This window comes from Sturnus vulgaris, chromosome 6 (assembly GCF_052056855.1).
Source record: "Sturnus vulgaris isolate bStuVul1 chromosome 6, bStuVul1.hap1, whole genome shotgun sequence".
NCBI classification, from domain to species: Eukaryota; Metazoa; Chordata; class Aves; order Passeriformes; family Sturnidae; genus Sturnus; species Sturnus vulgaris.
Genome location: NC_142248.1, coordinates 8,331,235 through 8,475,076, shown reverse-complemented (window position 1 = coordinate 8,475,076; position 143,842 = coordinate 8,331,235). Strand labels below are relative to the sequence as shown.

The window sequence follows — 143,842 nt, the reverse complement described above, 5'->3', positions numbered from 1 at the left end:
ATCTTCCATGTAATTAACCTAGACTCCATATCCTAGCAGTAGGCTATTAGATTATCCTGAGCTAGAGAATATTTAACTGTGTACATAAACTGAAAGAGTTCTAAGAGAAATGCTTGATAAAAGAAAATTGATTTTTTTAGCTAACTGCTTTTTCCAGTGGAAAAAAAAAATCACACAAAAAACCCCACCACCTGATAACCTTTAACTATCATTTGAATTACAGAATAAGACTGAGCATTTTACAGAGCACAGTTACTCACTACTGATCTCTTCCAAACTAAATATGATCAGTAGCAACCGTTCCATTTAGCATTAACAAGAATTATTATGCATATGTGGCATAAGCATTTCTAGTGTACCGAGGCATTTGGCTGAAAGCCTGATAATATTTTTTGTATTTATAGGGCAGAATGTGAACTCTTTTTTTCTCTCTTTCACACTTTAAATTATTTAAGCTTTATTTCTTGGCCCTGTAAAATAGTGCTATCCTGGGCTGTCATCCAAGAAGGGCTTCTTAAAGGACTAACAAGTTTGGATGGACTCTGTAAGATATTAAGTCACTTGATGTTATTCCAGAAAGAGAAATAAAACAGAATTCATATCACTTTAATTTCTCAGGTGGAAGTGCTTGGTGGTCAGGCTGGGAGAATTGAGCTCTCACAGCAAGTGCATCACATGAACCTGAGAATTTCTTCCCTGCCTTAGACTGGATTCTTTCAGGAGGAATAGGAAGTGTAAGAGGCACAAAGAACCTTTCCCCAGTATACTGCTCCATTCTTTTTGATCCATTCTGGCACTTTGTTATAGGTGCTGGCACCACAAGCTTATGATTTCTGCACTAAACTCATTACAGACACAGGAATATAAAGGCAAATATAAAAAGCCAAGATAAGGATGGGCAAGAGAGTTACCATGGGGTAAAACTGCTTGTTAGCATTGGAACCTATAACACTTCTTAGAAACCTTTATGAGTAAATTACAAAAATCAAAGACATTAAAAACTCTATTATTTTATTTCAGATTTTAGCTGGTTTAGAGTCTAATAGAGCATTTGGGTTTGAAGGGCCCTGAAAGGTGATCCAGTTCCAACCCCCCTGCAGGCAGGGGCACCTTCCACTAGACCAGGTTGCCCAGAGCTTCATCCAGCCTGGCCTTGAACATGGCCAGGAATGTGGCATCCACAACTTCTCTGGGCAACCCGTTCCAGTGCCTCACCACCCCCACAGCAGAGAATTTCTTCCTTATGTCTAGTCTAAATCTACCCTCTTCTTTCTTTAAAAAACAATCTCTTGTCCAATCACAACAGGCCCTGCTAAAAAGTGCTTCTTAAAATCCATCTTTAAGTACTGGAAGGATGCAATAAAGGTCTCCCCAGAGCCTTCTCTTTTCTGGACTGAGCAAGCCCAACTCTCTCAGCCTCATAGGAGTGGTGTTCCACCCCTCTGATCATCTTTGTGGCCCTCTTCTGCATCTGCCCATGTCTCTAATGTTGGGGGCCCCAGCACTGCAGGTAGGGTCTCACAAAAGCAGAGTGCAGGGGGACAGGATCATCTCTTTCAACCTGCTGGCCACGCTGCTTTTGGTGCAGCCCAGGATAGGATTGGCTTTCTGGGGTGCAAGTGCACATTTGAGTGCCCTGAGTAAAGAATCCCTATCTAAATCCTACGTAAACATCACCATAAACACTACTTTGTCTTCAGCACCTTCTTCGTCTGCTTGTTCAAGAGCAGCTCATTTCAACAGCAAGCGAAATCATTTCTGCCTGCAGCAAGAGGGATCATGTGCTGTGGTGCTTCTGAGTATCTCTGATCCCTGCTGATGTGCACCAGCTGGGTGCTGGGGGTAGCTCCAGCTAAGGACTTCAGTGCCTGGGGCAAGACCTGACACAGAAACGAGGCTCCTGAATCTGAAGCCACAATCGCAATACACACAGAGAGCTGCATTTCATGCTCAGAGGCATTCAACTAACCAGCTATCTCCTTGTTTAACCTTCAAGTTTCCCAGGTACTTAGAAATCTGTGTGTTTACATGTGTCCTGGAGTGCCCCCAGCAAGAGCAGCTGGTCAAGCATTTTTTATTCCTCCATCCTTCAGTACCTTATTGTGGTAGCAGATCCAGAGCACATCAACATGTGGGAACTCTTCCTTTCACAAAACACAGTAGTAATTTCTTTTTTAAAATACAAACAAAAGAGGTCATACCTGCCTTCTATACACCATCAGTGTAGTTAAAGTGCCAGTTACCATGCTGGGCAAGAGCCCTCTCTGCTATTCCTCTCAGAGCTGTGATAGTATAAATATCAGGGTTCATAGAGTCAAAAGAGAAAACTACAAGGTTAAGCATTATGATTTTTCTTTATGATCCGGGTGGGTTTCTTTTTTTTTTTTTTTTTTGCAAGTGACATATCTTTGATTATGTCTTTCATTGGGTCAAGTCATTGTCCCACCTCTACTAACATGACAAAGGCTCCTCTAGGATGATAAGTACTGTGCAAGTGTAAAGTGTAAATATCCTTTTGTTATTCATGTAATATGAGTTATTCTACAATTAAAGAGCCAATTAGGTCCCAGATTGGTAACCATTAGAAATCTCTCTCTGAACCCTGGAAAGAGAATTATTCAGAAAGGCAATGGAAATGCTGAACAAGAGCAAAATCTTTGAATTGAATTCTTTGAAGAACAGTGAAAAACATGGTGCTCCCTTGCTGAGAAAAGCAGATATTGAAGAAAAAGCTCTATGCAAAATAAACCAAACCAGATTAAAGGAGTGACAGACTCAGTTTTCCAGACTAGACCCAGCCAAAGAGTCAGCAGCAGCAAGCTACATCTTTGTCTCCCCCAGTGATGTGTTCAATTACTGAGACGAAGTTCATGCAAAATGAACAGCACAGTAAGTAATTAATTGTAGTGCAGACACTTTGAACTCCAAGAGATGTGCTATGTTCTGGCTGTCACCACTCGTTCTGCAAAAATCAGAAGATTTCGCGCGTCAAATTTTGTTGAAGACAGTTTCTTTAGACTTTCCAAATGAAACTCAGAAAGTAGCAAGATGTGCTACAAATCTCAGAAGTAATTTGCTCAACATTTTATAGCAGTTTTGTAGGTACTTTAGACAACTCTGTACAAACAGGAGGCAAATCATCAGCGGGGTTTTGGTGTCTAGGCTGTCTGTCAGGGGTAGATGGCACAAAGCCATAGTGGATGGGGAAGGAATCACACACAGGAGGAAGTTTTCAAAACAAAGTGGAACGGTGGTGCTTGACAAGAACTTGCTGGGAATAAGACTGCAGTCAGACATGCCTTTCTGAATCTTTGCTTCGGTGCTATGAACTTCACCTCCTGATCAGTGCCTCCCTGAGAGAGCCTTTTGCTGTACAAATCATAATTACCTGGCCCTTATCACTGCCTCTTTTCCCAAACTATCATCTCAGTTGACAATTAGCCCGGAGTTGCTGTTTGATTATACATAGTCATGTCACTGCACACCTTCCATATACCCTCTATGCAAGAAAACCAAGAATGCAGCACTAAAAATCAACAAATACATACTAAAGTTCTTGCTGAGTCCCCCTGCAAACTACTTAAAAGCCCTTTCCTTAGTCTTGTCTTTGGAATATAAAACTCCTGTTTAGCTTATGTCCATGTTTGTCTCTGTGGTTTTCCTTTTTTCACAAATATTCTTTTCCTCCTTTTCCGTCAGCACCAATCTAAAAATTTCAACCATGGCAGTGCAGCTTTAGGCAAGCTTTCACTTGTCTTTATTTAGAGCAAAAGATGTATATATAAAACGAAGTCATAAGATGAATAATCTATAATTATAGGATAATTCAGGCTGAAAGGGAATTCAGGAGGTGAATGCTGTTTTTCACTGAGACATCCTGCCCAGAATATCTCCAAGAAAATGTCAAAAATTCCATAACCATATTTTGAAGTGGGTTTAATCACTTTCTCTCAAAAATGGCCCAAACTGCAGTCAATGACCCAAACTTAAACTGTAAATTTCTGATCAGAACTCATCAGAGAAATATCTATCTTTTGACAGAATGAAAAGTTCTTTTTCAAAGGAATTGAAAACTTCATTTGTTTTGACAAAGCTGCAGATACTGAGGAGTTTCCTCTTGATATTCAGAAATAAAAAAGGGAAGTCCTTAATGCAATTTTTTGGAAACTAATGGAGCACGTGGATGAATTATTTTTGTTGAATCACCTGAACCCCAGAAAGCAGAATTATTAATACCCCCTTTATGCATGAAGGAGAAACTGGGATTTATCAGCCCTACATTCTTCTTTCTCCATCCCCAATGTTTGTATTGCTCTGTTCAGCATAGAAGACCTGGATCATGTGCTCATAGAAAGTTTTCAAAATGGACAATTTCTATCACCTTTCAGCTTCCCCTATTGTTAAAAATAACAAGACTGCTGGTAAATAGCCATGGTTATAGGCAAGTTCTTTGTAGGATCTTAACTAAAAGTCTTTATTTTTGTTTCTTTATTTGTAGCTTATGACATTTCAACAGTTTTTCTGCAGTAACAGTTCTACTTATTGCTTTATTTATCAATTTCAAAAAGATCTTTTTCTAGATAGGTAACTGTACTTTTCTGTCTTACTTGTGTAAAGTGTTAGGAATGAGCAATCTGCTGTGTGGTGCTAAGTTGCTGGCTGGGGTCAACTCATCATAACAATTCCACATGATGAATTTTTTATACCTTACTCAGAGCCCTAGATTCTGAAGGTAAATCAATATTTTAGAATCCAAATTTTGATGTTAAAAGAAGAAACAATAAAAGAAAAGAGAACCTCCTTGCCCATGAAGTTGCAGGGGAAAAAAATTTTGAAAATTAGTTCTGTTTTCAAGAACTAATTAATGAAGGTCTATTTAAGTTTTAGTGTTTGGAGTTAGCTGCATTACCCATTTAATGTGAACATCTGTGCCCATTTGCAGTCTCCATACCTGAAACACAGCTCTTAAGTCCCACACATGCTGGCACACATTTAACATAGCAATTAAAGGGAGAAGCTGCTCTGCCTGCAATGTATGACTCTGCTTTTGGAGATCCCTGACATCTTCACAAAAGCAGCACTGGAGGTGGCTGGAAGCAGTTTTAATCCTTTTCCTTCTACTGCTGCTGTTGCTAATGGTTTCTGGCTGCTACTGTAAGGAGCTCTGCCTCCTTCAGGGGATTCTTCAAGATGGATGGGGACTCCATTGGAGTTTTGTGGGAAGGTGGGTGGGTCAGAAATGGGAAATAGGCCTCTGACCTTTTAACTACAGCACACAGGTGTTGCTGAGGTAGCCCATACAGCTGGACTATCTTTAACATATAGTGAACACAGGAAAGCTGATCTGCTGGAACTTTGTCTAATTTCTGTCAGACAGATGAGAAACAAATCTGAAACCCATTTTAGGGAAGTACAGTGCTGTCATCTCTGGAAAATTGATTCAAAACACACTGTTTCAGACCTATACAGGGAAAAGGCAGAAGAAGAGTGCAGGTCACATTTGACCAGTTGCCTTCTGTGCTGGTTTTGGTTGGGGTAGAGTTAATTTTCTTCACAGTATCTGGTGTGAGTCTGTATGTGCTAGAAACATTGGGGACAGCACAGGGATGTGCTTTGTTACTGCTGAGCACTGCTGACAGGGAGTAAAGGGCTTTTCTGCTTCTCACCCCAGGCTGGGGGTGCACAAAGAGCTGGGGCTGCTCATCCCAACTGACCAAAGGGATCGTGACCACAGACATGTGGCACCATGCTCAGCATATAAAGCTGGGAGAAGAAGAGGAAAAGGTGGATTGTTTGGAGTGATGGTGTTTGTTTTCCCCAGTAACCAGTGCACCTGATGGAGCCCTGCTGTCCTGGGCACAGCTGAACACCTGCCTGCCCACAGGAAACAGTGAATTAACTCACCAATTTCCTTTGCTTGCATGTGCAGCTCTTGCTTTACCTCTTAAACTGTCTTTACTTCAACCCACCAGTTTTCTCACTTTTACTTTTCTGGTTCTCTCCCCCACCCCACTGCAAGAAAGTGGCTGAGTGGCTACCTGGGGCTTAGTTGCCACCAGGGGTTAAACCACGACATAAAAATCTAAATCACCCCAGACTGGTGAGGTTTGGGATTCCAAAGAACAAAGATTATTCAAGATATTACACTTGACTTTTCCAAGACATTGTCCCACCACGGTGCTCTACTTCTAGCAGAGAAATTCTCTGCTAGAAGGGCTGCACATGACATGTAAAAACTGTTTCTGACTACTCACAGGAATTAAAAATCAGCAAAGACATCATGTCAGCTTCAGTAGTTTCCCATCCTTTGCAAAAATCACATTTCTGTGATTTTTAACGTTTACACTGCTATCTACACTACTCTTTACTAAGAACTACAATTTAGGAATACTCTCCTACCAATCTTTCCTAATTTAGTATGAATGCAGTTCATTTTAATTACAGATACAAAAATATCTGCAATGTCATGCCGTTCCAAAGCTCTTTAGTCCTTTTGGATGAATATTTATGGGGTGCAAGTACTGCTTCTAACAATCTCAAATTACATACATCCCACGGAAAAGAAAGAGGAATTTTACAGCATTTTGTAAGCTCACACTCTCCCAATTTTTCATCTAATTACCTAATTATTCTCTCACTGATATAAGCTTTGCACAAAGAGTACTGAACAGGGCTACAGAAAGGTGATACCAATTAATTACTAACAGTAATTGTCATTTCATAATCACATTAAGTTTTAATTTGCTGCTGCCAGCTTGTAAAACTGCCAATTACACATCTCCTTCTTTTATGTATTAAGAAAAATAGTAATCATGCACTTACTGCTTTTATAATTCCTAAGTTAATTTTGCAGCAGCTTGAGGTATGTCTTCAGTACTCTGCAGCCATGCTGAGCTCTTTGAAGAGTCCAGTGAATGGGAAATTAACATTCTGAAGCAGCCTCATTAGAACCAAATAAAATGCTCATTTGGAACACTTTAATCTCAACCATCGAGAAATACTCACTGAAAGGAGACACTAAATGACACCACGGCTTCAGAGTGCACACCAGTAACCAACATGATGTGATTTTTTGCTTCCCTTTGTGGAAGGGGAGAGGAGACAGCTTTGTATTCTCCCTTTTTGGTTCCTCTAGAGTCCCTGAGCTGAGGATGACCTGCAGAAAGTGCGTAAGCTTGAAAACTGCAACTTCATCCTGCAAAACTCCAGGTAGAATCACTTGTCCTGGACACTTCACCTGACATGGACAACACTGCAAAGGAGCACTCCAAACTGGATGCCAGTCCAATTTCCTGTGCCATAACTATAGCATTACTCACAGTTCTTTATGGTTCAAGTCCTCAAAAAACAAGAGCCATGCAATTCCAAGAGAAAGAAGAATCTGTCTCATATTAACTAGAGCAGACTTCTAATGTTGAATATCAGGATTCTTTTTATTTCTACTGTTCCTTAATGTGATTGCAAAAGTTACACACCAACACACACTAGCATTTTCAGTTTTTGGTTGTTGGGTGAAATAACCCCCATGTATCTCAGCAGTTTCCAGATCAGATGGATCTGGCTTTTCTAAAAGAAAGGTAAGGTATGGGGAGGAAAAGATAAATATTTCCCTTCAGTCTTTCCAGACCCCAGCAGCCTGGAAGAAACTTGATTTCAATACAATATCACAAAAAGTAAAAGCCACTGGCAAAACCCTCTTGAAAAGGATATAAATCAGTTGAGGTTTAGTGAAGGTAGGAGAGGGGCCCAAAGGAAAATTTTGTTATGAAGAAAAAAAGAGTAAGATTTTATTGCATAAAAAAAGACATTGGAGAAAGAAACCCACTGAGGTACTTAGCAATTGTGACATAGCTGCAAATCTCTCTGATCTCTTTATTTTACCTCTTTCTTTTTCTCCATGCAGTGCAGAAGAAAATGACAACCTGAAGCTCAGCAAATTGCTCCATGTGTGTCCCACCTTATATTCAGTGATTCTTTTATTTTTTCACTTATTCCGCTGATTTTTTGTAAATTCTATTTTTTTTACACAGTCCAAAATAACAAGTTCTATCAAAACTAGTCAAAAGAAATGCAGGTCTGCATATTTCACTTTTTATTTATTTTCCTCCTTCGGTTTTTCTCTTGCATTTTCATTTTCATTCTTTTCTCTTTTTCAACTATTTATGCAGGTAAAACCAAAATAACAGACTAGGTATGAATTGAAAGGTTTGGTATTTAGGTTGAATATCACAAAAGAATTTTGGCAGCAATATTTACTGACTTGTGAAATATTGCCCCATGAAAGTGTCAGAGCCTTCACTTTAAACCCTTCTTACAGCACTCTAGGGAACAAGGCAGCACCAACCTCCAGAAGGCAAATTCACAATATACTCAGTCTTTCCTGCTCACAGTCAGAAACACCATCAGATCTTACACTGTTTTAGCATTTTGGTAAATTCAGTTCTTCCATATTTTGGAATTACAGAACTAACCACACGAAAAAACTTGGAATATTTTTACCAGAATTTCTCTGGGTGTGTGCAAATTTCAAGGTTTTAGTTCTGGTTTGAGTAGGAAAAAGTATTCAGGTCTGTTCTATTTAGTCTAATAAGATTCACTCATTCTCAAAAATTATTTTCCCTACATGAAATTATTGCAGAATTACAATAATTTCCAAAGTATGCTTTATCTCTGTGACTAAAGTTACTAGGGACTACTGACTGATATTACTGGTGCAGTTTACCAAAATGTTGTGAACCATATCTTCTACACAAAGTAAAACAATATTTCATTGAAACATACTGCAAAATAAGATGGAACCTTTATGAACTATATCCTGAAGTGTACTTTAAAAAAATAGGTCTTTGTTTAAAAAAAACAACAAACTATTAAAATTGCTGCTTTCTCTACACACTTCAGTTTCAAAAATCTTCAGGATGTCTATTCAGGATAGTCCATTCCATTTGGAAAGTTTAGACATTCACATCCAAGACTTTTAACTGTATCATTATTATTGCTATTTGTTGTTAGTATCATAAAGATAATAATACTTAGATCAGCAAGAAGTGGGACTTTATGAAGACACAGCAATGCATTCATCATTCTGCCTGATTCCTTGGGCCCATCATGGAAAACAACACACCCTGTCTTGATAATTTTCACCACCTCCAGTTTTCTGACTCTGTGACAAAATATATAGCTGATTATTTCTTCGACAAGACTCCTCAACAATTCGCCTGGGATTTTCATTAAGAATAATTTCCCCACTTTTCTGTGGCTATGAAATCCAGCCATGGTCAGTAGGAATTGTTATTTCCACGGTGCCTCTGTGAGCAGCATGCCACCGATGTTCACTGGGTGAGGCTGATCATCTCTCACAACTGCCAGGATCAAGTGCCACAAACCTTCAGGGACAGCAGCACTAGCATGTTCTCGAGTGAAATTGCAGTGGAGAATAGGCTTCTGCAGTAAAATGACTGACATGGGGTCTTTTTTAAAGAAGAGTTCTGGCTAAGATAAAAACACTGGCTGTGCTACAGCTTTGTTTAAGTGGTCTCCAAGATATTTAATCAACAAAGTAGTTTGAAAGAGCAGATCATCACCAAAGTCTATCATGAGAAGCCATCACTTTATCAGGGCATAACAATTTCCTCCAGGAGAAACCGTGGCAAGTTCCTGCAAATCTCAGTTCAAGACTCTTACCTGCTCCAATAGCAAGTGAACTTGTTAATGGCATCTGTGCACTTCAACAGTACTCAAAGAAAATATAATATGAAGAGAGACAAAACTACTTACAAAACTGATTCTTTTTTAATTTCCTTAACTTGGGAAAATAGTTTACTAACAGCTTGTTGTGTTTGGTTTTTATAATCTTAAAAAATTTTCCTTTGTTCAAGTATCATGATCTAGTCAGTAGCTTTTTTCAATGTAACAGGAAATTTCTTGGCAGGTGTGAATAGGGCCCATGCCATTTTAACAGTGAATATTTGATACAAAAAGGAGCCTACAAAGATAAATAAAACTGTAAAATATTAAGGAGCTCTTACCTGCAGTCAACGCTGCAGTGAGGTGAAGATGCTCTCCCTTTGATCTCAAGCAAGTTGTCTGGAGCACTGGTAGCAGTCTAGTTCTGGTGTTACACATCTAAGAGGGGACTATAAAAAACAAAAAAGATGCTTGGAAATATATTCTAGCATGTAGAACCATTTTGGACCCTATGTTGACACGAGCACTTTGGCATCAGGGCTGCAACCACTAAAACTGCACACACATATCTACTACAGATGCAGCTTTAGGAGAGTGCAGATGCAAAATTAAACACTTTCAGTGCTGCTAACAGGGTCACACTTGGTCCATTCAGATATTTTTTTAGGTTATGTGACCCAGTAAAATTATTTTTTTAAAAATTTTCACCATCACTGAGTGGCATTCAAAATATTTTGCATAAAATCTCACCAGGTTTTCAAGACAATCATCAATTCAATTAATGTACAATATGTTTTGTACTGTGCCAAACTTGAATGAAATAAGCAATGAGGTGTGTTTTATTACTGTTGATACTTGTCCACTGAAACTCTCTAGACCAATTTTACAAAACAAAGGATTTAGGCTTTGATTTTGCTGTGGCCCCTGTTTGATTAGAATATATTACAGAAGCTCTGTTTCTCCTGAGCATCTAGCACCCAGTGCTTTTGTACTTTTCCTTTTGTGAAAGGGCAGTTTCCTGGCTTAATCTGTTGGAAGATCTGTTATTATTGTAATAATGAGCATATTACGCTCTCATGCCATGGCAATGCAGCTGTTTGTGCTTTAATACCACCATTGTTGACATCAATAGGACTCACAGTTTTTGCAATCAAAGCAGATCATACACTGTAACATGCAGAAGTAAAACTGGGGCAGCTAATCAGTTTATTTGTAAACCCATTTACAATAAGAATAATGGGGGGCAGAGGGATTCTATTCTATCTCCTTGTAGATGTGATAACAGCACTTCATAGCTCCAGGGGTCAGCTACTACAGCTCATTTCAGAGGTACATGGGTAACTACTTCTTGCTAATGATCTCTTCTGAATTTCTCTCTTGCTCAGCTTAGGGATTTAATCCAGAGGGTAATGATTGTTCTAACTGATGTTAATTAGGAAAGTTGTGATTTTCAGCAGCAACTTTCTATGTTTGTCTATTTCATTTAGAATCAAGAAGCAAAAATTAAACTAACTTCACTAATAAAACTTTCCAGTAGTTTTTAACATATTCAGTATTATCCAGTAGAAAAACAAGTTACTTTTATCATTGGCTGTATTTTTCCATTTCTTTTCAATTTGCATATTCCTTTCTGTGCTCCTCCTCCTACCATCAGGCCTCAGTTCCATTATCTATCTCTCTTTTTTTTCTTCATTTTGTTTTTCTTTTTTTTTTCCCATCACTAAAATGATAAAAGGGCTTTGTGGGAAAAAAAGAAAATAAACTCAAATACCTCATGATAATATCACTAAAATCTATGCTTGGCAGTGTACAGTATGCCATCTATATTATAATATGTGCACTCATGATAAATCAAGCTTTCCTATAGAACTTGGCCTAACAAGCTTCCTAACATTTGAGGACTTGACTTTGAAATTGTAGGTTAGTTTAACACTATTTTTTAAAAATTTATACTGAAGGGTCAGAAAGACAGATGTATATAAAAATAGAGAGTGACACAACTAATTCATCAAAACAAGGAAAAAGAGAGTCACAGTTTTCAATCACTGGTGGACCCATGGTTGCAGGCTCAGAAAGAAAAAACATGTGTCATTTCACAATAAATTTACACCCAAAATGTTACCGTTCTCAATGACCAGAGCTCACAATCTCTCCTTTAGTGAGCAGACACAGTCTCAATATGCCCTGTGAGCTACCTAAACACTCCAAGTACACAATATCCAGATTATGAACCCAAGCATCTGGCATGTCTGATTTGGCTCTTAAGTTTTGGGAGCATGTACGAGTATCTAAAATGGTGTTCTGCTTTTAACTGAGCTTTCTTTGAGTTACTGCTCTCTAAACATTTAGAAACAAAGAGGATTTTCCTGTCTGTGCAGTTTGTCCTACATCCTTTGTTGTAACTGTGCTTAGTTCTTCAGGAATATTCTTGTAAGGACTGCTCACCTGCCTCCTGCATCTGAAAAACAGCATTTTGGATTCTGTTCCCTGTGTATAACTTCCTTCAAAGGCAGAGCCTTTGTCCGGAGAGCTGCTCTGGAAGATCCTTTCATTGCTTACACAAAGGCATTTCAAGTTTCTCAGCCAGCACTGTGAATGGTCACTTAGAAAGAAGCTTTTGCTTTGCTACAATCCAAGTCATCCTATGCTCAGATGAAAGAAAGCTGTCAAAAGCCAGTTCCCCTTCTAACAGACAATAGCTGAAACAAGGTCAGTGACTTGGAAACATGAGGTATTTCTTGTGACATCCAAGAACGTGAAGCACGCCTTCCCTGCCAGTCAGTGGCATCATTAAAACTTGTGACCGTTTTAATGAATAGTTTTCTACCTGCTTTGCAAGCAAAATGCCAGAGGAGAGAGTTTCAGCCATTGGGACAGTTACACTGCACACAGTTTTCCCCCAGTGATGCAGTCACAGTCCTGAGTCTCCATACATCTCCATTGCAAAAGGTTTCTCATAACCCAGTGATAATGATGCCATGCTAATCTCTGCATGAAGTCTTTTAAGGTCCATTATAATATTTCACTATTATCTCAAACTTAGTGTTAGATCCCCAACTACAAGAATTGGTACAACACCTTACAAAGGCACAGCAAGAGAGAAACTAGATCAAAACATCTTACTAGATAAAATAAACCTCTGAAAGTGTTATATTTCTATGAGTTCTTAGAAGATTTTCTGAATGGTTTCAAATGATGTAGGATGGGAGTGTAATTTCCCTAGAGAGAAATAGTGTGATACAACATTCCTTTTCAGATATTTAGTAATACAGTAATCATAATTCCAAGGACTAAATTTGTATCAGATAATAAAATCTATAAAATCTAGCAGCCAATGGATTCTCGTGTTTCCAACTCATCACACAACTCACGTGGAAGGATTAGCAAGACAGGCAGAATATGATAGGATGTGAGCTCAGGAGTGTAAACAATATCAGTAGAAGACAAAAGTGGATAAATCCTAGCTCTTTCCATAAAGTTTAGCCAGCAGGGGATGAATCAATCTTAAAAGGAATTCAAATTTTTTAAACTAATTATTATGCCACAGCACATCCCATTTAACACTGCTAAAGAACAGCTACCTCAAAGGCAAGCTGCTGTTCACACCACGATTCCGAGCAGTGAGCAAAGACAGGTCGGGCTACAAACTGCAGTTAATTCCACCCTGATTACCAAGGGACACACAGCATGCTTCAAGTGAAGATTTCAAAGAGCTGCAACATTTTAGCTAAGAAGAGCCCTTGGTTATTAAAGCCTTAACAAGAAAAAATCAACACAGCGCATTGCACAATATTCTCATTTCTCTTCCAACAGTGGATTTTCTTTGAATCACAAATAAGTTAACACTAAACAGATGAAAGAGGTCATAAGTAAGTCTGTTCATTCCACACCAAACCATCAACAAACAGTTACTGTACGTGCACCAACATGCCTTTACTTGTGTACACAGATGGCTTTTGAAAATCCAGAGAATCTGATAAAACATAGGCAACAAGCAACCCATCTTTTTCTCACATCTCAGAACTAAAGTGCATGCATATGGAGACCAGCTTTTTTCTTTGACCTATTTTGTATTTCTGTTGCAGACTGCCACCCAGACTAGAGAGAACTGTATGTGAAAATCAGTGGCTGACAGAAAAAATTTTTCATGCATTCCCATCCTTCAAGTTTTGCATTAGTTTCTTAACCTCCTCACCCTGAAGTTTGGTGCAGCAAAAGCATCCAACAGGAAATAAGGATTTTATGGAGATATCGTAAAAATAGTTGTTATGGCTAAGCAGTTGAAAATAAGAGCTCAGGCTCCTGATTCCGATATTTTCTGGGTTGGGAATTGTGCTGGAACACGACACTTTCAGGGCTCCATGGCAGGAGAGCTCCCAAAAGCTGTCATGGCCCTGAGCAAACACACCTCGGCTTGGGGGCTGAGCTTGAGCTCTGGTCTGTGACAGAAAGAAATGTGAGCAATTTCCCCTTTTGGTGCTCGGTCTCTTTGCTGAAATGATGCCTGTTTCATGCTAATGTCTGACTGAAAATGGATGAATTTGATATTGTACAAAGAGTAAAAAATGGGCATTTGAGTCTCAGTGATTCTCAAGAGCAGGGAAAGAAGGGAAGCTACAAAGGACACAATGACACATTTAGTAGCATTTTCAATCCAAAATGGACTGGAGAAAGGAGACGTCTTACATCTATTCCTAAAGAAGGTGAGGGTTATTAAGAGTGTCTGGGACCAGGGAACATTTAATGGTGTCTGAGAGCCACATATGTTCTGCCTTATCTGTCATTACACAGGAAACAAAATGCAACACAATAATTTAACAATTATACACCTAACAATGTTAGGTGTAACCTAACACTCATAGGTTACAAAAAGCATTTTTGTTTTAAACCATCATGACACCAGAAAAGTGATATGTAAAGATATATCTTACCATTCCCCTGATAAAGGTTGGTCACTACCCTAAAAGGTTCTAATTTTCTATTTTTTTTTTGTTTTTCTTGTCTATTCAGTTGCTTTCATGTTATGATGGTATCCTCTTATTTGAATAACTAAGGAAAAAATTTGCCTTTTCTTAAACCTATTCAGTAGAATCTACCATTTCAACCTTTGTTTTTGCATTGTATTTCTGATTCCTCCACTGTTGCTGCAAGCATTTTTCAAACAATGGTTGGTTAATTCAAAAGTAGAAAGCATCACATATTCATTGAAATATATACACAAAATTAAATTTCAGAAATAGTTTTGTTGTTTTCCTAATACATAGCAAGAAAACTGACGTAAGATTTTCAGTCCTAATGATTCATTTTCAAAACACAGGACACAATCCGGCACTCAACAGACTTTTGTCTGATGCTATTGAATTCCAGTTCAACAATCTATCTCCATTTATGTATCTCCACTGCATGAAATTAAATAGCAACAGGAAGCAACACTTCTGTTTGTTTCAATTTTACTTTATCAGAAGCTTACTACTTTTTTTTCCACTTTTGAGACACAAGTTGTCTTCCATTGTAATAAAAAGCACATGTTCTTTACAAAAGAAAAAATCTGAAATCTCTGCCAAAACTGAATGAATGAAACTATAATAAGAATTATTTTCCTTGGTAAGTTTTCTTTACTGGTGTAATGTGATAAATATATATAACATATTTCTGTGAGAAAAATAAAGTACTCATATTCAGAAAACTTTTTCCCATGCTAAAGTATCCCATATGTATCCTGCATATATCTCCCCTGAACAATTTGTGTTAGAAGCCAGACTACGATAAAGACACATCTTTTTGTGATTGAAAGTGAAAGCAAGCATTGTGTAAACACAAATTCAATCAGCATATTTGGTTTTGTTTCTGAGACTATTGTGAATAACTTGTCTGCCTTACACAGTGCATCACAGCAAATAAAATCCATACAACTGTGTCATTCAGAATTCCTCACACGAGCATGGATTTACTGTGGCTTTGTAGATAAAATTCCCCAAGAAGTGCTGTAGCTTTTCAGGCCAGAAGACTCTTGCAATAATCTCACCAAACTTTGCCTCTCATAAAAACACTGAATTTTATCAACTAAATCCTTTAAAAAAGATATGTCCTCCAACAGAGCTGGGTGTATCCTCTATGTGAAGATCTTGTCTATATTTAAAGGCCTCAGGGAGATGAATTTAGCACATTCATAAAGAAGTTTTTCCAGCAGTTAATGAACTTCTTTAGTGAAAGTTTTAGTCTAATTGTTGTTTACAGTGTAGCTTTCTCTGTTAGATGGAAAAGTTATTCTAAAATCACACATATATAAGGCAGACAAGTCACCCTAAAAGTATTCATTTTCTTTTGTTGCTTTTTTGTCATACTAACAACACTCTATTTATGTTGGTGATTCCACTGTAGATATGTTACAAATTGGATTTTTGCCTCCTTTGGGTTACACTGCATAGTTCTGAATCACGTTCTTCACTGCTTTCCAAAACAGAACTTCTCATTCTAGTAGTCTATCCTGTATTCTTGACTCCAAGATTTACTGCCTGCTATTCTGGTGTATTAAATTCTGAGTTCAAGGGGACTCTGTTTATCAAGACATTCAGAAAATTGTAGAACTGCCTTGTGTCTATAATTTAGTATGTCACAACATATTTGTCATGAGTAACTTTCTGAAGCTTTCTGACTTGTATTTCTACTTTTATTTTAGGACCTTCAGAGCTAAGATGAAAAGAATCAATAAATTTAAAAAATAAAGGTAGATAGAAATTAGTCTTATTAAATAAATCCTCCTCTGCCACAGAGCAACACATCTTACAGAGGCACTGTGATTTAGCACAGGGATGATTCCTTCAGGTTCTATTCTCCTCACTCTTTTTCAGCATTTCCTCTCCTACATGACATCCAACTCTAAAAAAATAAATGCTACACTGTTCCGTGTATATCCAACTATAAAAAAATAAATACTAGACTGCTCTGTGTATATTCTTGTTTAGGTTGCCACCTTCTGAGAGGTGCCATATTCCTGCTTGCCTGACCTACTTCCTTTACGATGGTCCAGGCTAGCACAAGCATGTTTAATTTTGGGTGGATGCCTCAGACTGAGCTCGGTGAGTGGGGGAAGCACAGGTGGGTTTGTCACAGGTGTGAAGGGAGAGCAGTTCCTGCAGCACAGGGAGCAGGACCTGCAGGCAGCACACCCCTCAGCTGGTGATGCCACCTCGGCTCCCTGCAGGTGGTGACACCATTCCTTCTGTGCTTCAGTCTGGCATTTATGTGGCACTAGGAGTGTTCTCTGCTCAACTCTGAATACCCCAGCTTTACATTCTGTTTCTACAGAGCTAATTCTTATTGCTGACTGAACCTTTTGGGACATTATGTAGGAATATGAGACATTCCTAAGTGAAGGTATGTTGCATTTATCACCCATGTAAATGTGGGTAATTAAATGGATAATCTTCTTGTGGGAAGAAGTAAATAAAAAAATGTCAGGGAACAACCTGCATGGGGATGAATTACTTCCAGTCATACAAGTCTGTCATTAAAGCAGATTGTCCAACTACTGGGCTATGTGCTGGATGTTTCTAAATGGCAGAATATTCGTACAAGTTGCTAAAAAGGTTTCCCTCCTGACAACCTCGAGTAGGATGGAAATGTGAGATGGATGTCTGAGCAAGCAATTAGCATCCTTATTGCTTCTGTCTTCCTCGATAACCTTAGCATCATTAAAGGGCAATAACAAAGCAGATAAGTGTTATCCTTTGAAGACGCTTAAAATACAGGAGGAATAAAGCAGAGTGGCAGAGTGACTACTTTAGTTTGCTTTGCACAGAAATTTGTTCACACTGAATAATTCACATTTGTGCAGTCACAACCTTTTCATCTCTCAGGAATCTTGCACAGCCTGCAAGCAAGCCCATTACGTTAGAAATCCTTGACGCCTTGAAATGGAAAGGAAATCAATGCACTTGGGCAACGCATTACATTACAAGGCACAAGTCATATATTTTATAAGCTCATTATTGGCACAAGACCCATTAAAACATTTAGTAAACTTATCATGAGCACAGACTTTGCAGCTAACGTTATTTCAAGTAACAGGCTATTTTCTAGGCAAGGACTAATTTCTCTTGACAAATTTGGCCTTTTGCTACCTAGCAGTGAAGGATTCAGGGGAGTAAGCTTCACCACAAAGTTCCCTGTGTACACAAAGTAGCACAGTCAGTTTCTCCTGCTCTTTAGGGCTTTTAATGGCTTCCCTGCTGTATCAGAATGCAATTTAGAAATGCTTCCACAGGACAAATTCTTCTAGAAAATCCTTGAGTTTGCTTAATGGATCTCTCAAGAATGACAACTTTCCACCCTACTCCTAAGTTTTTACTGTGTTCCCACCCTTCTAAACACCAAAAAATGCTCCTCTTTTATTCCTATTCTCTCAAGGGTACTTTAAGCAATCTATTCAAAGCCTAACTGAAATTCAGAGGTTTAGAAATTAACTACTTGTTCATGCTAATTTTTATCTAGATAGACTTGTTGGACTGTGAACAAGTATCATTCTCTGCAGTGTATATCATCACAATATTAGCCATGACAATCCTGTGGGAAATGTTGAGCAATGTCCAGTAAGGGGACCAGAGCAAAGCTAGGCATGAAAGGACAAAGAGAAGTTCTTCTGGACTGCAGCTTCATCTGTGAATGGAGAAAATTGAGGAATTCTTAGTGGTCACCTCTTGATTGTCAATACCCTTTAAAACTCTATTTATCGTAACTTTCTCCATTGCCAAGTGGCATAAACAGCTCAGACAGCTTAAGGGACTCAGTGACAAACTATTGTCTCTTGAGTCTTTGTTTGATGAATGGAAGAGTTCAGGGAGATGGGAGGGCAAAGTGACAAGATTTCAGGGAAATCATAGAATTTCATTTCAGGCTATGATGCACACTCCTAAGAAGGCTGAAAATCCCTTGGCAGAAAACAATCAGGCTAGAAAGAGGGCAAACCTGACAGCAATGCCCAGTGAAGCTGTCCTCTTGCATTAACCACAGCCTTCCAGAGGCTGAGAGCTCTGGAAATGGTCTGCTGGAGTCTGTGCCACTTGGAGACACAGCACTCGAGGAAAACAGACAGCACGTCTGTGATGCCAGAAACAAATGGGTGGCACTGCCCCTGCCAGATTCCACACAATAGGCTGGGGGTAGATTCAGCACTTAAGGACTCTGGGGATATATGAAAGAGAAGGAAGAGCACATCAGGTTCTAGACTCAGAATGAAAGCTGTTAGGAAGGGATCTAAGGACCAAGAAATATTCAGACAGAAGATGAGCACTCGGTGTTCATTTTTCTCAGAAGTGAGAATGGAAGAGACTTTCTCTTGCCTAATCAAGCTGGGTAAGCTTCAGCAAGTTGCCCAAGACTGCATCCAGTTTGATTAATTGACTGCTTTGAGTTTTGACTATTTCCAAGCCTCCCTGGAAACACGTTCAGTGTTCAGCTACAGCAGAAAAGTGTCATATTTTACTGTCTCATGGCTTGTGCTCATTGCTTCTGGTCACTAGGCACTAAGAAGAGCCTGGGTACATCCTTTTAACACCCTCCCTTCAGATATTTACACATTTTGATAAGAAGAGTCTTCCCTTCTCCAGGCTAAACACTCCTAGCTCCCTTCAAGGATGCCCTTGGTCGTTCTTGGCCATGGATGGATAGCCCCAGGATGGTAATTTTCTGGCTGGTTGGATAATTCAGCTCACCAAACCAGTGTCTTCTTTACCTTTCCTGAAGCACTGACAATTATAAACTCATGTTCCTAATAGCAGTAATTTCTCTGATGTTTAGCTCACAAACTTGAGATTTAACTCTTCCTCATACTGATGGTTAGAAGGAAATTTTAGCACAGGTCAGAGTCACCAGAAAATATTTATGGGGACATCAGTTGAGCCAAGTACTTATATTGAAAATATCTCATAGACAGACTGGACCCAGAGAATTGTTCTCTTTCCTTTTAAAGAGAAGTTCAGGTTACATAGTAACACTGGATTTTAAACCTTATTACCCTGTAAAAACCTGACTGCCAAATTACTGTATTTTCATGGAAGTAGGAGGTATTAATGTAATTCCTCTAAACTGTTTTTCTTCCATCTCTAATGATAATTTTAAAGTAAAATTTAAGTTTAAATTAAATAAATTTAAATTAAATTGATGCTAACAGCAGTTAATCTCAAAGAGAGCATGACTGTAAGCACTGCTGTAGGCAGTAAATCACATTTAAAGTGAAGTAGTTGAAACTGGGGCTAAGCAACCCCCCCATGTAAAACATCAGCAACTGTCAGAACTCTGTTTATTCTAACATTTTTTTTCTCTGATGTTTCCAGCTGAGCTGCTATATTGGCTTGCCTATACTTAAAATTATTAAAATGTGAATTAAAATCAACTGTTAATAATAATTGTTAATATAAGCTATCACAAGCCCAGATTCCCACCAGGAATTATTCCAGAACATCTGAGTGGTAAGCTGATGCTTGTAGACAAGATTCTAGCATGGTTAGGAAATTTTAGCAAACAATTCTTTAAAAAGACACAGTCTCTCTAGTGTTTTCATTTCCTGGAATCTTCTTGCTGAGGAAGATTTTGTTAAATAAGAAAAATGAACACTGCTAATTTACCTGTGAAGAATGGAAAAAAAATAAACCCAAGAACCATTGCATATGTATCGACCATATATTTTATATATACTGCTGCAACACAGAACTGCAATAGGATTCAAAGGTATGTCTAATTTTCAGCAAATGACTCATTCTTGCACTACTCTAAAAGAGTATTCAACTAAAATTAAAAAAAAATAGCTTAGAACCTCTGAAGCTTAATAATCAAGATTCCCCAGAAACTGGTAGTTAGAGGGAAGAAAATTCTCAAGTGGAAGCATGGCTTTGAACCCAATATTTAGAGGCTGAACTGTAAGAAACAGAATGTGCAGTGATCAATTCTGTGGTTTTCAATTTTCACCTTTTTGGTTAGAAGCTGCCAAGGTAAAAAAAAAAATCACGAAACCAAAAGCTCAGTTTTAGAAATGTTCCTTTTCAATTGCATAACTGCTTCTCTTATATTGTCAGTTTTCTTGTCAGATTCAATTCCTTGGCACTAACAAGTCCCTATCTGAAAGCTGCAATGAAAAAAGCATCAAGTAAGTGAGATGCAGATAGGAAATGGAGAATGGTGTAAACCTGGACAACAATTCCACAAAGTCTATCTAGTGTTTCTTGGAAATATTTCAAGGACCAAAGAAAGACAAATTTAATTGAAAAAAAAGGACAAGAATACAGAACTAGAACAATATGAAGGGCTTATCTAGTGCATCTGGGCAGTAAAAAGGCAGTAAAATCTTTGCCATCTGGTAAGGAAGAAGACAACAATAGTGGAATACAACAATAGGCAGACAACAATAGATAGTGGAAAATAAGAGGAACAGCTTAGCTTTAATTGAGACAGATCATCTCAAAAACTGACCAACTAAACAAAACCCCCCAAACATCAAAGATGCAAATTTTCTACAATAAGGAAAAGAACTCTACAGCACCTGCATGAATCAGAATTTGGTGCCAGTTTGTCTGGCACACCCTTGAATAAGATTAATCACTAAGGTTCAGCATTAAGTTAAATCTGATAAGTTCAGCCATTCTGGGAACTTTCCTAGACTGACTAAAATTCTGAACATTTTGTCCAGGCTTGCACCACATACATTGTAAAACCTAGAATTAATTCTTCAAGAGTCTGCCTACTGCAATTGTTCTAAAGCCTTATTTAACAAAAGGGAGAAAAATGTACGTGTTCCTAAGGACAGCCAAATCCCTGGAAATTATGTAAAAGGATGAGATGCATGAGAGAGGGAGGGAAGTGTGCAATTAGCTGTTCTCTGAATGATCCTGAGCAGAATGATTTGGGCTAGGAGACCATGGTGCAGCCCTTCACAGTTACCCTCAGCAGGCACAGGGCTGTGCTGTGCTCCATTACAGCCTGGCCTTCAGGACTGTGCCATGCTGTGCCTGTCCCTGTGCCACGGGAAAACTCATCCAGCCCCACCTGCCTGTCCTTGCCTTCACCTGAAAGCTGCAGCTATGAGTCCTCATGAAAACTTTCTGCAGAAATGATGAATAGAATTGTTTTCTCTGGAGAAAATCCTGTAAGAACTCAAAGGCCAAAATGCTGTATGATCTTTCCATGATGCTGTACAGCTCAGGGCTCCCAGCATCTGAGGGGGTGTAAAATTATCTGTATCATCCTCTCTTTCTTGTGTTAGTGTGAATGAAAAGTGTTTTAAGAGATACCTTGCAGAGTCTGAGCCCTTTTCCTACTGGGATCATAGTGAAAACCAGCACCTCCTGGGGAATAACTAAGAATACATCACTGAGAAGGTGGTAGGTCAGCAGGGAAACAGGTTTGTTTAAGGATGCAATGAAATATTTATTATAATGCAATATTACATTTTAATTAAAGTTAACTGCCTTCAGGATAGCTAAAATCACTTCAGAGAGGTGACAAGATGCCAACATTTCCCAGTTCCACATGGAGTTACTCATGCTTTCAGCAAACCTAAATCTCAAGTTTTTCTTTGTTTAAGAAAAACTTTATGTGAAACTCTTCACTAAAGTATCATTCACCAGTAGATTGATATCAGCTCCATCAGGAAAACTGCAATGCATATTGTCAGAGAGAGGGAGGGAGGCAGAGAGCCTTCGTCCCTGCTGCTTATAAATGAACAGCCCAATCTAGAGTCCACTCAGGATGGCACCTTAGGAATTAAAAAATGCCATGTTTTACAACTGGTTGCTTACAGGACTGTGTTCCATGCTTCTTCCTCAATGCTCTGTAACTTCCTGCCTGTTCCTTTTCTGCCACAGGCCATATTATCCATTTTTCTTTTTTTGCAAAATGATGATGTAAGACTCAGTCTTTTGATACTTGGAAACCTTCTGTACATGCCTGCAGCAGGCAGCAAACCTGAATATGTCTGGCAGAAAATGCAAGGCAGAAATGCATCTGTTCCCCAGTTATAAAGTGGCTTCTTTCTGAGGGACTCCCAGCTCATTTCTGTGTCAGGTTTTGCATTCCAAAACCTGCAGCAGTTTTCTTCTCACTAAATATATTTTAAATAATTTTCAATTTAAACTCGTGTTACTTTGGCATGATGGATACTTTTTTTTTTCTTCTCACAGCCATTAATTTTATTTTAAATGTTTTTCAGCCTGTCCACTTTTCCTTTTATGCCAACCTTTTTTCATCAAAAGGTTCCATTAAATATTTAAGTATCCTAATGATGCTAATGCAAGTCTAGGAAGATGTCGGCAATGCAATTGCCCAGGGCTGTACCAGAGCAGCATTTCAACTATGTGGTTCAGACAAATCTTGCACCCTTCCACTCTATAGCAGCTTTCAGAATAGAAGTCTAGGTCTATATCAGTTTTCTAAGCGTGAACATTACCAAACTTGGCCAGCATTTGGATACAAGTTCTTTGGATCCAGCAGTTTCTATTTCAGTATTGAATTCATCAAAACTCTGGAAACACAAACTCGTGAGCTTTGAGACGTGCACAGTGCACATCAGGCCAACACTCCAGTAATTTGTTTGTAATTCTGTATTTAGTGAGACGTGATATGCCCTTAGTGAGTAACCATATGCCCTTGCAGAAACTGGAACCATCCACTGGACACAGCATTCCTTTTAACAATATTTGCAATACAGCTTTTGTAGCATCCCATATGGCCACCATCAGGGTCACCTTGGCTTGGAAATGTACACTGAAATCTGCTTCTTCAAACGATTTTCTTATTATTTAAATAGGCTATCTCCTGTCTGTGGAATCAGTTCATTGACTACCTCACCAAAAAAATAGTTTTTCACATACTTCCCCAAAAATAAATTCTAAATATTCTCAGTCATTTAAAAGAATCACCAAATTACTAAGCTACCAACAGTATTGTTTCCTTGCCCAGCAATAATTTTCACAATATCTGTTGCTGTGCACACTAAATTGCTTCTGAGTTTCAGAGCTCAGAAAGCAATTTAGTGAAAGCAAAACTTCAGCACACTCAGTGCTTCTGAGCTGGTGCCCCTAATGAAGCCAATCACCACTGTAATCTGGGAGGCTCTTCCCATAATTTTGAAAATCACAGATAAAAATATACACCTTGATATTATACCCTTGTCCTTCATTTCTTGATCTCAGCTTTGAGTGTGATGCCCTTTGAGGCTGCTCCCAGTTATTTTATAAAATACTCTGTGACAAAAAAAAAATCTCTCTATGTGTAAGTACACACAAAATCACATATACACACATATATATACACTATATGAATATATAAAAGCATATTTATATATATAAGCATACCTCTGACACAAATGTCTAGCTGCAAAATTTGACTGTGAAGGCTTTTCAGAGGCTGGCTCAGATCTTTCTGTGTTTAAATACTCTCCCACACTGAGAGGTGGTTTCCAATTAACATATTTAAACCTTGCATTACTACTGGGTACACTTGCAAGGTGTTTCATTTCCTCAGGATTAGATTAAACACTTTGTTCAGAGACAGTGGAAGCAAATTCTGCTTCCTGTTTAAAGACTTCTGTTGTTGCCTTGATGCAGCATGATTTTTTTGTTGCTCTGCACTGATCTTCTCAGCTCTCCAGTGTAAAACTAACCAATCTATCTAGACTCCTTGTCTGCCCCTTCCATCTTTTCACCTGAAACTGGATTTTACTTCTGCTATGGACTGTGACCAGTTTTCAGTTCAGGCAGTTGTTGTACGATTTCTTGATCACAGCATGTTTTTATTCACTCAAATTCTACAGTTTATCTAATTTTGTATTAATTGACTGATAAATGGGTGAGTATTCAGGCTTGCCCAAAGGTTAGCTGTTTCTCAGAGGTGGTACTGATGCCTTCCTTTGGGTCACAGTGCTGGTCCTATGCAGATTTTCAACCACAGTGAGTATGGTTCTGGCTTTTGTTTGTTTCTCCCTGCTAAATTTTGAACAAAGTGGCCATGATATAGTGCAGTGTTGTGTTCTCTCTCCTTCACTGTCTCTCACAGAAGCAAAAGGGAAACAATTTTTCTATGCGCCTGAATTACAGGATTCTAGAAAAAGAAAATAAGAAGCTGTTCTAGTTTTTAAATGTTATTATTATTAGTAGAGTAGGAGTACTATTAATAGTAGTAATATTCTATTTATTCAGTAGTTTTATCATATAATGGTGTATTTCTTTTAGCAGCTTCTCCCTTCCCCTTTATCCTGTGCTCTAATGCTGCTCCTGTAGTAAAAAAATAAAAAAAAAGAACTGGGAATGCCCGAGAGAGTCCTGGCACCAGCCCACCACTGTGGGAGAGGAGATTTGCTGTAGGGGAAGCAGACCTGTGCTAGGAATGAATCCTCATGCTCCAGTGATGATAACCGAAGTTATTTTCAGCAGAGCTGTTTCTCACGTTCCTTCTTTGCTGCTTTGCCACGGGGGCTAGCCAGCCACTGGGACACGTGGCATCTTCTTTGGGCTGTTGGGAAAACAGCAGATGCCACCACTGGTTTTCCACTGGGACTGAAGGAAGTGCTCAGTGAAGAGAATGGTGCTACCTAAGGCAAGGTTTATGTTGTATTGAGAGGTAACTGCCACTCCTTTCCTGTCTTTCATCAGTTCACACTATATGAAATAATAAAACCGCCAACAATTTACATAACACCTTCCATCTAGAAGCATCCCAAAGCTTTTACAGAGATCAGTTTTCCCTACTGTTAAAACACAACAATCTTTAGCATACAGTAGCATACAAAATTCCAGGGCAGGAAATGGAACACTAACAAAAATCCCATACCCAGACTAGGCAAAAGTTTACTGTTTTGGGAGAAATAAACCTCTGAACAACCCAAAAGAGCTGTCCCAACCATGTGCTTCAAAATTGCTCTTGAAACATCTACATTTTGGAAACAAAAACATATTCAAGCTTCATAGCCTATCTTTACTTATCCTGCCAGAAAACTATTTCATACTTTGTCTTTTTGATGAACCAGCCAGGAAACTGTGTCAAAATAGACAGCCATTTGCTAACAATCCATCATTCAGTCAAGGACGATATGCAGATGCTTTGTACATAAAGTAAGAAGACACCCATCATTGCCCTGAATAAATTACAATATAAGCACAGAGATAAAGCAATGCCAGTGGAAAGAGAGGAGGAACAGCCAAAATATTTAAATGCTGCAAAAACATGATGGGTACCAAACTATTCCTTAAATTTAGAGGGACTGCCACAAAATAGAGGCATAAAAAATATATATGTTTACCTGCACTAGGCTCTATTTGATCATTACTCTTGTGGATTGTTTCTATCTTATTAAAACTGAATGTTAGAAATTGAAAGGAGATGATGAAGATGTAAAGATTATTGACACAAACTACAAGATGGATTAGCATTGGTGAGAAAACCAGGAAAAAAAAAAGAGATAAAGACATTTGAGCAAGGAAGAAATAGCCTATGCAGCATGACAAGCTCAAGAGGTCTAGGACCACAGAGCTAGTAAAAGCAAGGGAAACAGTATTTCATACCCAAGTAGGCTAGCAGGGATACCTTTTCAGGTGTTTGAACTCATCTGCTTATTTTGTTTCTGAGGCAGTGTCTTTAGAACTAGGTATTTGTCACCTGAAAGGATTTATTAAATAATCACTTAAATTCTTCTCTGACTAAACTGTTTACTACAGAAGTATTAGTGTGCTATGCTATTCCAATTCAGCTACGTGAAGTTCTTGCTCTAGACCTAAAGGATGAAAAATATGTAGGAAATAAACGATCCCACCTGCAACATACGAAACAGAGTGATAGGAGATGTCTGCATTGGGAAATTGGATTCCAAAAGGCTTAAAAAACATCTTTCTACTATTTGATAATTATGAAAACTTTTTTTTTATTTTTAAAAAAGGCATCAGTAACATGCTGATGTTGCAAGCAGAACGTATCGCTGTAATAATCTGGGGAATCATCTTTTCACTCGCTGTGCTGGTGGTGCTGAAGTTTAAAGCTCTGCTGCCATCTGCAGGGGTGTCTGTCCTTCCTGCAAACTCTGGAAACTTCCCCATGGGAATCACACTGCCATCAGCATGTCACACTCCATCATCACTGCTCTTTTGTTTATACCGCCCTCACTTGGACCAAAAAAGGCCAAATAAATTCAAGGTTAAACTGTAAAGAAGTTAAATTGGGTCTGTACTTAGCAATTTATTGCAATTGCCTTTTTCTAGATTACGTCATATCTTTAATCTTATTTCTAGTACGGCAAAATATATCATTACCAATTATGAAAAGTCTGCAAACTGATCAAAAAATTAATTTATCTGAACTTTTGCTCTATAAAGAGAGGCGTGATTGCTTCTTAACATGGAATAATCCTGCTCTCAGCCAGGTGATCATCTTCAACAAGTATCAGTCCAATGTTTTCTTTAGACCCCTTCTTGCTATTACCCTACTTTAAAAAGCCCTTCATATCTGACTCTGATATGAAAAACCGACCAGTTTCAACTCTTATTGAGCTTTGGCTTATTATGTCTTCTCCCTGCATATACAAACCACATAGTCTACAAATTTATTGCTGGTAAGAAAAATAAAGAGTTCAAATATAAAGATGAGGATGATTTTCAGATTTGATCCCTCTACATGTCTATTCTAAGAGCAAAATAAATGAGATACAGTGAGCACACTCTTGCATTTGCAGAGACTAAGCAAACTTCTACCTTTCTTTTCACCTGAAAGTGCTGGCCCCCAAGGTACCCTTTTACCAAGCCTGAACAACGGCACTGGAGAGAAATAGATTTATTGCTGACCCCATCAAATTTCTGACTTACTTCTGGCATCTAACAGATTGATTTGTTTCTAATTTGCAGAGTTCAGTTTCAGGTCATTTTCTGATTCCTCTTGATTTTTTTTTTTTTTTTGGCAGGGTTCTCTGTACTACATTCAGCATGAAATCACTTTGATAACAGAAATAATTAAATATCTAGGATAGACAGACAAGATTTTTCTTTATGTGAACTAAAGGCAAGGTTAAGTTATCCTCACCTTCAAATTTGTTTTTCTGGAAAGTGCTTTGCTTCTAAAAGTGACTGATTGTGTGACAGCAGCATTTGGCTGACAAATGTCAGTCCTGAAAGTATTTGAGGTTTAAAAGGGTTAGAAACTAGCATTGATATTTTATTTCCAGATTTGTTTTACGTGATTCTATCATTAGACACTGCAGTGACTGCAAGAGGGCCATTATGTGACACTTGTTATGGAAAATGGCAAGCAGATAGTGCTGGAAATAGGCTGAAGAAATAGATAGTCTTATGATTTCTGCAGGTGACATGAATGAGTGGTTCAGGTTATTCAAACAATCACCATCAAAGGTATCAGCAAAAACAGGTTTAATATTAATGTGAAAGCACAACAAGGTTTGTTGGCAAGGCCCACTCTACTACTTACTAGATAGTTAAAGGACAAAGAGAAAAATTGGACTAATATCTAAAAAAATCCCAATCAATCTAAAACTAAAATCAGCCAAAGATTATCTATGCAGAGGCTGGGCATGGCAAAGGGTAAGGATAGAAATGCTGAAGGATGAAAAGGAACAAGGAGAGCCTCCCATTGAGTCACAAGGGTCAGGGTAGACCTCCTTGCTAAACTTCACCCTGAATTTGACCAGCAGTTTAGGCTTAAAGGTTTGAACAGCACTTCACCTTAACAGCACTCAATCAATAGCTAAATTCAAACAATTTGGCACAATATTCATATAAAATTTCCTATTGCACAACAGTGACTCATAGCTCCTTACAGATGTAAAGTTCTAAGGAAGCTCAGAAAGCAACATTCACAGTACATTTGCTACAGCATATTCACACCTGCACACACGCAGAGCTGTAAAGGTGCATGTACAAGGCATGTACCTGTGAAAATTCCCCTGGAATTCTGACAAACACTCACATCAGATGCCTTTGCACCTTCTGCATGGGCAAAGGGTTGAGCCTCTGGGAGCGGGGGTTTCAGCCCATCATGGGCACTCAGTGGCAGCACTCTAAGTACACCAGATTTGAGGGTTCTCTGGTTCTAAGAGCTGTCCCAGTGAGCAGAGGGTTGCTGGTGACAGCCCACTGCAGTGCAGGAGGGCACAAAGGGTCTCACTCTCAGGACCACAGCTTACAGGGTCCCATGACAAATGGCTTCAGTCACACTGATTTTCCATCCTGACCACAACTCACGCTGGTAATGTTCTTTAAAGGTTCGACAACAAAAAAGTTATTCCACTGAAATTGTCATTCAGGCCAGAAAAAGAAGTTTCCAAAGCTGTTTGTTAGGAAACAGAAGCTCTGCAGGCAGCTGCCAAGATGCTGGGAGCAAATGGTGTTTCTGATAAGCTCAGAGTTGAGCACAAGTGCTGCTCATCAAGGCCAAGCCCTAACAAGGGTTTCTGAGATCGTGGTGTGGCCTGAGGAGAAGGGTGGGGTGTGTTGCACCACCACAGCAATAAAACTACACTCTGAGAAAGAGATTTAATCCCAATCTTTGCCATAAAATTACTAAACAGTACTTAGCAGTTATTTAAAACAAAAATGACCAAGTTCTCTAAGGCAAGGAGATATTTTTCCTCCAACACTGTGACTCAAAGCTAACAAATTAAATAAATGAGCACATAATCAGATCTTTAGCCACAGAGGCAGATACCTAGAACAAGCTAGGTGTGACAGGAGATAATGAGGAGCATGGCATAATCCTGAGAGGATTTACAGAGGGTAAGATCAGACAATTGCTAGCTGAGGTCTACCCGGACTAAAAATGCACACACTGCTGAGCTGGCCCCTCCACTGAGCTCTGCACCCACTGCATCAAAGCTGACAGACTCCATAGACCTGAGCTGACTCTTCACAACCTCTGAACGGGTGTCTCTGCATCCTCAGCATCGTTAATTTGCAACCCAGATAAATCATCATCGTTAACAACTGCACATCCAAGGATGCTCAATTTGTCCCCATATCCAGATTCCTTTTTCCTGAACCTTCATTTTTCTACACTCTCTGCTGCACAAAATACACACACACACACTCCCCTCCACGCCCCAACTTGAGACTACATTTTCTGCTACCATATATAAATTGGCAACTAAAAGGTGCTTGTCCAACCTCATTCACACCTTCTCTTGGACAAAACTGAGAATTTGAAGTCTAGCTCACTCTTGCTCTGGAAAACTTGCTTAAGGCTTCCACTATATTCTTTAAAAGTTGTAATGCAATGAAAGCATTTTCCATTTTGCAGGCAGCCAGGACATCTTCAAAATTATTTGTTTAAATTAAAGCACTTGTTCTATGCCTGAGTTTATTGCTTTATACTAAAATCAATCTGAGAACAATGCAAGTCAGGTCAGAGAATTTAAACACCTGGAGAACCTTAGTTCTGCTTTTCAAGACTTCAGACTACTCAATAATAATTTTCTTCTAAAGAGTAAGTCATATTTTTACTATCCGTATTATCTACACTAGCAATGCAAGGAAAAATAGATCACTCTCCAATTTCTGCAACTGGAACAGGCCCTGTCTATCTGAAGCAGAAGCAGCTTGAGGATGTTAGGCAGATTTCCCAAATTTTCAGTTACTGAAATAGTATCACCTATTGGCCCATAAAGTGCAGTGGTATTTACATTACTTTCAAATGCAAATGACAATGCCTCTTGCTGAAAATTGGTTTCAAATCTGAAATCACCTACCATTTTCCAGTCAACTAAAACAGGAAACTCAGTTGTTCATTCAAATCTAGATCTGGATTAATGATTTCAGGACAGTTTCCAGACACTAACACTCAGATACTCATACCTGATACCAGCTATAATTTTTCAGCAAGTTTCAAGCCAATTCCACCAGCCACATTCACAGCAAACCCAAAATGAACACACTTTACCAATCTCTCCCTGCCGCCTGTTGTTTTTTTTTTTTCCATCAGGGTTGCCCTGCTTCACTTCACTTTGTAGCTTAACTTGCTGTACATGTAGGATATCCATTATTTTTTCTACATGCCAAGATTACTGTAAATGTGCTGTGGTAGGTGCATAAAAAAACTCAATTTGTACTAGTTTGTGTGTTGCAGATGTGGTAGCTCAGCAGCAGCAGCCATGCCTCCTTTTCCCTCTGCAGATGCTTTGCTGGCTCTCCTTGATGCAGCAGCTTTATCTGGAGATAAATACAGCATTTACTCCTCCTGCCATGGAGCACTGAACTCTGCACCTTCCAGAGGATGGAATATGGGTGGCCTTGCCTTATAGGCCTGGGGGGTAGAATTAAGGTACAGCAAGTGAATGTGTGCAAGCTGTCAAGCCAATAACCTGTGAAGAAATTTTTGGTTTTGTTTCACTTCCTGCAGCTGATGTTCTATAATTTTCTCCATAAACAAGCAAAATTCCCATGAATTCTTTAAAGATCATGCCATGCCAAGCACCAATAACTGTACAAGCTGCTATTTGAGAAAGAGTTACTGGCAGTAAAACTCTGTAAAATAACCTACATGGATTTTAGTAAAAAATGTGTAGATTTTGAGCTGTAAGTTGGGAAAATAAGAACTCTCTCAAGCTTTTAAAAATCCTGCCTTTTTTGGAGTGCCTTTTTTAAATTACATCAGTCACTGAAAGAGAAGATATAGCTCTGTCAGATAGACCACACGAAAATGCAAGAACAGTGAAAGTTATACAAATACAAAACAACAAGTAGCATGTAGATCCCATTTTAATTTTCACTTCTCTTTTAGTTTTCTTCCACTTTTCACTGTTTGTACTGCTTCTGCTACTTGCAGTTCTTCATTACTTCTGGTCATGTCAATAATTATTTTCTTGACTTAATAATCTGTTCAGTCGATGGAAAAATAAAAACAAAACAAAACAAAAAAACCCCAATAAATTAAATCAACTGCAGAACTTTTTTTCGGAGTACACCAAACTGAAAAAGAAATAGCAGATTTAAGAGGTTAAATATAACTAATTAAACACCTTCTTACCTTTTAGTTATGTTCATTTGTAAATTTGACTTATCAGGTATATTGTCTTTATTCATCAGATGGCACTTAACAATTCCAATAGCATAATCATTAATATGACACATTCTAGTACAGCAGTCAGCTTGTTTCTCTCTGACCTCAGTTTTTCTCTCATATAAAGGGTGATGAAAAAGTCTGGAATATCTTCTCATCCCCTGAAGAAATGCAAGATCTGCTCTCCCAAATGGCAAACTAAACTGCCCAGTGACATCACTATTTGGATGAGATTGCTCTGGAAAACAAGACCCAGGAACTAGTGGAGCTGTCATTTTTGTTTTGGACACAGAGAAATAAAAAGGCAGGAGAAGTATGATATGCATAAAAAAGAAATGAAATTGCAAAAAGGAAATCACAAGAGTGCAACAAGAAAAAAAAAAAAAAACTCAAATACTTCAAGGTATTACTTTGGGGAATTGATTCCTAAAACTAGTGAAGTGTATTGAATTGTGGAGTGCAAAACCAGATTTGAGGCAGTGCAGGAGAACACTAACTAACCTGGGGGCAGTACTGGACCAGCTATGGAATAAAGAGGTAAATCCAGTGCTGAATAAATGAGTGACAGATGTAGTGCATGTACTGGATTTATCTCTAGAACCAGGAGACTGCATGTCAGTTCTTCATACACCATTGTTTTAACTTCCTTATAATACTCCTATAATGAGCATGAGACAAACAAATATTTGAGAAGTTGTGTGTAAATGATTGTTACAGAATGGCTCATAATGAAAGTCCTAACCCTTAAAAATGGCAGTAAAAAATTGTGTGATATCATTCTGTAAATTTAGCTAAATAGTTTCCTAAAAGGGCTATAGAGATCATCCCCAAAAATCCCTTCTCTCTATGGGCACATAATTTTCTGTGGTGGCTTACATATTTACTATTCTGGGCACAGATGGCAGACCTATGAAGAATTTTGCAATTCAATCAATATCCCAGTGTTCTGCCCTTTAAAGCTGGCTGCTGTGTGAGACAATTCTCAGGGGCTAGGCTTTTAGGCTAAGAGAAAAAGAAATGCTCCTTGGAGAAAATGGGTATTGGATAGTGTCACTTCGGTTTTGCCCAAGTGGAGGTTTTTTTTTTTGGAGTTCTAGTGGAAGAGACAGCTGCTCTTCCTCCAAGAATTGATCTTTTTCAAACATTGTAGAATCTCTGCAGTAAGGTTGGCTCTGACTCTGGAAAAAGGAGATGGATCTCATCAACACAAACCAGTGTATTTCTACATGTTCAGGGAAAGAAAACACAACTTCTGTACTTACAGAAAATGTTGCAGAGAGAGATTGTTTCCGCAGTCATGGAATAAATAATAAGCCAATTAAAAGTAGTGAAATTATGTATTTGTGTGGAGCTTGGCAACATGCCCAGCTCTGCTGTATAGATGTGAGATTCATCAAACTGACATTATCCCCCCAAATGACAAGAAGAGACAGTTAATATGTCAATTGGGATGTCAGAAGAAGAGATTTGGATCAAGGATTAGAAAAAACCCCATTCATCTACTCCAAAACAGTGCTGACAGTACTCTCTGATGCTTTTGCTGCCAAAATTTCCAAAGTGAATCAATAACTAAATCAAGTAATCAATCTCTCCAAATCATATTATACAGGAAGAAAACTTGTTTTCAGTTACTGGACACTACAGAAGTCTAGAAAATGAAATGAAGTGAAAAGGCTGCACTCAACTGAAACTGCTGGAACTATGGGGGAAATTTAGGTCAGCAAAATTCAATTACAAGAGCTGTGTAAGCAATTGAAAAAAACACACTAATATTTGTTAGAGGGAAAAAGGGCTTACTTTAACTTTCAAAAATAAATTTAAATTTGAAAGCTTAAATAGTCACAAAATATATGTTTGAATGTGATTATTCACACTTTAAATTCTAAATGGGAAATGTATGGGTAAGTTGCACAAGTGACAATTACAATGCAGAAACCATACTAGTTAGGCACTGAATTAATGCTATAATTTGAATCATGAATATCCACAACAAATTGTTCATAAAATATTCATGGGAAAACGTTTACCAAATAAATTTACAAACTCAGGCAATAAAGTTATTGTGAGGATTTTTCTGAGCATTTTGTCAACAGAAGAAAGAAAGTAATGTACTGAATAAATTATCCTCCAGAAATAGCCTCTTATTTTGTGATTACTGAATAGATTGGCAAAAGTAACAAAAACTTTAATGGAACTGAGTATTAACATTTCATTGTACAATTTATTTAAATGGGAGAATTGAAGGATTTTTAAATTTCTGTAACTTGCAAGTCTATCTCATTTTACACAGTTAATTTGGGCATATCATTACTGCACTGGCCTACCCCTGTCCTAAATAATGTTCTAGGGAGAGAAGAATTGTATATCCTGTAAGGAAAGGGATGTTTTTTCTGTTTTGAAAAGCACTTGAATGCTATTATCACTACTGAAAAATATTTTCTCACATGTCAATTGAGGTAAGATATTGTGTGAAATCTAAATGTCAGTTCCCCTATCAGAAACTGGTAGAAACAGAACCAGATAACAGACTTCAGACCAAAGCAAAATAATACATTTAGTTTTGCAAAGATATTTACTGGCAGCTCCATTTTATCATGCAGAGCATAACTTAAAAGATTTTAGGCTAATACCAAAAGATTTGTGGGCTGGGTTTAAATAGACTGTTACTTTTCTTTCATTTACACAATTTTATAAATATTTATTCTCAAACCAAACATGCTAGGTATCCATTTCCCTTATATCTGGTGTATCATGCACATATCCAACACACAGATTCCAAAAATAAACATTACTAGCTGATAGACTCTGGAACACTTTAACCTGGAGTATTGTCCATCAGCTGAGAGTTTAGTATTGCTTAGGTACAAAAACCAACTCTAGATTGCTGTTAGAAATGGCACATATTTGGCTAAAAATAATGTCTTCTGGAACCAATGCAAAGAGGAGTCTGAATGCTATTGTATCAAACACACTTTGAGTTATATCTGTAAAAATATCTTGCTAAATACCATGGGAAGAGGCAGGATCAAAACCAGAGCAGATTTAACAGGTTATTTATTCTGTTTGTGGATAGACCAGTGATTTTACTGCCTATAAAAATTACAACTAGGTTTAATTCAGAAAGGAATATTTTAAGCTGTCTTGCACAGCTTCATTCCCATGAACAGCTGTTTTAATTCCAAGAGATTAAAAGGATTACATTTGGAGTTTAAGTGTAACCACAGCATCCATCTTTTTTCTCCCTTTGGGAGTCATGTTGTCAGTGTTGCACTCCTGTGAATGAGTCATGTTTCAGGATAATAATAATAATATAATAATAATAATAATATAGCTCAAGCCTATCCTGAAATACCTTACTTGAGTCAGGTTTTGGGGTTTCATACAGAATTTCATTTTCCTGTAAACAGCTTGTCCTCTTGCTCGTCTCACCTAATATAACTTTGAGTTTGCAGTCAAAATGTAGTGATAATGGTGGGTTTCCACAAGCCAGGTCCATCACTTAGCCCTGACTTAATACTTCTGCTCCACAGTCCTATGTCCTCATGCCATTTTACTTCAAGTGGCAATTTACAAATGCAATAAATTACATCTAAGTAGTCAAAAGGGCAGAATAAGAGTTACTATCTTTCTCGGAAAAAAAAAAAAAAAAAAAAAAAAAAAAAAAAAAAAAAAAGTTAGCCCTGATAATTGCCCAAGTTTGTGCAGTGCCGAGTGAAGAATTCAGACCTTGAGGGGGAAACATACTGAAATAAGCATGGGAATTAGAGCCTTCTGCCTCCTCGTAGAAAAGCTTCTCATGCTCACACAGCATGTTTGTCATTGCTGAAAGGAAACATCTTTTTCCCTGCTGGGTAATGGGAAGAAGGGAAGGCACACTCAGTAGCTGCAAACTTGCTGGCACGTGAGTGCAGGATTTTCCACTGACAGGTCTTCTGTGCTGTTGCTGAGTGGGATATAGACCCTGTGGTCATGCCATAAATGCTGCATTCCTCCATGATCCTCCTGGGTGCTGTGTCATGGAATTGTGTCCTTTGTTATCCATACAGGCTGTTCTTGTAACCCTTGTTTGGCTGCTTCTTCCAGTGATGTCCTGCACGTGCACATTTCCATCCCCACATCATTCCAGGAAATCTTTGCAATTCATTCCACAAAGACTGGCCCAGCTGGATTTCTATGGATGTAGTTTGGGGGAAGAGACAGTGTCCTAAAAGAGATGTTCTGCTGCATCCCTGGGAGGCTTTGCATACATGAAGTTTTCCACATTCCCAAAGTGGTTTTGGTTCAGAAGTCTCAGGTTCTCAGCTTCACACCTCTTGGGTAGCAACCCAGAAATAAAAACTTGCAGAGGAGCCTCACAATGTGCCTGAGTGTCCATCCTGCCACTACAGCTTCCAGACTAGGACTGCCTGAGGGAGATGCCCACTGCTGTCCCAGGGGAGACTGAGCACATATGGGTCCAGGACAATTCCCATCTTGATTTGTGATTCTGTCCTCCCTGCTGAAATATTCTCTTGCTCATCAGCTGTTTTCTTCAGCAAGATGGTGTCTCTGAAGATGATGGTGCTGCATTATCTGGTATCTCTTCTGGAGATAGTCGAGGATGAGGAAGAGGATGCAGGCATAACTGTGTGTTTGTGTGTGTGTGACAATGAGTGTTTGAAGTGAATGAGCCCATTCAGTGGCAGCCTCGCCTAGGCTGGCTCTCAGGTAGCCCTGCAGCCCTGTCTGTGGGGCTGTGCTTGTCCCTAGAGATGGAGAGAAAGCCCCACTTGCATGAGGGAAATGTTACACTTTGCTCTAGGGCAGTGAGTAGAGACGTGATCCCACTGAACAGGGTGGCTTCTGCCCTCAGGTTGAAGCTGGGACAAGGGGCATTGAGAGTCACAGCAAGGGGGTGTTAAGGTCCTCAGGATAGAAAATGGTTTTCAGACACAGACAGGCTGCCAGGCACTGCTGTCCCTGCACATTCCAGCTGGACACCAGGTCAGGTGGAATCAGAGAGTGCCTGGGCTGCTCACCACATCCTGAGCTGCTGCTGTCTCATCAGAGCTGTCCTGGGGAGGCTGAGTGGTCACAGCCTTGGGCTGAACCTTGGCTCTGTCTCTGTGAGCAGCTTTAGCCCTGCTCTGTGCAATAGTAATCAGATCAACTCCACTCAGACCTGGGCTTTGACTGCATCTTGGCAGGGAAGTGGCTCCTCTTCCAGTGGAATTAAAAGGAAAAACTGCAGGCTTTTAACATCAACTGGGTCTAATTTTTTCTTGGCACACATTGCTTGGTTTTCCTAAAAAGAAAGCTTCTTAACTACCATACCAATTTCAGCAATGCACAGATGAGGACAGCTTTATTAATTTTTCAGCCATTGCCAACAATATTTCAGAGCTGTTATTGTTATTATTTCTCCTTCAAGGGTAAGAATCTGAATCACCTGAGACTGCATTTTCATAATTGTGTGGAACACCTTAATCACACCTGAAATTCCTCTGAAAAATAGTGCTAGCATATTTGTCCTCACCCACTGGCTTTGCAGTATTATTTCCTCCATTTTGTTTTGCAGGAGCTTAGGAATCAAAACTGGCAATGTTTTTTTCTAGATCTGCATTTTTAGCAGAATTTTAGAAGGACTACTCCTTTTATAATGTGTTGATAGCAGAACTTGATTGCTCAGAGTAACTCAACCAACATTTCAGAAGCAGAACCTGTCTTGCAGTGTCTGAAGAACTGAAGAAATGACTCTTTAAAGCAGGCTCAAGATTGCTGTGTTCAATTTGCACAGCCACTGTGGGTAAGGAAGCAATCGTTAATGGAATTAAAATTTCTCTCGAGAGCTGACTGATTCTTCATCATACAGTATAAACACAGACAGGCCTTTGAGCAAGTTCTTTCAGATTAAGTCCTTTTAGTGCCTCCTTTAACAAAATTAAAGAATAAAAAAATCATTTTTTCATTTTCCATATGAATTTTACTCTGAGATTTAAATTAATTTCCCCTTGTTCTTTTCTAGAAATGTATTTCTAGAAAAATATTTCCGTGAGAAAAATGTCAAGGTTTCTAGTGTTACCAAGTAAGAACAGAAAAAGTATTTCCTTTTTTGTCAGACTTAAAAATACAAGCATTAAATACACAGGTTAGTAATGTTTTTAACTATCTGTTTATGCTACAAATTAAAATGGCAGCCTGTTTCCTTCTCAGATCTCTTACAGGCTTGTCTCGGTCAAGAGAACATAATTTTTAAAGTGTGATTGCAGGGAAGGCTATAAAATCAACAGGAGTTGTGACACTCTTGCAGCTCTCTTATGGGATCAGAAAAGAAGAGCTTAGCTACTTTCTTGACCAAAAAAAATCTTCTCTGCTCATGTGCATGAACTGTGGTAGCATTATCTGGTCCACCACTTGTCCTATGATAGGCTTAATCATCTCTGTGGGACCAGAAATGGTTTGTGGTAAACAAGCACCCTTAGCTGTCCCCTGCCTGCCAGGACTGTACAAGGAAAATTGCAATTGGAAGTACCACTCCTTTCTTGGAAGTAAATTTGTCTTGTCCATCTTTCTTGTGATTTAAGGATATAACAGAATTGGTAAGAGAGAAGTCATTTTTGGAAGCTGAAATGTTAGGCTGGATAGGACTCTGTCCAAAACCTTTTTGTGCTCAGGACTGTGAACACCATAAAATTATTTTTTTAAAGTTTGGAGCTGGTCTCTTCAGCCAGCTAACTGAACCCATGATGATGTCTGTGGTATACTTAAGAGAAATCCCTATGACTGACTGAATGAAGGGGGCTAAGAAGTCAAATCACATTGATAGTGTGTTTGGCTGGAAGTGACTACTGGAAAAGAGAAATGGAAACTTTTCTTTAATGAAGCTTTTTATTCAATTGTTAAATAGAAAGAGGTAATAACTTAACTGTGCATACAAAAGGAGGAGCACACCAGATGTATAGAATTTGTACATTTGTATGGCTTGGGAAATAAACTCTTACAGGAAGATGAAAACTTTGATTCTTAATAGAATTAAATTTCATACTGATCCAAGCCAAGAAAGGAACAAAGTAGGAAACACATAATTTCAATATTCACAGAATAGGCTCTTCTTCATTAAGTCAGTTGGATCTTCTTTGGGTCCTCACTGTAAATGAAATGAGAGAATACTTAGCTTTCAGAGGTCTCTGAACAAACTGTAGCATCTCTAAAATGTGTACATACTAAATCACATTTTATCGGCAGGTAAGATTGCTTTATATTTGTGGACATCAATGTGGCACAGGGAGTTCTTTTTATTTTTCTTTCCTTCCATAGCAACAGTGATCAGAAATAGATACTACAAAGAGACAATGCAAAATTACTGGTTTGTTTGGGGTATATGGCCAAGTTAGTGAATTTCAGTGGATTCGTGCAACCTCTGTGTGCTTGTTCTTATCCCATGGCAGTCCCAAGGCTGCATGATACAGCCAAGCTTCCTTTCCCACCAACACAAGTGCACGGTTGTGCAGTTGCTGTACACACAGGAATTCCTTTATTCCAGCTGGTACATGCTAACTCAAAAGCCTGTGGTCACTTAATTGTTTAGCTGTGGCCTTAGTTCTTAATTAAATGGGTCTGAAGAAAATGTGTTCTAGCTGGAAAGGTTCCAGAAATCCTGACCATGGAAATGCTGCCTCTCTTCTTGTCCTGGGGCTGGGTGACCTCATTCACCATAGATCTGTCTCACCCTCTGAACTGTGTGATTAAAAACTGCACCTTTTCCAGGGGAATTATATATTCAAATTCTGCATTATGATTTATTCTCTTTCTGATAATTTATTTTTCCGAAAGAGATTTATTTCTCTTTCTGTGCTAGTGGCACTAGCAGTGTCAGTCAATTGATGGCCCTTATTGGCAGGTGCTTTGGAATGGCACAGATCTGATAGGGAAGGTGAACAGTGTGTCACTGGGCTAACCCTCTTATCCTGAGTGTGGCCCCATCTGCATGAATGAATAAATGGGGCCAGTGTAGAACTGATCCCTTATGTCAAAAGCAAGGAAGGAAGTGATGACCCTCATGGAGAACAGCTCTTCAATGTTTTTCCTGAGTGAATAGAAAGGTTGATTTGACCTGGAACTGTTTTCCTTGCCATTCTCCTTGTTCTCAGACTTACCAGAAGTAAAGGTGGCTTGGAAACCAGAAGCTGTATGGGCATCATCTGTGATGAACTCTACAAGCATAAGATTACTAGAAGCAACTAAGCCATTGGGTATCTTTGATCCACAGGTCTTGTCCATTAGAACTGGAGAAGACTTGCTGGATCCATCATAAACTTTAACATAATCACCCTGACAGCCTCTAGTTTCCTGAAGCTGAAAGGCTTGGAAGTGTAGGGAAACCTAGAAGGGAAGAGAAAATCAGCTTTTAATATATAAGTATACTTCTTTCATGGAATGTCCTTTAAACCAGACAATCTAAGCTGTAGCCAAGCATGGACTGACAGACTAGAACTGCTTACCCAGCTTTGCCTCCCTTCCCCTGAAGTCGTGGGGTTCAGATCTAATCACTGAATGCTCCCATGCTCAGGGAGCTTTGTCTTGATTTTGCAAACTGAAGCCCAACATGCGGAAGCTTTTCAAAATCACAACTCTGCATTGTCTTTGCCTATTCCTGCCTTAAGCACATAAGAAGTAGAGACTAGTCTGAAACTTTTCCCATTAAGATCTCATCTGTCAACTGCTGTACAAAGCACAAATGCTTAACGTGGAAATAAGTTCAGCCATATTTCAAGACCACTCTTAACCTGTGGTTACCTTTCTGGCTCGGGTTCGGATCAGCCAGACACAGTTGGTGTTATCTGAGTAATTCTTTGGGTAGTTGGCAGATCTCAGTGACCCAGAAGGTCCATCAAGAATAGTGCTGCAGCGACCTGAGGAAAAAAATGCTTGCTTCAGGATTGCAGAAGGTTTCAGTCATTCACAACTACAATCTCTTCAGAATGGACTGATCTCTGTTTTCTGATCTGACAGCATTCATTTCAGAGGACTGGTACATCTTGATTAAAAGGAGGAATCATGCTGTCCTAATTTTCACATAATGCATCAAAGAGGAAAGTAAAGTAGTGCTCTGAAAAGCATTTAATTTTTATCGATTAACTCTGTCATTTATCAAGATATTTCTTTCTGCAACTCTGTAAATTGTGTGAGAAGTTTCAATTCACTGCAGCTGGTGCCACTGTCTTCCACTGAGAAGGGAAAGTTAAGTGATGTCAGAAGAGTCAAGCACAAATATGATGCCTCAGTAATGCTTAAATTCTAAGTTTAGGAGGAGCACTTGGGGTGCAATAGGTAATATTTTAATCAGTTTTTTTCTGCCCTGATTGAATAAATTTCTGTGATTGTATATAAATTTTTTTTCTACCAGAAGTTACATATAAAGAGTTTAAACATACAAACTTAGAATGACAAACTTCTGAAAACTGGACAAGGCAACATGAAACTGTTCAAGTTCAAAGGAGCACACAACTGTCTTAAATACCAGCTGCCATGAGGAGCAGTGATGTCTGGCTCTTTTGGGATTTATAGTTGTGTGCTGAACTGTAAGAAACCAAATTACTCCATTGAAGTTTAAAATGGGGCATGCAGTTAGTCCAGTTGCACAGCAGCCACTTATGCTAATAGCAAATGTGTTTGATTTAATTTAGAGGCAGTTTCCATTTTCTCACTAATCACAATGTGCCTTCAGCTTCACCTTTGCATTTCCTCCCAGAGTAATCCCAGTGGGTACCAGGAATTAATGAGAATAGTCTCACAGTCTGATGAAAAACTGCTGTCTCTGCAACGTGCCCAAATCTGAGTTGAAGATAACAGGGTGGCTTTGGGATACTTACTGCAGTTGTAAAGTTTGTTGATTTTGGCCACATCCAAGTTGCTCATCCCTTGTCTCTGTCCAATATGTACTGATCCATCAGGAATTGGTACAATAGTTGCTTTCCCAGTGGTATTGGAGAACGTGTATCTGAAAAGAGCCACGAGAAACAATGCTCTCTAAGCACCATAACTTCTTTCAGGGTTCAGTAGGATGCTTTGGAGGGAGAACAAGAACTGTACATAAGCTGTAGCTGTGACTAATAATGCTGTTTAAACAGGACCCATTGAGATGTCCACCAGTAAGCAGAGTCAATGTCCAGATGCCCTCCTTTGCCCCCAAGCCCAGCAGTGGAGGGCTCCCTACAGGAAAGCTAAGGGATAGTGTATCCCAAACCTAGGGAGCAGCTTGTCTGAACTGACTAAATGTGTTTTTCCCAGAAGGGGAATTGGGGAAACTGGTAGTGAGGAGAGAGTTATGATAGAAACTAATTCTAATGTAAGATTTGAGTTCCTAAAATAGCAATGCCATGCTGCTACTTACGGGCCATAGTGCATTACTGAGGAATAGTCATACGGAAGACCCAGGTTATTGGAGTTTTCAAACTTCTTGAAGTCTGGTCTGTCAGCTGTAATATATGATATTGTATTTAGAGTATGCTTCCTACTACTCCCTTCAGGGGAGAAGGGAAAGCTGGGATGTGTCAACACCACTTCCTACACTGAGGAGTCAAAGTACTTACCAGGACTGATGTACTCCCACATGATCTTTACGTGTTTATCTCTGTCACTTCGAGAGTGTTCGTGCAAAAAGCCCAGAGCATGCTCCAGTTCATGCTGAATTACTCCTTTCCACATGCAGCCTCCTTTCATCACAGAGACTGTCTGTCCACCTCCTACTTTCCCATAGTTGGACCAGCAGCTGAGAGAGGCATTGAACAACAACAGAATTATGGGATTTTTATTGGCAGGCAGGCAAAGAGGCAGAACAGAGAACCTTGTTTCACACACCTCCTGTGGGAGTGGAGGGGTTCCTCTCTCTCCACTGTGATAATCAGAGTTTACAGAGGTGAAAGTGACCATGGCATATAAAAGAGCCAAGTGTATGATCATTGCTAAATCTTTCTGGAAGACTTTTGTTAGCACAGAGGCTCCTGAATTCTGATTTTACCATGACTTTAACTCCCTTGAAATAACTTTTTTTTTCTTTCAAAATACTAAAGACAGTATCAGAACTGGACATAAGATGGAGATAACATTTTCATTTTCTCATAAGCTCTAACTCTGAGCTTGACAGCCATCTCTCTTGATTCAGAGAACCATTTATTTCATAATTTGAAATTGGTCTACTTTTGTAAATAGGACCTACAATATTCAATATATGTTGTGCTGAAGTGTACACTATACCACACAGAAAACATGACCTCAGACATTCTTTCCCCCTTAATGGTGCTTTTCCACGATTTGTATTATTTCAGTGTCTGCAGTGAGTTTCTGATGTACCTGACGAGCCCTTGCACTTATAAAGTATACAAGGCAGATACCTTGGCACTTTGATAAAACAAAAGCCTCTCTGAGGTCACACAGAATCAGTGTAGAAAAGGATTGAAAAATAGAGTAGAAATAACTTGTTAATTTATAATTCAACTCACCCATCAGCAGATCTAATACTGAGGTAGTCACGTTCTGCCTTGCGCTTCACAAAGTTAATACAAGTCAGTGCTTCAAATTCTGCCATGGCATCATGAATCCCTTTCACATGGTTCTCCTCTGGGGAAGAAAGGGTTAATTTTAGGTGTCACAGGCAGACATCAGCAGGTGCCATTAAAATCCCATATATTCTCAAAAACAGAGCAAATGAGGAACAGAAACATTAGCCTAGGTTCTTTCTTGTTTTTTGCTCAGTACTGAATTTTGTTTAAGGGTTTTAAAGCCTGGCACAAGATCCTCTTTATCAAGATATTTATCCAAATGTATTCAGGTGCCTCTTTTTTCAACAACTTGTTCTTAATTCCAGTGGTGTTTTTTTATGTATCTTATTGGACACTTGGAGACAATTATGGGAAAGTGTTTTGCTGATGAAAACCTGACCATTGAAGCTTCACTGTAATAGTCATGAACCTTATAAAGACAGGTATTCTGGAAAACACCATTAGAGGGAATGTTTAATGTTGTCTCCAAGAGAACAGTACCAAAACATGATGCAGGCAAAATGTCTCAATGAAATTTCATCTATTTCTCATTCAGGTCCTTGTAACTTAAAATTTATCTGTGTTTGCACAGCACAAGTAAATCCTTAGAATTTGATTTACCCAACTGTTTGTGCGCTCACTCAATGTAAGTTTTTCTCTGAAGCACGCTGGACAAAATCCATTTAAAAAAAACTAATAAACCCACCATAGGTAGGATCCAATTCATAGGGAATACGAACAATCCCATCACTGGACTGGGGCCAGTTGCAATGGCGACAGTTGATGGCGCTGCGACTCCTCCGTGGAACTATGTCACCTTCCTGCAAGAGCTGGGAGCTGTCTGGGGACACAGAAGGGGTGGAAACATTTGAGACATAAATTGCTGCACGTTTGCTAAGCACTCCTGGAAAAACAAGCAGTCACAATAGTAAGAATGATGTTTTACTCTGGTAAATCATCCATCATGTGACACTGAGTGAATTATCATCAAATATCTTCCCAGGAAGGTGCTGGGTAAAAACAGGAGGTGCCAATAAGGAAACCCAAGGAGGTGGGCAAACCAAAAAGAGGAATGTTGTCAGGAGAAAGCTGTAGAAATATTTGATGTCTCTTTCTACAAACTATTTTACTTCAAGTAAAGTCACTTGACTCTTGGAGGAGAAAATGTGAGAAAGACAAGCTGATAGATCAGGGAATGTTTGGAAAGATCAGGGAAGAGGAAGCCTGGAGCAGGGAACATGGAACTGACTGCAGCTTATGTAGGAGTCTGTACTGCAAAGCCATATAATGGCTGAATGCCAGCAATGCTTCATTCAAGAAAAAAGCAGTTAAATAACAAAGCATACAAATATCCACATTTTCTTTTTATGCCCAAAGAATGACAAAGATGTTGAAAGCTAAAGCTGAAGAAACTGTCTGAATAGTTTTTTTAGTTGCCTCCACACCTGGGAGCGTCTTCAGTACTGACACAATAATTTTGAGATGCTATAGGGCTTCAGCAGACCACACCATAATCCCAGTGGTATCTCTTACATGGTGCTATGTAAGATGGGAAAAAACATTTGCACAGATTGTGGTAAGACATCGTACCTCCTACATCACCCCAAAAAAGCAACAAAGACAGACCCCTTACAACAGGAATTTGGTGGCATTACCTTTGTTAACTTTCAGAATTTTGTTAAAAATATCTTCGTCCTCCTCATCAGTCTCTGTAGGTGAAGGAGATTCTGTGCAGAAACACAAGAGTATCACTTTCTCATTCCCAGAGAAAACATAAATCCTGATTTTTTACTCTGATGAAGCATGATTTTTCCAGTGATGCATATAAAACTTACAGAGCCTATTTAGGGACTGGAGGGATGTTCAATCATGTAGATGTTTGTTCACTGACACAATCTTGAGAACCTCCTAGGTTTGGCTATTTTGGCATTAACCTAGTCCCAGGAGCCATTCTCCTTCAATTATTTCATTATGTCCCTTTATTTTTTTTCCCTTAGCAGTATTTTTAGGCCTGACATGGCACAGTTTTACTTCTTTATGAACAACTCACACTCAAATCCCCAGCATAAGATCCCAGAAGCAAAAATGGATAGAGAGAAGTCCTGCTACTTCTTGCTGGACATGATGACCTCTTGAAAAACCCTCAAGATCAATGAAATTGGAACTGCATTTTCCCTGGGTAGGACTGATGTCCCCACCTAAGCCCAGCATTAGGGACTCATGGGCCTTGCTAGCAAAATTAGCCAGCTCTGCACACTGTGCAGCAAGTCTTGACATCAATAAAAAGTAGAAACACATTACCTCTGTGCCTCCCCTAATCTTTAGAAGTGACTTAATTCAGGACATTACTTAAGCAAAGCTATTTTTAGCACAAGTAACAGCTGAGGTTTTTAGCAAGGCCAAGGAATTAGCCAAAAACAAGAGACCTTGCTCTGCGTGAAACATTGTGGTGAGTGCATTCATTTAAAAGTCCTCATAAAGGTTAATTTGTGTTAAACGTGTTATTTTCTGGAGCAGATAACAATCAGTGTATCCCCTCAAATATGTACTTGTAGATGGAGTAATACATACCAAATATATCTTCTTGTGTAGTAACCTGCAAGAACCATACATTAGTATTATCTCACAATTTATAATATAGCATTAAACAATATAACATATAAATTATCAACAGTGTCCAGGCTACCATTGGAAGTATCTTTCACTGATGCAGATTTATATACTGTGCCATGTGTAAAGAGGTACCATGGGTGGTAGATACTCTTCTTTGGTACCATGGAAAATAGGAATACCAAAAAGGCAGATGTAATATGAAGTGTGGCATAAGTTTCAGATACACTCTGATGCACAGCTGAGCAGAGAAGACTTTGCTGCACAGCTGTAGATTCAGGTGGAGTACAAGAGTCCTGACTTTACTTTCCACAGTGTCAAACCCCAAAGTGATCAGAAGAGCTGAATTAGCTTTCCTTACCTCAGTAGGTTCTGTTGCTGCAAAAAGAAAACAAACAAACAAAAAAGACAAACATTAGATTCTGAATGCAACTCCACAGTGTTCAACAGCATGGACCTCCTCAGCCATGGGAATGCCTTTGGGAGATCCCTTTGAGAGGAGGGGAATGGAGTGCACCAGCTGATGCACAGGCACAGAAATTAAAAAGACATTTAATCAAACAACTATGGAAATTCCTAGTAGATTGTGCTGTGGAACAGAACCCTGATCACTTACCATCTAAGAATCAGTAAAGCATTTTATCAGTTTCTGTGTGGAAAATTACAAAAGAAACCATTGACAAAAAGTGATTTGTCCCCAGATTTCTCTGCAACAGGTGCAGGCTAACCAGCTCAACAATATCCCCTGGTTTCACAGTGTCAAAGAATGAGGTTATAACGTGTGATGGAGGTTATAATTTAGCATGGGGAAAATAATCTCAGCTTCAGTATGTACCTGACAGCAGCTTGGTACCATTCTGAGTCCCAAGGTGCCTTTCTACTGTGATGCCTTCTGATTTTTACCAAATACGGGATTCTAGATACAAACCAGAAGTGAAAATCTGACCTAATGTACTCATTTTTATCTTCACTGTTATAATATCAAAAAAGTTTAAAAATTGGAAGGACCTTCAGAGGTCATCAGTTTGTCTGCTTTCCCTAAGGCAGAAACAGTTTTATCTATATTATTCCTGACCACAGTTTGTTTGACCTGTTCTTAAGTGTGATGGATATGTTGCAAGCCTATCTGGCAATCTCTTCCAGTTTCCTAATAATTGCATCTTCCTTGTCAAAGTATGAAACAATTTTGTTTTTCCTATTCAACACTGAAGCAGTGAACACTCATGTAAACAGTTATAATTTCCAAGCCCGTCTGTGCCCCAAATTTTACTATAATTTTTTTTCAATAAAAGATATGCCAAGTTCTATCACACCTTGCAGCACCATTCCCTTTTCATAACTATTGATCAAACGTAATGAGATGTCTTCCTTTTCAGACTATCTAGCACCCACAACAGAACTGCTTTTATTGAGCCAAAATAACTTCAGTCTGTGTCTTCAGACTGTTACTTCAGTTATATGGCAATGGAAGTCCACTGTAATGATGGTGCTTTGTTATAGAAAAATTCGACCAGTTCCCACCAGCTGCATCAGAGAGATCCATGGCATCTAAAAACATTCTGCAGGGAAGAACATTTTCGAGATGGGTTGACTGGATCCAGAATTTATGCACCCAAGGGGCACTAGATTAACTGAGTAGTCAAAGTCAGTGGAAATTAGGCTCCAGATTCCTAGGCACATAAAACCTGCAACTTCTTTTTAAAACCCAAATGAGACACCACAGAAGGCATTGGCCATCTCCTTGATGAAATGAACATCTGATATGATAGGGCTTTCAAAATTATACAGCTCACATTTTCCCTAAACTCTAAATACTGAAAGATGCCTCAAAAGGCACAAAAAAGCAGTAACAACAATAAATTAAAACTCATTGTATGCATTTGCCCTAATAAGCCTGCAACTTTGAGTCTGAGCAACTGACTGCCTTAAACTTGAGCAAGCATGTCCCTTGGCCCCTTCTAAATATATTGAGCAGTGATTTTACAACATTCCTTTTTTCCCATGACATAAATGACAGTTTAAAAGCAGAACTTGTCAATTTTCTTTTGTCACTGACTTGCTCCGACTAGTCAAGCAAATTTTTCCAAATTTTTCTTTTTACATCCAACCTGTTAGTTTCTTGCTGTAGTTAAAGTCTGCCTACAGTTTTCTTTCCATTGACCTCTGAAAGTCTACAATTATTTCCTCGTATTTTGCAAGTTAACAAAAGCTGTTCAGCAAAGCCTGTTCCAAACCAGAACAAAGCAAAGCTTCCTTTGATGCCTGACATCTCTTTCTCATCCAGCTGCATTGAGGTAGTCAAGGAGGAAAGTGATTAGCAGTCTTATTATAACATTCAACTCAATGAAAAGGTATCAATGTCTAATTAAAATTTTATTTTCAAGCGTGTGTGAAAGCACATCTAAATTAACCTAATAAACTATGCCCCAAAAGTCTGTGTAAAGCACATCTTTATAAAAACACATCTGCACTCAGCTCAATAACAAGTTATGAAACATAGCGTTATTCAAAAAGTCTGCTTTCACATGCTCTAAAAACAAGTCAAAACCAAGTATGTAGTAAGCAGTCAAGAAATAACAGTTGTTTTTAAAATCCAGTATAAATCCTACTTACTTGCTGTGCTGTTTTCATAGTTCTCCTGCAAAATCAACAGGTAAAAGTCATTATTCTTCTATAGCTGACAATTGCAGCAACAATATTATCAAAATCAGGGTGAACGGAAGAACTAAACCGTTACATCGCCTTTATTTACTATTACATTGCTAATATTTTCTCGCAGCAAATGCATCAAAGCGGGCCTTGGCGGCTTCACTAGATGAGGCGGATGGAGCCGGGTCTCACCTGGATGGGGAATGCCCGGGCGGCGCGGAGCAGGAATGCGGCGCAGAGCAGGAACCAGCGCAGCCCCATGGTGCCGGGACACGGGCAGCCCTGGTGCCTTGCCGGCCGGCAGCGCAGCCCCAGATATACCCGCAGAGCCTGCTCTGCCCGGCCTGGGACAGCCCTGCCCGGCCAATGGGAATCCCTGCAGGAGCACAGCTCTGCTGCCTCCACGGCCGCTTTAGCCCCCGGGCATCCTCATTGCTGTCACCGCCATCTGCAGCATCCCTCCTCCTCCTCCTCCTCCTCCTCCTCCTCCTCCCAAGGCCATTCCTGCCGCTGCCCACAGCTGGCTCAGCCTCCTCACGCTCCTGCTGCCAGGAGCTTCCTCTGCTTCTTGGAGGAGCTTTCCTGAAATGTTCGCTTTGGCTGCTAGCACACAGGAATCCATTATTCCTGGATAACTCTCCGGAGAACGGTGTTGTGAGGATTTCAGAGCGCAGGTGACTTTCTTCTTTATGTCACTGAGATTACAGGAGGCCGTGACAGCACTGTGCTGCTTTTTCACATGGCTACCCAGTGAGCTCATGACTGTGTCTTCCCTGCGACAGCTTATGGTTCTATAAGAACAGATTTTTGGGTTTTCCTGTGTGCTTCTTGATGTTTCGGCACATCAGGAGCATCTTCCAGGTTCCATTATTTCCGGCAGTCTGAGAGTTACAGGTGCCCTTACGAGTTTTGTGACCAGCAATCAGAGAGGGGGAAAAGAGAGCAGCAGCATAAGCAGCACTTACTCATTTTGAGAATGATTAACAGATTTGCTTTGCTGGAGTGCACTTGCCCAGAGGAAGCAGCGAGCAGATCTAGCAAGAAACGCTTGTAGGAGGCAAACCAGCAACCACTGAGCCTCTTAATCACAGCAACCTCTTCTCACAGCAAAACTCTGCTTACTGAACCATTCGCTGAAGCTGCTGTGGCTGGGAAAGCTTCTGGTCTCTGATACACTTTTGGTTTGTGTCAGAGTACATTTTCCATGCATGGAAAAGGAAACTGAATTATAAAATGCACTGGTTCTGTCTCTAGACCGTGCTAGTGCTCAGATACCCTCAGAGTAAGTTTTAAAGCCACTTATTCCTTATTTCTGTATTGAATAAGATGCTCTAGAGACTCTCTATGCTGGTGAAAGAATCAAGAAGCAGCATAAGACTTTCCATCTATTTGTCTCCAAATCATACCCAGTCAAGAGTAGGAATTAGATGGAAATGAAATCTGAATTGTGTTGGAGGGGATTACTCTTTATTTCAGTGATGGAAAGTTCACAGTGCACACTGCTCACTGTCTTAAGAAAGTCTGGATTGACAAAGTCCAAGGATAAACTTTTATCACCCCCAGAGGGAGGCAGCATAGGGGGATATCAGTTTTCTCTGCACACTGGCTGAAGGAAGGTCTGCCCTAGGTTAGTAAACAGCAGGGTGGCACATGGTCCTTGTGGCCATGAAAGAGCATCAAGCAGCCTTTGTCAGCCTGTTAATCCTGTTGTGTGTCCTTTGTGCACATAAATGTTCTCAACAAGCAATGCTAAGTGTCTTCTTTTAATATTTGTCTCTCAGAGGGATTAAAATCTTCCTTGTGCTCAAGCAAAGCTGTGCAGCTCTGGTCTAGAGTGGGAGAATGATTCTCCATGTTTTTCACTCAACACAAGGACAAAACCAAAGTCCATGATGCATGCCAAAACCATACCAAAACCACCCTGCAACATGGGGCTGGCACATAATCTGCTTTCATTAGAGTTTAGGGGGGAAAAAAAGGAAAAATCAGAACACTCTCAGGGAAAACCAGTCCAGGAGGAAAAAGAAGGATCAGAGGTAGTGAGGGCATAAAACAAACTTTAAAAGCAAGATAGACAGGTTGGTAACCTCAGCACCTTTGTAGCACATTATTGGGAAAATACTACTCCTGAATGACTGATTAGCTGCCTGTGCTCAGGAAAGAGTGAGGCAAAAAGGATGCAGCACGTTTTATCCTGGAAATGTTACTATGCTGACACACTAAACAGTTCATGGAATAAATTGCTGCATGCCACGTTTTCCATAAGCTAACAAGTTGTGCTGATGGGGGAGGTGGCTTTTTGGGATCAGGGATGTGGCTGAAAATGTTGCAGCTGGCAAAGTACCCATAACAGAGTGAGGGGGAGTGCTGGTACTCGTGGTTCCTGCCAGTTCTGAAGATCTTATCACCTTGTGCCTTGTATTTAGATTCAGTATTTGGTTATTTTCCAAAGTGTGGTACTTATGGAGGAGGAATTGTCAGCAGGCCTGTTTTCACTATCAAAATAGACTCTAATTTATTGAGATATTGCAAAAACAGGACACAGTTTTACTAGATACAATAAAACTGGTACCTCTAGTAGAGAAAATACCACAGAAATGGTTTTGAACCCTTAGGAGCCAAACAAGGACTTAATGAAGAGAAGCTGTCTTTGCATGTATACACAAAAAGCATGTGGGAAGTTTTGTCAGACCCGAGTTCTCCTGTCAGCATATCCCAATTTCTGGTGGACAGTAGGGATTCCACAGATTCTGAACATATGAACAATGATTAGCAGATGTCCAAAATAAACAGCAAAATGTCAAAAAGTACTTGAACGATGTCATAGTCCACAAGAAGTCTCTCAGCAAAAAATAGCATTGCTCCTAAGTGATCACTACAAAACTTGGAGTTGTGCCTGAGGACATAAACTTGTTTGCAGAAATCTGTAGGAGTAACCAAGAAAATAATATATAGACATACCAATTAAAAAAAAAAATCTTTTCCCTTTTGTTGATATGGGAATTCACTGCAAGTATATATAGTTAAAATCAAAACAGCAGATGCATGAAAGGTAAAACAGTCCTGCAGAAATCTTTCAGATTTTGTTCAGCCATATGTCATTTAGTCACATGTGTTATTCTCTTTGGAGTCTTTCACTGTAAACAGCTCCCAAAATATAATGTAAACCATCAAGATTTAGTTATGGAAAAAAATTGCACTAATTGCTACTAATTGCTGTGCCATGAAATGTAGGAAAAAAAGAACTCCAGGAACTAATAGAAACCTTTATGTCAAATAGTTTGTGGAAGTTATGTGATCACCACCATAACTAATTCATGGTAAGATACTAACTAATTTTGAAAGTTTAAAATCATCTGGCTTTACCAAAACCAACCATTGAAGCAATGGCATGGACCACAACACATAACTGAAATTGCTGTGGATTGGCATCACATGAATAAACACCACACAATTACATATGCAGTCTGGGGTTAATGACAAATCTAAACCATATTGTTTTAGGTAGAATTGCTCAGTATCATTTCCCAGGAATGTCTGCTTTGTACAGCATTCCAGTATTTTGGCTCACTTTCATTTGGAAAAGGAATTCTGGTTTCCACTGAGCTCTGGATTCATGAATTCTGAACCCCCATCCTCTGCACAGTCTGCTCTTGTGCAGTGCTTTCAGCTCAGTGCTTTTTGTCTCCCTCTCACTAATTCCAAGTGCCCTAATCACACAGAAATCACTTCCTTTTCTGTGGTGTCTTTATGATCAGACACTTTTCAGATATAAATCAGTCCTCACACAAGCTTTCTCTCTTCTGGCTTAAAGGACTTTCAGCCCTTCAGTCTAATAATTCCACTCTTCTTGATTCTACAATTATATTCCATTCCTTCCAAGTTGCCTGTACCTTTTTGGCAGTGCAGTGATTAGGAGTGGACAATTTGAGGGGAATTCATGCCAGGCAGTACTGCACTTTCCTGGTGGAGAGTATTACTGAAGCTCTGGCAGCTGCTGAGGGTTTCACAAATAACCAGCACAGACTTCAAGTCCCTATATTGAAGACTGATGTGTTTTATAAAAGACAGCTCTAGACAAGTCAAAGTGGAGTTAGAAGCTGTTTCCCAGTGCCCATGACCATAGCATTCATAGACTTACTTGTCCTTCATGTCCCTCTCCACATTTCTTCTTTGGATCCTACCTCTCAGAGAAGACCTGGAGTTGTTCAGGTTCTTGTTCCATTTTCTGTTTTGCTTTCCATTTTTGGGGGCTTCCACATCACTGCTGACACCATCTGGAGCACATGATTTGCAGGTTCTTTAGCAGAACACTGACACATGCTCCATGATTTCAATGACGAGCTCCAGCTCCAGTCCTACCCCTGATTGTTTCTTGAAAGAACTCAAACCTAAAATGATGAACATTGGTTAGTCACTTTTCTATTCAAAGAGCCAAACCTAGAAACTCTGAACTTTAATCTGTCTTCAGAAAAAGGGCAATGAAGAAAAAAATTTTTTCTTGCGATGCGTTCTTCTTTACAAAAGAAAAATATGGAGTTAGAAAAAAAAAATAGTAAAGAAAAGTTGGAATGGCAAAAACGTTGCAACTTCTAAAATAAAAGTTGAAAACATGTTGATTTTAATTTCAAAATAAGATTTCAAGGCCAAATTTAGCAAAGCATAATTTACCAGTTAAACTAGCATTTGTAATGATGTGTGATCCAATGGCTATTTGGGCTAAAGGAAGGAGAATGGAAGTGATGAAACTGGAACTTTAATTTGGACAATTCTAGTAATGAACTTCTGATTGCCTTGAAAAAAACAACAAATTCCTTCCTTTTATCAGGAGAAGCCATCTGATTTGTCTGCTGCCCTTAGGTGAAGAAAGGATGGATCAAAGGGTTTACACGATGTTTCCAGCCTGCAGAGCAATGTTATGCTGATTGCAAAGGAATCCATGTGATGGGGTAAGGTGCAAGCTGTTTGAGCAGTGCCTGGGGTCATTTTTGGTCTCTGAAGGGAGACACCCAGTGCTGCCCCAGCTGGGGAGATCTCCTTGTGACAGATTATGCAATGCCAGCCAGCTTCCCTGCTTGGTTTCATCTCCTGTGAGCAGAAGTGTCCTTCAATACATCAGGGCACTGCTCAAATATCACTGCACTGACTTGTTTTTCCTTTGTCCCTCATCAGAAAAGCTGTCCGTGCTGCTTGTCTCAGTACCTGTATCAATACCTTTGCTTGTCATTCACATATTTGCTTCCCAACTGTCCTCTAAGCAGAATTTTTTAATATTTCAATGAGAATCTCTAGAAGGGTGTTTGGCTCTCATCATTTTTTCTAATGCCAGTTCCCTGCACAATGTGAATTGCACCCATTCACCAGGTTAGTTTATGGATTTGTTTCCTCTTCTGGGAGGATAATTTGTAGCTCCTCTCATGTCTCCTGAGTAGGTGAGTTTGGACACTTCTGACTTTGTCTGGATCCACAGAAAAGTACTTTAGGAAAAGTTAAAGCTCAGCTCTTACAGCCCCCGTCTTGTTTTAAGTGAGCTGCTATCCAGGCAGATACTAGTGGCTAAATATTAACATTGGAAAGATTACATGCTAATAAACTTCAACGTCATTAAAACAAAGAATCCGCCTGCACGTTCCAGGAGTCTTTTGCCAAAGAGAGCATTTGCCTGCAGAGAAGCAGCCAAAGATGTCTGGAGCTTTGACCACAATAATTGATGCAGCGTGGGTTCCCGGGCAGGCAGCACACCCAGAGTGTGCTTTGCTGGTGTCCCCTGTGAGCACATCACCAAAGCCTGGTGTGCCCCGGACAGCCACACCGAGGGCCATGGTGTGCCCGGGGGGCTGAGGGTCCAGCCTGGAGCAGCAGGGTCTGCCAGCCCGCCAGGTGGGACAGCAGCAGGGCTGGGGACAGCAGGGCCAGTGACTGGACGGGCAGGTTTGATGAAGGGATGCTGAGGTGGGAAGGGGAGGAAGGGTGGGAGGCTGAAGGCTCTCCTGCTTGGTGCTGGTTTGCACAGCCTCAGCCACCCTGTCACCTCTCATTGCAGTGCTTTAGTTGTTACAAGGAAATAATTCGGGTTTTAAAATCTACTGCTGACTTAACTATTTAACAGGAAAAATACCCTTAATCCCCTCTCAGCCTCTGAGGGATACCCGTTCCTGCCATGCTAGGGCTCCTGCTTAAGGTACACACAAAAAATGCACCATCACGGATTTACCCTTCCAGCAATTCCATCTGGAAAAGGAAAGAATTTTTCCCCTATTTTGCGGCAGGAGGAGCTGAACGTGTACATTTATATCTGCACCTCTCTCCCCCTTCTACTACTGATTTTATTTGGGTCACCAGGAATTTCAGCATTTTTTACCTTTGAGACTGGAAGGATCCTGGAGCATGAGGGTGCCAGTCTATTGCTTCCCCCATTCCTTTGGAGAAGAGTGGACCTAAGAGGGAACAGAGGATGGCTGCTACCCAATCCATGAATTATCTATCCATGATGCTTCCCCGGGGAGCTGTGGCTACATTATCCTCGGCTTACAGCTGTGATTACATTAAAGAAAAAGCTTCCACAGGGGCCTTTCTTTTCCACTCACCTGCAGCGACTCTCCCATTAGTTACTGAACACATTAAAGGCACATTGACACATTACCTATAATTACAATTTCTGAAGTCCTTTACAGGGGTCCCTCTGTTGCTCAGTGAACACATCGCTCTCCTCAGAGTAAGTGCAGTTGAAATAAATTAGAGAGGCTGCCTTGAGATCTTCTGCTAAAGAGAAAAGCCTATCTATGTTTTCATATATAATTTATTCTAGATTTATCTAACTAGCTGATAGAATCATGCATGGCTAAGCTTTAATGTTAGGGCCTTCGAGTCTAGGCTTTTGGCTTTAGATTCATCTTTGCTTCAATAGTTTCAATTCTCCTCAGTGAGCTCAGGTTTGGCTCTCAGTTTACAGGTTTGTATGCAGGAAAACCATTTATTTGTACTGGAAGTTTTGAACTGCAGCTCTGTTTTTTTTACAGAGATGGTTCTGTTTTAATCTGCACATGATGCAGCATGAGTTCAGCAACAAACCAAAGTCAAGGCACTCTGAGAAATCTTCTATTAGAGGCCTGCTTCCATCCTTTGCACATGTATTCGCCTTCTATCTCTGATAAGAATGTCATAAACAGGCTCTGGGTGGACATTTGTATTCCTCCTTTAAATAAGTCAATTTTTCTTGTAGGAAATTGAAGTAGTGAATGACGTGAAATATTCAAAGTGGTTAGTCTCTGCAAATGAAAGAGGGTGGAGTATTTATTACTTTCTTTATTCTGATAATCTCTTCTGATCTTGAAGAGAGAGAGGCCCATGTGATACTCGTTTTGAAACATCATAAAAAGGAGAAGAGAATGTAGAGCTCGTCTCTCCAAGAATTTATGAGGGCCATAGAGGCACTCTCTGTGGCCTGCCATTAAATGAATTATGGCTGTAGTAGCCTCAGACCACTGCAATTCTGGTATCTTAAGATCTGTTGAAAGAACAAGGACTAAGGTTCTGGTTTGTGTGATGACATAACTGAAAAGAACAGTAAAATGCAAATAGAAAAAGAAATACATATATCAAATGGTCAAGTCAGCCTTTTTTACCCAATAAACCAGAAAAATTCTCACTTTTTTGCCCAATCATTAAACTAAGTGGGCAGCAGACTGGCTGACCTACTGGTCCTCACAGGAGCAGGACCACATGCATCTCTGCTCGTGGGTGTACTTGACTAAAGCAGACTGAAATAAATGGGGATGTTCTTTGCTGTCACTGAAAACACTTGTCTCAAATTATGAGCTGGTAGGAGACAATGATATTTTTCTCATACTCTAGTGTATGGTTACTGCAGAACATGGTTATCCTAGGGTGATTTAAAGAAGCCTTTTGTTAAGCAGTATTTCCTAAATTGCAATGCATGTGTGTGGCACCACATTTGGCAGGGACTGGGGTCTTGTGTCTTGTCTTTTCTCAGGCTGTGACACGACACAAAGTGGGCCCAGGAGCTTCCTCACAGGGCCATTAGTATGACCCAGTAGGCACTGTGCATTCCACTGTGTCTGGAACAAAGTCACCTAGATTTTCAGGATGTTTACACCATCTACATGGCTGTTGTAACAAAAAAATAAAAAGTAAAGTATGAATCATAGTGTGGTTTCCATGCCCCCATCATTTCCTGATCTGTGCAGAGAAAGCCAGGCTGGGTAAGATGCTGTAGGCAGTCATCTCTCCTACACACCTGCCATGCAGCCACTGAAGATTACACAACTGTCCCTGTTCCACAGACAGGGGCCGACCTTTCCCTCCTACTGTCTGGTACCAAGTGTGTCACAACTTTGAGCAGAAATTTTGACACAAGATTTATGTATTTTGCCACAATTTAGGTGAACTGCAAAATTTAAACTTTGTTGGAACAAAACCTCTTTGTCTTCTAAAGCTTCTAAAGCACAGCTTCAGCATGATTTAAACTTTATCACATTTTTTTGTCTGATAATGCCATGAAACACCTTCAGTGGAACTGGTGCTTCAGAGGAGTGAGGCTGCACAGACAAGAAGAGCCTGACAGTGATGAACAAAGTGTAAACTGCTGCTGATGTGATATGTGTATGCCATGCTGGGGACATCCAAGATGCACAGGCTTGGGTGATGAGGGCTTTTGATATGTAGTGGTGTGAGAGAAGATGTTGGATAGTAAAGACCACTTGCATGGGAAAATCATGAGTTTTAATATGACCATGTTATGCTTAAGCTCATTTGAAGTCTCTTGGGAGAAGTCATCAGTGTCAGCCAGATTTCACATTGTAAGAAAACAGATCAATCAAATGTTGGTATGGGATCTGTAATCTATTTATGAAATATGACAGTGGGAATGGATCAGGAAAAGACTAAGTGGAGATGAGCTACAGAGAAAGAAGAACCATCTGTCCTCTCAACAGATAGTGGATTCTCACATGGTGAGGGAAAGGGAACACCAACAAAATGAACAGATAAAAGGAAAAAGAGGAGGAGGGAAAGGTTTATGAAAGCAGAGGGAGGATAAAACTGAGTTTTGAAAGCCACAATTGTGTCCAGGAAAAAAAGATGGAGTGAGCTGGCCAGAGTAAGCACAGCAGTGAAGTAGAGACTGTGGAAACCAGTGTGGAAACAACTGAGGCAAGTAAGGGAATTTGCACTAAGTGTTTTACTCTTCATCATTACTGTGTCAGGTTTCCTCCTACTGTACCTAGGGAAGAGCCTCTGGGCCACTTTGTAGATCTGCAGCTCAAAGATTTTTACTCTGGAGTTTTGGCAGCAGCCAGGGAACAGCTGAGGACACAGGGCTTCAAGTCAGTGAGCCCACTGAGGAGAGGACAGTCTTCTGAAATGTAATTTGGGCAGCTGTGAAAATTAAGGAAATTATTTCCTAGAGCTGCTGAAAGGACCACGCATGGGAAGGCTCCTTCCAAACTTGGATGTAACTTTTTCAGTCTTATGTTAGGGAAGGGTTTTGCCCCAATGACTTTGAGGTACTAAGCAAGTACAGCCCCCCTGGGACAATCACTGTCATTTCCACCAGAGAAGTGCCTAAATCCTGAAGGTGGTGTCTATCTCAGATCATTTAGATTAGCCCTGACTGCAAAGCTGTCAATAGCAGTGCTGGCAGTAGTGCAAAATATGAAAGACCCACTGCTCTGTTTCTCACTGGACAACATCAATTCCGAGCAGCACTCACCTATCAAGATTGACCAGGACAAGGTCAGATCTCACTGTGATCTCAATCTGAAAAGCTAAACGTAGCATGTATTTCTGCAAAAAACCAAAACCATCTCAATGTCTGAACTATTTCAAAGGAAGGCATGGTGGCCAGAGAGATCACAGCAGTAGAGAAGTAAGGATACCATAAGCACAGATCTATGCCACTCTTGCACTTAACTCAGTAAACTCAGTGAAAGTCATCTCTCCTGATAGCTGGAGGCTGTTTTTTGAAAAGGCTGTTTTTGTAGAAGGTGTTTTTCTCTCGACTGGAAGGTCTGGCTTCATGATCTTATGTGCCAACTTCTTTTATCAAAGTGGCTGGCTGAAATTTGTATAACAGCAGTGTCATGGAAAATATTCCAAAGCCTGACAAAATTTTGTGGGTCACAAGGAATGGCTAGAGGTGAATGTGAATAGAATATAATTTCTCAAGTTTGGAACTAGAAGATGTGAATCTTTCTTAACTTCAATTATTTTTTCCTCTTTGTTCTCTGTCTCTATGTCAAGGAACAGGATCAAAGAACATCATCTTGGGGAAAAATGTTCCTGTATTGTTCTTGATATTATAAGGATTAAAAGTGATTTACCATTAGATGTTAAGAATTACCACTGCTGAGGTACTTGCAGCTTCTATTGATGGAGGTAGCCAGGAAAAGACCCCAATAAATACAGGGAGTGACTACATGGAGCAGATCAGCTCCCAGTGTGTTCACTGTGCCTTCCTGCCTGTGCCTCTTTGACAGGTGGAGGGGACACATGAAAACTTTCACTGACACTCAAAGGAAACATGGAAGGAAACAATAAGAGACCAAGAGCTGCTGACAAACTGCAGCTTTACATGAGTCAGTGACTCAAAATAGCGTTTCCAAAAGCCAAGCTGGGTTCTCAGGGTTTTACCTAAAAGACATAGGAAATACAGTTTGTATGGCATGTGATGTCTGCTAGAATAACTACAGGCCTCTCTGACCCCATGGCATCTCTCTGGCATGGGCCAAAAAAAAGCTTTTCTGGCTGCCCTGAAAAGCACACAACAAACATACAGGATACTTCCCTCTTGTTTTGAACATGAGTCCTACTTGAATCTTCTTACACTGGAACTGGGAAGCTGATCCCTAGCCAGTTTCTCCCATATACTCAGGATTTTAGAGACCTCTTTCTTCCTCCCTTGCAGTATCTCTTTCCTGGGCTGAGGACCTGTAATTTGCTCTTTCATTCCTGTACACAGTACCAGTTCCACACCTTGAGTCGTGCGTTCTGATCCATCTATGAACTTGATTTTGACATCCTATTTTAGACTGGAAAGGCAAGAGCTGCGTGTAGCAGTTAAGGGAAAAGCAATCTGCTCCAAAACTGGAATTAACTGACACAAAAGCAGATGTTGCTTCGGCCGTTTTGCTGCTAGTTTGATTCCTGAAGTGCAGTGAAAAATAAGACAGCCTTTTTTGATGGGTCTTTCCTATCTTTCTCTGGAAGCTTTTCTGCAGTGACAGTGCTATCTGCAGTCTGAGAGGCAGTGGGATGAGGAGCCAGAGGTGGAGGACAGAGCCTCCAGGCTCTGCTGCAAGTCCAGAAGGACTGCTTGCCTGCTTGGGCTTTCTCACACTCTTTAGGAACGGTACCTCCTAAAGAACAGTTTTGGTTACTTTTTTTTCAGCTTAATACCACACAGTGCTGCTCATGTTCCAACACAATTTCCATGGAATTTTGCCACGGGAATGAGCACACAGATCTTGCATAAGTCAGGCCACAAGTGCCAGGTTGGGTGTAAATGAGAAAACTCCCATGTAATCATGGTGTGTATTTCTAGTTGTTTAAACTGTAATATCAGCCAGTAATTTGGAAAAATATTTTTCTTTATCTACTCATTTTTTTGGAGGGAGACACATATAAAACCCAGATGTTTTCAGTATATAACCCTGATTCATTATCAGAGTGCACCTTATCAGCAACCTATTCACAGTTCATTTGCAAATAAAATGGTGTTATCCTGTACTTTAAGGTTTAAAGACAAGGCTGACATGAAAGTGGATTGAGCTAAGGCTTTATAGGCAACCATAATTCTTGAATTTCCTGGCTTTGCAGCCTTAACATATTTGAAGATATAATTTTAACTAAGAGTACGAGATCCAAATATTTTCTCTGAAAAGTATCCTTTGCAGCATTAGTGTTGCAAAGGGTTGAAACTCTGGCATGTTATAAACTCGAAACACAAACTGTAAGAAAAATATTGTCACCTCTAGGAGGCAGCCGTTTATTGCAAATACACAAATGTGCACTCTGGTGTCTGGCACTTCGGAAGGCTTTGAAGTTTTCTCAAATCTCCTGTGATTATTAAAAAAAAAAAAAAAATCTAGTGGAAATAAATGTACACTTGCAGTGGAACTACCTGCCCAGAAATAAGCGCTGCTTCTCCAATCGATCAAGAGCAAGTTCTCACATTAAAATGAATTAGGCACAAAAAGAGCTCTATTTTCTTGGATTTTCAATAGCAAATTAGCAGAGTTCAATGGAGAAGCAGGATATCCATCTGAGCTGTTATCTGCTCTCAGCAAGATGCCCTCCCCATACAGGAAAGCATTTATTCATTTGCTTAACCACCTGCTAATTGGGCCCACACTTAACCTTTTGTCTGCCGATTTCCCCAACAACACTGTCCTTTCAGTTGCATTTCCACTGATACATTTTTCTTTCTTTCCCCTGGGTCTATCCTGAGCTGGAGCTGATATTTTTTCTTCTGAATCTGCATTACTGAGGTGCTGAGACCTCACACGAAAGCAATTCACCTGGTAATGCACAGACATTGTTTTTCTGCTGGACTATGTGGTATGATGCGACCTTCTAAAGCTGCTTTTCTATTTGCAGCTGGCCCTTCGATGCTCTCAGAGGAATTGTGATTTTTTGAAAACTTACCTCATACAATAATACTCTCTTCACATCCCACGTGGTCCCTATGTACATATGGAGCAACGGAGGACAGCACCACCACATCGGTGGTGTCATGGGTGGTTCAACATCAGTGTAACCACAACCGAACAAAAATAGTCCCATGAAAACAATCTGCACAACACCAGGCTTGATTTCAAAACTACCCCTGATGGATGACCCTCTGCAATCCCTCAGAGATCGCTCCCACAGAAATTATGCTTATTGCTGGAAATCGGCAACGTTTCCACTCTGGGTTTATCTGGCATCAGCTTCGGGTAACACACAGTTTGCTCAACAGGACAGAACCTCTATCATCCAGAGTTTTATTCCACAACTGGGTCCCCTAAGGATTTGGACCAAGACACCCTTTAGCCTTTTAATCGATAGAGACTGTCCTTGAGGCACACTCTGATCCACTGCCTCACACCCCTTAATTAATTCATATGGTGCTTTCCTGAGCTCCCTCTAATTTTCCTTATTTTCCAATAGTGTAGCATCTGCTACAGCAGTCACACCAATGCCCAACTCTCATGTCACAGACCCTGCCTATTCCTCCCCAGTTTTTGCTTTTTTTGCTCTCTAGTTTCTAGCATTGAGTCTTCCACCCTCTGTCAGTATTCATCCAGTGTTGCTGCAAGAGATGTACAACAGTCAGGTTCAGTAGTTGCTGGTGACAGGGGGTACCTGGCACCCTCCTGAAACAGGTAGAGTCATAGTTTTTACATAGATCTCTTGAATCCCACAGATTTTCATCTCAGGACAGTGTAGTGTCCCAGTTCAGAATCATTAACCACAAACCCTACTCTGCATACATGCAGCTAGCTGGACCCTCCACAGTGCTAAATCCTTGCCATCATCCTGAGGGAAGAAACGTGGCAAAAGACTGCACACACAGCTGGCAGGTGCTCCTGGAAGCCTGCAGGTTCCATTAACATCAGGCGAAGCACCCTGAAGCTCGTTTTGTTGAGGTTGATCATTGTACAGCTTCCTTTTAGAAAATGATTCTTTGTTCTTCCTTTAATTACTTAATTTACTTGATTTATATCTACAGGTTTGTTTCAGTGACAGTGATGGAGGGACCAAGCCCACATTCCTCCCACAGATCTCCATTCTTTATTTTCTTTTCTTTTTGCATATGAATATGTAGAGAGAACTGCTTTGTCTTAATAGTGCTACAAAGGATTATTTCAGTAGTTTGTTAATACTTCACCATCTGGTGGAGGAATACTTCACCACTTGGAGGAAGACAGAATCTCTTTCTTCCAGCTTCTACAACCTGAGGCAACAGCACACAAAAGCAGAAAGAGTTAGATGCAGTCATTGCAAGCACAAGCCTTTTACCTTCACTTTTGTTTTCACAATCTTTCATTTACTTATTACACAAAACGCATGACAGCCTTATGTGGTCTTCTGTTCCTAACTGACTATTTCAGTGCCCGAAGTGGATGATATAAACACCTTGCTGTGATCTGGAAAGTTATTTTAGATCACCATTCTGTTTAAACTGTTCCATTTACGTAGCACAGAATCATATAACAAGTCAATACAAGTGAAAACATGAGCTTACACCTTCAGGCTAAATCTGACTGTCACAAGGATTTCCCTGAGGGAAAAAAAAAAAGCCTGAACAACTTTATTTTCCACTTCCATCTGTTAACTCACACTTCTGCCTGGTGAAATGCCTCAGTGAGAAACAGAGTCTCTGATACCAGCCCCTGATGGAGTAGAGAAGGCTGAGTCAGGGAAAGTAGTGTGCAAACATCTTTCATTCAGATGTATGTCAGCTTTTCCTTCTGGATTCTGGAGCTTTAATGTGTGTCTTCAATTGTCAAAATAAAGGTTGAAAATCCCACCTGCTTATTCAAGTGGTTAGCAATTATATTAAAAGGGGAGGAGGGGTTTTTAGTGGTTTTTCTTTTTTTCTGTTAAGTCATGAACTACAGCTAGGCAATGCAAAAGCTCTTGTAATTCTCCACGTGATCTGTGCTACCAAGTCTTCATTAAGAGTAAGCCTCTTTTATACAGCCAGTGAACAGAAAGGCCCAAAGTATCAGCAGAAGAGCTCACAGCAGTAACAAAGAATCTACAGGCACCAAAGGTTTACTGGTACCTTATATTTTGTCATCACAGAATATTCCTGTCTGAAATAGCAGAAGCTGAAAACCATGGATATGCTTTTGCCATTCTTATACATGCCTTCCATCAGAATCGAGAGAAAATATGTGGATAGGATGACTGTGAAATATGTTGTCAGGCCTGAACCTGCCCCTAAAGTCTGGATTGCAAAAACAGGCTTTCATCTCCCTACCTTGGCAAGTCTCTTTCTAATGGCAGATGTGACAGATAAAAAAGCTGTGTGATTCTGGACACGATCAGTGTGAATGTCCAGTGAGAAATGTCATCACCTGACCCCAATTTATCCTGCTACTGCTTTAAAGAAAAATAAGTGATTCAATTATTGGGTGTTGAAACAAGCAAGTGTAAAGATGACTTTGAAAGACATTTATGGCCCAATTTATTTTAGAACAGAATGTACTAAAAATAAACAACCATGCAGTGGCAGTACATGCCAGAGCTATAGTTAAATTATGTATCTGTACATGCATCAGTACACACACAAAAATCTGAAATTTTTGGCCTGTCACTTGTAGAAGCTCACATACTGATAATATTCAATGTCTGGGGACAGCTTCTTTGTTTTCCTAGCAATGGCAGCAAAAGGCTGTTGCCTGGCTGTTACTATTAAAAATGGTATCTGACAATGATCCTGTACCTATTACATTTCACATCAAATGCAATTTCTGGCAAGGAAAACTTAATTTTCCTATATAAGCAGGCAGAAAATATCTCAGAGATGATGCTATTAAATTATTGTCTTGCAGAGAAACTTTGGTGTGACCTTACTTCTTTGCATAATTCTCAGAACAGCTTGTGGGAAACACATCAAGACTGCATCTCATGAATGGACTGAATGCCTTCTCCACTCTAATTCTCTTTCACTGTATTCTACCCTTAACAAGGTAGAATCTTTCTTCCTTTTCATGTGGTTTCCAGATCCCTGGTGTCTCTGTGTTAGATTTCATTAGCATTCTAGGAAGAAACCATCCTGTGGAGGAAGCCAAAGGCATCTAAAGAGTGTGCTCATCTTTTTTGTCATCTTTCAGACTCTTCTCACTTCTCCTTCTCTTGGGTGGTGGTAGAAGTCCATAACAACATGGTTCATTCTTCAAACTCAAGATGAGACCTCATGGCACCATGATTACAATGTCACCTGATAACTGTGGGCTGAATGAAATAGCTGTTAGATAAGTCAGAAAATGGTTGGAACAGTCCACTTGTGGCAGAGAAAATTCCCATCAGAAGAGGTAAGCACAAGGATGCTGCTCAAGACTTTGGAATCTCCTGAGACACGAAGAGCAAGAAGCAAAGGGATCATTCAGTCAGATTTCTCTACCTCCTCTGTGTGATGTTCTTCCCAGTGCTGAGCACAGGGAGAGGTGTGCCCGTGGTCCAGCCTGGTGTGCCCAGCTTTTGTTCTGGTAGATTGAAGACAAAGCTCAAGGTTTTCCTTCTGTGGGCTGAGCTGAAAGACCAGTTTCCACGGGCTCAGCAGTTTATTAGGGAACTGCCTCTGCTTAAGGAGCCCATTGGGATTTGATTCTTGGTTGGGGGTCAGGAGGCTTGGAAGAGAGGGGTGAGACAAGCCAGGTAGGGTGAGGAGAAGGGGAATGTGCACTGTAGCCATTAGGATGCTGCAGAGGAATCTAACAACTGAAGTGGGATTCAGATGTGTGAGGGAAGTTTTGTACCAGGGAGGTGAACATGTCATCAAGGAACAAAGGCTGAGTGAGTTGTGATGAGTAAGATGTGAAACATCAAAGAAAAAAAATAGTCAAGAAAAATCTATGCAAAACCTGAGCTACAGGAGGATGAAACCACCTGAATTTCTAAAATGTTCTCTGTACATAGTTAATTTGTTTTCCTGATCCACGAGTATCAACTATATTCCAAAAAAGAATGACAAACTCCCAGCAGAATCAGTAGAACTGGGTATTTTTTGGAATATTTTGCATTTTGCTTACTATTTTCACTCTGGCTGAGAGATATAGTGACCAGAATTACAATCACTTTCTGGCCACTAGATTCTCTTTGTGAAGTACCCAGGCAAGGGAAGTACATGTCATGAGAAACATATCAAATGATGGCATTTATTATCCTCTTCCACAAGCTGGGCATTCCGAGAAATAAGGCAAAAATAAATGAGTCAGAGAAAGATAATCACTCCATCACTTCAAGAGGAAACTGGGACGGACATCTAGCTCTTCAAGTCTATTCATGCAGGTTCCTGTCCTGTGCTCAGCAGCCCACTGCCTGACACCAGTGTGGAAAGCACTATGACTAATGCCTAGCATATGTTGTTTGCTTTCTCATTTTCTCCAGAGGAAGCAGCATATGCACTAGTGTGTCTTGTTTGGTACGATTTTCTGCTCTCTTTTTAAACAGAGGTGCTGCTCTGCATTTATCCTGCAGAAAGCAGCTCCAAAAGGTTCAGAGCCAGTGCTTTGAGGGGCAGGTGGTGAGGCATGGGACAGTGTTTAATTCTTGCCTGTGTTTGTTCTGCAGCCTCTGAAGGATGAGAAAGTTTTGCCTGACTTATACAGAGGCTTTACTGTGAATACAGAGGTATCATGCAGTGCTATAATAACAGGGCTTCTCAGGCCAGCAGCTTTTGGCAGTCACTATCTTTTCCTTAAGACAAAAAAAAAACAACCTCTTGAGCATATCAGCAAGTCAACCCCGAGAAATGTTGCTGGAGAGATGATCAAACATTTGGATGCACTTTCTGTGAGTTAGCTAGCAAGGCCAGCCCCTTCTGCTGACGTCTTTCCTCTCTATCACACATCAGACTTTTCCCAGTGGAGCTGGAGAACAGGCTTCAATGAAAACTGCCTGTTTGCAGCTCTATGGAGATTGCAGGCACCACAATTACTGTTTCCTCTCCCTGACCTGGAGCTGCAACTCCATCAGCAGGATAGAAAGGTAGCCTCGTTGCCTAGCAAAGGTGGGATGATTTATCTGTGTGTCTAGATTGGTCCCTTTTCTTTGCTGCACAAGAGAAATGCATTCAGACTTCCAAGGAGAATGAAGCCAGGCTAGGAATCGGAGTGGATGTGGGAGAGCTGCTCTCCCAGGGAGTAGAAAGAGCCACAGGATCTCTGTGCTTTCTGTTCCTGTGCAGCACAGGACAATGGTTTTGTCTGCTCCAGTTATAGCCCTGGGGGCTACCTTAGGGACTGCAACTAGCATCCTTGCCCTCTGCGGTCTCACCTGCTTCTGCAAATGCAAGCAACCTGGGAAAGGACTCTCAGAAAAGGACCAAGAGGAGGAGACGGAAAACACTAAGCCCAGTGTGCTTCAGCCAGTCCAGCAAGTAAGACACAGTCTCTAATTTACTCTGTGATTTTTCTTTAAATGCAGAGGGTGGGAATGCAACTTCCCTGTTAGGCTACTCAGCATGTGATTTATGCTGCCTGTTTATCTGCTCACTGTGTTCAGGATATAACAACATGCCAGTGGGAGGAGGAGTGAGGGAAAAACAGAGATGAGCTGGGTACCACAAAATTACGGGAGCAGGAGACAGCTGCCACGGAGCCAAAGAGAAAGCTGCTAATGGCAGAAACAGGGGATGAGGACTGGAAATGCTGCTTAGTTGTTAAGATAGATCAGAAAAGAAATAATTTCCTAAGAAGAGAAAACTGGACTGTACCAGGTGGCACGCAGCATTGTGAAGAGGAGATGGCTCCTGCTGAGATCTCGTATAGCAGCTATTTAATTCTATTCACAATATCTCATAGTTCCTGCAGGATAGTTCCCTGTCAACAGCTGGTTTCTTGTGAAAACCTTCCCTCCTCCTCCCTCTGCCCCTCTAACTGAGAGGATTAATTATGTGTGAAGTTAAAACAAGGCATTGAAATCATAATAAAAAGCAAATGAGAATCTAGATTGTGATGACTGCACAGTCTCATCACACTGTGAATTTCTTTTTCATTTACTGTAAAAGTAATGTGGAATATGGATAGTGTCAGGCATCCCTGTGTGCTCTTTCATGTTTGTTAGAATGCAAACAGCCTGATTTACTCCTGAGCTCAGTGCAAGAGGGAGCTAGGAGAATTATAGAACGCTTTTAATATACTTATTAATGGGAATCTCTTCTTCAAAGGGAAGTGTTTGATGACTTCCTCGGTTAAATGTGATCTTTATCACAATCTATAGCACTGTTCAGTCTCTGAAAGTATTACCTGTTGGGAGTTGCTCCTAATATTTGTACGTGCCTGTGTCCTTTTCACTTTCACCTAGCCATTCAACCAAGTGTTATGCCATAGTAGCCCATTCCAAAGGCCTGTGCTCCATTGTATAACAGTCTTTATTTGCCTTTTAATTACTTGAGCTGATACAAATTTTTTTGTATTCTTAAAGAGTGTAGCAGGAGTCCTAATGGAACTCCTCTGTAATGTTTGTAATGAAATATTCAGTCTTTCTCTGGCTTCCACTCTTTGGCTCTTAGTAGAAAAGAACCTTGGCATTTTCACGTTCCTGTTGCAGTTCATGCTGAGGAAAGATGACCAAATCTACAAACACTATTGTAAGAACTGGTGCAGATACAGAAAATGGAATTAGCAGATCTTGTGGTTGCTGGAGGGGGGAGGAGAGGTGTGGGAGGATGGTTCCACTGACCATGGATTAACTTCTGCATGGAGTTTAGGACTTCTCAAAAGATTGCTGCTAATTCTGAGCCTTCTTCCATGAGCATGATGAATATCTCCTAGAACCTGTTTTCATTTTCCTAGGATGAATTTCCCCTGCTATTCTGTTTGATAGCTTAGCCATGTCCCTTTCAGGCTCCTTTTTTATCTTTTCTACCCCATACAGGGGATTTGCTAGCATCTGTATATAAGAATGTACAACGATGAGGAGATTTTTCCAAGTTTACTGTTAACATGAATGAAAAATGTAACTTTGACAGCCATATCACTTTGCATAGCTATTTTTCTAGTTGTTGTCTGCAGCAACACAACCCACAGACAACTTTACCATCAGGCTCTTTCTATGAGAGCTTGATGTTATAATCTCCAACCCCCAAAACATCTCAAATCTTAATTTTAACTCCACCCTTGGACTGGGCTTTTTTTTCTTTTATACAGACTTTTGGGAAACATCTTGGGAAAGTGTTAATCCATCCTGGATCTTGTCCATGAGGGTGCTATCTTGTTTGCAGGACTGAAATAAGCCATAAATCTCCATGTTGTTCAGTTAAGCCTCCAGTACCCAGGAGCTATGCAGTTATGGTCCTCACAATATATTCATCAAGTTTTTCCATGACTTAATCCAGTATTTGACCAACAGGGGATAAAATTATTCAACCTGCCCTAAATGTAACATTATTACCTGAGTGCATTCTTTCAGCATTGTAGATTTTTTAATTTGAAGAATTATTTCCAATGTTACTGGCTTTATGGTTCTTTTTTAAAATAAATCTAGACATATTATAGCAGCCGAGTGAACATTCTGTCACAGAAAGTGCAAAATGTTCTTAGTTTGCATATTCCATATGTTTAGCAATTCTTTCCAATTAAAATAATTTTCTTGCCAGCAACATGAATTCTCCTATGCTGTCACTGATTCAGAATCAGTCTCTATACCTTCAAGAAATGAATCTCAATTTGAGTTCTGAGCTTGTGAAATTTTATTATCTCTATGTTTATAAATTGTTCTGTCAGGACTTTTTTTTTTTCTGACTACATTAGTATACAGTATGTCCTAGTCAGTGTTGGATACATTCAATTATTGAAACCTGTCAGGGCCACTGATTCTGATACACACAGATGACAAAAGAAAGATGTAGCAAGTCTGCATTTTATTCACTTGGCATGTCTCCCACGACAGTGATGCTGGTATTTGCTGTAGACAGAGGCTCCCCATGGACATGCCCTGCATACATGAGGAAGAAGAGTTCTAACACAAACATACAGCTACAAAACAATGAGAAACTGCTGTAAATTTGCAAAGTCTCAGCAAAGCCTGCAGAATGAGGATTCCTTAACTCATCCAGCAATGGCAACAGTCTGGTGCTTTGAGTGACACTGGGCAGGGACACAGAAGGATCATTTGCAGCCCCCTTGCTCCTTTTGGTTTACTTGCTTTCATGCATTTTTGCAGAACTATCGGATCTCTTCTGCTCATGTCTTTATTTAAGACACAACTGCTGAGTTGCAAAGGGAACTTCCATAGGGCACTGCCATGTAACGGGATTAGCACACAGCACTTGGGAAAAGAGCTGGCAGCAAAATAATAAACAGAGGCAGATGCAGTTGGAAGAGGGGGTGAGCTAGTCCCACTGTGCTTGCATATGTCTCTCGTCTCTAATTCTGCAGAGCAGACAGACAAGAGGAATATTTAGACCCAATGGAGTTAGATGCTGTGTGCTAATGGATTTTTTTACTAAATACCTGGCTTTTAGCAAGAGGAAGAAAAGATTGTGCTAACAATACCTCAGATTTGCATGATTTTCATCCTAAAGGATCTGGAAGGGCTCTGTGTGCTGGCAGCACAGAGCAAAGCAGGCAGGAGGCTCCGGAGTGTGGCCAGTGAGTGACAGGACAGCCTGACACAGCAGCCCCAGGAGAGAGGACAACGGGGGCTGGCCACCACGTCAGGCACTGTGTGTGTGCTGGGTATAATGCCTCTGCACAACAAAAGCCTTTTCTAGCTGCTGTCCAGTGATTCCTCACCTATTCTGCCTGGTTGGTTTGCTTTAATTTTAGAAGAATGGAAAAGTGCATTTAAAGTTTGGATGAATAACTTCACATTTCCTAGGTATTTTGGGACTGATGAGGCTCACATCTCTGTAAGATGATTACACTTACAGCCCTACACTGTAATTTACATAACATCTAAACTCAGCTGAATACTAGGTGAGGATGGCACACGGTGACATCTTTCTTTCGCAGCCCACTTGTCTTTCAAAGCCCTTAAAATTAGACAAGACAAAATGCTGTGTTGCACAGTGGACTTCCTAAACACTGGTACACTGGTTGCCTTGAGAAGATGGAGTCACTGACCTAATTAGTTCCCTACCACTGCCAAGTGTATGCAACCAGGATCTCCACGAGCAGAATATGACTAGGCTGACATCCAAGACAGCCCTCTTTCTTCAGCTCTGTTTCTTGAGAAGTAGGTATGCTTCCTCTGCACATACAAGCTGGGGCCAGGAAATCCCAACACAGACATCAGCTTCAGGGCACCATCTGCATTCACTATTAATAGGAAATAATAAGACTAATGAAAAACTTTAATTACAGTTATGAACCTTTTCTGGCTCACCCTCAATCCTGACAAAAGGTAGGTTTGCAGGCAGTAGGTTAGAGATAATCCTACTGCACAATAATTTTACTTGTGGTTTTTGTCTTTCACGTTTTGGAAACATTAATAAAATCTTTTGCAAGGGTTGGGGTCATTTGCTAGCCAGATTTTATTCTTCTCCATTGATGAATCCAAATATAAATTAATCAGGAATGATTTCAGTTGTAAGAAGGTGGGATTCTTTCTTGTGACATAAGCAGAAGAGAACTGTTCCATTCCACTAAATTTTTTGGGGGTTTTTATTTTTTGTTTGTTTTTTTTTGTTGTTGTTGTTGTTTTTTTTGTTTTGTTTTTGTTTTTGTTTTTGTTTTTGTTTTGTTTTGTTTTGTTTTGGGAGAACAGTAATGCCTTTTCTGCCAGCCTTTGCTTGGGCTTGAGCATCTTGCAGGTTCTGCTCATTCCATGTTCACGATCTAGCAGGGAATTGAAGTGTTAAGAACAAAATCAGACATAAATCCTAATTTCAGTCCTGGTATAATAAAAAGGAAATGTGTGTCTGATGGTCAGATGGAGCTCTGGTCCACAGAACCAAGAGGCTGAGATGACCACTGAATCAACTACTCTTGGTTTGCCAGTCCAGGGCTCATTTGTTCCACAAGTTCTCCTCAGTCTTATTGCACTATGGTCATGCTTTCTCCAGATTTTATTTATGTCTTTGCACTCTTAATGCTTACTATATACTCACATAAAATGTTCTGGATTCTGTGAGATGGCTGTAGCCTCTTGCTCTTGGATTCGATTTCAAACATCAAGGTAAAAATTGCCATATCTTAATCAAGGCAAAATTAACTTCATGGTTAATTTCTTTACTAAAATGAAAGGATTAACTTATGAAAATATTAAGTGGAACAGAGGACAAATCAAGTGATAAGAACATATATTTTTCTTATAGTAATCAAAACACCTATAGAGAACTAAATCTGAAAAGAAACACACCAAGTAGAAGGTATCAGTGTTGTCAGGAAAGTCTCCAGACATGCAGACAGCAGTTTCTAGAAACTAAGAAAAAATTATGGTAGGATTGACCAGAGGCCCTGCCTTTTTCCTGTCTCAGCTCATATAACATTAAGAAGATAGAAGGAATTAGTGTAATTAGTGCAAAATAATAAGCAAGGTTTTAATTTTCAGTTCAACGTTAAGAAAACTGCAGAGCCAGTCCAGCCTCGAGCACTTCTGAAGTTTCCCAACATTTATGGCCCCAAACCAGAAGTAACTTCGCCTGAAATTGTTAATTACACACAGTACTCTCTGAAAACAACAGAAGAACCAGCTACTGGAAAACATACTGCTTTGGATGAGAATAGGATGAAGATACAAGTCAATGAAGAGCTGTTTGTTCTCCCTCAAAACGGTAGGAGCTTTTGGTCTTCAAACTAACAATTGCTTTAGTGGGTGTAGGTCTGTCATACTTCCAAGCATAATGTGATCGTTGCTAGATAAATAAATATGGAAGTGAAAACATGGGATGCTTTTCACTTATCATGAGCACTCTGAGTTTTGTTGGCATACATTTGTTTAGTAGAAGGTAGTCATGGAGCTCATAGGGACATTCTGATAACAAAGTTGTAGTTGTATCTTCTTGTTTTTTTGGTTTTTTGTATCTAAACATCTTTTGTTTTGAAGAATCTGTCTCCCTGGTAGCAGACATTTTGCAGAAAAGCACATTTAGTGTAGTTGTACTGAGAGCAGTATCCAGAGTCTGTGTGAAATAGCTGGCCAAAATTAGGCAGAGTATGTCCTCCAGGTCAAATTCGAGCTGTCCAGCAAGTGCTCTTGTCAGGGACAGTGGGGGTCAAAGCTTCTCATTTTCTCTGCTCCTTTAGTGCCATGGTTTGGTGAGATGTTCTTGGCTTATTGTAATGTGCAGCTGACACCTCAAAGGATTTCACCAAACAGAGTTCCTGTGTCCCAGCCCAAAGGGTAACACTCCAAATCCTGAAAAATAAGACTTCTGGAGCCTGAGAGAAAATGCATTCTTAATTACATGCATGTCTGTGTTTCTTCCATACTGATTTTTAACTTCACAGCCATCTTTTACCAGGATAATTTACTCTTATGTTTACCACTTTAATAAAACCTTCCTGAATATTTGCCAGAGAAACAATGCCATCTGCCGTTATTTTTATTGAGTACTCTTTTTAGTTATTTTTAGTTTTTTGAGATTGTATTTTTGCCCTTCTTGAAGGACAGTTGCTACCTTCACCCCTCCAGCCTGAGGCTTGTGAGTATGGAAAAGAAAGTACCATGGGAAGCAGATGCATTGGAGGAAGAAACTGTCTGAGCCACATCCTTAGGTATCAGGGAAAAGATTATAGGGTGGAAAGGATGAAAGATGATGGCTGCATTTAGGCTAAAGCTTTACATAAGTGTTGGTGTAAGAGCCTCTCTGCACTGCTAATGGCACAAGCAAGTTTCCTTCCTGCTCTGCCTGATTTTATAGCTCAAGTGTTGCTAAAATTAAGCAAGAATTGTTGCTTTCTCCTTTTGATGCCACAGTGAACTGGTCTGAACTGTGGCTGAGATTTTCAGGAGGAAGTGTGCTGGTCCCACTATTGTTTTCTGTGTGAATCAGAACTGACCTTGCAGATAACAGCTTTGGGTGACAAAAATCTCTGGCTTCTCTTTTAGTCTTGCAACTTGCTTTATTTTAGCATGAAATGCATACTCAGCTCCAAAATCACGCATGGAGAAACTGACTTATGGATTCCAAAGTTCATTGCCTTCAACATGGTCAGGTGCTATGGAAATGGATGTCTTTTGCATGACAAAGACTTCATTGTTAAAATTTAAAAAAAGAAACAAGACCAAAACGTTTAGAGAGGTCTGACCTAATGCAGAGTTGCACAGCAGTTCAAGAGCAGACTCACGTTCTCATTGCAGAGAACATAAGATTTAATTTAATAATGCCAGTTAAAAGAATATAAAACAATATAATAAGCAATGAGTGTTGCTTAGACACCTTGGCCTCAGGTAGAAGAGCAAGTGTGCAGAGCACAAGGTGGTGGAGAGAAGATGGCTTTGTCCAAATGCTGTAGAAAGAGCTGAAAGTGCAAGTAAACAGAGCAAAAAGGATGTAAGACGATGGAGGAGGAAGGAAAACAAATCACATTTATTTAGAAAAGCGAAGCGTCGTCGTGGAAGGGTTGGAGCTGCTCCTAAGGGGTTTGTTCCAGTTCCAGGTGTGGTAAAGGACGTGTGTGTGACGGAGCACCTGAAGCCGGACGGCGCGGCCGGCGGCGCGCAGCCCCCCGAGCTGCACTACTCGCTGCTGCGCGACCCGCAGCGCGCAGAGCTGCGCGTGGCCCTGCTGCAAGGTAAGGCCACCTCCCCGGCCCCCATGGCCAGCACCCTGCTGCTCACACCCACAGACTGGGCCCTGCTTTCCCAGGACCCACGGGTGTCCTCAGGACCGCTGGGTGTTTCGTTGGTGCTGGGCTGGCAGAGCAGGAACGCCTGTCAATGTCACTGCTCGGAGGGAGGGCATAGCTTGGGAACAGTTGTTTGCACGGCTTTGCCAGGAGCCAGGATGGGCTCCTCTTGTGCCAGACATGGTACAAAGCAACCTCTTCTTTTTATTTTTTCCTTTGGGGGCAAAAGGAATGGGGTTAATGTCTCCTTCCTCTCTATATCTTTCATTCTTCAACCTCATCCACTCCCTAGTGCCGTTTCCTCAAGTCAAAGCCTGAGCTGGAGATACCACTCATTTTGAGAAAAGTCCCTCTGGCAATGCCTGGACAGGCAGCCAGGCTCTGTGTCACTCTCTGACAACTGTTACAGCTTCTCCACTCAGGGCTGGAGCATCATCAGCTCCTCTGGGAGAATAAAATAAGCTGACTGAATAATTCATGCACAGTGTAGATCTCTGTGGAAACCTAATCAAATCACCCCCTCTGAGGCGAGAATTGAAAGGGTGCAGAATGGCAGCCACTGCTGTGGGTCTCCTGCCAGCAGCAAGCCCACAGTTCCCCTTCAGAACGGGCACCCATGCCAGCTGGCTGTCACCCTGGCACTCCTGTGCACAGGAACTGGCTCTGCTCCCCAGTCCCACTCCCTGAGAAGCCAGGAGGGCCCTGTGACCCACGGGTCCTGGCAGCTCAGGAGCAGCTGTCCTTGGACTGGCTGCAGCAAGGACAACAGTTTTCCCTCAAAGCCTTGATGTGATATTCAGTGACCCCTTGGAGGAGGGTGTGCTCCTCTTGCTGCCAGAGAAGGCAGTGCAATTCTGTTGATGCAGCTGAAGAGGAGTGTGAAATGTCATTCTCACTTTAGGCTTTCCAGCATAAAAGAGATATAAAATTAGGGATAAATGTCTCTTGACACAGGTCTTTTGGGCTGTGGGATGGCTTCTGGTGGATTAATTTACCAGAGGTTGGACCAGCAGAATGCAATAACCCTTAGACATATCCCACATTGGCCTGGAGGGATGGATGTGTGCCAAGGGAAGCTCTATCCCATGTCTGATGTCTGTGACTGGCCTTTCTGCTTTTAAAATCATTGTAAGAAGCTTTTTTTGTGTGCCAAGGTAAAAGTGAGTGAGAACTGCCAATCCCTGTTTCATGCTGCCTCATTTCAGTGCTGTTCTGCATCTTTCAACAGAATGTGTTTCCTTGAACTCTCTTGCTCTCCCAAACAGTGGCAGCATCCTTCTGCAGTGGCACAAGGACAGAGACACTGTGCAGCCTGAGGAAAACACCACAGCATGGGCTCACAGCTCAATCTGCCCCCATGCAGGCAGGAACAGGGGTCAATGTCTATGCAGCTGTTTTATTTTATGGCTCCCATGAAACAAGCAATTTAGACACAGATATTCCAAGGCTGTCTTTTGTGAGAGGTCCTTACCATCCATCTTTTCCAGCTATGCATGGCAGAATGAGTGGGGACCAAGACGCTGGCTGCCATTGCTACATACTGGGCACACTGGAGAGCAAGTCTGGTATTGCTGAGGCCCAGACAGAGCTGAAGAAGAAGGTACTTCACACCCTTTGGGAGGAGGTGCTGCGATTCCCATTGACGGAGGAGGAGATGCCAGGAGGGACACTGACTCTCACCCTGAGAAACTGCGACAAGTTCTCCAGGCACAGCATTGTGGGGGAACTCAAACTGAACCTTGCCGACATGGAGGAATCCTTTGGGAAGGCCCAGTGGGAAAGGTTAAAGAGCCCAGAGAAGGTATGGACTCAGTGTTGGTAGCTCAGAAACCCTACTGAGTAAGAGTTTGGACAAGAGAAGCCCTTTTCCTAGAGAGCTGCATGCGGGTGAGGGGTTTTATTTGTTTGGAGCAGGTTTAGAGAGGTGATGTGTGACTGCAGAGATCACTCAGCACAGCTCTGTGCTGGTCTCATCACATCAGAAGCCCTTCTGCTTATTGCCCCCAGCTGTTAATGTGTCACAACTCCCTCAACTCCTCACTAATTACATGACAATCTGACACTGGCATCTGTAATTCAAATGCTACGTCTAGAAAACTTAGTGATACAGGTCTAAAGTGGCAAGAGCTGAAATATCAGAGTGCCTACAGAGCGTGATGGAAGGACTCTGCAAAGCTGGGTGTGGTAGGGCATACGGTGGCACCCCAGGGAGCCTTAAACTAGGAGTGAAATACATTGTTGGGACTGGAAAACTGGACTGAAGGACACTTTTACTTACTGGAATCAATCCAGTGCTGTTCTGGGAGATGTCAAAATATTCATTGCATTGTGTTGGTTTCCTTAATCATCAAACCCTTCCTTTCCTTCCTTATCCACATCTCACCAGCTGCACAGATAGGAAAAATGAAGGGAAGAATTCCAACAGTTCCTGAAGTGGGTACAGTGCACTAATTTCTTGCACATTTCCTCAGGAGCCTTTTCCCTGCTATGAACTAGGTTGTTCTTCTAGCAGCAGCAATTCACTTAACATGGCAGCAGGATGCTGCTACTGCTGCTGCTTGTTCATCACAAGTGGTACCTCTTGTGTGGTAGGACTGAGCAATGCAAAACAACACCAGCACCATCACTAAGCATGAAGAAACAAATTACTGCCTGTCACCATCAGGGCTCTCCACTGAGCTGGCCACAGACACAGAGTACAGAGTTTGCATTTCTGATTTCCAGTAGTGCTGATTTATCTGATAACCACTTGAATACTAATGGGACTGTCCACACTAAAAACGTCTGCCAGGGACAGAGGCAGCAGAAACAAATGGTGGTCTTAATGAGTTTCATAAACTTCAAGCACAAGACTTAATATTTGTCTAATAGCTGTAACCCTTCCCCTCTCCCCCCATACTGAAGCATCTGCTTTTTTACACTACCCAAGGAACAGCCTGTTCACAGCAGTAAGTTGTTACTGCAGTGCACCTGATGGAGTTCTGATATACAGGGAATTATGCCTTGGTCCAGCTTCACAACCACACACAGAAACAGGGAAACCTTAATTTCTTCTCCAGGCTGACAGCACAAGGTTAACACCAGCAGTACTGCTGAACAGTGCCCCAGTTTGAGCTGAGGATGTGCAGTGAAAGCTGAATTTGCGTCATCTGGGACCTGAGAGAGCCAACCATTGCACAGATAGCTTATGTATACAGATCCTGAATCATTCATTGAGAACCAGAGGGGGAGGGAGTGAGGAAGAGCTGATCAAAAAAGAGGAGCTATTTTTGACAGCATTCATCCCGGAACAAAGTTACTGAGCTTTGTCGAAAGTGTGACATTTCCTTGAAATGCCAGGAAGGGCAGAAATTTCGTTCTTACCTTCCCAGTAATTCTCCCACACACAAGGGAAGGAGCCCAGAGTGGAGCTAACAGCTAACCAGGTAATGCGATTAGCCTTCAGGAATTCATTGAGTCCTGTGAGCAATGCAAAGCGCAGATACCATAGACTGATATCCTTATCTTGTCTTCCTTCCCTCCCACTGCTTTGCTAATGACAGTGATGATAGTGGGTTAATGATAGTGTGTCTTTGCATAGCAACTTCCCTTTTGTGATTTCGTGGTGCCCTGCACGTAATTCACTGATGACCCCTTGTTGCTTTTTATTCGTATCTCATAGAAAGAAAGACTGAAAGCTAAAAGAAAGTCTGATGGTTGCATGAATTTTCAGGATTTCAGCACAAAATATAGGTTATGGATTTAATAGAGAAAAAGAAACAAAGAAAATAAAGCCCAGAAGGGGAAGGAAAAGTACCCCTGGTTCAGTCTGTTCACTCAAAACTCCAGCAGAGCCCAACCATTGTAGGTTTTGTTTTCATGTGGATATAGGCTGGCCAAAAACTTGATCAGCACACTAGGAGCTAGAAAGTCATAAGCACAAGATGTGATCCGAGTACAAGGTGTGTGTTTGTGCGTGTGTGCACGTCCACAAGGCTGCACCCCCTCCCAATCCCCACTGCATCTGCCTGTGCCTGTAGCTACAGGAACCAAATTCTAGCCAAGAGCTATAGAATGGGACCTGCTCAGATGTAGTGGGGGTAAACAAACAAAAGCAGCTTATGACATACTTAAACTCTGGGTTTGCATTGAGGTGGTGTTTGGGTTTGTCCCTCAGTGTCCAATTCTTTTGTAGTGGGCATAGAGGCATTTGAAACTGCCTCTTCTTATGTATGGCTTTTCTAAAGTCCACTTCCATTTAAGACAGGATTCATAGAAGTGAAATTCATACAAGCCCTTCATTGCTACCTGAGTGCATGAAAAAAAGATTTACTTGGGCTGACTTGGGATTGAGTTTCAGGCTTCCCTGCTAATGGCCTTCCACCTGATTTGTGCAGGACAAATTAGTCATTCAAACCAGACAGTGATGACAGCCATATTTTCTGGAGAGTCAGTCAGCTCATGGAGAGCATACAGGGGCCTGTCCTTGCCTGTTTCAAGTAACTGGTTGAAAACTTAATTTGAAATATTTATGGCTCTCTTAGTAGTGACACTGCAGAGCACAGAAATAGCCTGGAGAAGGGCTGTCTATCCTCGAGGATGTAGAACATGCTAAGGAGTCCTGAATGAGTCTGTTGGATTGGCATTGGCTTTCTGGAACTTTTCTGGGTCATTAACCTCACACTAAACCAGATTTCTGTCACAAGGTCCCACTTACTGAGAGAATAACTACTCCCTTTTTGTTCCTTGCCATGGGCTGTCAGCTCTGCACACAATGGTGTGGGATTTCTCTCCTGCTCTGCTGGTTTCCGAAGGAAATGGCATTAGTCTGTTACAGGAGAGCAGTGGTGGTGTGGCTGTGTCCCTAGGCTTTCCCACCAAGGGCTGCTTGTCCAGGGCAAATGGAAGGAAAGGGAAATGGAAAGAAGGGAGTCTCCCACAGGGGAAGCAGGGAGAGCTGCTCACAGTCCTGACAGAAGGCAGGTGGGAAGGAAGACTAATGTGTTGTGCTCAGCTGGTGGAGGATTTCAGCTTGGCTAGGATTTTTCTCATACCAAATAGGGTGTCAGGGAAGGTGCAGCTCCAGCTCCAGATCAGACTCAGCCCCAAGCACCACCTCTGCTTTCCCAGGGAGCCCTACACTCCTGCTGGGCAGTGCAGGCTGGAGGCTGAGTCCAGTCAGAACCTTCTGGGAAATGGAGCACCTGAAACCAAAGGTGAATTACGAAAAGCAGTAAAGGGGGCAGTGGATGTAAATGCAGGGCAATTATGAGGTCTCTCAAAATAGGAATTTCTGACTATTTGCTTTGTATGTCAGCCTCAAATCTTCTTCTGACTAAATATTCCACTAAAAATTGATGTCAGGAAGCAGTTACTTTCCAGTGACATGAGGATTCAGTAACTCACATCATCAGAGCCTTATGAGTGGAGGAGCCTCTCAGGCACCTTTGCCAGGTTTAGTCTCATCCAGCATAAATGGAAAGATCTCCTGTACAAAGAGACACAACTCGGTTGGTCCACGACCTTCCAGCCATCAGTCTTCTACTGTTGTTTTCCTAATGTTCTGGCCAAGATTATGTAAAAAACTAACCCTTTCTGTGTCTCCATTTCCAGGAGCCATCCACGGGCCATGGGGAGGTTCTGCTCTCTATTAGCTACCTGCCAGCAGCTAATCGCCTGCTGGTGGTGATTATTAAGGCTAAAAACCTCCATTCCAAGCAGCTGAAAGATCTACTTGGCAGTGGTGAGTGTTATAGCAAGGAGACAGATACTGTTGTTTCTGCTATTATGTAAATCTAGAAAGAAAGTGGGAAGGGCAAAGTTTGGCAAGAAAAAAAATAGATGTCTGGCTTAGAAAGTCGAAGAAATTTAAATAATTTATAAAAAGTGAAAAGCAAATGCCCCCTGATGAATATTTCTTCTGTGCTCTCTCAGTTTGATGTCACCAGTGGAAGTTGTCTTGCATTTTTGGGTCCAGATTCAGGCATCACAATATAAAAAAAATTAAGATATAGATTGTCCAAAGGAGAGCCATGAGGATGGTGAAGGGCTTGAAGGGGAAGCCTTATGAGGAATAGCTGAGGTCATTTGCTCTGTTCAGCCCAGAGAAGAGACTGAGAGGAGACCTAATTGTGGTCTTCAGCATCCTCACAAGGGGAAGTGAAAGGGCAGGCACTGATCTCTCTCATGGGCAGGGGCAGGACCTGAGGACACAGCATGAAGTTGAGTTAAAGGAGATTTAGGTTGGTCACAGCAGCAGCCTGATGGAGTTCAAAAAGTGTTTGGACAATTCTCTTGGGCACATGGTGTGATTTTTAGGGTGTCCTGTGCAGGGCCAGGAGTTGGACTCCATGATCCTGATGGGTCCCTTCCAACTCAGCCTATTCTAGTCTAGTCTAGTCTGGCCCGTTTTTTGCATGCTCATTAACATGGTGTCTCTCCCCTCCCTATACAGATGTTTCTGTCAAGGTGACACTGAGGCATCAGTCACTGAAGCTGAAGAAGAAGCAGACCAAACGTGCAAAACACAAGATCAACCCTGTGTGGAATGAGATGATCATGTTTGAGGTGCCTCACGAGCTCCTGCGTGCCTCCAGCGTGGAGCTGGAAATGCTGAGCCAGGATGGAGCTGGCCAGAGCCATGTGCTTGGCAAGTGCAGTCTGGGCTTACACGTCACAGGCACAGAGAGGAACCACTGGGAAGAAATGCTGAGGAACCCCAGGAAACAGATAGCCATGTGGCACCAGCTCCACATGTAGGATCATCATGATTACTGACAACAAGATTCCCACCGGGCCTCAGAGCCTGGGGGAATAAACTGGATTTCACCTTCCACCTTCACCTTCATGAAATTACTCAGCACAGCACCACCTTTCTCTGATCTTCCTGCCCATTCTAGCCAGACAGGAAACTGTCTGGAAAATGTATTTAAAGGACAATCTCTCACTTAATCAAGTAGATGTCTCAAACAAGGGATTGGCTGCCTGGATGGTTTGAATTAATTTTATTTGCCTGCTCACTGTCTCTTCTGAGAGGTCTCTGTTTCTGTCGAGGAGCAGAGGGGAGCAAAGAAGAGCAAAGTTATCATGGAAATGTAAGCCCTTCATTGGCATCTAGTGCTGTCACCCAAGTCCCTTGATGAGTGTTGGCTCCATAATCACAAACATGCAACTGTTCTATCAATCACTGCTTTTCATAATACTCTACAAGACTGAGAAATGAAGATCAGAGAACCGACTGTCATGGCAGGCACAAAGAATCAATATGAAAAAGTGAGTGAAGTCAAAGTGCAGTAAATGGATACCTGGAAAAAGATACAGAACGAAGGGAGAGAACAGAGGAAGAAGAAAGGGAGTGACAACACCCTCATCCTGTACAGCCTTTGAAGCAGTCACTGCCGAGCAAGAAGTTAAACACCTTCCTTTACTTTTGTTTCCTGGAGAGTTTGATACTTGTATTTAGGATTCATGAAAACTGCTGAAAATATGAATGTTTCAGGACCCTTTAGCAGAATACCTGTATTGTTTATCTTTCTATGGTGTCATTCGGGAAGATCCTAAATATGGACAAAAAGGTATTGTTGATGTTACCTCCAAAAACTTGGACCAAATCTTTCTGTTTACTGCCACCTTTTCCGTTTGGGTTTTTCCTAAGTTTCAAATATGCTAATTATATTCCAGGCAACATCTAAAATTAGGCATAAGAAGTGGGATCATTCCATAACTTAGCAGTTGATAGATGGTTTTGGTTTGACAGTTAACTATTGCACTCAAATCTTCATACCAGCATTAGTTACCCAAAGACAACCCTTATTAACTGCCGTGTATTTCATCACTTCCAGACAGAAGGAATTCACCAACCAGACAGACTCTCCGGGGCTTGTTTTTGGTGTGCACTTTCAAGATTTGATGTGGTTGTGTGTGACTTTTGACTGTCCTTTTTTTTGTGTCTGTAGTTGGACTGAAAGTCTGGTATTGGCAGTGATGATGTCATGACCTTATAAGCACAGTGCTTGTCCTGCTACTGTTTTTCAAGTAGTAGACACAACTTGACAAGTAGACACAACTATGGGAACAAGGCATCCAAAAATCTGGAAACAGAACCATATTATTTGTAGCCCTGAAAATCTCAGAGAGCTTCATATTTGCAGGGACAGATTGCCCCTTGTTTAAATCAAAATATTAAGCTAAGCTTTAACTAGTGTCCATCCCATTCTGATGGTGCAATCAAGTCTAGCAGCTTGTCAAGGGAAGGCTGCCATCCTGTTGGCAAAGGGAAAGCAGCAGAATCAGTGTCTGAGAACTGGCTGAAGCACCAGACACGACAGGTTATGAGCAGGGAAGTTCAGCTGGCAGTCAGTAACTAGTGGTGACTGGGGCTGGTGGTGAGACTGACAGAGTTTAGCACCTTCACAAATGACCTAGACAATGGTGCTGAGCATGGCTTCGCAGGTTTGTAGATGATGCAAAATTAGGAGTAATGATTGATACACAAGGTGGTTGTGCTAACATTCAGAGGGATGCTGAGACAAATGCTGGAGGAGTGGGCTAACAGGAACCTCCTGAAATTCAACAAGGAGAAGTGGCAAGTCCTGCACCTGAGGAAGAACAATCCCTTGCAGTGCAGGGGTGAAGGCCAACCACTTGTAAAGGAGCTTTCCAGAAAAGGACCTGGGTGTCCTGGTGGGCACCAAGTTGAACATGAGCCAGCAGTGTGGTCTTGCAGCAGAGAAGGACAACAGTGCCTTGTGCTGTGTTAAGCAATGCCAGCAAGACAAAGGAGAGTGATCCTTCCTTTCAACTCAGCACCAGTGAGGGCACTTCTGGAGTGCTGTGTCTGTTGCTGGGCTCCCCAGTGCAAGAAAGATATGGAGTTTCTGGAAAGAGTGCAGCAAATGGCCATGAAGACGTTTCAGGGACTGGAGCATCTTCTGTAAGAGGAGAGGCTGAGGGAGCTGGAACTGTTCAGACCAATGTGTACAGATACCTGACCAGGAGAGGACAAAAGAAGATGGACACTCTTTTCACTGGTGTCCAGTGACAGAACAAGAGTCAAGGTCACAATTTGCAATGTAGGAAATGCCATTTGAACACATGGAAAATACCGAGAATAAACCCCCCCTCTTTTACTGTGAGTATAATCAAATACTGGAACAAGTTGGCAGGAAAGCTTGTTGGGGGTCCCCATGCTTGGAGACAGTGAAAATCTGATGTGATACAGTGTGAACAACCTGCTCTAGTTTATCCCACTTTGAGCAGGGGGTGAGTTTGGACAATATGATCTCCAGAGGCCCTTTATATCTCCAGCAATGTTATGATTCTGTGAAGAAACTGACAAGGCTGATGCACACTGAAAACTCTTATCTTTACACTACTATTTCTTTTGTGGGTGGTGTAGCTGGGAGTTACAGGTTTATTTTGAAGATAGCAATAAAATGAGCTTTGAGCAACCAGACAGACAGAAAAGCTGAGCATGCCCATGAATCTTGCACCCAATATTTTAATCTCTGATATTGATCTATTGGCTAGAGGGCATGTAAACAAAAAGAAAATTGGTTTCTTGTTTTGCTCTGTGGGGTTTTGTTTACTAGAAAAAGCTGTAGGATACTGTGAGTAAACTGGACACAGGGGTCTAGTTGATAGTGAATCTTAATGCTTACTGTGATCCTGATTTGCCTGTAGATATACCTACAGGTATGGAATAATGATTTCCATATAAGTGCAGAATTTATTGGAATATTGGCCTAATCCACATATAGGTTCCAGGCAGCACTGTGATTTTTTGGGGAATAATGATAAGAAGGATAATTTCACGGTATGATGCTATTTGGCTGGCAATGGAAAGCCTGAAGGGCCAAATATTTGCCTTGCTGCCAACTCCTCTAGCTCTGCATCCTGCTTGTCTCACTGAGCCTTTTATAACATCTTGATGACTGATTATAAACAGCATTACCTGCCTGTGCCCTGGTGATTCTGGCACACCCTGTAATAGATTTCAGTCCTATGGCACTTAAAAGCACAAATCCTCAGAATCTTCCTTAGCTCTGGCAAAACAATGCCCTCTTTTACAGCAGACAAATACCGTGTATCCACACTACTTAACCACAAATCTGTCTTAGGAGCAAAGTGGTGCCATCAGTGTTAATGAACGGCATTGTTTCCTCCTTTGCTGCAGTGGGATTTAATGGCAAAGAAAGAAAGAAAGAAAGAAAGAGTGCAAATGCATACATCTTCCCCGGATGGATCATTCTTGTTGCCTGGCATTTTAGCCTGTAAAGAATGCTCCCGTGAACAAAGGCTGCCAGGTGTCCCAGGGAGGAGGCAGCCCTGGCCGGGGCTGACAGCGGGCACGTAACGGGACAAGGAATGCCGTGTACAAGGAATGCCGTGTACAAGGAATTCTGTGTACGTGTGGTACCCGAGGGGCAGGGGCGCCCAGCCCACAACAGGAGCTGTGTGTCACCGCATTCCAGCGCCTGCCCAAGCCCTGCCCTCATCCCTCCCATCCAGCAGCAACACCTGCGTGCGTGTCCTGAGCCCCAGCACCCCAATGGATGGGAATGGGTGGGGTAGCTGAAGATAAAGTATTTGGAAATGCCATTTGTATCAAGCAGCTTTGAGCTGTCGAAGTATGGCCGAAGTGCAGTAAGGACAGAGCCAGACACATCCTCGGTTTTCAGCTCCTGGAGCTGAAAATGCAGGAGCATCAGCAAGCACCACTGTGTATTAAATTAAAGGATGCTGCTTATAAATTGCATCGTAAGAGAAGAAGCAAAAATCCCCAGTTATGGCAATTAATGTTCCTAAGATATGTGTGGCCAAAAACAGCCACAGGAGTCCCCAGTGGCTAATTAGTGGCTAGACTGATTATTTTTCCTGCTATAAGCATTAACTTGAAGAAGCTGGAAGCCGAGAGACTGTAGGGAATAAGGAAGGGAAAAAAAAAAAAAGATTGTGTCAGGCAGTCTACCTGTCCAGAATGAATGATCCTTTTCACTAAAGGCCAGAATTGTGAGTTTAAGGACAGGGATTCACAGTCTCTGGTCCAGTGACAAAGCCCAAACTACCAGATTACTGTAAAACAGCCTGAGAAATGCAGCTCCGGTATATTACCCAGCTTTTCCTGGGAAAGGTGATCTCCTGAGGTGGCCTCTGCTCAGAGGAGAAGGCTGAGAGGCCAGAGGAAACGATTTGTGACTACATTGAGTTCCTTTGTTAAAATAGACTGCAGCCATCTGTTGTTTTGCCTCAACTTCCCCTCAGAGCTAGATCTTCCTCCCCAAAAATGATCTAGTTTGATTTTAAGCAATTTTTTCCTACAGTAGAAGGATTAATAAGCACAAATCATCAATAGTGACTAAAATATCTGGGATGTTTTAGACTCATTACTACCCTCAGCACACTTCCCCAGTTGTAAGGGGAGTGGTTACAGCTGGTGCCTGGTAAGGGTAACGTTTTTTCAGTACAGGGTTTTCCCCTCAATTGCTGTCCCAAATATCCTTGCATGGTTATAAGAAATGTGTTTGCTTTGCAAAGAGGTAATACATCAGAAAGTAATGGAAAATTCCCTTCAACAGGACTGGGAAAATTTTCAGACTAAACTATTCTCCCAGGTACTGATGGGTTTTCAACACCTCTAAGTGCTGTACCTTGTATTTTGCTAGCATCTGTCATCAGTACTATCTGGCAGTAGCGTTCAAAACCACTTTTTCTTTTTCCCCAGAATGAAGTAGGTCATTTGGGCTCTAGAATTACAGCCCAAGGTTTGCCCAAATTTTCTTGATGTCTAAGATGAGTTGACTACAATGACATTTAATAAGAACTGGAAGCTAAAGTGGCTTGGACCATGCTTCTTGCACTCTTTTGAAAGCCAGTTTGAAGTCTGAACTGAAGGACTGAGCTTTTACAGCATTTTTATGTGTTTCAGAATTTAACTAGGTATTAAAACGTATTTGGTTCATTTGTTGAAAGATAAGCATGATGAGTAAATAGTAACACTCAACACTTAATATTATTTCTTCTGTTTTCAATATGCACAAGAAAAGTAGCAAAGTGAAATAGTGATTTGTGGCCTTCCAGCATGAGGGGGCTTTTCTGCTTACTTGGTCCTTTAGTGTCCCAGTGTGTTTATTGTACAGGGCCAGATATTGTTTGTCAAGACTCTGTATTGTTCTCACAATCCAACGCACAACAACAGAGCATGATGCTCAGCCATTGTGTCTAATATTACAGCACAACATGTAAAACACTGCAAGTAAATAATTCCAAGCTGTACCAATGCTGTGTCTGCACTGTTTACTCTACAGTAAGTCCCCTCTGCTTGCAGCTCACGACAGGGGCACAGAGTGCTGGCATCAGTCAACAGAAGATGCTCTGAAGGCTGTCATCAAAGGATGGGTGGACGATGAGAAGGGGAGCAGTCAGCAATAGTCCTGTCCTGGGCAAGCACGAGAAATCTATTGGGTTTTTCTGCAAGGTGGCAGCTAAGCAAAGCTCTAAAGGCTCTCCAGTAGCTACAAAATTAGAGAATGGGATCTGAGAACCAGGTTCTTCCCAGATACTGGCTCCATCTCTGAAACAAAACTAAGAAGAGAATTTAGGGTTTTTTAATTATTGTTTTGTTTTTTGCCAATCTCAGTACTTTCAAGTTGGTGTTGATGATACTCTGTAAACCATGCATTTGTAAGGAGGAAAATATGCTTGGCTGACCTAATACCATCACCGGAGTTAGCAGGTTCCCAACAAGACACGCAGATCAAAACCTGCACATAAAAGTAAAAGAAAAGAGATTTTTGGAGCAGGAGTGGGAAGTATTTACCTCACTGACAGTTTGGGGGCACTCTCACCCATCACAGTCAGTGTTAAATCACAAGGAGAGAAAACAAAGCCAGTCTGCAGAGCCCCAGGCTGTTGCTGGCTCACAAAGAGAGTTGCCTGTCAGCTGCACAGCGAGGCTGATGGCACTGAAGAATTTGCTGTAGGGATGAAGGAAAAAGCTGTATTTTTGCTGCACAGTGAGCTGAATACGGGTGGTGCATCTGCCAGGGACAGTCCTTCCCACCTGGGGGATTCACACAGAGATACTCAGTAATTCCCAGCTCAGCATATTGAAAAGCAGCGATAGCTGCCACAGAGCTATTCTTCTCTTAACCCTGCTGTTCATTGTCACCTCAAATTTATTAGAAGCTTTTTTCCCCCTACAGTATTTAAAAATTAAACTGGAACTGTCCTGTAATCCTCTGTCTGCCGAGAGAGTAGTACTTAATCCAGCATCTACAACACAGTCATTGCCAGTGCTAGTCCTGAAGGTCTGCAGCCGATTCCCCCACTGCCCTGAACCCTTAGTGATCACTGAATGTGGAATAAACCCAGCCAGGACAGGGCTCCAAGATGCCCCTGAGAGAATAGGTGACACCTAAAACCAACACACTACCCCGTTCTCCAGACAGCTCTCCTGAGCACCACAAAGTGCAGTGGTGGCCTGGAGTGCAGCTGTGCCACTCCTGACCCTCTGTAGCCCATGGCTCCCCATCCCAGCCCCAGCACCTCTGCAGGGCTCTCCCACCCCTGTGTGCCCCCAGAGGTACCACCAGTGTCCCCAGAAACGGGGACATAAGACTTAAAACAAAGTAATACTACACAGGAATAAGGACAAAAAGATAGTGGGATAGTGGGGTGTCTGGCAGCCATGCAGACAGCACGCTTGTTTTTCTCCTTGATCAAAACCAACTTCAAACAGGGGACTTCAGAGAGTCAGAAAGTCTAGCTAGCACATATGCTGTGCTGTGGGAGCCTTTGATTACCCAGCAGATATTTTTAGAGCCCTTTGTAAATGAGCTATGGCTCCGTTTGTGTGGCGTACGGCGACAGCTCTGCCAGAAACAGCCTCTGTGCCACTGCAGAGCTGGACCTGGCAGTGCCTCTGCCCTCTGATTTAAACACCTTGGGGGACAATGTTTAAACCCACCCATGTGCTCAGCTGCCTGTGCTCTTCCTTCTGCCTCAGGAGAGTAAGGTAGGGAAGACAGGCCCCAGGAAGTGCTGCAAATCCCCCCTTGCAGGTTATGCCTGCAAGCTCTTGGCATCATAGGCACCACACCTCCTGCTTCCAGGAAGAAACATGCTCAGATTTTTTGCTAAATGAAGTTTCTAACACCAGCTGCTAACAACAGTCATCTCCATGGAGCATATCCAGGACACCAGCAGAGTGGGGAAGTGCGTGTCAGGCTTTAATGCTATCACAACCATCGCCAAGGAATTTTTCAATTTCCTTTTCACTCATATTGACATGAGAATCACTGGTCCTAAAAGTGAAGGACACCTTTAGCCATAGATCAGATGAATTTTGTGCAAGCATCCATTCCTGATAAAACCTCAGATAGTGCACTTTGCTTGAAGGGATCTTGCTTTTAAAGTCCTTGGTTTGAAGTCACCAGCAAGGAGGCCGATTGCTGCCAAGGGTGACCAACAAGAACCCACAGCACAAAATTGCCTCTAGGAAATGAATTACAATGCAGCAATGCATTTCACAAGCAGTTCTGACTCTTTACACATGGTTGAGCTGCTGAAAGTGAAGCATTGTCCAGTCTCCAGGCTGTCAATTGACTAGCAAAGGTAAAAACCCCAGAGATGAGGTTTTCACTGCTGACTGACAGGTGCCCAGGAAATCCAACTGAAGCTAAGCCCTGACAACCACCAGGATTTTGCTGGGCTTGCTTACTGCTCAAAAATAAGCAATTTTAAATCAGTGAAGTGAAAGGTGCTAGAAAATGACAAACTGTAATATGTGGTCTGCTCAATGAAATGGACTTTGAGGAAGTCACTAGAACAACCTTTACTATTGGACCTATTGGATGACTAATTTGGGGCTATTTTCATTTCTCAGCTTAGAAACTGCCACTCACTTCCAGCCCCTGTGGCTATTCTCCATTAAAATTTGGAGGCATTCACTCTGAACCCAACATTTCTGCACAGCCCTTCAGCTGTGGGGATTGATGGGTCTACATGCATGCTTCTCCTGGGCCAGTTGGAAAACCAGGATTCCTTCAGACTCGCTTAAAGAGCCAGTCCCGTTGATGCTTTATACTGAAGCTCAGCAATACTAGCAGTATCAACACTCACAGTATGCCACACCCAGGATCCACACCTTCAGCTGCACAGCTCGCTCCTTGTTTTCTGCTTCCCTCCACTGCCACATGGGCACATTCAGAGCTCAGCGAGTCACTGTTCGTGCTGGAAGGGCTTTGTTTTCTGCCCATGTTTCTCTCTAGCTACAGCTGTCACCCAGGGATGGACTCAACCTTTGCAAGGTTGTCCCTGCTTGCACTGCTGTGCAAACCTGAGCCTCAGTGAAGGAGGGATGGATGATCCATAGTCCCTACGGTGCCTTTGCTGCGAGGTGTATCCACAGCAGCAGCCAGACTCAGCCCATGGAGGCAATGTTTCCAGCTATTTGGTCAGCAAATACAACCCACAGCCAGGGCTAATCCATGGACACATTATTATTCTTATTTCAGACGCTGGCTCTCTTGCCCATAATGATTTAGCAGATATAAGACCCTCCATGAGCAAAAATACTCTTAATACATTGAACTGTTTTAAAAGTTGCACCTTTAGTCAATCAACTGCAAGCCCAGTGTCAAAAAAGAAGAGTACAAAGTTAAGTCAGCCCTCTCTTTTGTGGATAGAAAAAGCCCAGCTTCCCCTGGATTTAGAGCATTTAGAACTCAGGAAAATCTCTCCATCCTTCAAACCAAACCAGGCACATATGCAAAGCTTTGCCAATCCACATTACAAGCCCAGCCCACCACAGCAAAGCTAACGATAATGCCACTGCACCTGACTAGAAAGAGAGCACAGAGCCTCAAGAAAACCCACTCTGCATCCCAACCCAAAACCAGCATGTGCTGACATAGCTGCCAGTGCTGACCCAGAGCAGCCCTGGGCTCTGAGAGGTGCCAGCTCCTGGTCTGCCTGCTGCAGCCTTGGCACAGCACCGGGATAACCCAGCCCATGGGGAAACAAGGCAGCTCCATCACAGGACATGCTGGACCTGCTCGCCAAGGTGAGGATTTCGAGGGGCTGCAGTGACACTCGGCATGTCAGGGAGCCAGTCTCTCAGGAGGGAAAACTACCAGCACCTCAGGGGGCTGCAACTGAGCCTTCTGGATTAATTACCACTGCATCTGCTCTTTATAGTCCTGGGCTGAGGGAAACGGGAGTGCATCAGCTTAGATGCCCTTCGTCTGGCAAAATGACATTAACCTCCAAGAACAATTTAAAGAATTAGCAACTCAAGTTGATAAATTTAAATGTTTTTGTTTTTTTTTTATTAACAATCATTTTACATTACAAGGATAATATGACAAAAGGAAAGTTCTCGTGTACATACTATGATATATCAACATAGCTCTATTCGTATCCAGTGTCCTAGGTCCTTTCACACAGGTACTATAAAGCATAGTCTGTAAAGTAATAACATTTTAATGTCTCCAAAAGAGTGATATTAACATATTAATACATATATAGTAATAGACGTCTAGATATTTTTCTCTCATTTCGTATGTGTGTGTGGTGGGTGAGTGAGTGGGTGAGAGATCGCTTGAAACAGTTCAGCAGGGCTGTGCTTGGATGCGGCTATGGAGAGGTTTGAGACAAAACCTCGTTTTCTGGAAGTAGAAATGCATTTTTGCTAACTGTCGGGTGAGTCTATGAGGATGCCACGACTGGCAGAAAGCTCCGTAGCCCTCCTGTAGCGCTGGGGACATTACAGCATAGGAGACATGGTTGCCCCGCGTGGCGCAGCGAGCTTATTCGAGGTGAGGCGCAGTGCATGGGAGCCCCTGGGCGGGCGGCTGCGAGGCCGGGCCGCGGGCTGAGCTCAGTGTCAGTGGCATCGCAACGAGGGGGCCGGAGCGACAGAACTGTCTCTGAGGTTCGTGAGGAACAGGTGCCCAGAGCTCCCCGCGGCACAGGGGCCGTGCCGGAGCGGGGAGCCGCCGCCGGGCAGAGGCGGCTGAGGTGGATTACCAGTTGTGTGGAGGAGAGAGGCCTGGGAGAGGGCACTGAGGTGTGTGACGGGGCTTGGGGACAGCTTGCACAGCGTCTGCTCGTGCAATACCAGTGTAACGAGCCATTCGCCTGTCGGAATTACAACTCACCCTCCTCCCGGCCGAAGCCAACAAATAAAACAAGCGGCGAGGAGTGCGGCGGTTGCCAGGCCTGGCGCGGAGCTGCAAAGGCAAACCTCCATGCTTTCCCTCCAACCCTTGTGGGGAAGCAGCTCGCCGACTGACCACCTGCTGCCAGACTGGCCAGAGGCACCTCTCAGGTCCTCTCAGGTATTAGCCAAAGGCTTCAGGATGCAGCAGGGCCAGTGTCCTACGAGTGGCTGTGTGAAGGGAGGGATGACACAGCTGTCCGTCCCACAGGCATCAGCAGATACTCAGGGAGGGCTGATTCACTGCCCAGATCCACCCCCATGGCAGCACAGAAATGCTGGTCATGGGAAAGCAGGCGTCTCTGCATGGGCAGGGTGAGAGGGCTGCACCCTTCGGTGCTTCAGCCTGCAAGGTCCGAACGCTGGGGCCCAAAGGCACGCATGCAACACAACCATGTCTTCCATACAATCACATCTTTCCCTTTCCTCCAGAAAGCCTCCATGGGCCCCTGGCCAGGCAGGCTGCTCACGGGCTGAGGAGTGGCTGTGAGACCTGAGGGAGTGGAGTGGCTCCTGCAGCAGGACAGCGGCCAGCCTGACCCAAGAGAGCTGAACGTGCCTTCCCAACTGGGATGGCGCACTCTCATCCTTATCGCTCTGACTTCACCGTTCCTTCCTGTTTGCACTGTTCCAGCTCCATACACTATCCCTGCCACTTCCAACTGCATGGCCATAACCCTTCCTGCACTCAAACCCACCTTGGCTCTCCTGCTGCCTTTATCCCAGCACCACAGCTGTGTCACTGACCAATGCCCACAACTGCACCCATGCGCTCGCTGGTGCTGGTGAGCACTGGCCAGCACAGGTATCCCTGCAACTGCTGAGGAATGCCAGGTGGAACAGCAAAAAGCCACATTTCCACAGCACCAGTGCCAGCAATTGACAACCACATCCATGCAGAGAGACAGAAGTGCATATAAAGGTGGGATATGTGTCTGCCCAAGTGTGAACACACAGGACCTCAGCAAGAGGCTTTCTTGGGAGAACGACACTCAAGCATTCTCCCCTACCAAGACATTCCACTATTAAACAAACCTTGTTTATCACTTGGTTAACATGCCAGCAAGGAAACCCCTTGCCCTAAACACAGCCAAGCCCCTCTCCATAGAGTGCTATACATGTAAATGTAGGCCTCAGTGTATGGCTAAAACCATCCCAAAGTCCAAAGTCTTCAGTGTTCCGTGCCTTGTGCTAGAACACAGGGCCAGCCTTACACAAGGGTGGTTGAGTCTATCTCTATATTATATCTTTATATCTATCGAAAACATAGAAATATATAAATATATAGGATTTCATTTATAGATATATAAGCATGTGATTTTAATCTTTTGTACTGTGTGTATATGTACTGGGATGTGCGTATATACAATATATAGACCATATGCATATGTACTGTATACATACACTAGCTTACATGCACACACATCATACTTGTCTCCAAGGGAGACAGGAATTGCATAGGCATTACTGCATTGGATACAATGGCTGGGGGATTAACGTACCATTTCTCTGCTTTTAAGACCTCTTTTAACAGGGCTGAGAGGGGAATCTGCAAAAGCAGAGGCTGTTGCTGCATACTTGCAAGCCAGCTGTCTAGGCACTGGTCAAACAAATAGCAATCCTCATGAGATAAGAGGGGAGGGGGACTCCAAAGACCCCGCGGGCCATCTGGTTGAGTTTGTGCTGTGAGAAAGAGATGGACTGAGCCTGAATCATGCCTGAACAGTCATACCAGCAAAAGCACGACCAGCACGAGGGACAATGCTGCAGTTGGCTCAAGACCCAAGGCAGACACCACACGAGGACCCTGCCCACCGTGTCCCCTCGCAGCCCCCCGTAACTTCAGTGTGCTTTTGCTGGTATGGGAAGAGCTTTGGTCTCTTGTGAGGATTATCCCTGCTGAGGTTGGTCTCGTGGCTGGAGGGCCCGGACCCCTGTGGACACAGGTGAGCCCTGCAGAAGGGCATGTCTAAATGTGCTTCACAGATTTCTGCTTCACAGCAGGGTAAAAGAGGCAAGGAGCCTGAGCAAAAAGTGGGGAAGGGAAATTGGCAATCAAAAATCCCACGGGCTAGAAATACAAACCCGAGGGTCTGGAGAAGTGTGCATTATTCACAGTCAGATGCCATAGCTAAGATGCAGGGGAAGGAGACAATAAAGAGCTCATTCAAGAAAAACTGAACCCTCTGTCTTTGCAGCCTAACCAGTTCAAGATGCTGTGAGCAACACGTTCCAAACAACTCCTCTTGCTCTCTCAGCACAGCAGGAAAGGCATTGATTAAACCTGATGCATGGCAATCTTGGAGCCATGGAGGCCTCCCTCAGCAGCCTGCTAAGCCCTCCCCATGCCTGCTCTGCCTCCTGGCCTCTCTGCCACCAGGCTGTGGCAGGCCACCAGACAAACAGGGCACAGAAATGAACCTGCTTCTGCGACAGGCTCGAGAGCCCCAGGAAGCCAGGGGTGCTTTGCATTGATATTCCTCCCCTCTCCCTATCTTGTCCATGTTGGTAGTCAAGTTTCCATCCACAGACTACCCACGAAAGTAAGAGCTACAGATCTGAGATAGGCAGGTTAACCTGGAGAGAAAGCTTGCAAAGCACCTGCATTACACTAGGACAAAGGCCAGGCTTATTTTCTGACGTGCAGGTAACAGGGAATTGTGTTGGAGGAGCTGGGATGGGCTGGGCTGGGCCAGCTGCTCTGCCAAGCTCTTGTCTATCCCCATCACCAATGTAAGGTGTCTCTGACCTTTCCCATCACGAGTATCCACAAAATCCAGTGGCAGGGAATCAGTTTGCAAGCAAAGTTATTTGCTAAAGGAACAAGTGCTCTGCCTGTGTCAGCTGGCTGCCAGAGAAAATCACCACATGCTGCACATTTCACTGCACCATTAGAAGTAAGAGCTGCCAGCAAAAAGTGTCACTGATGAAAGCAGGATTTGCAAGTGAACCGAAGGGAAGTAGTGACAAATTGGAAGAATAATTTCTGAACAGGCCTCTGGCAACTCTTACCTTGCCATTTCCTCCCCAGTGGCCAAAGTTAGGAGGCTTGGGTCAGGAGTTGTAAACAGGCCTCTTGGGCTGCTCAGCACAAGCCCTGGGGGAGCATCCCTCTCTCCAAAGGTGACTGGAGACTGTCCCCTTCATGTGGGCCAGGCACTTTGATGGGCCTCTGTGCCAAAGAGCTTTTGCTGCTGCAAACAGAAAGGCAGGTGATGTTTCTTTTCCACCCACAATGAGCTATGGAGTTCTATGGGATTTATGATCTATGTTCACCTCGCCCATCTCCAGTCAGAAGCTAATGGAGCAGCAGTTTTTCAACCATTTTTATCTTTTTACGTCTCCTCAAGTTTTAAAAAGGAAGGGAGCCTGCCACCACCCTGCAGGCAGCAGTTCCAGAGCACTGTGGCAGCACCCTGAGCAGACCCAATTCACCACGCCTGGAGAGCTACAAGCAGCTTGTGTAGACAGGTCCCTACTATATGGTCAGGCAAACAACCACCCGAGGCTGCACAGCTGGCAGAGGCTTTCTAGTTTAATTTTTACTCCTCTGGATGAATGGATCAACTCAATCACATGCATCAAATGCAGGAAAACATGAAAAAAAGCCATTTTTCACGCTTGCTAGGTGTGTTATATCAATGCCCCTGTGTTGCAACTGCGTGATGCCCTGACCTAGCTTGTGACATTTCCATGAGGACCACAAGGAAGAGCACCCCTGGCGGCAGTGTGGCAGCAGGTGGGTGGCCCTGGCACAGGTGCCCTCTCCTGCCCTAGCCAGCCTCAGGCTGCACGTGCTGTCAGAGGTAAGGCAAGGGTAAGTGCTACAGAGGGTGCTGACCAGCCCTCGCTGCTACATTCACAGGGTCTGTTCTACTCTGCCCGCACCATCTGACTGAAAGGCCCTGTTTGACAGCGAAGGGGCAGTGTCAGGACACAAGGACAGGCCACCACTCGTGCTTTGGGTGGCCTCAGTCCCTCCTCAGTCCCACAGGGACAGAGGCAAACACTTCCAAAACCCTGACCAACACCAGCCTAGCTGCTCCTGTGGGGTCTGAAAGCTGAACCAGTCTGTAGAGGCTTGGCTGCACACCTCTGCCAGCGCTGGCTGTGAAGTTCTGCTGAAGGCAAAGGGGTTAGCAGGAGGTGAGTGAGACCTAGGTAGAAGTGTGTGTTTTCCTGGGGAAGACAGTGCGTGAACCCTGGCAGTGAAAGTGACTCAGAGAGAGATCGGTTCCAAACATGCTACATCTCCATTGAAAACAAACAAAAAAGTTTAAAAAATAAAATAATATTATATATATATATATATATATTTATATAAATGAAAAGCTATCAACTAGCAGCAACGGTTCTAGAGATATCTTAGCACCAAGACCAAGGGCAGGGGGGTAACAGGAGAAAGGAAAGGTTCAGTGTTGCTGATACCACCATCATGTTTCCAAACAACACAGCTTGGCACAAAGCTCATCCCTCTGGGAAGTGAGAACATGTTAGCTTGGACACCTTTTGGACAACACATCTCACTCCCACGATGGTCTGGTCAGGTTGGTGCTGTCCATGCCACATCAGCAGGGCAAGGCACTAGCATCTGTGGAGTTTTTGCACCTTTTTTGTTTGTGTGATGTGTTTTTTTTGGTTGGTTGGTTGGTTGGTTGGTTGGGGTTTTTTTGTGGTTTTTTTTTTTTTTTCTCTTTTCTAACCTGAAGTGATATTGTGTGGATGCCTGGAGCTTGTTTACTTTAAAAGAATAAAACAAAGAAGAGCCCCAAGCCCATAAAACAATCTCTTTGTGATGGAAGGTGCAAGTCCCCCATTCACATTTCAGCTGGATTCTGCATTCCTTCAAGAAAGGAAGAAATATTTCGCAGGAAGAAGCAGAACATCCCTTCTTCCTGCTGTCATCAGTCTGCTGTGCTGTGGAACATGTTACCTTGGTCACAAGAGAGTAAGTGAACCTTTGTAGGACATCACACATGAATATAATCCAAGATAATCTTGCATTGATAGCTCCTGCCACCAAACTGCAGCAGGTTTTTTCTTTCAGTCATTCCAAACAAAACAAAACAAAACAAAAACCCCACAACAATCTAGGATTATAAAGACATAGTATAAATAATGTAAATTAGAATATAATTTTTTAAGCCTTTGAATCTGCGCCCAGAGGTGGCTCTCGACTCATTGGCTGTCTAGCTTCCACAGCAGCCCTGGTTTTGAATGAATAATTGTATATATATATATATATTTATCTCATACAATATAAAAATATAAATGCAAAAATTTCCCCCTGCCTTCTCTATTTTGCTATTTTATAGTCTGCACATGACATCATGTTATAACATACGTATGATAGACTGGTACTATGGTTATCATAAAAGGAGCTGAAAGCCAAGTATTACTCTACAGCCCAAAGGTAGGGAGAACTGAGAAAGGGGCATCACAGTTTAGTGGAGGCATTTGTATCTAAATCAGAATAAAAACCCAAAATCATACCCCCAGCCCTTCTCTCCTGTCAGTAATCTTTTGAGTGAAGAAAGCTTCCACTCAGCTGAGGAGACCTGGGTAGAGCTGGGGGCAACATAAACACACGGGATGCTCTGTCGGAAATCAGAAATCTGACGGTTGCCAACAAAAGGCTGAAATGGCTCAATAACTGGGCTGAACAATGGAAAGAGAGGCAGAGATTGAAACTGAGGAGAAAACAAACAAACAAACAACCCCGAAACAAAACAGAACAAAACAAAAAACAACCCAGCAAACCGACAACACACATACAAAGGAAACCGCTGGGAGGATGAGGCTGACAAAGACCCGTTGTCTAGCTTATAGGTTGTTAGGTTTGAACATGTAGAGTATGGCCCCAGCACATGCTTCTAAAGAATGAAATGTTGCCACCTACATTGCAGCTGCCATGGTTGGAGACACCAGTAAATGTCTAAACATTGTCTCAATCTTTAAAATTCTGCTTAGCTTCTATCAGACGTACATCGTCTTAACTTTTAAATTTTCAGTGTGGGTTTTTCCTTAATATAGATAATATATATATATTTTATATAATATATCAAAGTTTAGAGTATAGATTAAAAAAATTATCTGATCTGAGGCATTCCTTCCTAAATATCAGGGTAAAACTCAGAGCCATGGTCCATGCTCTGCAACATCGGCTTCTGGTCAAGAGATGACATCCTGCTCAGCATTTCGGCCGAGAGCGCGTAACTATTGCCTGACTTCTCCTCGAACCAGCTATCGAGTGCCCTTTTGCAGTCGAAGTTGGCAATGGGTGGCCCGTTAACAGCAATTGTCAACAGGTCACTGAGCTGCTCCAGCGTCAGCCGAGAGCGGTGGTTCTTGCGCACTCTCTGCAGGGCGGTGCGCCCCTTCTCACAGCAGGCCGAAGAGGTGGGAAGGACTTTGAGGATCTGAACTATTTTATTTAGGAGGGGAAATCTCTGTTTGTATTTACAAATGTGACTGAGCAAGTCTTTAAAACCGTTTTTGGTATAATAATCCACCTTGAGTTCTCGCCACTCCATCAGCAGACTCCCTCGGGTGTCCATCCCCTCCCTGCAAACCTCTCTGGAAAATGATGGGACTGTCTCCAGGTGTTCAAATATTTGTACCATATCCTCCTTCCCATAGCTCATGAGCTCATCAGTGCTTCTGGGCCAAGCTGCAAGGTCAAATACCTGACAGGCCTTCACAAATGTCCGGCTGCGAGAATCAAACCTTTGGGCTAGGATCACCTGGGTCTTCTGGCAGATCTTTTCTCTGATCGACTGGAATTTGGCTTCAGCCACCCGTAGATTTTTCACAGCAATACCATTAAAGCTTTCACGGAAGTTTTCCTCAAACTCCTGCAAGTACTCCCCAGGGGAGTCTGCTAGCCGGCTGATCTCCTGGATGGCCTCCTCTATTTTATCGTCCACCTGTGACACAAGGAGGTACTCCCCTTGGAAGACGTAGGCAAGGCGTGAAAGCACAGCAATCACATCCAGCAGGAAGTAGATGAGTTTAATCGACTGGTAGTCCATCAGGAACTGCAGGAGGGCCAAGGCAATGGCAGAAGCATCTGCCCTTTGGGTCTGGCCACTGACATCTTTGAGATGGGCCACAACCTCAAGGTAATCCTTGATGAGAGCGTTGAGCACGTTCTGCTCCCCAATGATCCATTTCACTGCTCGAATGTCCCCCAGGAACTCGGTCTCCTCACACAGAGTGGCAGCAGTGAGCCTTAACTCGCACATGAGTCGGGGAGAATAACGATAGAAACTGAGCAGTTGCTTCAAATTGTTTTCTAGCTCCTCCAGACAGGGTAGTTCCTTCCCACTAATGGCATCCAAAATTTCCAGGTGGGGCCTATGCACCATAAAGGGAAGGCAGAGAAGCCAGGGCAAGGTCTTTCTGATTGTCATGAACAAATTGGCTCTCAGGCTGGCGGTAATGTTAGCACCATCAACTCCCAAGCCGATAGTTGGCTTCTCATCCTGCAATCGTATTCCCAGGCTGGAAAAAGCCCGGTCTAATGCTTGGAGGTAACTGTCTGTCGTAGAAAAGCCGAGTTCCTGAAGAGACAGGAATTCAGTTGCTGGAGGCCCATCGCTGCTGGTGTACTGCACATAGACCGCGACTGTATCTGCAAGCAGGTCGTCACTCTGCCCATCCAGAATGATGCTGAGGAAGGGAGACTGCCGGATGCGCTCAACCAGGTCCTCTCGGAGAGCCCGGGCGATATGGTGAATTAGGATCTGGCAGTCTCCTTCATTCATGTACTGATCCACCACCTTGAGTTCACACTTTCTCAGCAGTTCTGCCAGAGGCCGAAAGTCGTAGTAGGGCCTGCCCTCCAGGGCCAGGTGGTAGGCTGTATTGAAGAGCAGGGTCATATTTCGGCACATCTCTTCTGTCTTCTCTGGGTGCATCCTGAGCTTGTAAAGCTGCAGGCACTTCTTGTGCAGGTTGCTCTGGCTGTGAAGCTTTATCGTGTGTATCTTGAACTGCTTAGAGCCAATGATGAAGGCTGAAGTCCGAGAAGATTGCACTGTGTACTGCCTACAGACATGGCACCACATCTCATTCAGTGTTGGGGAGTACCGCAGAAACCAAAACTTTTTAAGCCACTCTTGCTTGAACCGCCGTATCCTCCGGCCCGTCGCAGAAGACATCTTGGAAGGCTCATCTGTAGCAGCAATCATGTCATTGGAAACTGACTCATCAGCAGAATCCACCTCTTGGTCATCGTCCTCCATGATGGTGGGAACTGAGATGATGCTTTCTGAAGCTGCAACAAAAAATAAAATAAAAAAAAAAAAGAAGAAAAAAAATATGGTATTTACAAAGTTGCTGAGCTAGAGAAGAATCCTACTGGTGACAGTAGAGCATTGCCCAAGGAGCTGGCCACATCTGCTCTTCTCCTGCCCACAATACATTATGGATAGAATTTGAATCATGACTTTGAAAGGAAAAGAAATCAATATTTCTGCATAAGAACTTTGTCTCCAGCATGCCAGAATGAACGGCAAAAAAGGACACTACATCCTGGCCACTTGAACAACATGCTGTGTGACCCAAATATTCCTTTTACTGAAGGCTCCTGGCTGCCTGACAGTGTGTTCCTGGAGGAAATGAAATGTATCTTCAGAAAGGGACACATGGTTGTGTTAAGGCAGTGGAGGAAACAGAGAGAGATTTCCAACAAGGGACACAGCAGGACATAATTTCATACACAAAGAGAGCACATTTCAGCGTTACCACAGAGTCATTCATACTTTCTTGGTAGCATGTGAGGCACTGTGGAGGGGCTTCCGCTGAAAGAGAATGCATCAAAAATACAGCAAACAAACCGTCTGCAATGGAATGTCTTTTTTATTGGCAGTGCATTATCAATTACAATGACAACAAATAAAGCAAATTGTCATACAGAGTCTTTCCCAGACAGTGTTTTCCACTGCACCCACAGGATCAGCTCCTGGCCCACCCAGTCACAAAACCTGACAAAGAACCTTCCATGGAACCACAGGTTCACCTGAATACTCAGAGCAAAATGCTTTAGATGGGTACACAGCACACAGGCCTCTCACTACTCTCCTTAGGCAGGGTTTGGAGAATGCTCTAACTCGGCAAAGCTTACCTGTGGGGTCTGAGAACTCTTGGAGCTCAGGTACCTGGGGCGGTAACACGGGTGCCTCGGTTAACTTCCCAGATCTCAGCATGTCTAACTCAGCCTGCAGCTCCCGGATTTTCTTCTTCAGCCGGATGCAGTTGGGGCAGAAGGATGTGGTGGGGATTTCGTGAGAGTTGCCTTGTGCAGAAACCAGTGACAGCTCGGTTGGGCTGTCTGCTTTTAGTGACAGAGGCTCTTCTTCCTCATCTTCAAGGATGCTCATCTCCTTGGCTGAGATGAAAGAGGAGCTGTGAGGGACCTTCCATTCCCTCTCACTCTGATTTCTGCTGAGGCTCAGGGAGCCATGCTGCATGGCACTGCCACACTGCTCAAAGATGTCTTCAGCCTGGTATTTAGATGCTCTTCTGAGGGAAAGTGGTGTACTTGTTGCTAACTGGTTCTCTTCAAACTTGGCAGACTCCAAAGAAGCCTCCAGGACATCTTTGAAGATGAGGTCAATTTTTTTTTTCTTTGTTTGGGAGTGGGATTCCCCCTCGTCACAGCTGCGCTTGTAGGGGCTCTTCCCCTGCTTTAAGGTAGTGAACTGGAGTGCTCCCCTTGCATCCTCTTGATTTTCTACATTATTTTCTGACTTGTCGTTCTGTAACATTTTATCTCCTAGAATGGAAAATGAGGGGTGGGGATTATCACTGAGAACCGAGCAACATCCCTCAATCTCAAACTCAAACAAAAAAGAACAAAAAGGCAGACTGAATCCCTGCAGGTCTGCATGTTACGTTACAAGCCAGGGAACTGACACAACTCAGTGGAAACTGAGGCTTGCAAGAGGAGAAGCCCTGCTAATGGGCATGTCTGCAAAAACAGAGACAGTCCTGGGTAACCACAGCAGAGCAGAACCCACACACTTCAAAGAGAAGAGAAACTACAGGCAGCTTGTTTAACCTAAATGTAAAACCAACCTGCGTTGGAAGAGGACTATGAGGTAAATGATTGACCATGGTGGAAACTATACCCAGAGCCTAAGTGCCATTTTGGCTGGCTGGAAGTCCTGTGCCTGTTTTGACTTGGTAAAAGGTATCAAGTGTACAGCAGTGCAGTGAGAGATTTACACCATTTCATGATAACGCCAGTGTCTGTGCATGCCATGGCACAAAGTTTGCAAGCCCCTTTACTCTCGTTCAGTTTGGAGGCTGCTCCAGAAATGCAAAGGTAAAGGAGTAAAAACAACTTGCACACTTAAAACCTAAAGTATACATTGTCAACTGAGCTACAACGGGTGAATGCCCTCCAAGGATGGGACATCTAGCTTGTCCTGGTGGAGTCTGAGAGCACGACCATTCAGTAATCAAAAAAAAAAATATATTAAAAGCAACCTCACACAAATTATTAATTGCTTAAAATAAAGGGAATAGCCAGATTTCCTTACCTGGAAATTCAAAAGACGATAGGTTTGGCTCAATTTCCATCACTCTTCTATCTTGTAAATAACTTCAAGCATTGATGGCTTCCCAAACAAGACGCTGCTTTATGCTGATTTTTGGTTTTGTTTGCTTAAAGTGTATTCATGCTTTCATAAGAGTTATGGAGCAAAAGCTACCATTCCCTCTCTAAGGAGAGCAATGCTAAGAATGCAGAAAAGATGCAAGACTCGAAAGTTAGAATAAGGCACTGTAAAAAGGGCTGGCCTGAATGGATGGGATTTTGCACTGGGTTTGGATGCTGGCTGGGAAACCTAGCCACTTCTTTAGTGAATCCAGAACAACAGATCTCCTTTTCAACACATTGATGAGAATTTCTAGGGACAAAGCTTTCAGTCTCTCTCTTAGTATTTCCCCTGTTATGGACCACAGCAACTACTGTGAGAAGTAGGGATTTAGAGAACAGGTTCTTCTTTCTCAGTGATTTTTCCCCCAACCAGCCGAGTGCTTCAGCCCTATGGAAAAGCCAGAAATCACAAGACGATCCCTCATATTATTGGTCTCAACTCCAATGATGAGGCTGGTCAGAAAATATCAACGGAAACAAAACCCAGGAACTGTTATTTTTCTGTGAGTTCATAAAGTATGCCACTTCATTTGACAGATTCATCAGCAGGGATTTGAAATTTTTTAAATTGAAAGTGATTCAATAGATTTTTGTGCTGCTTCCTGACCACCTCCCAGTGCCCCCCCAGCTGAGGCTTCGATGTCTCTCACAAGTCAAGCAATGGCTCAGGTGATGCTCCGTTTTAATAACACCTCTGTGCCCCTTTGGTGAAGGCAGGCTGAGCCCAGCTTGCAGCAGGATGAGCTCACCAAGATGTCAGGGGCTTTCTGGATTGGTCTCCGTAGCCACATCAGTTTCTACCTGAGGGTGCATTAGGCTGTGGCAGGTTCTGGAGAGTCCTGAGGCAGATCTTCACCACATTTGTAGCACAGAGCAGGCTGTGAGTTACCATTTCAGCTCCCACAAATCATGACACCATGACAAACCAGGACTAAAGGCATGTCTGCATGGCAGGGCAATAGCTTGTAGCCTCGGTGCCCCTGTAGAGCAGCTGCTCCAGGAGCACAGACTGTCTTTTGCTGTACTTTCAGAAAGCACTAAGCCATGTGGATGACTAATGTGTGCATGTTATTGCAGCAAAATCACTGCAGCCTGTAGCTAATCACTCACTGGTGCTCATTAACATAAAAAAGCAAATTCATACCAATGTTAATTCAGAAGTGGGAATTGCCCAAGTACAGCCACCAAGATGTAACACTGCAAGTGCATAACAACCCTAAGGTGACAGAGATAACCAGCTTTTTCAGGACATCTTGTCCACCCCATGACTGAAGAGGAGACACCTTTTACCAAGTCAAGGCAGCAACAGCAGCTGTGTAATAATATACTCAGGAATTGTAATTACAAAGTTATATTTAGTGTGGCTGCCCCTCTGAGGCCCTGCCATTCTGCATCTAGCCTGGAAAGAAATGCTCCTAATTAACTTCAGGTATCAGCATCGTACAGATGAACAGATGCATTAAGAACTTTTGCTTTCCTCTAAAGCTTCCTATACTGCTGACAATATGTGGGCCCAAAGGACTGCTGGGTTGGTTTCAACATTGCTACTCTTTAGACAAGTTAACAATTTTTATGCAAGGAAGAATCAGTCTGACAAGTACAAAGCCTCCTGTACGTTGTATACACATTCTAAGGTTGTGAGACTAGGGAGCTGATGTCGCGCTGATCCCAAATTATCTTTCTGAAGAAAGAGGAGATAAATTAAACGAGGAAAATGGACATTCAAACACACCAAGGAAATCTCATTCATATGGACACAAAACCAGCCAGAGCTCCCTCACACAGGCTGCACACAGGAGCCAGAGAGAGCAGCATGTTCAGGAGAAAAACCTAATGCTGTCTTGTAGGATCATCAGCTTGGTAATCTTCAGGCCACAAAGTCTTGTGACAGGGGTCCTCTGTGGTCCCTGGGCATTTCATCAGGCTCTTGCAGCACACATATACACACAACATGGCACAACACAACATGACATGACACATCACAGCACAAATCTTTCTTTCATGATCTCCATGACTGTGGGTATCTTATTCTCCTTGTACATCCATCCATCTATGCCAGGCAGAGCTGGGGGCTCTCATTCAGAGGTGCTCTGCTTCTAGAAATGCAGTTCTCCTCACACAGGCTCTGCAAAACCTACTTCACCCACCACACTGAGCCCAACTGTGGGGCAGCCCAAGGGGATCAGGAGAAAGGATGGAAAGGGAGGACTCACCACTTGTGAAATTGTTGATGGTTTCCTGGGACATACTATGCAACCTCTTCATGTAATCCTCACTGTACCAGACCCGCAGCTTCTCCCCAGGGTGGATGTCACGGCAGGCACGGAAGTAAATCCTCTCGCTGTGCTGAAAGGCCATCAGGTTCTGCTCCCTCTCCTCCCGGGAGATGATGACATACCTGAGGGCAAGGAGACAAGGCAGGTGTGAAGCACAAACTTCTCTCCTGTGCCCTCCCTTGCATCAGAATGACAACCATGAAGAAGCCAGAATGACCTTCAGAGAGAGCCATCAACACAGGCAGGCTGGAAAGCATGGAGTTATAAGCAATGGTGTGCAAACGAGCATGGACACCCAGGGAACACTAAGCCAGTGGGGCCGTTTCTTGCTGGGGAAGGGATGACACAAATGCACATCCAGTCTGAAGGGATGTCTGCCAGCAAGGGTGACAGACTCTCCCAGTCAGAAATCTCTTTGCCTAGTGATGGAAACAAGGACTTCAGGACTCTCCACTGTCACTTCACGTCCCAGGGCTCCCTCCCTTGTTCTCAGGAATATCTGGAATGCAGCAGGGTTCCTCTGCCTGCCTGTTTCCCCAAAAATTGCCTTCCTTTTTTAGCTGGTGACAGATTTGCTTGCTTCTCTCCTCTCAGGCAAGCAGAATTGAGATTCTAAGGACACAAACATGGATACCTAATGGGCACGGGAGTATGTGCTGGTTGTCCAAGGACATGCCAGTATTGGAAGGTTTTGCACTTCGGACTTCAGTAGTGTGTGACATAAAGTAACAATTCAGCTCTGCAAGTGGAAACCCCAGCATCACATTGTGGGGATCTCCTGACAGTGCTGACAAATACTTTCAGTGTATGGGATTTATTTTCTTGATTTAAATCAAGAAAAGCAGATACATTTTAGCTCAGCAGAAATGTATTTATTCCTACCCTAAGCAACTGGCCCTCTGTGCAACTTGCTGAGACAGAGATCTATTGCTTGGGTCATATTATTTGCTCTCACACTCCTCATGCTCCTGCTAGAGGACATGAAAAAGGCTTGGTAACGCTGGTTCCAGCTGCTACCAGCATGAGCTTACAACACCTGCCCAGGAAGGAAGCCCTGTCACAGCACGTGCAGACCCCAAAGCAGACCTGAACAGCTCATAGCTAAAACTTAATTTTCTCTTATGCCATTTGCCTCTGTTGTTCAGCACTCCTTGCTGCAGCAACCTCAGCAAAGGCAGGGAAGCTGCAAGGCAGCATACTGCTCCTCTGACATCTGCTACTATTAGTCCTGGCCCAAGTTCCCTACTGTATATACAGGTATTTCTTTGGCTTAAGAAATCTGTCAAATTTTTTGAATATTCTACCTTCTCTAGCCACGTGAATGCACAGATAAAGACACAAGTCCACCTGCACGTGATCCCACTAATCCACACAAATAAGGTCACAAACTTGGTGAAACTTCCCACAAAACACAGAAAACAAGTCTGCAGTGGCAGTGTCTCAGACTGCCTGAGGCTCAAGCAATTCAGGTTTTAATGTTAAGCAATTGTGCATGTGCCTGCAAGCGGTTGTGTTTTTCCCAACGTGTGCTACCCGGGATTCTCTGCCATCGTCAGTAATTATTTAAACAGCAGACTAGTACTGCCAAAATTGGCTTTTATTCTCTTATTTACTTCTGATCACAAAACAAAGCAACTTTTAAAGTACCAGCTTGTGTATTTGAGAAGGAAGAGAGACACAAACCAGTGTGGCGGGAAGGAGGTCCTGCAATAGCACACAGCTGCCAGGCTGTCGCTTTTGTGTGTTAGTGATCACGCCTCAAAAGGTGTACCAGGCCTCCAGCCAGCCACAAAATACACAAACCCTGAAACACACCCATGTGCTATGGTTAGTCTGATGCCTTGCAGATCCTAGAGGATGCTCTCTCCAGTCCAAGCAAAATGTCAATATGCTTCCCAGCACCAGCTAAGGAGAGACCCTGCTCTACATCCCACTGTCCACAACAAATCAGGCTGCCCCTGTGAAGATTTACTAACCTAAAGTCACTCAGAGATCCTTAATAAAGCATGCCTGACCTGTACATCCACAGCTAGTGGCACTGAGGAATTCATGCAGCAGTGGCAGGATGGTCTAGTGCATTTTCAGCAAACTGCATTTGACAGTGAGCTTAGAAAGTACAACTTTGAATGGGAAACTAATTATTCCCACCAGGGCCCACTTTTATGATGAAGTATTTTGTTAAGCATGAGCTTTTTCTGTTGACTGCTCTCCTTCTGCCTCTACAGCCCTCCACATTTCTGCCTGAGCATCCTTCGGCTCTGCTGCCCACATCCTGTGGCTCTGGCCACCCCAGCAGGGAGCTGGGAGGAGAGTGCAGGCTGGAGGGCATGAGCTGCAGCACTGCTGCAACACTGCAGCAAATGCTGCCTGACTGCTCATTCAGACTCCAGCAGCCACTGGCACAGCCAGTCTCACCAACAGAGCCCCCAACAGAGAGTTCTGGGATAATCCAGTCACAAACATGTTTCTTCACAGCTTTGCCCAGCTAGCAAGTGGTTTGCTCCCAGCGAGGAAGCTTTCCATCTGTGATACTTCCCTGAGGTAAGGTAAATGGGATGAGATCATCCACACAAAAGAAACGATTTTGAACAAGTGCTGCCCAGCCCCAGGCTCGAGTTTCCCCAGAGTTACAAAAGACACAGGCAAAGGACTGCATAAACCCCACATTCCAACTGCTGGTCTGAGACACTTAGTGCCACTGCCCACCACAGCTGAGAGGCAGATGCTTCCAAGGATGGAGAAAGTCATTCCACGAAAGGGCAGCCAGCTTGGTGACCCAGGGGCACAAACTACCTGCTGAGAAGAGACTGCATGATCTGCCTTCACTGACATAACACCCCAAGGCCAAAGTACTCACATCCTGAACAACCCAAGCCTTCCTGCAAAGGCTGCATGGTGTCTAGTCCCCTTCTCAATGCCAAATACTCCATTTGGATTGAAGCAAGGAGGCAACCTTGGTTTGGACACCCAGGACAGGCATTGTTAGGCTGACCCAAGCACTGCAGACCTAGACACTATCAGCTGCACCTGGTCCTGCAGAGAGGCACTGTCACCAGCCACAAATCTATAATTTCATGTCCTGTGTAGTCCTTGGAACAGGCCAGCCTCCGGAACACCACAGATCCTGACCAGGCTACTCAGGACCAGACATTTTCACCAATGGAGACCACTTGTGACCCAGCTGCAGCTGTCTGGGCTGGGATCAACCCCACAGCTGTCAGAGGCACAGCTCCTTGCTCTGCAGGACCACCTTTCCCACAGACTCTCTTGCTAGCACCAAATAAAAATCATCGTTTCATTTTTCCTAAGCCCCAGTCGACTCAGAACATCAAATTCCCATTTTGGGATGGCCACATGAGCATGCCCAGAAAAATGTCAAGATATTTTTCTGTAGCTGGGATCATTCCTCCCCAGGAGGGGAACAGCCTCTGGTGAGGATCCAGAAGATGGTGAAAAGGAAGGAGACCACTGCAGCTGGAGGGAGGCTCAGGCTTCTCCCCTTTTCCTCTCCACTATTGCCCTGGACTTGCCTCATGGGTCCCTGCTGCCCACTCCATAGCTCACCCTCTGGCTGACCTCAGGGGTGCTCCAGTGATGCCCCGCCAGGACAGTGCACTGCAGGGAAAAGGCCAATGGCCTTTCCCAAACCAACTTCGGGCACAGAGCCAGGGCAGGAGATCCCAATGCAAGAGAGCAGCCACCAGCCCAGGCTGATGCCATGGGATGCCATACCCATAAACTCTGTCTCAGTGCTCTGATGCCAAGTGTCTCCAGGAGACCCACGTCTGTGACAGGCTTTTTACCAGCTCAGGCAAAATTTGTAGAGAGAAACAAACGACTCAACAGCAGCTGTGTTAAAAGTGTTATATATTTATTGCATTCTTAACAAAAATACTTTCAAAGAGAGAATTTTTTCAGCATGTACAAGACATGGAGATACTGGGATTGAGCACAGCAGTTTGCTTAGACACAGACACTTACTTCAACAGCCAGTTAACATGACAGGTGCAGGAAGAAGTATCCTTTGCGAGCCAGTACAGAAAAGCCACTCCACCGAGGGGTCTACACAGGGCAGGAGATACGTCCCCAGATCTGGGCCAATCTGTAATAGTCCACAGAGGAAACTAGGGGAGACATCAAGCAGTTTATAGTAAAAGGTCCTTTCTCCTGACCAGGGACCAGCCTTTGGGGATTTGCATTGAGGGCTGTGCATCCTGCACCAGGAATCTCTCTCTAAATACATCTCTATGGACAAACTGATGGCAGCAATGATGCTAACTCCTTCCAGTGCCCAGCATCTGCAGGAGTCTCCTCCTTTGCAGACCTGAGGGCTCCCAGAAGGGATCCCCCAGGACAACATCAAAGGAGCTAATCTTATCACTATATCCGTGAGAGGACATCAGTAAAGACCAAATATAAAAATATAAAATACTAATATTAATATACAGCAGCAGCACTATATTGACTCAGAAAGCCTTTAACACATATCACCTTTTTTTCAGCTCTCTCTGATTCATAAATTAGATCAATTTCTGCCAGATTTCCCAATCTCCCCTTCATCTGAAGAGAGACTGCAACTTTTGCAGAACACGAATGTTTCAACAGAAGTAAAAGGACATTCTCAGTGAAAGGTGAGCAAGTTCTGCCCTGGTCTGGCACTAGCACTAAAAGGAATGTCCTCTGCATGAAACCAGTTGAGTCACTCCTCAGAAATGAGGCTTTTTCCTTGCCAGACCACTACTTCCTTGAGCAACCTTTTATTGCACCACTAAAAATAAATTACTTGATTTAGAATTACAGAACATCTTCAAAAAAAAAAAAAAAAAAAAAAAGGAAAAGCATGTCACGAATGCCTGACACAGCAGATATACAGTGAACTTTTCAAGAAAGAAGCTAGTGCACTATACTTTCAAAGGTGAGGCCAGACAGGGTAACGATGACCCCTGAAGACCACACAAAACACACCATCCTTCTGCTACAGCACACTGCCTATGTTCAATTCCACAGAATTTTCTGTAACTTTTTTGCTAAGTCTGTAGCCCAGCCATGGCATGATGATGCACACTCATATTAACTGGAATAGTTTCCTGCAATCAACCTCCAAATACAATAGGGCATCCTGGAGAGCAGAGTGTGCTGTGTAGTTAACACTTTGACCCTCTTCCCTGCTGAAGCTTATCAGGATAGTGGTCTGGCTTTTTCCAGAGATGGGGGAAGCATGCTAGATGCAGAGGTGCAAATTAAGGAGGAAACAGATTATAAAATACATTATCACCACCTGAAGTGACACTATTAAAGCCTAGTTCCAGAATTAGTGTTGTACATGGGAACCTCACACAGTTCTGGAGCAATTCAAATGTTGTAACACAGTTCTTTCTTGCATCTAGATGAGAAAGAAAGCAGTAGAAAACCAACATGTCTTAAGATTTTAACTTATGTAGTTGTGAATTTAGACTGTAAACTCTTCATGACATGAGAACCCAGTAGAGATCCCACCATAAATAAAACTAAATGCAAAGTAACTGTACTGAAGCTGACAGAATTACAGTAAACAAAACCAAACTGGCTTGAGGTCAGAAGCAATCCCTACATCCTTTCTGGCTTCTGTTCAGTCTCCCACATTTTGAAGGGGTGAGGTGATTCAAAACTGAAGATTTGACAACATGCAAGAAAATAATACGATACAATTATCTTTAAATGTTGTCAAATGATGAAATAATTGTATTTTAACTGCAATTGTGAAAGGCAGGAGTTTCAGACTGGAGCAAACAGAATTTGAACTCTTTAACACATGTGCATGTGGCACTGCAGGATCAGGCCTATGCCTTTGCAATCCTTTTCATCAGTCTAAAACCCTGTGGTGCTCAGACCTGTCCTCAGAATCCTGCCTTCTTCCCTTCCCTGCACAAGCTCTGCTTTTACACTCCTCTCCCCAAAGCTGTGTGTAAGTCACAGTAAGCCCTGGATAACCCACTATTGCTGAATGAATCATAAAAGCAATGATCAGTAAGAGTTTTTAGAGTCATAAGGCTGTATTTCTGCACATACTGCATATACTAATATTCAGGAAGATGATGGGAATGCAGTAGTAGAATAAATTTGTGAGCTGATTGCAAAGAGATCTCTGTAGCATGCTGTTTCAGTAAATAATATTTCACAGGCATAGTAAGAGATCCAGATAATGATTTCTATTGCACCTTTTCATTTATACCACATTTAAAGCAAGGGGAAGCCAGTGAAAACCCTTCATCTCTATGAACCCAAATATGTCCTACATTCCAAGCTCTACAGCATTTGAGAATCCTCTTTGGCATTGCAGAAGGCTAGTCCTACGATTAGCTGCCATATTCCTACTGCAGGGGGATGGATGGGTTGGGCCAGCTGCTGACCTTCCCCACAGAATACTGATACACATGGAGAAGCCATGTGAACATGCAGCAGCTCAGGATTGACATCCTTCTTTACATGATACAGACTAAAAATGATGCTTTCTCTTTCGTGACCTGGTGTCCCTTGCAGGAGTCATCCAATTTAGGGAGTTTTGGCTAGACTCTGCACTGGACTCAGGGGGCTGTTCAGAGCAAGCTGCTTGCAGGCAGGACCCTGGCGTGACACCAGGATCTTGTATCCTATGGAAAGCCCGGATCCCATCACGTATTTCTGCCAGTGTCTGACACATCTGGCTGACCTGGCTGGTGAGGTCAGCCACGCTCTGGCTGACGGCATGCATGCTATCTGCCATGTCCCTATGAATGGCCACCAGCTCCTGGCAGAACTGCCTGAACAGGTCTGCTTGCCGTGCATGGGAATGGAGAAGCTGGCGATCGAAGCTGGAGAGGGGCGGGCTCCTCGTGCGGGGCTGCGGGGCTCTGCAGGCCGAGCTGCTGCGTGGGGATGGACAGTGCAGTCCCTGCCTTTTCCTTTGGCTGCCAGCTTCCGAGGGCTCTGATGAGGCAGAAGTGTGAAGGAAGGAGGGCCTGGAGAAAGGGCTGACACCTGCACCAGCCCGCTGCAGCGAAGAGAAGTGGTGTTCTTGAGACGTGCCTGGCATCTCTTCATCTTCATCAGCTTAAACAGAAGAGGAAGCATGAATTATTAATGTGAAATCCCTCTCAATACCAACTTCTGTTTCAGGATATCTCAAAGAACACGGAAAAAGGGTTTTCCCTTCCCCTCAGTCTGCCAGTTCAGACAAGCCTGTAGCTTTTGAAGCGTAACTCAACGCACAAGTGCCGCATTCGGGTGACAAGCTTAGCCATGAGAAACCTGAGAGTGGGTGAACCCAAGCTATTGTGGTATTCTGCACAGTGCACTGCTCATTACTAGAATATGAATCCATTTCAGACAGTAGCAATGACTTCTCTTCCCCAAACCTATAGGTAACTAGCACAAATATTCTGGAGGGACACAGACTTCTCATGGAAAAATCCTGTTCCCCCACCATTTCTTGCATTCTCTGCACTGAAAAGAGCATAGATGTATTTGCTGCTCTCAAAGTGTGCTCTGCAAAGCCACTCATGGCTTGGCATCACTAAGACAACCAGGCAGTCAGACATAGCAGCAACAGGACTCTATGTTATTCAGGCAAATACACGTGATGCAAAATCGAAACTAAAGCAAAATGCCATGGGAAAATTCTCATTAGTCTGATAAATATCTAGTGATGTGCCAGTTCACAGGTACAGGCACGTGAAGAATAAGAAGAGACAAAGTTCCACCTGGTGCAGCTGTCCACCGTTTCCTTGCATAGCCTGTATTCTTTTTACCTCTGAAATAGTGCAACTGGCTTCCAAGATAGATGCAAAGAATGACCAAGTCCCACCTCATCAGTTCTGGAAGATTTTGTCCTTGCTTTCCCACTAACAACTTCCGATATGAGATCAGACCTAGTGTGGGAGGACAGCGCCACCCATGAGGTGTTAGATGACTCACTTCCAAAGAAGTTATCACCTCCTTCTCTCCTTTGTATCCCTAAAAGCTCACAAAAAAGAACCTGCACCTCCACAGAAGAAAACCATGTGTACACAACTACAGAAAGAACCTGCACAAAGCAGCTTGTGTTTCAGCACTGGAAGGTGTCTAAGACTCGTGGTGTAAAAAGATTAACTTCAAAAGCAGGGCCAGCAGTTTCTTTAAAACCAGTGAAGAAGGAGTCATTATTGTCTACCTTTTTCACAGCGTTCATGCTGATCCTTCAGACCACTACTGAGAAATCATTAGTGGCCCAATCTCAGCAATGAATACCAGTCATCACCGAGACCCCCAAAGCTCTCTTGGAAGTGATCCCTTGGTGACAGGGAGATGCCTCTCAGTTTGGCAGCACTGCTGTTTTATCAGGGTGAAGATCTCCTAATCCTTTACAAGCAATTTTTCCACAGACTGGAGGCAGTCATACTTCAACTACAGATGCTCCCTCACTTGTAGGATTAATTCATACTTATAATCCATTATCCACCTCAGACAACAGTACGGAAAAGAACTAGATAAACAGATAAAGATGATCTTAACTGGGAACAATTCCTCTCAACGCTCCACAGCCACCAGAGCAGAAACCAACCACAGCAGAAAGACCTGTCTTGACAGGCAACCCAGCATCTCACACAACATACCATGCTCTTGTGGTGTCAAACCGAGATATGCAAGCACAAGACAAAGAGGTGTTAAGGCAGTGATACTCACAGCTCGTGGATGGGCTGTCAACCACGTCCAGACCCGCTCTCTGGCAGCCGTGCCTCTGGTGCAGCGCCGACTCGATGGCTCTCTCATGGGCTGTCAGCAGGATGGCCGAGGGCTGCCCCGCACTGCTGGGGCTGGAGAGGGACCTCTGCATGAATGCCAGCTTGTCCTTGGTCCTCCTCTTCATGTCGTCCCATCTGTGTTTAATGTCTTTGACAGACCTGGGCACCTGGCTGACTGATGTGATCTGCCTGGCTATGCCTTCCCAGATCTTGTCCCTGTCAGCATGGGATAGACGCATTGTCTCCCTCCCAAACAGCACAGCTTCATTTCGGGTCACCTCAGTGACCAGAATGTCCAGCTCTTCCTTGGAAAACTTGGGCTTCCTCTTTCGTTCAGCCATGTTCCTTGGGTTGAACATCCCGCAAAGCATAATTGGGTAAAAGGAAATCAGCGCAAAGCAACCCCCTGCATCCAACCACTCGGGGCAGAGGAGTTTGGTGGGATCCAGCTCCCCCCGACCCACAACAACCCCTCACCAGGAAAAGGCAGCTGTGTTTTGGTTTTAGAAGGAAAATTTCAAGCTTAAGAGAAAAAAAATACCAAGCAACACTAGTGTGAAGGAGCCTTCTCAGCTTTAAATTTAAAATTAAATTTTACACATCGTCTGATGCCCTGACTTACATAGGAGATTTTCAGTTCAGCCTCACATCACTTGCCACAGTTTGTGCACAGAAAAAAAATGCGAGAAACTTGCAATCACAGTGGTGAATTAGCTTCTAATGTGACACTGCTCGAAACTTAGAGGAAATTTAGAGGCCTGAAACGTATCTTATTGTTCTATTTGGCACAACATGCAATAGAAACTTTTACACCACCCTTTCTGTTACAACTTGCAGGATGTCATGAAAATGCTACATCAAATTAGATTTTTTTTAGGGTAGGTAGGTTTTGACTAAAGTGGTGGGTAATTTCTGCAACTGGCTTTCCCTAAGGAAAGATCTCTTTTTTCAGCATTGGGATACTCTACATCCAGCATTTGTCTGCTTCACAGCAAGTTCTTGTTTCACCCAGAAATGGCTGCCATTTCCCATTGTTTTCAAAAGGAATGAGGCCACCCACTTGTTTTTCCTGGCTAGGCTTTCTGTCTCTGCCACCGATATGAGCCTGCACCCAGTTTCTGGTGCTTCAAACGAACAACCTGTAGCCTCAGCCCACTGAGAAAAAGAGGCAGCCATCCTGAGAACAAGCAGTTTTCTCCAAAGGGGGTGTGTATTAATTTCTCCAGCCACAATCAAAGAAAACTATAAAAATAAACAAAACGTTAGTCCTAACTATGTTTTGTTCTTGGGGAAAAAAAAAAGGCAATAGATCTATTCAATTAGGAAGGAGAAAAGAGACTGCCTGAACCTACAGAGAGGCACTGACCCATGTCATTCTAGTTCCTTCCTAGTGCCATTAACACTGTTGTTTAATCAATCTCACTGACACTGCTGCCTACCATCAGGGCAAGTGTCAGTTTGGTTAAAGCTGGAAAACCAGTAGGAGAAGCTGCTCAAATCCAGGCCACATCAGGGAGAGCTGGGACCTAAGTGCACAGATGCATTTCATGGGAACAAACATAAATGAATGCCTGAGATACTGTCTTGGTGGAGCTTCATTTATAGAGAGAAGGAAGGAGCGTTTAGAGAGGATGGTAATGAAATGATGGAGAGCCAGCAAAGCATCTGGTACCCTGAATCTCAAAAAAACCCCAACAAAAAATCTCACCAAACTTAAAAGGAAAAAGGAGCTCTCCCAGCTGAACACAAGAAGAAGGGAAAAGGCTACACAAAACATTGAGCAAGGGAACATTTACAGTTTGCTACTTCTATCATTCTGCATTCAGCAGAACTGGGCTTGGTGTATCTCCTCATCAGGTACACATGACTGCACAGTGTCATTGGTGCCTCCATGAGGTGGCAACAAACCTCCACTGACAAGCTGCTCTGGCGAAAAACAGTAACAGTATTCGGCAAAGTGCTGTGGGCAGGGGTGAATTTGCAGAACAGAACTGCGCTCTCTGGAGCCACGGGGTCACAAAACCTGGTACCCCCTCTTCTCTGCCAAACTCACAGCTGCTGTCACCAGCAAAGCTGCACCAAGGGGGAATTACAGCCCTGTTTGCTCTTCCCAGACAGGATATCCCATCAAGTGCACTTAGGACAGCTTATGGTAGGCCTGGATATTCAGATTTCAGTGCTTCCACTCATATGCTCCAGCACGACTTGGGTCAAAACAATATAATTTACATATTCCAATAGCAAACTTGCCACACGTTGAGTAATGAGCTCTGGCCAGTTTTAATCACAAATTCAATTAACATTAGGTTCCTAGCAGGCACATCAATCTCCTCCTTATAAAAATGCAGACAGTATTACATCAGAGGGATCTTTTTCTCCTCTAGCATGCCATATGTCCCTAGAGGCAGTCACTGATATTTACAAGTACCTCTCTGGTGATGCCATGAGGGTTTTAGCAGGCTCCAGAGCAGCCCCAGCTGTGAGGTTGTGAATTCACACCTCAGCCCAGGTCAATCTGAAAGTGCAAGACACATTGAAGAGTGGGCACTTAATGATTAACCCACAAAAATATCAATCAAGTCCACTTTACTTGGCCTCTAAGAAACAAGCATGTAATTTTTCCCAGGGCTTTGCAGTAGTTTTTGGTTTGGCTTTTTTTTTTGCAAGGATTACAGTCCCCCAGTAATTTAGGATCCCTTCACTCTGCATAAATTTGACTCAGTAACACGTAAGAACATTTGCTCCACTTGCTTCAAGGCAGCAGAAATCAGTTTATGATGTTCAACAAAATGACATTCAGACATTCATAGGCTGGTGGCTTTTACTCACCCTGAACACAAAGGCAGTCACTGTAACACTGACTGTTTTTAAATGCTTACTTTTAGAAAGCTGTAAACTGTAAAGCTGAAACAGCAGCTCTGTACTTAAAACTTCTACTAGTCAAAGCTGGTCCTATTGGAACACTTGACCAGAGCTCCCTTCAAAGCTCTATTATTGTATGAAAGTCAAATCAGAGATGCCTCCATTGTAAGGAGATACAGCAAGATTTACAGGACAGTCTGGCTCCCCATGATCTCTGTTACTAAGTTTGGAGAGGAAAAGGGGCAGGAAGTAAGGCAAAGTAGAAAGCAATGAGAAAGTCTTGCTCAGCCTTTTCACACTGGCTAAGGCAAAGGATGAATTTATACTGTGCCAAAAGCTTAAGAATTCAGGTAGTTATATGTAAGAAGGGCTACAGACTATAAATGCTCAAAATATCCTGGAAACCCCAAACATGAGGCACTACACTTCAACAGTTCAGTTAGGCACCACCAGTTTCTATCCTACATCTCATTCTGGGCCAAGTGGTATATACACAGAAGGATGGACTTTCTGAATTACTTTTGGTTTTCTGTCAGATCCATTATTTTTAGAGGACACCAACAGCTGAACAAGAGAATTTCCTCAGAAGCTACCAGGAAAATGGATGGTCCTCTGCGACCCCTCAGAAGCCCTAAGAACTGCCATGAGCAGCAATTTACAGTTTGTGTCCAAGAAAGCATTAATTTTGCTTGCTGCAATCCGTGGTTATCAGCCCCCAGAAATATAATAATAGAGGAAGATGTTTGCATATGTTGAAGTCATGGAGCTTCATGAAGTATTGCAAACAGCAGGGCTTTACTCTGGACAGAGAAGAAGGGTGCCAGCAGCCAGCTTAGGAGAACACGCTCCCAGCTTCAGGAGTTTGTCTTGACTGACTAATTGATGAGGGGAAGGGCAAGAGGATGTTATCATTGCCATGCCATCTGCTGCACTTGTTACTCCTTCCTCCCTGTCATCCACTGCCTAGGGTAAATAGGCACTTGCAATTAAACCGGCAAGTGCTGCAGCGTACATAGCGTCCTCAGGCAACATGAAAATGGACTCAGATGTGGTATTCAAACAGCAAAAACAATAGCCAGATCTACGAGAAGAGAGAGGAGTCAGCCCAAGCTGCCCTCCCCGTGCCATACCCACCTACCCAGAAGGTGAGTAGATCTGCTTTGCAAAGCACTCCATCTGTGAGTGATAGCAAAGAGCACCATCTGAAAAACAAAAAGAGCGCTGTCTACAGCGTCCTGCAAGTCAAGTGTGCTTTCTGTGTGTGATCTCGGGGTCAGGTGATGTTCTAGCACAGAATATTGAGCACATCTTAGTCTAAAAGGTGCTAACAAACAAAATCAAGGCTTTTTGAGGACTTCTATTGCCACTTGAACTGTCAGTCAGACTCTACATAATGCTACTGGTTATAAGCACTTTTCAAGAGTAAAATCAGAAAGGTCAGTAAGACTGGTGTAGCCTACAGAGATCCTTTGATACACCCTTCCCATGAGGGGTCACAAACATCCCCTTTGCACAAAGCCATAACCTCCAAGCCTTACAAGGCTGCACACAATGGCCCAGACCGCACCCACACTGAGACTGAAACGTGGCAAATACAAGTTTAGGCAAAAATACCCTGCTCTTTGGTGCTAGGACCACGAGTAGTGCCCATTTAAATCCAGACATCAAGCTGATGTTCATGGGAGTAGGAAGAAGAGCTCATCATAGAATTTTTGCTTTCCAAGACTGTGTTTTGCCCCAGCTTCAATGTCATGCAGATCACAAAGATCCAGATCTATGTAGATTTTTGAACTCTGCATTCTTTACTTCTAGATGTATGTTTGCCTACCTACCTCTTCACTGTGCCACTGCTTCTTTTTGAAGTGATGACTCCAGTCTCAGCCCTGGTCTAGCATTTTATCTCATCCAGCAGTGAACAACTCTAACAGTTGGAATCCTTACAGAAAAACGAAATCCGTTGCTGAACTTTATGAACATAAATGTCAGAACAGCTGCTATCCATGCGAAGGCTGAAATGGCCAAAAGTGATGCAACCAGATATGACCAGTTAGGTTAATCTTGCATTTACCTGTACTTCATGCTTTTTATCCCCTTAATGAGGGACAACTGAAAATCCTGGACATCCAGGTCAGCAAACCAGGTAATCCCACACTGCTTGACTCTTGTAGGAAATGCCTTCTTGATAACAACTGTTTCCAAAGCTCCCCACAGAAGCAGGACTGGCCTCACCGTGCAGCAATGCCCTGTTCTGGTGACTCGCCACCCATACGAGGCCTTGGTAAAACGTAAAACCTATGTTTTACAGGTATATATATATATGCCAATACTGGAACACTGCCCCGTGGCCACACAGGCTCCCCTCGTGCTGCAGCTCCCGGAGCAGAGCCAGCCGTGCTGCAGGGCCGGCAGAGGGAGTGCGAGCACAGGCGTCAGCTCGGCTTTGGTCGCCCAGCTCGCCCTTCTCCTCGCACAGCACAGCTGACACTGCACACCGACAGCCAGCACCGACAGCTGGCCACAGTGAAGCCCAGAAAGAAAGGAAAAAAAAAAAAGCACCTCTTCTAGTATCTGTCAAATGAGTAGGGACAAAATAAAAAAACAAACCCAAACAGAATCAAATGTTACCTCGGGTGTAACGCAAAGCATTTCGCAAATATTTGAACATAACATAAAAAAATGAGTAAAAGAATGGAGTGAGACCTGTCAGTGCTCGTAAGAGTGGATAAATAGGATCATCTTTAATATTTATCCTCATTCCAGAAAATAGCAATCCTATATGTACATATCCTTGTCTTTTTTTAGACCCTTTCTTTGAATCTGACATCAAAGATACTCATATTACAATAAATACTGAAAGAGTACAAGCACAGCATTTGCAAAATGGGTGGTGACATTTTGGTTTGGTTTTCCAACACACCAAACAATAAGGAGTATTTGATGGCCTCTCTCTGGAAGACAGAATCCCAAGAGGGAAGGCAGAAGAGAACAGGACTCACCTCATCCAGTTTGCTTTGGTTTCATCTGTCCCATCAATGGATTTGTAGCGGTTGTTCTTATCAACGATCTGTGGAACGAGAAGGGATGCAGCACAGTCAACCAGCTGGTCCAGGCAGGAGAAGGTCTATGAATCTCAAATCACTGCTTCAGTTCTGGTCTTAAGTCATGGTGTGAAACTCTATGCTGTGAATCTCTGCTCTCCCAGTACGACAGGCTGCTGACCTGGAGTGCACAGAGACTACTCTGAACTGACTGAGAGGCATTTTTCTATGTACAAATATCTCTAACTGTGGATGCAGCTGACAAAATCATTAACAATCCAAGGATTTAAAAGATTAACTTCCCTTTTGGGACAGGGCTGAGACACACATTCATTTTACAGAGAGAAAAGTGTGAGGAGTATTTCATATCAGCAGCTCTCAATTTTTTCCCTAATAATGACTCAAGTCCTACATTGCAATTCTCATAATAATTAACATGTGTTGATCCAGTTATCTCTCTATCTCATATGCCAACTAAGTCGTGTAGTATGAGGGGAAAAAAGTTTTGGTGCTGGAATCTGCATGTAGATCAGTTCCTGAATGACTAGATCTCTTTTCTAGCCTCTTAGCCACCAGCTCAGGCAGGCTGGGAGGGAGTGCTAGAGGTCCATGAGAGAGCTCTGCAATCTCTACATCATTTATCAATACCCTTCAGCTGCTACCTAATATTTATGGCAGGTCGATGCTGATGTAGTGCCCATGTGGCCAGCAGAAGACCTTCAGAGAAGGGGGAAGATGGTTAAGGTTTGGTTCCACAAGCCCGTGGCTCCCCCAGCTCTGAGCTGCATGGCTGAGGTGTCACTTAGTTGGGGAAACTTGTCACTCACCAGCCACGAGAAGAATCCTGCAGACCTGTCCTGGCTAGAGATCTGCCCCTCATATGGCCCAAAGATGTGACCTTTGGGGATCACCTCGTTCATACAGCGCACGTCGTTCTCCCCACTGGGCTCTTTAACCACCTCCATTCCAGGCGGGATGGTCAGCGCCGCCCGGTCCGGAATGCCAACGGGCACCGGCGTGTCTGACACGAACACTGGGGGGCCATGGTTTGGACACTCATCCACGAAGTACTCCTGGCAGGACTCACAGACTGCAGATGGGAAGGAGACAGGGGTTAGGCAGGGCAGACATGACGCCCATGGTGCACAGGCTCACGCAGCACACCAGATGCACAGCACTCAGGACAGCTCCCTGTCCTCTCTCTGGCCCAGCTGAGTCCCCTCCCCAGACTACAGCCTACACAGACGCCTCGATGGCTGCTCCCTTGTTCTGCCACGCCTCTCAACAAGGGCTCTGCCCCAACCCACACTGCCCTACCTGCCCTTTCCCCTGCACCTGGGTGAGCCCTGGTGCCCTGCACGCATTTGCCACCGATGGCTGAACACATGTGGAAAAGCCTCGTCACTGCCTGCAGAGACAGAGCCTGAGGGCTCCCTGCTCATCCCTGGTTAGCAGCAAGTCCTCCAGCCCAAAGGTTTGATTCCCCACACGCTAGAGGGGAGCTAAAACAAGCATCCCTGAAAACAAATAACCTCATCATATAGGCTTCATTCTGTGCTTGGGAGATCTTGGAGTAAGTAAGTCAGGAGTCTCTGAATTCTTCAGAGAGAAATCAGAGTGCAAAGATTGAATTAAAACCTTTAGATGAATTGAAGTATGTTAAGCCACTCGCACATAAGGCAAAGGTGAAAGTTTAGGTTTTAGCATAAGTGAGCAAGCAAGTAGATGGAACAAGTGAGTAAACGGAAAAAGTTAGTAAGCAAGTAGAATAAATTTTAAGTGCTTTTAGTAAATAAAAGGTCTTAGATGCCAGAGCAGTAGTACATGTTCTAGTGAAAGTTGAAAAACATAGTCCTAGATACTAGTGTTTCCGAGGAAGCTCCAAGAACCTAGTTTCAGACATAATAAAGTTATAGTTAAGAATATTGCTTACGTTTCTCAGTTAGAACACGACAGACTATATGTGTAGTGTATACGTAGCCTGGTGTACTAAGAAACTGGAATTCTAATGGATTAAAAAGTAGTGGTCCGAGTTTGTGTCTTAGCTTGTTAGGAAGTTTCTATATAAGAACATGCATTAAGGAGAGCTGCTGCATTTTGCCACTGCATTTTACCATTACTTTATGCCATTACTTTTTGCCACTTACTTTTTATGCCATTGCTTTTACCATTGCTTTTGCCATTGCTTTACTTTGCTTTTGCGACTAATGTGCTTCTACAATAAATAACTTCGTAACAATTTTTAACTTGCTTGGCCCTTTGAAAAAAACTACCTGACAAGTTGGGTGCCTAAGAACACCCAGAGGTTCCTAACCTCATAGGAGAGAGACAGCATCCCAGGCACCTGCCCTGTGTCCAGACAGAGATGCAGGTCTGCCAGTTGATAATCTGTAGATATGCCAATATAAATGGCACTAGTTTTCTTCCCAGAATATGAGGGAAAGAGTTGTTATCTGCCCAATGCTCCCTTTGCAGTTTCTGAATTCAAGTCATTGGGTTTTCCAATGCCTGTTTTCATGTTTACTACTTGCTTTCCCCTCCTACCTCCCTATTTCTGCCTAGCCCCTTCATGGACAAGCTGATTTTGTGCAACAATTTCCCTACCAACCATGCCAGTCTTTTCAGGTGAGAATGCAAATTTGTCTCTGGCTTATTTTTTCTCCTCTGCTTCCTGCTCCAAGCTGAAGGGGAAGACCAAAATTAACACAAGCAGGAGTGGTGCTCTTCCCTCACTCACAAGACACTTACACCAGAAATCCACTTGCTGAAAGCTCTTGGTCATGATTACATCCCGCTTCCCTTTCAGTTTCTTGGGTTCCATCTCCATGGACTGTGGGTCAGGCCTTCCAGAGCTGAGGAGGGAACAACGAGGATGATGTTAACCTAGCAAGATACTGGGACTGCACACAGAGAGAAGCTGAAGCAATGGGGCCTGATCAACTCCTTCAGTCCCACAGCTGTAGCAGAGAAATAACTAAACCTGCCACTCAACCTGCCAAAAGCTGACCACTCCTGTCAAACACCCCAAGGCAGACCTCACAAGGAAGAGCTTTAACAACTTCAAGCAGCTCAAGTATATTCCTCAAAACCAGTTTTAAGCTGGGAGGTAGGTGGGGAGAAGGGGTTAGAGCACATCAGACCAAAGCTCGGCCACATACCAAGGCTGTCCATACTCCTGGTCCCGGTGTGGAGAGCAGGCCTCTGTTTTTATCGTCACCATCTCCCCTAAGGAAGCCTGGGTCTGGATCAAACAGTCCTTCAAGTTCTCACTCATGTTCTGAAAAAGAATGAAGAAAGGGAGCAGAAATATGAGTGGCCGAGAAATGACAACCCTGCTCCCCCAGGAACCACAGCCTTGTCCCCGCCCCAGGCCAGGATGCAGCCAGCAGATCAGGCTCCCTTCTGGCACCAGAGCACCCACACGTGCATGTGGAAACCCCTTCCTGCACTGGGGAGGGAAGAGCAGTTCAGCTGCAGGTCAGGTGAAGAGCGTGAGACACCACAGAGCAACCTGAGGCATGGAGAATCTGAAGAATGCTTCACAGAGCCCATTAAAAACACACACGGGATTTCCAACTGCACATGGAATTTAAGAGTGATGGGTGTGATACGTTATGGGAACATGGAGCACCACTGCCTCAGAGCAGGTCTTTGGGGGCAAAAGGACAAGAAAGAAGAATGCAGATTGGGGTATTGAACCAGGATCTGCCTACAAACCTTACATATGCCAGTCTCCACCTGGGAACAGAGTACAGTGTACTACTGCAGAAGGAGCTTTCCGTGTGCTCTGGACACTTCTGATGAACAGGTAAGTGCCCACAGTGCCCTCTGGGACTCCACCAAGATTGCACAAATCATGCTCGTGATCTTCCTCTGCAGCAGCCAGAGCTGAGCCCCACCACCCTTCTGGCACGCAAGGCTGCCGTAGTGCAAATGCCTCTCCCTCTGCTCAACACAGCAGCCAGGAGGCACTTCACAGAATCACAGAATCATCAATCATTTAATGATGTTCAGGGACAGCAAGCTCCAAAACAGCAATGCTTCCCTCCCCCTCCCGTCATGGGGTGGTGCTGAACAGAAAATATAGATATGTCAAGTGGTAATTATTTGGAATGGATTTAATTTAGATTTTTGGAAGGGCCACTAAGCATAAGAGCATCTCTGCTTGAGAAAAGGAAAAAATTAGAGTGCTGCTCATCTCTTCATTTGCATTCATCTTAGGACTTCCTCTAAGGCACACAAACTGTCTGCACACAGGTACCACACCAGATCAGACAGATTTCATAGCTGCTCCCCCTAAATCCTCTGATTCCATGTCCACTGCCCAATGACACGCTCTGTTATGCTGCATACTTGCAGTGCTGACAGAGGGGCCTCTGCAGCTCATCAGACCACTTCTGTCAGGGAAACTGGTGGAAGAGCCCATCCCCATCATGACTTGGCTCAGGGCATTTCTAAATTCATGTTCTAATGTCCCAAACCCCTGAAGACAGGAATTTTCTTATTCCGCACATGCTTGTACGGGCCTGAACACCACGGAAGTCTGGTGTGCATTTCTGCCCTATTTACCAGAAGAAGGAATGCCATTCCCAACCTCTCTGGCTCCTCTTTGTGCCAGGGGACAAACGATTCGTTTTTCCAATCGAACTTCTCACATGCCAATGTGCAGCCTGAAAGACCTTTATCAAGTCTTTATCAAGAAGTGTTATTTAATACTCACACAGTGGTCTGAAAGCAAAGCCCCAGCCTAAGTATGCCTAGACACATGCAAACACATGCACTTTTAAGCCTTTACAGGATGTCCAAAACAAGACACATTTTCTTTCAGAACTACCACAGCCATTCAGAAGGAAAGTGATAGTAGTGCCAAAGAAGGGCTCATTATTCTGGCAGGCTGAGTCCCTTGTCTGCGTTCTATGGAGCAAGAGGAAAGCTCTGCAGTTCTGTACCCATGCACCAGCCAGTGCTGCAATCAGGCCCTACCTGCCCTTCTCAGAGAAGAAAAAGTCTTTTCTGCAAAGTCTGCAGTAAAGCAGCTGAAGAGGGAGAAAGCTTGGGGAGTGGGAAAATGTTAAAAGACATGAAGAGGTAGGTGCTGCCCCAGAGCTGGTTAGCAGTGGGGGCTGCACTGTCACAGGAAAGGTGGATGCTGGCTGTGGGGCAGATCTCTCAGTCAGAACAAACACCTGTTTTGGAAGCCTGGCAGACAGGACACCTGGAGTTAAAACACCCATATTCCCCAATCACTCAGTAGGAAGAGATGCATACATTTTTTTATGAAGACAAAATGACTTTTCCTTTCCCGCTCTTGCCCCATGAAGTCTTACAGAGTGAGAGAAACCCTGTGATGACATAGTCTGACCTCCTGCCAAGGAAGGTCACTGTGCTTCCAGTTCTGATTAAACTACTGCATAGCTCCAAACAAAGGGGGAACCAAAACAAGAGGAACGGAACACCTCATTTACTTTACATATGAAGCTCTAGTTTTTACTGTACAGCACATCATGCAGCCCTCCCCTCTCCTGGTCCTCCCTGAACTCCCTCCAACTTATCACTCACATTCCTGTGCAGCACACTGGCAGGAGCAGCACCTTGCACCGAGATAACGCCCTCCCTGCCCCTGCTCAGGATCGCTGCGTTTGTGTCCAAGTGCTGCTTTACTTTCTGGTCACCGTGCCCAGCTGGGGCTCTGTTTTCAGCTGGGGCTGCTCTGTTTTCAGTGAACCATCAAGCCCTTGCTCCTGCAGCAGCTCCCAGGCCACCACACATCCTGCCAGCCCTCCCACCTGCTCTGAGAGTGGGTGACTGCTTTAAGAGTGTCACATAACTCCTTGCTGTCTCACCCAGCACACACAACCCCAAGTTCACCACTAACTCACCTCTTTTCACTACTTGTGACTTGCCCAGATTTTATGTTACCCACGAACATAATCCAAATTAACTTAGGGCTTTTTTTTTTTCCCAGGACACCAACAATCTTAGAATCAAGAGAATAATTTAGGCTGCAAATGACCTTTAAGATCATCGTGTCCAACGTAAGTCTAGCTCTGCCAAGTCTACCACTAAATCATAGAATCATTTAGGCTGGAAATGACCTTTAAAATCATCAAGTCCAACCATGAACTTAGCATTGCCAAGTCCACCACTAAACCATATGCCTAAGTGCCATTGCAACATGTCTTTTAAATACCTCCCTGGGTTGGGGACTCAGCTATTTTCCCTGGGCAATTTGTTCTAACGCTTGATAACTCTTTCGAAATTTCCAATCTAAATTTACCCTAGTGCAACCTGAAGGCATTTCCTCTCATGTTATCACTTGTTAATAGGGAGAAGAGACCGATTTCTGCCTCTTGATTAGCACTGAGTCAAAAACCCCAAAAATTCCCAGCTGAGACTACTACACTTCCAGCAATGAGGCTCTTCTTGCCACAAAGGGTCACTGGGACCCTTCATTTAGTCAGATTTCCTTTTAGGCATTGAATCGTAGAATGGCTTGGGCTGGAAGGGGCCTTTAAGATCATCTAGTTCCAATCCCACTGCAGAGACAACATCCCTGGACCAAGCTGCTCAAAGTACCATCCAACTTGACCTTAGACATTTCCAGGGATGAGGCAGCCACACCTTCTCTGTGTTCCACTGCCACACCACCCTCACAGTAACGAAATTTCTTCTAGTATCTAATCTAAATCTACCCTCTTTCCGTTTAAAGCCATTTCCCCTTGTCCTTTTGCCACAGGCCCAGCTAAAAGTCTGTCCCCAGCTTTCTTAAAAGCTCCCTTCAAGTACTGAAAGGCAGCAATCAGGTCTCCCTGGAGCCTTCTCATCTCCAGGCTGAACAATCCCAAGTCTCTCAGCCTGTCTTCACAGGAGAGGTGCTCCAGCCCTCTGATCATCTTCACAGCCCTGCCTCCTCTGGACTCACTCCAGCAGGGCATGTGTGACACACTGAATCATCACACCTATTTATTCCCATGACTTGTCACACAACTTCAGTGCATTAAACATGCTAGACTTACCAACAGTCTTACTTTATAAAGTAAAATTATAGCAACATCATCAGAAAATCATACTATGTTAGAAAAGAACAATTAAAAAAAACAAAACTGTACAGACTGACTATTACAATACCCCATTAAATCATGACCAATCTGATCTGTATCAGCTATTATATTATTTTACTGGAAGTGAAAATCAGACTGTGGGTAGCCTAGTTTAATTTGCCCAGTTAAACTTGAAATTGGCCTACTCGCTTATGAATAACACACACCATTTTTTTTAAGTCTAACTCATTATGCATGCTTTTTTTTTTTTTAATTATTTTTAAATTAGCATTTATGGCCCAGAGAGTGCTCTCAGCCAGGCCTTTTAAAATCTCGGGATGCAAGTAAGCCAGAATAGCAAACTTTAAAATATACTGCTGTAGTAGCTGCTATTTGCTAATTTCCCAAGCTACTGCTACAACAGAGAGCATTACATTACTGCTGTGACTGGTACCACCTTCCAGCTTTTCTTCCAGGAAAGAAACATATGACATTTCTCCAATTCCAGACCTCAGCAGATGACTGTGCTTTTAGCAGTCTTTTAGCTTCTGGTGTATTCAAAGTGGTGTTTAATTTTTTGTAATTTCACTGCTCATTAATTTCTTTTTCTTGCCACTTCTCCTCCTTCTTTAGCTTTCCACAGCTAAAAGAGTCTAGTTCACATTCTGCAGTTTTCACTCCCTCCACTTCATTGTTTTGGGGTTTTCTTGGCAGTTTTTATAATTGTGTTTGTTCTAGCACCTAAATATGAAGAGTCTCTGAAGATTTCAGATGATGTGGAAAAGCACCATGTAAGCATTAGCACAGCAGGCTCCTTGGTTACTGCTGAAGGTATTCCAGGGGATACTTGGCCTCACCTGTGCATGTCCCCGTGCCCACCAGGACATTTAGCCCTGCCAATGTTCAGAGGGCAGACAGCCTAGTGCAATGTCCCAGCAGCATGTCAGCAAGGCCAATCCCTCGGTGAGAGGGATGCTGTGATGATGACCCAGCTGCAGTTTGCACACAACATCGAGTGCTTTGGACAGCAAATGCAGCTGTGCACAGTGGCAAATCCAGGACACCAACGTGACTGCTACAAATCCCAGAAGGCAACCTGGATCATCCCTGGGTTCACAGGCAGTGCCACATAACCTCTTCTGCTTTCTTTACAAAGTAGGCAAGGACCTGTCGTGTTTCTGCATGACACATGACACATGTTAAGATCTCCAGTGGCTTTGCCATATTGCTCAAAATCAGGGAAGTAGAAAACACAAGAACATCTGAGCTGTTAATCTCTAATGCAGGGAAAAAACGTCCAAACGGGGTTAAGCATGAACAAACCTGTGAATTCCTGTCCTCCTGCTGCCTTTATCACTGCCTCTCTTGTAGTTATTAGTTAACAGTCAGAGGCTCTTATCTGCATGGATCGGCCTCCAAAACAGAGCTTTAATTTTACATTTTACTGGCAAGTTTCCCAGACTGGGACATTCTTTCATGTGAAACAGCCATATAGGAATCCATTCCCTCCTCAGCACACAGCTCCTTCACTCAGCTTCTCACTGCTGGCCTTCTAGAGGTCATCCCTTCTTCTTTTAAGGCAGATCTTGCATAGCTTGCACCACATTTTAAAGTGCAGGCCAATGGTGAAAGATGGACAAGTTCGTACACTTTTTCTACAGTTGCATATTATTACCAGAAATAGTAATCCAGAGCAGCCAGCTGCTGACAAGCTGAGAACAGGGAATAAAGCACAGCATTCAAGGCTCTGAGCTGCCCCCCATACAGCCACAGAAGACCCAGGCTGACCATTCTCCCTGAGGTGAATGCCCTTTCCAAGGTCCCTGGCCATGCCAACCACTTCAGGTCACTTCATGAAGTACCAGCTCACGCTTACAGCCAGCACAAACTCTAAAGATCCCACAAAGTAAAAGACAGAGCCACTTTGCTCAGAGGAGGACCACTGTCCACAGTCAGATATAAGCCAATGCTCCACTGGGAAAACTGCTTTTGCCTAGACAGTTGCCACAGCACTTTCCCCACAGAAGTCCATTTCTGTGCATGAACAGCAGAGCAGTGTCCCAGCACAGCAAAGGCTGCTGGCAGCAGGGCAAGTCCCCATGACCTGCCTCCCTGCCTGCTGCAAGGCCAGGGCTCTTCTCTGATGGCCAAAGTGCAAGGCTGAATGCAGCCAGCATACCTGGCAACAAGCTGAAGTGGTCACAAATTCAAACTTAATTAGTGAAAATTACAGGCCATGCATGATGCAGGATTTGAGCAGCCATGGGCTGTGGCCAGGACTTGTTTTACTCATTGTCAATTACCCCACTACACTCACCAGCCATAAATTCACCAGAAGTATGAAATATTTTGTTTGAGTTTCAGATTCTGAAAACACTGAAGGAGGTCAGGACTACAAGAAAGATACCTGGAAACACCACCAGTTTTTTCTGCAGCTTTCTGAAGAAGCTTGGAGAACAAGCTTCAAAACCACAAGATTGAAACCTGTTTTACAGCAGGGAGGGCTGAGAGTTTCCAGTGGTTTTAACTTGTCCAAGACCAGCAGCTGACATGACAAACAGGATGGGGTGTCACAGCATCAAATTCCTACTTCCATCCTCACTGCAGACAAGTTAGGAACAGGGAAATCCCAGTTTGCCAACCTGGAACTCCTCCTGTAGTCTCAAATGGATGTGAGATGACTTCATACTGTCACTCTTACACGGTTAATTGGCAAAACATGTTATCAGATACCTCCATGATCTGCTTCATGACACGTTTCAGAGGGGGAAGACAGAAAACCTCTGAAATAATCCCTGAACCACTCTTAAGGCTGTCTGATGATGGCTCCTAGTGAAGATGGAACATACTGATAACTTTACAAGATTCATCATAAAATACTGTGTTGTGGTCTCAGAGCATTTGCCCTCTGTTGATCTCAGAGAGAGCAGGAAAAGGATCCATGTGCTGGTCCATGCAGTGCCATGGATCAGCACAGCCTATGCATTACTCGATCCAACTTCTCCATGTTAAGTGTTGAGTAAGGACTCAAACAAGCAGGATGCTGACAATATAATGCTCCCATGCAGCCTAAAAGCCTCTGAAACAGTGCAACATGCCACAGAACCAAGGTAGGTACTTATTGCAGCTGAAAGAATACATAAGTGACTTGCATTTTTAAAATACATGGAAACTTCTCATTTTTCCTGTACTCAGCTCCCTGCATTGATCTCACAGGTTCACACTTTAAGGGTAGAAATGAGAATTAGGACAATATGACTGACACCCTGTACGTCCCACTCCTTTCCTTTTAGCCTACAAAAAAGACAAATCTCCATCTGAGACTACAAGAGGAAGAGAATCCAACATTTCATGAGTTCATGTCAGTTGTTAATCCCCATCACAGACAAGTCATATGTGATTCTTTTTAGTTCTGGGCACCAGGCAACAGTACTTTCAAAGGGCCCTGGAATCTGATGGGAAAGGCTGAAATACCCAGCATGCTGGGACATTGAGCAACTGGAAAGAATTGCTTCCCAGGTTAATGGCTGCAATAAACCTCACCATCTTTGGTCAGAACTGCCAGTTGCACTTCTTTGCCTTTGGCTTTAACATAAATATATACCTACATTTATAAAGTTAAAACAAACAGACACAAAACCCCAGTACTAAAACTAGATGTTATTTCACCATTTTTCTCCCTAAGGACAGAATAAGAGTACAACTAAGTGGCAGCTGTAAGCCTTCTTCCTTAAGGCACTACTGAAAGGTGTTTGGATAGCAATAGTGATAAGCACTGAATAAAACCACATACATAGCAGAGCCCTGGATATGTACCCATGCAGTATCTTCTCAGCTTTCCAACAATTTGTATCATTCTTCTGTGTAACTCTTCCAATTTTCTCTGTATTACTTCAAGATGCTGGCACTAGAAAGCCACACTGATGTAAGACTGAGTCTGAAGTAAATAAAAGGTTTACAGACACAAAATGACCTCCTCACCCTGATTCATTACCACCCCGTTTGTGTCCAAAATCACGGTTGTCTTTTCCAGCGAGGACCTGGCACAGAAAGCTCCCCAGAGCCGCCTGCCCATTCCGACCCCCATGTTCTCACATGGCTCAGGACACAGCCTCCCTTCACAGAGCACGTTCAGGACATGCCTTTCCAGGTTCATAAATCTCCACTTGTCTGCATAAAAATGACTCAGTTTCAATAACCTCATTTACCAAACAAACTGCATTACACCGTCCTGCCCCTATCAACAGCTACAATTCACCAAACATGTTTCATCTACACATTTTGCCAGTGATGAGTCACGTCTTCTTCTGCATCACTGAGCAAGTGTCAGGCAGAATTGGCTTCTCCCTTCCCCTTATCTGAAGAGAAGGGTCATCAAGTCTACTTTGAAAACACAGCCTCCACATATCAAGTTGCAGAGACTCTTCTGTAAAATGATCAAGCTCTAGCTTAAAATAGCTGGATGATTTGCTCCCCTCGTCTAAGGTGGCAATGCCAGAACCGTGATCTTTTGATGCTGAAAAGATATTTTCTATGTTCATCTAAAAGTTAATCCTCAAACAGTTGATTTATTAGTGTGCTAGTACTGTCCTTTAGCTTAGAGTATCCTTCATCCTCCTTACTGTTTATACTACCACTTCAGTTTATTTATTGGGTGCTGGTTCTATCAATCACTACCTTCACTTCCTAAATCACATATATTTTATCGATACTCTCTGGTGTTGGATATTAATTGGGTTCTCACACACTGAGTTAGCTGCCTTTTATATGTAAATATATCACATCTAGAGATGCCAACAGTAAGCCTCTCAAAGAACAAAATCAGACCTTTTTAAGAAGTACAAAACACTTTCCGTGACACCAATTTTCAGGCATTAATAACTTTATATTAACCCAGGATTGGTGTCATGCTACCCAGCTTCTACTTTCCTGGGCCATCCACTTGGCAATTTTCAAAACTGTCCCAACACAATCGCTCATTCAGTCTCCTGCATTTGCTGTGATCTACCAAGAGTGATTAAAAGTGAACATGAACAAGCTAGAGACCTCCTGTCATTCACCTAGCACTCACTATATTTCAAGGGAATGTGTTTTTTTCCTTAGCACAGCTGCCAGCAAAACTGCTCACTGACAGGACCACACGCTACTCAACTCCCATGTGGGTCCCTGGATCCTGACTTGTATAGTGCTCAACTTCTGGATAATGAACTTATCCTTCCCTTGCTGCTGGCCCAGCTGTCAGCCGCAATGGCACTCAAGGGCACACAGCTCAACAAAGGGAAGCAGAGATGTGAATTTACTGCCCAAATGACCTTTCAGTCTCATTCATGGACAGACAAAAAAGCTGGAGAGAAGAAGTGTTTGGTAGGCACATGACAGGCTGGGCCACTGTCACACTCCTGCTCTTCTGCTGTGTTGAGAGAGGGAAAAGACACTGGAGTGCCTTTAAAGTTTTACAAAGCACGTGCAGGAAATTCAAGATGCCCTGGTTAGGTCCTGCCTGCACTGCTGTGCACCTGGGACCCTGCCACATGGCACTAATCATCTGCCTGCCACCCCACTGCCCACAGTGAGGTTACACACAACCAGAAGACCCCTGCACCTGTGCAGGCTGGTCAGCCTAAAAATTTTTTGGGTGAGCAACACTAGTGATTCATATATTTCAACAATGATGGAGGTGAAAAGGGAAGGGAAGGTGTGGGGGTGGGCAGGAAGCAACCCCCAGACATTAGTTTCTAAATAGCAGATGTGGCTATTCTGGCTAGCAAACTTCCACTTTAATTTCTAACCCACAGAGATGGGAAATGATTCATGAAAAATCAACAGGATAAAATTAGCTGGAAGGCAGAGAGATAATTCATGCAACCCAACCGTCATGGGCTGAAGTGCCAGCACTACCTGGCATTTCAGCCTCCGGTGCCCTTCAGTCACTGGCACCTGGCCAGCAATCAGCTCTACATATATTTCCTTAGCGTCAAAATTAGCCCCTCTGAAAGCACATCCATCTTCTAACAAGACAGCCTTTCACTCAACACGTTTCCAGAAGTTCCTGCTTTTCCTTTCTTCCTGCAATATGCTATCTTTGTCTTCCACTGGTGAATGTTTAGTGGTGTCAGAAGACCAAATGGATAGACAGGCTTGCACACACATCTGTGAGCCATGGCCAAGTTATGCACTAAAATCAAACTGCCCCAACAACTCAGAAAACTCAGTGCATTTTGCCAGAGCTCCCTTTTCCTGCACAAAACCAACAACACACTCAACAGCAATGATCAACGCTGGTCTGCCTTTACATACACGAGTGATTTTTTTGTAAGACTGCTCTAAATTCTATCAGGAATCACAAAACACGATTTCATTCTTGATACAGTCACATGACAGAAAGTTTCTTGAGCAGACTGTACTACTTACAAATCACAACCCAAAGCTCTTTATCTCAAAGACCAATGAGAAACTTCCACTCCTCCAAGAGATCTCTGGACTTCCAGGAGCCACCTGGTTATTGAACAATGCCCCCTCCAACCACTCAACTCAAAAGCTTCAAGAATCAAACGTGAAATTGTAAAGCCTCTGGAGCACCAATAACTCTAGGCAGGCAGCTTCAGGTGCAGAGGAATCCCCATTCCATTGGGACCTATGAGTACAGATGTAAAATAAAGCTAAAATCCTGCTTTGGCACCATTTATCTAGTTGGTGCCTATTTCTGTGGAAGGATGCTTGTTACATTGGTTTCACTCTACTTGGACTTCAGGACACAGCACACAGCTCCTTTCTTTTTACTTGTTCAGCAAAAAGGGAAAGAGTATGTAGAATAAAATGAGAAGGTAGGAGCACATCTTACTTTCACTTGTTCCCAAAATTCTGACAAACTAGCTCAGTCCTTTAAAAGCACTAACAAACACAGCAGGCAAAATGAGAACACATCAACTGTTCCACAAAATGCAGAGGAAGCAAAAGAAAGAGCAGTATTTATTTCTTCTCATTTGTACCCTCTTGCAGGCCATTAGGAAGATAAGATCTCACAGCACAACAGACATTATTCAGAGCTGGTAAATCTGTCTACAGGTTAGGGACTCATGTTACACGGCTTGGATGAGTAGTGGTTGAGCATGGGTCACACCGACCCCCTTTTCCTCGGGGCAGGCAGCAGTCCAGATACTCCCAGTGTCAGATCTGCCAAGAAACCAGATATCCGTGTGCTGAATTCACCACCACCACAATTTGATCTGCACATTCCCTTCCATACAGAGAGAAGGGTGTTCAGACCCTGTATATCCTAACACAGCTAACCAGAAAAATATTTCTAGCAGGGGTCGAGCGCTTCTGGTCTATACATGCAACCTTAAGTGCATCTTCTACATAAAGACACTGGGTTGCACAGAAATACCTGGTCCTTTACACTCTGGGTATTTTTAAAACACTGATTAGCAGAAGCATGGAAAGAGCCCAAGAATTCATTCAATTCCAGTCCAAAAAGCAGAGGGAGAATGTCAGAATGACTTCACGTGTGCGAGTCACTAAGAGACTACAAACATTCACCAACTATTCTAGAAGAATTAAAAAGCAACATCTCACCTGACTAGGAACGAGACTTGGTTAAAAGAAACACCCAGCCAATCACCAGTTAACTCCATTACAGCTAGAAAGGACACATTAGCATCTGTCTCAGCATATCCAGGAGCTGCAACCAGTGGATCTGCTGCTCTGGAGGTACTGCCTTTGCAACAGCAGTGCAGCTGGTGAGACTTTGAGAGTCAGGCACCTCGACACCCACACAGTAGCCCTTGACTACCTGAGGTAGAATTTTCAAGGAAAAAAGCGACTTACAAACATACCATACATAATAATGTTGTTCTTTACAATCACAAAGGGAAGAGAAAATTAGTAATTTAAAAAGCTTCTAGTCTTCAAAAGCTGATTCAACTAATTTGATCTTGGTAAAGATAATTGGCAAGCCTAGGTGTGAAACATGACAACTATAGAACATATTTTATTGCCTCTGTGTCACCAGTATTGATTTTTCCTTCACTCAGTTTCCAAGTGTTTTCATTAATTTCCCCTGCATTGATAAAAGGACTGGACTCTGCAAGCTGCGGCATATTTAGCATTTTCATTAGCGTTTCCAAGCAAGGAGTCTCCAAGTCAAAGAAAGCAGCAGACCACATGAAGTACTCCAGCAGCATCAGAAGAAAAGAAATTAAAAAACCCAAACAACAGCAAATCCCCTTGATATACACAGACATGAGGAAGTCAAGGTTTGTACAAATGAAAGGTGTAAAGGGAACATACTGGGTCAAACTTAGGACATCTTTAAAGGAAGATGCTGTGAACACTTAGTTTTGAGTCTGCAGTTGAAGGACCACATTTAACTCCACGCAGCCTATTATGATGCAATTTATACGGTACATTTTCAAAATACTCATTGTACTCAAAAAGGAATGCACTGGAAAATATTTCATATTGATTATCAGCCTGCAAATGACTGATGGCTCTGACCAGTATCAGCTCTGATTAGCAGCCTTCAACCCTCTGGAATGCTCTGAAAGGGTGGAGGACCACTGGAGCTGTGTGCCCCAGACGCCCTGATCCCTAGTCAGGAGCCCGGAGGCAGTGTCCTGCAGCCCAGAGATGACCTGGCCTGGGGACCAGCACAGGATGCTCAGCTCCCCACTGTGCAGGGCAGGAGCGCTGCTGGCTCTCAGGGAAGCTAATTACAGCAACCCTAGAGCTGCCACGTGAGATAATCCCCCACATCACCTCCCATGAACTGTCACCACTCTGTCCTTAGACATCTCCCCCGCTACCCACAGCCAGGTTTCCACGGGCAGAAGCCAGCCCAGCTGACAGCAGCACTGGCAGCAAGGTGAGTGCAGGGAGTGGCAGCCCCAGCAGGGCTTGATGCCAAGACTTTAGAACAGCACTCCCTCCTCTGGGACAAGTCACTACAGGCGAAGGAAAACTAGGCTTGCTGAAAAGCCAAAGCTTAAGGAAGGGAGAAGAAGGAGGGCAGAGAAAGGAAGCCATTTATCAGAGCATGCTCAAATTGGACAGTTTGGCTTATGACAGACCCTTCTGATGGGCCCCTTACCGACGGCTGTCCACGAGCAAGGGACTGCACTGAAACAGTTCTGCAGCATGCATTACTGATTGACTGCTGGAGGCTGCCAGGTTCTGCAGCTTAAACTTTATAAATGATATCTATAATGCTTTTACCTTCTGACTGCACAGGAACTGTTCTGAGCCCCGGTACTGCCTCCCAACCCTGCAGAGAGAAGTGCCCTTTCAGCAACAGCTCTGAAGAATACAAACTATCCTGCCCCCACAAATGGAGTGATGACCAAGAAACACAACAGCAAAGCTTTAAGTGACAATATCTTTAATTGTTTGATTCTGCAGAAACATATGTTCTTGCACTTAAGTGAAGAGCTTTGGATGGAAGCTGGAAAAATGCCTGTGCCAGTACCACCTTCAATTCTAGCTGAACCTCAAAGCCTACGTGCTGAGGACAGTGACCAGACTTCTAAAACACCACATGGAAAATGTGATTCTAGTTGCCAAGTCAAAATTTTCTCCTTCATCTCTGCTTTTTTGCTCTCAATTCTCCCAGTCTTTTTGATCAGTATTCTCCCTCATGTAGTGGACATTATAAAGAAAAATTTCTCTAACACGGAATACTCATGTTACCCTCCTCACAAGGCTTCTTCTCCATCCACCTTGGTTCCATCTACCTCTCAAAGATGCCACAGGACAGCTCTGTTTTCCACTGCTCTTTGGTTTCTTGTACCTGCAAAATTCTTCCCTTTCCACGGCACTTCTCCCTCATCTTCTTTCTGAAGATGGCATACAGGACGACACAAACCTCTCACCTTGTCCTCTGCTTTTCTTGGGATGGTTGGACTTGCTACTGGAATCCACTTGCTCAGACAAGCTTAACTAGCAGGGATTCCTGAAAAGCCACATTTTACTATGTAGCTTTAGAAGGAACATTTCTCTAGAGGCTTTATTTGAAAACACCTTTGGTAGCAGAGAAGAGGTCACAGGGAGAACAGAAAACCCTGTGAAATTAAAGCCTTCTTTACTCCACTACTGCAGAGGGGTCAGTGCAAGAGGAGGCACTAAAACTGTGTGCAGCTGCACAAGAGCTCTGGTCCAAGAAACTTCACACCAGAGCCTCAGGCGGGAGCGCTGCACAGAGGCGCTTACAACGAAAAAGCCACGAGCAGGACAAGGGCTGAAACGTGAAGCAGCATCCCACAGCAGGGCTGCCCAGCTGCAGGCCAGCAGGAATTCTGCCACTTGCCCAATGCCAGCGGATAGTGCATGTGCTGACTCCCCTTCACCGGCTATGCCTGTGCCTCAAGCAGCTCTCGGTCCCCGGGTCCGAAGTCAGGTGAGAGAACACATCAGGCAACTCAGCACTCATACAAGAAAATACATCAAGCAAACCCTGATGCGCATCCAGGCTGACTCCAGGTTTCTTAAAATGCCAGAAAGCTGCAATGCAAACTGAAAATTAGTGGTATTTGCTTGCTTTGGCTTTACTTAGGAAAATCACACATCTCAGATACACATATTCCCAGTGCAAAGGAGGCATGAGAACTTCCCACCTGCACTCATTCCACTGGAAACAAAAGACATTACTTCTCACTGGTACCCAGTCTTGTACCTTCAGATCAAGTTTTAGCAGCTTATTTCCTTGTTCTGAAGGTCCCCAAGTTAGCCTATAGCATTATGAACCCAAACTGTTTTGCCTTTGGGACTACATTTAGTTTCTCCATGCAAATTTTCACATCCATATAACACCACTGGATTGGCAATAACGATTTTCAATACCAAAATGTCACAAATATTGGGCAGCATTTTAAGAGCTCTGGAAGTGGTTTAGCAGCACTTATAGACGAACCAGCAAGAGACAGGCTGTGCTAACAGCAACTTTAAGAATAAAGAACTAGGTAAAAGCATATACTTTTGCATAAATGGACATGGGGAAAAAACAACAACTTAAAACCCCACAGCTCCACTTGGGAATTAACCAGCATGAGAAAAAAAATATGGAAAGAAAAGAGTATTAAAAAATAGCACAGAAGGATAAAGTACTCTCTATAAAAAGACCAAAGACCTCTCTTGCCTGGGCTTGTAGTATTTCTCATTAATATACACACTTTGATTCCTGACTCAGAGTGGCAACTTCCACTCACCACAATGCCTGTATCCCCCTGATCCCAAAGCCAGCCTGCTGCAATGCAGGAGCCCTCCTGCAGTGTTCACAACCTTTACACTGCAGTTCCATCACTTTCCAGCAAGGAATACTACCAACAAGCTGCCCCCATCCCAATAAGATGGACATTGCTTCAGTCCACAAAAACCAGGTTTCAAAGAAGTCCTTGCTTTTGCCATCATTATTTAAAATCAGGCATTACCTTCACTATACTCTTCCCCTTTACTTGTTAAAGAACTGCAAGTAATTGCATTCAGTGACCAACAAGGCTCACAATGAGAACCCCCATAAACTGCACCAGAAAGCACCATGCTTCATGCGTGGTCCACAAAGATGCTAAAGGAACAACAGGCCAGTATCCCAAAACCAGAGAGCTCCACACCAAAGCCAGCACTGAGCCAGGAGGCTCAGGACCTCCTGCATGCTCCACAAAGAGCTTTGACATGACTCCTGAGCAGGAGGGAACAACAACTTGCCCTGGTCCTGATAATCCATGCTGCAGTGATATTGGTCGATTCAGCATTTAGCCAAGAGTCAAACTTCAGCATCTCCCATGGCTACCTCAATTCCCCCCCTGGTGAATAGTTCCAGCAGCCAACCCCTCCTGCTAACACAGCCCTTGGCCACACCAGCATTTGAACTCTTTGCAGGCTGCATGTATTTCAAGAGCTCCACACCACCCAGCCCTGTGCTAAACCATTCCTTCTAGAGCAGGAACACCTTTGGTCCAAAAGCACCCCTTGCAAGAAGCAAACACCCATCACATCATCTCAATACTTTTGTTTCCGACTGCAGCTTGCACTTGAAAAGCAAAAGCACACCATCCTTAGGAGGCATGCATGTCTGTTGTGGGGTTTATATACAATTCATTAGGAAGTCAGGAGACTCATTTCCCCTTCCACTTTCACTGCTAATAATCTTGGTCATCAGACAAACGGAAACTTAGGGGATGTGAAGCCCAACCCAGGCTGCAAGCCTGTGCTCTGCCAGTCTCACAGGGAGTTAAATTAAACCTTGCTGGCAGGACCAGATCCAAGGGGCTGCTGGATATTTTGGGCTGGGGCTCCTCTGCTGCTCAACAAACCGCTGCACACACCTGCAGTGCTGGAAAACAATCCTATCTTACAGTTAGGTTGGTATTTTTTTAAGCTGGTTTTGCCAGTTCTCCTCCCACTAATGAGAAGCATTAATCACAGGAAAAAGAGGAAGCAACACTGAGCCAACAGTTTTGCCCACAGGCCAGCTTTTTTTTTTTTTTTTCCAGGGATCAGAAAAGGAACTCTGGAGGCATCTTCCATTTCCCTTACAAATATAAGCGATATAGGACCATTTGCAAAGAAACTTGAGAAATTTTGTAACTTGAAAAAACAACACACAGAGGGAAGAAGACCCAAGAACGTGCATCTGGAGTTTTTCTGCGCAAGTTAAGAGAGCATCTCGGCGGAGCGGTGCAAAGGCAGCTCTGCCTGGCGCTGTGCACGGGGTGCGGGCGATGCCGCAGGCGGGGTGCCCGTGTCCCCGGGGTGCCCGTGTCCCCCGGGATGCCAGTGTCCCGAGGGTGCTGGTGGCGGTGGTGCCCGTGTCCCCCGGGGTGCCCGTGTCCCGAGGGATGGCCGTGTCTCGCGGGTGCCGGTGGAGCCCGTGTCCCGAGGGATGGCCGTGTCCCCCGGGATGCCCGTGCCCCGGGTGGAGGTGGCGGTGGCGGTGGTGACCGCGTCCAGAGGCATGCCCTATTCCGAGGGATGTCCGTGTCCCCGGGGTGCTCTATCCCGAGGGGTGCCCGTGTCCCGCGCAGTACCCTATCTCGAGGGGTGCCCTATTCCGAGGGGTGTCCGTGTCCCCCGGGGTGCCCTATCCCGAGGGGTTCCCTATCCCGAGGGGTGTCCTATCCCGAGGGGTGCCCGTATCCCGAGGGGTGCCCTATCCGGAGGGGTTCCCTATCCCGCGGGGTGCCCTATCCCGAGGGGTGTCCGTGTCCCGCGGGTGCCGGCGGTGCCGCCGCCCCGGAGCGCCCCGCGCGGCCCCGCCCCCGCGTTCCAATGTGGCGCGCGCCCGCCCGCCCCCGCCGCTCATTGGCCGGCGGCCGCGTCAGTCGCGGCCCCGCTGGCGGGGCGGGGGGGGCCGGGCGGGCGCAGCCGCGGCGCGGGCGGGAGCGGCGCGGCGGGAGCGGCGGGGCCGGGCCGGGCCCCGCGCAGCCCGCCCCGAGGGGGGAAAAGCCGGGCGGGCGGGGTAAGGGGAGGAGGGGGCGATACCTGCGCCCGCGGGTCTTCGCCGCCGCCCCGCCCGCTGCGGGCACCCCCTGGGCCGGACCTCCCCTTCCCCCCCCCCCCCCCCCGGGTTGGGACGGGTTCCCCCCCCCCCCCCGCGCTCCGCAGCCATTTTCGTGGCCACCTTGGCTACCAGCGAGGCTGACTCACCTCGGCACTGCGGGCGCGGGGAGCCCGCCTCGGCGTCGGGGGGCCCGCTCCGCCCGGGAGGGGCGGGGGGAGCCCGGCTGGCTGCGCCCTCCCACCCCGCCGGCCCCGCTGGCTAGTCCCAGGCGAGGACGGGTCCCGGGGCCGGGCCGGGCTCGGCGGAGGCGGCAGCGGCGGCTCCCTCCCTCCCGGCCGTGACCACCATCTTATTAGCACAGGAAATGACATGGAGAACGGAAGAGAGGGGCGTTCGGGGGCCGAGCCCGGGGACCCCCCGAACCGGGGGGAGGCGCCGCCGGCCCGCCCGGCCCGGCCCGGCCCGCCGAGGCTCTCCCGGGGCCGCGGCGTTCCCGCTTTCCTTCCAGATACCCGCGGTGGGAAAAGAGGAGGGGGGGGAAAAAAAAAAGAATAAAAAACAAACCCCAAAAGCCGCATAGAGCAAGGGGGGGAAAAAAAAACCACCAAAAAAAAAACAAACGCAGAAGAAGCCGAGCAAGCCCAAACCGCCCGCGGTTCCCACCTCCTGCTCCGGAGCCTGCGAGTTCCGCGCGGAGCCGCCGGCGATCAGCGCCCGCGGCCGGCCGGGGGGCTCGGGGGGGCTGTGCCGGACAAAACCCGCCCGGGCGGCCCGCGGGCACCGCGCGGGGGGAGCCGCCGGCCCAGGGGCCCGTCCCGGCGGAGCCGCCGGGCTCCCCCACGGGCGCTGCCGCGGCCACCACCTGCCGCCGCCCGGCACCGCCGAGCGGGACCCGGCCCCCGCCCGCGCCCTCGGGCCGCCCGCCTCCGGGGCACGGCGGCCAGACGTGACCCCCGCCCCGGCCGTGCCCCGGGGGCTCCCCCGCCGGCCGCGGCCAGCGGCGGACGGAGCTGCCCGGTTTGGGGCGCCTGTCCCCCCGCAGCACCCCGCGCCTCTGCCCGCCCCTCCGGAGTCTCAGGCTGTTCGCGGGAAAAAAAGTGAATGAGAATGCGTGGTGTTTCCTCGGAGGTCGGTCATATTTCAAATTACACCCCCCTAAAAAAGTAACCCACCCCACAGCAACAGTAACAACAAACCCTACCCTCCAGCTCTGAGCAGAAATTGCGGGCAGCATGACGGATGACAAAAAGTAGGCACAATTTAATAAACAGAGGAAGCATGTCTCACCAATAAAACAAATTCTAAATAAAACCATCTGCAAGCGTTAAATTTGAAACAATGCAAACTCTTCAGCTGCTTTGCCAAAAGAGGCACAACAGGGGGTAAAGAGAGGAATGGATAAATAGCCATCATTTTCCAGTTCCTTCGGTTGACAATGGACTTGTATGCAAACAGGGCTGTGGTGACAATGTGCCGACTTGGATTCTTGGAACTTACTTCCCTTTTTCTGTAACCCTGAGAAACACCATTTTCTGCAGTCCTGAGAAATAAATTCTCTCTTGATAACTCTCCATCCTGAAATGCCTACTGTACAAAGTTGGTGTAAATAAGAGAAAAGCTGAGTGAGGACAATAAGTATAAAGGTATATAGCCCAAGCAGAATACGGGCCTGCTTCTGCCATCCTTGAGCTGCTTCCACTGCTCTCACTGAGCCTTGTAGGGTGGCAGAACTTCAGGGTTAAGTCTTGATGTATTCCTTAATTTAAATTTTCTGGCAGAACAACAAGGAAGTTAATCAACTCGGGTTCAAAATAAGCTGTCTTTGCAAAATCAGACAGTGTGGCACAGATGATTATTCAGAAGTTCAAATGCATATCAGTCATCAGATCTCCAGCTGTAGCTCGCTTTTTGTTCCCCATTTCTAACCCCTGGGAAGAGGATTCCTTCTCAGAGGAAAAGCGTGCGGTGTCATTTTACCCCTTCCAGTAATTGCAGATAGATGGACTTTGAGGCACTTGCACTTGCCTTGGAAAGACCATAAGCTGTCAGCACCTTTAGACTCCTCAGAAATATTAGAGATCCTAATAGAGCTGCCCTAGTTTGCAGTTTCTGTCTGTGTGCTGAAATGTGTCAGAACACTCAACTGGCAGTAAGTGCAACAATGGGTTTGTAAATATGATTGATGAATGGACCAAGAGGAAAAATAATAATTAAAAAACCAATAAAACTCATGTGAGTAATACAAATGCACACTGAATGCCAAGCTAATTTGGAGTAATAGTTTAGTTGTAGCTATTGTAGTCAAAGGCTGCGAGAAAAGGCTCAAAGGGAGGCATAAAGCTTTTATTTGTAAAGAAAATTAAATATGTAAGTGCGATATAAATAACAGCTATTATGTCTTCCTGCAAACACAGGCATGCTAATTTATTGAGAGGCAGTGGCTTTGTTTTAATGTGTGCCAGTCGCCTTTATGTGCTTAATAGTCAGGTGTGTTGGGTTTGTGTGGCAACGTTTGGGGAGTGGGGAGGCTACAGGGGTGTCTTCTGTGAGAGGATGCCAGAAACTTCCCCCGTGTCTGACAGAGCCGACTGCAGCCAGATCCAAGCTGGACTCACTGCTGGCCAGAGCCGAACCCATCAGCGAATGTGGAAGCACCACTGAGATAACACATCTAAAAAGGGAAGGAAAAACTGCAACTGCAATTGCACCCAGAGAGAGGAGTGAGAGTAAGTGAGAGAAACAGCTCTCCAGACACCATGGTCAGCTGAAGAAGGAGGGAGGAGGTGCTCCAGGTGCCAGAGCCGAGATTCCCTGGCAGCCTGTGGAGAACACCATGGTGAGGCAAGGTGTGCCTGTGGTGGTCCGTGGTGTAGCAGATATCTACTTTTGCCCTCTGAAGGACCCCACACCAGAACCGGTGGATGCTCCTGGCAAGACCTGTGGACCTGTGGAAAGATGAACCCACACTGGAGCAGGTCCGCTGGCAGGATTTGAGACCCTGCAGGAGACCCTTGCACAAGAGCAGTTTGTGAAGAACTGGAGCCCATGGGAGGGACCCCACACAGGAGCAGTGAAAGAATGTGAGGAGTACTCCCACTTAGGAGGAAGGAGCAGAAGAGAAAATGTATGATGAACTGACTGCAACCCCCATTCCCTGTCCCCCTGCACTCCTGGAGGGGAGGAGTTAGAGAACTCAGGAGTAAAATTCAGCCCAGAAAAAGGGAGGGTTGGGGGAAGGTGTTTTAATATCTAGTTTTTATTTCCCATTATCCTTCTCTGATTTGATTGGTAATAAGCTAATTTTCCCAAGCTGAGTCAGTTTTGCCCTTGATGGTAATTAGTGACTTATCTTTCCTTGTCTTACTTCAACCCATGAGCTTTCAGTAGTCATATTTTCTCTCTGCTGTCTGGTTGAGGAGGGGAGTGATAGAACCACTCTGGTGGACACCTGGTGTCCAGCCAAGGTCAACCCATCCCATCAGGAGATAAAATCCCCATGAAGAAGATTTTGTATCTTTTCTGTCTAGAAACAAATTATGGAAGGAAGACAGTGCAAATTTGTACTGTCTCTGCAAAAGTGTTACCTTTGGGGCTTGAAAAGGCTTCCCTTCTCCAACAAGCTGCCTCCTCACTTATTAAGAAGACATAGGATTAATTTTTTTTTTTTTTTTAATGAGTACATTCAGCCCCCATTCCACCACCCACAGCAATTCTCCTCTGTCTGACAGGCTCTCAGAATAAAACTTTACAAATGGCAACATCAGTTCAGAATGACTGTCTGATTAGGTTTTGACAGTATGAATGTCTAATTAGGTGTTGACTTTCCAGTATTATACTGCCAAATCTGTTCCTCCACAAAATGCTGGATATTCTCCTGCAGAGGCAAAAAGTTTCTTCTACTGACACTGAACTTTTAGCCAATGGTATAAAAAATAACGCTTGCAAAAGTGGGTAAAATTGAATCAAGCTTGTCAAAAAACACACTTAAATGATTTTCAGAGCTCCAAGTGCTGGGAGCTGGCAGGTACATCTGTCAGCTGCAAAATCTGACCCCTGCACCAGAAGAGTCAAGATGTACTTCGTGGAATGAGCTTACCTAAAAACACCCAGTGTCTCAGGCACAACAGTGCAAAGAGGGTGGCAGTCAGGACCTGTGCTGGAGGTGGGGTGGTGGCTAATGCCTGGCTGTCTTCATCAGGGTGCCTAAGGAGAGGTAGGAAAGCATTCGGGTTCTTCTGCAAGCTGTAGCACACAGCAGCCTTGACATTACTGAGTATTCTCTCATTTAAGATTGTTAACATCATATATCAATACCAAGAGGCAAGTGCTTCCCAAGCCCTGAGAAAACAGTTTCTTGGGGCCAAACTTCATCTTCCTCCAGGAAAGGTTACCCAGTTGCAAGCAGAAAGGAAAATCGAACTGCTATTGCCCAGGCAACATTTCTCTAGCACACAGAAAAGATTTAAATTTGCAGGAGCACAGCTGTTGCTCTCAGTCAGTGTGTTGCTAGCTGTTAAACATCTTTTAGCATTAAAAGTTCTGTTAATAAGCCACACCAAAAATCAGGGAC

General features: G+C 43.4%; 4 protein-coding genes across 13 annotated transcripts; 1 reads left to right on the top strand and 3 right to left on the bottom strand.

Annotated features, from left to right (window-relative positions):
- Nucleotides 1-38,570: 38,570 nt before the first annotated feature.
- Nucleotides 38,571-48,776, bottom strand: LOC106856484 (astacin-like metalloendopeptidase). The gene is made up of 13 exons (XM_014881824.2): nt 48,693-48,776; nt 48,465-48,489; nt 46,213-46,229; nt 45,813-45,837; nt 44,897-44,968; nt 43,948-44,082; nt 43,203-43,320; nt 42,294-42,472; nt 42,095-42,179; nt 41,574-41,701; nt 40,498-40,613; nt 39,858-40,083; nt 38,571-38,848 (listed from the first exon to the last, which is right to left on the bottom strand). The coding sequence occupies exons 1-13, from the start codon at nt 48,759-48,761 to the stop codon at nt 38,823-38,825; spliced, it is 1,221 nt and encodes a 406-aa protein (XP_014737310.2). The 5' UTR covers nt 48,762-48,776; the 3' UTR covers nt 38,571-38,822.
- A 17,280-nt stretch (nt 48,777-66,056) lies between these two features.
- On the top strand, nt 66,057-86,218 carry SYT13 (synaptotagmin 13). 3 transcript variants are annotated; one of them, XR_015804417.1, is made up of 7 exons: nt 66,057-66,609; nt 71,727-71,949; nt 73,772-73,912; nt 75,454-75,767; nt 79,559-79,688; nt 80,400-83,075; nt 84,120-86,218. XR_015804417.1 is itself a non-coding variant. In XM_014881909.2 (6 exons), exons 1-6 carry the CDS (start codon nt 66,427-66,429, stop codon nt 80,702-80,704), a joined length of 1,290 nt encoding a protein of 429 aa, XP_014737395.1. In that variant the 5' UTR covers nt 66,057-66,426; the 3' UTR covers nt 80,705-86,218. The 3 variants fall into 3 exon arrangements, 2 of the variants coding, with proteins under 2 accessions (XP_014737395.1, XP_014737394.1); XM_014881909.2 differs by having other exon boundaries at nt 73,778-73,912; nt 80,400-86,218; XM_014881908.2 differs by having other exon boundaries at nt 80,400-86,218.
- Nucleotides 86,219-90,246: 4,028 nt separating this feature from the next.
- PRDM11 (PR/SET domain 11) lies at nt 90,247-140,042 on the bottom strand. 8 transcript variants are annotated; one of them, XM_014881901.2, is made up of 8 exons: nt 139,936-140,042; nt 121,902-122,020; nt 121,492-121,595; nt 119,571-119,833; nt 118,702-118,769; nt 104,043-104,227; nt 100,291-100,941; nt 90,247-99,441 (listed from the first exon to the last, which is right to left on the bottom strand). In XM_014881901.2, the coding sequence occupies exons 2-8, from the start codon at nt 122,015-122,017 to the stop codon at nt 97,277-97,279; spliced, it is 3,552 nt and encodes a 1,183-aa protein (XP_014737387.1). In that variant the 5' UTR covers nt 122,018-122,020; nt 139,936-140,042; the 3' UTR covers nt 90,247-97,276. The 8 variants fall into 8 exon arrangements, with proteins under 8 accessions (XP_014737387.1, XP_088022952.1, XP_088022953.1 ...); XM_088166826.1 differs by lacking the exon at nt 139,936-140,042 and adding an exon at nt 139,419-139,598; XM_088166827.1 differs by lacking the exons at nt 100,291-100,941; nt 139,936-140,042 and adding an exon at nt 139,419-139,599.
- Nucleotides 107,956-115,319, bottom strand: LOC106856511 (uncharacterized). Its single transcript, XM_088166833.1, has 2 exons — nt 112,785-115,319; nt 107,956-111,173 (listed from the first exon to the last, which is right to left on the bottom strand). The coding sequence occupies exons 1-2, from the start codon at nt 113,212-113,214 to the stop codon at nt 110,581-110,583; spliced, it is 1,023 nt and encodes a 340-aa protein (XP_088022959.1). The 5' UTR covers nt 113,215-115,319; the 3' UTR covers nt 107,956-110,580.
- Nucleotides 140,043-143,842: the final 3,800 nt, after the last annotated feature.

Bases quoted from the DNA above. Each gene is read 5' to 3' on its own strand.
- LOC106856484 (XM_014881824.2), bottom strand. From the start codon at position 48,761: ATGGGGCTGCGCTGGTTCCTGCTCTGCGCCGCATTCCTGCTCCGCGCC. The intron at 43,321-43,947 runs GTGGGTTTATTA...TTTCTTCCCCAG, and splicing joins TGAATTGGATCCTACCTATG to AGGAGAACCATGTGAAAGGG. The intron at 41,702-42,094 runs GTAAGTAGCAGC...GGCTCTTTTCAG, and splicing joins TCAGTAATGCACTATGGCCC to ATACACGTTCTCCAATACCA.
- SYT13 (XM_014881908.2), top strand. From the start codon at position 66,427: ATGGTTTTGTCTGCTCCAGTTATAGCCCTGGGGGCTACCTTAGGGACT. The intron at 71,950-73,771 runs GTAGGAGCTTTT...GGTTTGTTCCAG, and splicing joins GTTTGTTCTCCCTCAAAACG to TTCCAGGTGTGGTAAAGGAC. The intron at 75,768-79,558 runs GTATGGACTCAG...CTCCATTTCCAG, and splicing joins GGTTAAAGAGCCCAGAGAAG to GAGCCATCCACGGGCCATGG.
- LOC106856511 (XM_088166833.1), bottom strand. From the start codon at position 113,214: ATGCTTTGCGGGATGTTCAACCCAAGGAACATGGCTGAACGAAAGAGG. The intron at 111,174-112,784 runs GTGAGTATCACT...CTTCTGTTTAAG, and splicing joins TGACAGCCCATCCACGAGCT to CTGATGAAGATGAAGAGATG.
- PRDM11 (XM_014881901.2), bottom strand. From the start codon at position 122,017: ATGAGTGAGAACTTGAAGGACTGTTTGATCCAGACCCAGGCTTCCTTA. The intron at 104,228-118,701 runs GTGAGTCCTGTT...CCTTGCCCTCAG, and splicing joins ACCAAAGCAAACTGGATGAG to GTATGTCATCATCTCCCGGG. The intron at 99,442-100,290 runs GTAAGCTTTGCC...TTTTTGTTGCAG, and splicing joins AGAGTTCTCAGACCCCACAG to CTTCAGAAAGCATCATCTCA.